Here is a 144179-nt window from a genome sequence, read left to right on the forward strand (position 1 = left end):
AGAATTAACTCATTACTACAAAAGGAAACATACTCAAGCTCCCTCTTAATAAGGGACTTTCCCAAGCTCCTTCTCAACTAAGGACTTGTTTCCAGCAGCAGTTATCTGCTCTTTGGTGAAGATCATGGTACTATCAGCTGTTACTAGAGCTCCTCCTTTCGATGGCATGAACTTCAACTTCTTCATCATGTAGCCTTCTTCATCATTACTTCTTTGTAGGGCTTCACCCATCTTTCTCCATCACTTCCCTTTAACGAACCATAGAGTTGAACCAATAGTCATATCATCCTTCTCTTCATCAGAAAGTGGTCATCTAGTCCACATATGGCTTTCCTTCCTACAACTACCTCTTCCAAGTCATGTTTCTTTCGTATGTTCTATGCTTAGAGCAATTTATTTCAATTTTCACAGTTAGCTCAATATCTTTTCCAGATTAGCAATCACATATGCAATAAAGTAAACCGCAGATAAAACATAAACATAAATCGCAGAAGACAAGCCAAGACAAGAGGACACAAGATGTGGCGCTAGCCAAGGACAAACCCCAATGTGGGGAAACCCTTGATCAATTCTTCTTATATGTTCTTCAATAGTTCAACAGAGAGAGAGAGATAGTATGTTTACAACAGAAGTCAACACTTTGACTTATCTAGATAAGAGCATAGATCATCTCTAAGAAGATGAGACATGAGATCAGTTGAAGACATGCTGCTTCAACTGATTCTCCAAGGTGACTCCTTCATCTATCATTGTGTTACATTTCTTCATCACGTTGCACCTCACCGTGCTGCAGCATGTTGCACCCATCATCACTATGCTGCATCTCATCATGCTTCATTAATCATGATTATACCCATCATGTACTGCATTATGTGCCATTGTTACACCATGTTGCCATACTGAAATATGTGTTGGCTGCATCTTTCTTGCTTTTTGTCCCTAGCTTGCTTATTGTCCCTAGCATGCTTGTTGTCCTTTGCATCCTTGCTATTGCATGTTAATTGTCCCTTGCATGCTCGCTGTAACATTGCATTCTTGGTGTATTTGTTGCTAAGTACCATACAACTGTCCCAATGTTAGTTAGTTGTCCCTTGCATGCTGCTCTCCTTCGGAGACAAATGCTCTAGCTGTTCCAGCAATTTCGGCTGTTCCAGGCAGTTCCGGCAGTTTCGACAATTTCGACTATTCCCGGCAGTTCCAGCTTTTCCCGACAGTTCCGACTTTTTCCCTCTGTGTCAACTTTCCCAGTTATTCCGGAAGTTCCAACTGTTCCTAGAAATTCCGACTATTCCTGAAAGTTCCAACAATTCCGGAAGTTCCGGCAATTCCAGCAATTCTCGGAAATCCGGCAATTCCAGCAGTTCTCGGCAATCCGGCTATTCCCGGCAGTTCCAACAGTTCCGGCTTTTCCCGACAGTTCCAGCAATTCCAGAAGTTCTGACAATTCCGGCTATTCCCGGCAGTTCCGACATTTCCGGCAATTCTAGCTATTCCGGCAATTCTAGCTATTCCCAGCAGTTCTGGCTTCTACCCTCTAGATTAGGGTAGCATTATCCCGTAGGATCTCTCCTCCTACTAAAACCCAAAGACAAGTAGAGAGGAAGAGATCCCAAGTGTGTTGAAATGACTTGAAGGCCACCTCTATTTCTACTAAAACGTTGAGCACAAGTGGGGTTTATTTGGTTGCTGGCCGACCTTGATGAATTGTCCCATAACACAAATAATTCATATCTCCATGAATACTTATCGGAATCGGATGATCTTTAGATCAATCCTACACCTCTCGATGAGAGGGATCCAAGAAAAATATTAGCTTCCATTAATAAGATGACCCACATGGAGTTTGGCCTTAGTTTCCAATTTTAACACTCCCTCTCAACTAGGGAGAACTCCATCTACTGATCCATATGTCCGACTGTACTATCTCTACCATCAGTGCCCTGCACTGCTCTGCTCTGTTGAGCTTTACTTTTCTCTACTCTATTGTGCTCTTCTCTGCTCTACTGTGTTGAACCATGAAGAAGAAGAATTGATCGAGAATGCCTCATACCATTCTCTACTGACACGAAGTCAGTTTCATCTGAAGAGAGTGTGTCACATCACTCTTACTGACCCGAAGTCAGTTTTATTGATCCCAAATCAATATCACAAGAGAGTGTCTCAAACCACTCATACTGATCCCAAGTTAGTTTCATTGATCGTAGATCAATGGAGGTCATCCTAGTATAGGGAATACGGTAGATACAAAGATGAGTCCATCAATAGTACTACTATGGTCCCTAACCCCATTTCCCTACTCATTGATCAAATGAGAGGTACTTTCCATGAGTCGCAAACTTCATGGGTAGGATGCCTCGACAGGAGAACTAGTCATCCTGTCCATAGGAGAACGAATCATCCTGCCACACAGTCGCCATGGGAGAACTAATCATCCTAGCCCACGGGAGAACTAATCATCCTGTTTCATAGTTTCCACGGGAGAACTAACCATCCCGGCCCACAGGGGAACTAATCATCCTGTTCCACAGTTGCCACGGGAGAATTAATCATCTCGGCCCACAGGAGAACTAATCATCATGTTTCACAGTTGCCATGGGAGAACTAATCATCCCAGCCCACAAGAGAACTAATCATCATGTTACACAGTCGCCACGGGGTATCACAAGGGAAGGTTGAACCTATCATCCTGTACATAGTGCACCACGAGGGGAGGATGAGCCGCCTTGTGGTCGTATGTTGCTCCAGTAAGTACCCCAAGCCCCCTAAAGCTCCCAGAGCTCAATGCATGCAACATGCAAGACCCTTATAAGAAAGTCTCTCAACGACTCCAAGTCATTCGGGAAAGTCACAGATTTGACCTTTCCTCGGGGCTTTGACAAAATATTTGCAACCTGTGCATCAGTCTCAATGCGATGGAGACTCCTCGCTCATCGACTTACCATATCCCAGATAAGGTAGTATCTGATATCTATCTGCTGGAGAAATCATCGAATACAGGATTCCTCAATAATCGAATCCCCCCTCTGGTTGTCACAAAGAATCACAGTGGTATTCATCATGTGTACAAACAACTCACTTAAGATCTTCTCCAATCATGTAGCTTCACACGAGATCATACTCATAGCTATGTATTCGGTCTCAGCGGTGCTTATAGCAACCGACTTCTACTTCCTGCTCATCCATGATATCGAAGTAGAATCCAAAGAGAACCAACACTGAGAAGTGCTCTAGTGATCCTCCACATTGTCTTCCCGGTCAGCATTCGAATAATCATGCAGTTTCATATTTTCAACAGTGTATCTCAATCCATGAGAGATTGTGCCCTGAAGATATCTCATAAGATTCTTGGCACCAATCCAATGAGGCTCAACCAAATATGAGCTCACCATGCTAACTGCAAAACATATGTCCGGACGGAAGTTCACCAAGAACATCAACGTGAATGAGTTTATGAAACTCAGAGGCATTTCCCAAATCTGGTCCGACATCACTACCATATAACTTCTAAAAGTTAAGATCCTCAAGGTAGTCACAGGCTTTCATTTTATCATTCCACATCCGGAATCCAACTCCCTCTTACTTCTACAAATGAGAGGGTCTGCACCTATCAAAAATAGGTCGTCCTCATAAGGTGCTGGTATGAGAGGTCTATCATCCACAACCTTCAAACAATGGTTTGGATCGGCTTCACTCTTAGTTAATCTCAACTTCATCTGACAGCTATCAATCCTCTCATACTACGCCCGGGAAATTTTGCTTCAAGCCATAGAGGGCTTTCTTCCACCTACATACATGAGATTCCTGATCATGAATCTCAAACCCCTCGGGTTGTTCCAAACCTGTGGACCTGCTACATGAGGGGAATGGTCCCCTTGTAAGATTTTCCTTCGGTACATCTCAAACATGTACTTCCATGCTCTTTTTGAATTCAAGCATCCTTGTCACCATCTGACTCATAGAACTCCAGTGCTATGTGTCACTAGACATGGTCCCCAGTGGACTTCCTGCAACTTGATACAACCCTGAACTCAAAAACATCTTTTAAAATTCTATTTTCAAACACGTACCTTTCCATCGATGAGTGCCACCCTGTAACCTTTGACTTCCATGGCCGAAATGGACACTAGGTTCTTCTTGCAATCAGGTACATAAAAGAGATTATGTAAATGAATCCAGTTACCCTCATTCAATTGAGGGGTAACATTCCATACACCCTTTCTAGGATAGGTGGCATCGGCTCCAAGTATAATCCCACGATTATTTCCATCTCTACCAAATTAGAGAGTGCACCCTACTATCCGATGAAGTGCCTTGAAGCACTACAATCAATAAGCCAGATTCCCAAAGAATCTGAAGGAGAGGGCCAATACAAGATAACGCTTCTTTATTTGATCAAAAACAACATTTGATTCTTCATACCTGGGGTTCCTTGCTTTCTTTGAAGAGTCGGCCATTTCCTTGATGACCTGCATTACCTGTCATTCCTTTGATCATTGAATATGCACCTGGAATGATTGTTAACTTCATTAAGAGATGTGTCTCTGCCATTCGAACACTCCTTCGCATAATGGCCGAACTTATTACAACCAAGGCATTTACCTTTCCTTCCACCCTTAGATTTGGACTTCCCATTGAAGTGATCTTTAGGTAGGCCATCAGAAACTTCTGCTGCGCCATTCTGATAATATTCTCTGCTTCGACTTCACCCTTGGTGAATTTGAAGAGGGATGAGGAATCCACTGACCCTTTTGTCCTTTCCCAACTGTCTTCGGTGATTGCTCTTTCGCTCTTGCTTGGGCATTGTCTTCACCTCAGCTCTGATGCCATGTTAATTTTAGGTATGTTCTATGCTTAGAGCAATTTATTTCAATTTTCACAGTTAGCTCAATATCTTTTCCAAATTAGCAATCACATCAACATTAAAGTAAATTGCAGATAGAACATAAACATAAATCGCAGAAGACAAGCCAAGACAAGAAGACACAAGATGTGGCACTAGCCAGGGACAAACCCCAATGTGGGGAAACCCTTGATCAATTCTTCTTCTATGTTCTTCAATAGTTCAACAGAGAGAGAGAGAGATAGTACGTTTACAGTAGAAGTCAACACTTTGACTTATCTAGATAAGAGCATAGATCATCTCTAAGAAGATGATACATGAGATCAGTTGAAGACATGCTGCTTCAACTGATTCTCCAAGGTGACTCCTTCACCTATCGTAGTCCTGCATTTTTTCATCATGTTGCACCTCACCGCGCTGCACCATGTTGCACCCATCATCACTATGCTACATCTCATCATGCTTCATTAATCATGACTGCACCCATCACTGTACTGCATTATGTGCCATTGCTGCACCATGTTGCCATATTGACCTATGTGTTGGCTGCATCTTGCTTGCTTGTTGTCCCTAGCTTGCTTGTTGTCCCTAGCATGCTTGTCATCCTTTGCATGCTTGTTATTGCATGCTAACTGTCCCTTGCATGCTAGCTGTAACATTGCATGCTTGGTGTATTTGCTGCTAAGTACCATACAACTGTCCCAAAGTTAGTTGTTGCTTGCATGTTGCTCTCCTTCGAAGACATATGCTCTAGTTGTTCCGGAAATTTCAGCTGTTCCCGACAGTTCCAGAAGTTTCGACAATTCCGGCTATTCCCGACAATTCTGGTAATTCCAGCTATTCCCGGCAGTTCTGGTAGTTCCGGTAGTTCCGGCTTTTCCTGGCAGTTTCGGTAGTTCCTGGTAGTTCCGACTTCTACCCTCTGCGTCAGCTTTCCCGGCTGTTCTGGAAATTCTAGCTGTTCCTGGCAATTTCGACTATTCCCAACAGTTCTGACTATTCCCGACAGTTCCGGCAATTCCGGCAATTCCGGCTATTCCTGGCAGTTCCGGTAGTTCCGGATTTTCCCAGCAGTTCTAGTAGTTCTAGCTTTTCCCGGCAGTTCTGACAATTCCAGCAATTCCGATAGTTCCGGCAATTCCGATAGTTCCGGCAATTCCGGTAATTCCGACAGTTCCGACAATTCCGGCAATTCTAGCTATTCCAACTATTCCGGGAATTCCGGCAGTCCCCAGCAGTTCCTTGGATTCCAACTATTCTCGACAGTTTTGGCTTCTGCCCTCTAGATTAGGGCAGTGTTATCTCTTAGGATCTCTCCTCCTACTAAAACCCAAAGACAAGTAGAGAGGAAGAGATCCCAGGTGTGTTGAAATGACTTGAAGGCCACCTCTATTTCTACTAAAACGTTGAGCACAAGTGGGGTTTATTTGGTTGTTCGCCGACCTTGATGAATTGTCCCATAACACAAATAAATTCATATCTCCATGAATACTTATAGGAATCAGATGATCTTTAGATCAATCCTACACCTCTCGATGAGAGGGATCCAAGAAAAATATCAGCTTCCATTAATAAGATGACCCACGTGGAGTTTGGCCCTAGTTGCCAATTTTAACAATCATCCATCCAATATCAAGAGTACTAGTTGTAGGTGACATCTACAACTCTCTTTCAGTAGCCCTATTTCAACCCAACCGGATGTTTTTCAAAAATCAAAATGAACATCAAATCAAAGTTACCTTTTTATGATGGCCTTTCATCATGTCATCGACTTCTTGTAACATCAAAATCCTACACATGTATGAATCCATATCCAAGATATTCATTACCAAGACTTTTCTTTTGCAGTATCCATATCAATGTCTTCATACCTTCTTCTTCCATGGAGATGTCATAGCTAAATCTTCTAGTTATCAGATCTTGATCACGTTTCTTACAAGACTATAGTTGCATCCTTCAAAAACTCTTCTTCCTTTCTTCGCATATTCCTTTCCTCGGGATCTTCTTTACATGGTTCTTTCAACATATGAACCATGATTTTCAACCACCTCATATTCCATATGAGGTCATATTATGTTGATTTCATATTTTCAATATGTAGGAGAGTTCAAGGCACATTGTCTACTTGCCTCCATGCATCATTATAATGGAAGAGATCCCTTTTCTTCAATCATGCTCATGAGATAGAGCATTCAACCATGCTATCAGAATCTATATAATGACATGAGTTTATCTATCAAATATATACATACCTCTTCCTCTTTTTGGTCATCTAGAATTCCTTCTAGCAGCTTCCTTTCCTTGCTTTGAAGATGAAAGCACTTCAATCAACTTGACATGTTGCACATCTTGGTCATCATACCTTACTAGTGGATCCCACACAAGGTGGAATGTGTACTATTTGTGAGGTACTTGCTTCTTCTTAGTAGAGGTGAACCTTCTAATGAAGATTCCAATGAAGGATCTTGATGATCCTCATTCTGCAAATTCTCCTTCATAATGATGATCATGTATGATTATTTCTTTATCTTCTATCTGGCTATATGACTATCCTCCAACCATATATACTTCTACTTCGGTTGTCCTTATATGCTTCCAATGGAGATGCCATTTCTATCATGATGACTGTTATAACCATGTAGACTTTCTACTTTTAGTTATCCTTCCATGATGATGTTATCTTTATCTTGCTATAATGAATCCTATCATACTTGTGATGCTTTCCATCATCTTCTATAACAGAAAATAACTAAGTGAAGGATATCATCTCAGTGATAGTAGAGATATTTCACTTCCTCCTTTGATTGCTTCTTTTATGTTTCTTCTACTTCTTCGGTAACATGGACTTCATTTATTTCATTTCTTTTCTTGTTGTCCTTCTTGAGTTTATTACAATTCCTTTTAAAGCACACATATTAGCATTATATCTTTGACATAACGATCTTCTTTTTCCGAGGATCAAACTTTCCTTTTCTCATAGCCATGGTAGCATATGCATGAACTTGTTCATTTGATCCAACATCATTTTTTTCCTTCAACCTAGTTCATTCAATCTTCCATAATGACCAAAGTTCACTAAATGGGGTGGCTTCCTTCTTTCCATAGATACTTGATACAAAGTTGCCCCATTCATCAGGTAGTGCATTGAGCACAACGGTGTTCATTTATTTATCAAAAATTATTTCTCCTAGTTCTTGTAGTTGATCTCTTATTTGATAACCCTCATAATATATGAGGCTACACCTTCTTCCTTTGTTACCTTCATTTTGTACAATTCGATTCTCAATGATATTACCTCTCCTACAGTGCATACAGGATATCTTTCGATTTCTCCAATTTTGCTACAGAAGGGATGATGAAATCCTTAATTGGTTCTATGAGGATTCTTTGAGCCCTTATTTCCCCTTTCATATACTTCGATACTTCTTGAGCTTGCTCTTGAGATGGTTTGGAGATTGAACCCTTGACATATTGAATTACTTCATTTTCTATTAGGATCAAATCTATCCTCTTCTTCCATGTAAGGTAGTTTGATGACCCGGCCAGTTTGTTTCTCTCCTTGCATAATGAAGTCATGTTGATAGTAGATTCAGACATAAATATAAAGATACTTACTTGTCAAGTGAAGATGCTCCTAGATGATGATATCTTCAACTCGATTCCCTCTTGATGATGGTGCTTCCTTCGTGATCTTCTTCAAGGATGTTTGAGATGTGACCTTTACTTAAATGTGAGGGAGATCACCTTGATTTATTTGATGATGATGGAAACGCTTCTTCTTGCTTCCCTTGGATGTAGAATATGGAGATTTCAAGATGTGTCATGTGTGTATTCATTCTTTCCTTGAGTGGAGGTACGGTCCTTGAGGTCTTATTTTCCTTGTGATGATGTGATTCTTGAGATGAGTACTCCTCCTTGGCGCTTTGTGATTTTCTTGTGCTCAACCCTTATGTATCCTTCTTTAATGATGTGATCTTAAAGCTTCCTCTTCTTGTCCTGTCACCTTAGCACTGATACCATGTTGAGAAATCTAGGGGCAGCTAGATTACGTGATTTCTCTTACTTTGATAACTACTTGTGATGTATTTTTACTTAACTAGATTAGATTCTTATTTTTCTTGATAATTATTAGTGTTCTTCTATCATAAAACAACTACCAAACAATGAATAACAGTAAGACAAGAGGACACAAGATGTAGGCTATAAGCCAGGGCCAAAACCTCTCCTCTTGAGAGGAAAACCCACAAGAACTCTTCTCTTCTTATAGAACTCCAAATGATGAATTCCAAGACCTAACACATTATTCAAAGACCCCTCCAAGACCAATTCAACCTTTCTTCTTGATGATATTTCCTTCCAGCAACTTTGACCCCAGCAAATTCTTCTACAACTACAGAAACCCTAACTCTTGCACGTGTGAAAAGGATGGTGATTTCTTCCTTCCTTACCCTTCGCTTGACTTGGTTCTTTCTTTTATAGAATTCGTCTTGCAAAGTATATATATTGATGCCAAAACTCTACTTCTCTTAGCAAGTCTGCAATTTAGTTTAGCTGCTGCAATAAATGCCCTAATTTTCTCGCACATGTGAAGGATAATAGCCCAAAGACAGTCCAAAAAAAACTATGCTTCCTTCTTCTTCTTCTTTGTTAGATATTTAGGCTTCTTTTTTTCTTCTAATTCTCTTAGATCGAACTTCTTGAGAGCTGATTGGATGACTCTCCCAAAGATGTTGAATACTTTGTATATATATGCTTCTTATGGAGGTCGAATAGTCGTCCATGAGGCCGACTTGTTTATTCTTGTAGTCCGACTTGATCTTTGCTTGTTGACAAGGTCTTGGAGGGTCTATATGACACTTTTGACTTTACATAAATATACTTTACAAGATAAAACATGCCTAAAAGGGTCTTCCATACATGTCAATGACTTTGTTGACTCAATGGCAAGCCCTATAAGCACTCAATGGGTGCTTGAACTATAAAAAAATTTACCTTGAGCGTGAAACCCATACCTCAAGAATGGCAATAATAAATTTATTTTTCTCTTTACATCAAATACATAAAATCATGATTACATATGTCATTATGAATACCTAACCTAGTTACAAATTTCAACACTTCTAAAGTTGTTTTGCTTTAGAGAGGATTCAATTCTTTGTTGACCCTTGTCTCTTATTACATTGTTGCTTATGTATGTACCCTTTGAGAGCAAAAGCATAATTTATTAGTGTAGTAGCTCTTTGTTAAAATTGGCAATTAGGGCCAAACTCCATGTGGGTCATCTTATTTGTGGCAGCTGATATTTTTTCTTAGATCCCTCTCATCGAGAGGTGTAGGATTGATCTAAAGGTCATCCGATTCCGATAAGTATTCATTGAGTTATGAATTTATTTGCGTTATAAGACAATTCATCAAGGTCAGATAGCAACCAAATAAACCCCACATGTGCTCAACGTTTTAGTATAAATAGAGGTGGCCTTCAAGTCATTTCAACACACTTGGAATATCTTCCTCTCTCTACTTGTCTTTGGGTTTTAGTAGGAGGAGAGATCCTAAGGAATAACGTTGCCCTGATCCAGAGGGCAGAAAGTCAGAACTGCCAGAAAATCCAGAAAATCTGAAACTGTCGGCATAGTCGAAAAAGCCGGAAAATCCGGAAAAGCCGGAAAATCCGGAACTACTGGAAAAGCCGAAAATGTCGGAAAAGACGGAATTGTCGAAAAAGACGGAACTGTCAGAAAAGACGAAACTGCTAGAAAATCCGAAAAAGCCGGAACTACCGAAAATGCTGGAAAATCCGAAAAAGACAGAATTGTTGGGAACAACCGGAACTCCCGAAAAAGTCGGAACCGCTGGCACTGCCAGGACTGCCAAAACTGTCAAGAACAACCGAAACTGCCGGAACTGTCGGAATAGTCGGAACTGCCAAAACTGCTAGGAACTGCCGAAACAGCTGGAGCATCTGTCTCCGAAGGAGAGCAGCATGCAAGGGACAACTAACTAACATTGGGACAGTTGTATGGTACTTAGCAACAAATACACCAAGCATGCAATGTTATAGCTAGCATGCAAGGGACAACTAGCATGCAACAACAAGCATGCTAAGGACAACAAGCATGCTAGGGACAACAAGCAAGCAAGGTGCAGCCAACACATAGGTCAGGATGGCAACATGGTGTAGCAATGGCACATAATGCAGTACAGTGATGGGTACAGTCATGATTAATGAAGCGTGATGAGATACAGCATAGTGACGATGGGTGCAGCATGGTGCAGCGTGGTGAGGTGCAGCATGATGACGAAATGTAGCACAACGATAGGTGAAGGAGTCACCTTGGAGAATTAGTTGAAGCAGCATGTCTTCAACTGATCTCATGTATCATCTTCTTAGAGATGATCTATGCTCTTATCTAGATAAGTCAAAGTGTTGACTTCTGTTGTAAACGTACTATCTCTCTCTCTCTCTGTGCTGAACTATTGAAGAACATATAAGAAGAATTGATCAAGGGTTTCCCCACATTGGGGTTTATCCCTAGCTAGCGCCACATCTTGTGTCCTCTTGTCTTGGCTTGTCTTCTGCGATTTATGTTTATGTTCTATTTGTAGTTTACTTTAATGCTGATGTGATTGCTAATTTGGAAAAGATATGGAGCTAACTGTGAAAATTGAAATAAATTGCTCTAAGCATAGAACATACCTAAAATTAACATGGTATCAGAGCTGAGGTGAAGACAATGCCCAAGCAAGAGTGAAAGAGCAATCATCAAAGACAGTTGGGAAAGGACAAAAGGATCAGTGGATTCCTCATCCCTCTTCAAATTCACCAAGGGTGCAGTCGAAGCAGAGAATATTATCAAAATGACGCAGCGGAATATGGCCTACCTAAAGATCACTTCATTGGAAGACTAGATCTCAAGGTGGAAGGAAAAGCAGATAACTAGTTCGGCCATTATGCGAAGGAGTGTCTAAATGGCAGGGACACATCAGTTGATGATGATAACAATCATTCCAGAGACATCTTCAATGATCAAAGGGATGACAAGTAATGCAGGTCATCAAGGAAATGGCCGACTCTTCATAGAAAGAAAGGAACCCCAGGTATGAAGAATCAAATGTTGTTTCTGATAAGATAAAGAAGTGTTATCTTGTATTGGCCCTCTCCTTAATATTCTTTGAGAATCTAGCTTATAGATTATAGTGCTTCAAGGCACTTCATCAGATAGATGGGTGCACTCTCTAATTTGGTAGAGATGGAAACAATCGTGGGATTATACTTGGAGCTGATGCCACCTATCCCGGAAAGGGTGTAGGGAATGTTAACTCTCAATTGAATAAGGGTAACTCGATTCATTTACAGAATCTCTTTTATGTACCTGATTGAAAGAAGAACCTGGTGTCCATCTCAGAAATGGAAGTCAAAGGTTTCAGGGTGGCATTCATCAATGGAAAGGTATGTGTTAAAAAATATAATTTTCAAAGATGCTTTTTCTCATGGGTTCAGGATTAGCAATTTGTATCAAGTTGCAGGATGGTCCATTGGGGATCATGTCAATTGACATATCGCATCTATAACACTGGAGGTATAACTATGGGGCCATACCTGATGTGAGTTAAATGGTGATAGGGATGTCTGAATTCAAGTAGAGTATGAAGGTACATGTCTGAGATGTACTAAAGGAACAACCCGAGGAGTTTGAGATTCATGATTGGGAATCTCATGTATACAGGTGGAAGAAAGCCCTCTATGGCTTGAAGCAAAACACCCCGGGCGTAGTATGAGAGGATTGATAGCTGTCTGATGAAGCTGAGATTCACTAGGAGTGAAACCGATCCAAACCATTACCTGGAGGTTGTGGATGATAGACCTCTCATACCGGCACCTTATGAGGACGACCTATTTCTGACAAGTGCAGACCATCTCATTTGCAGAAGTAAGATGGAGTTGGATTCCAGATGTGGAATGATAAACTGCAAGCCTGTGACTACCTCGAGGATCTTAACTCTCAGAAGTTATATGGTAGTGATGTCAGACCAGATTTGGGAAATGCCTCTGAGTTTCATAAACTCATTCGCGTTGATGTTCTTGGTGAACTTTCGTCCGGACATATGTTTTGCAATTAGTATGGTGAGCTCATATTTGGTTGAGCCTCACTGGATTGGTGCCAAGAATCTTTTGAGATATCTTCGGGGCACAATCTCTCATGGATTGAGATACACTGCCGGAAATATGAAACTGCATGATTATTCAAATGATGACTAGGCAGGCAGTGTGGAGGATCATTAGAGCACTTCTCAGTGTTGGTTCTCTTTGGATTCTGCTTCGATAGCATGGATGAGCAGGAAGCATAAGCCGGTTGCTATAAGCACTACCGAGACCAAATACATAGCTACGAGTATGATCTCGTGTGAAGCTGCATGGTTGCAAAAGCTCTTAAGTGAGCTGTTTGTACACATGATGAATACAACTGTGATTATCTGTGACAACCAGAAGGGGGGATTCGATTATTGAGGAATCCCGTATTCGATGATTTCTCCAACAGATAGGCATCAGATACTGCCTTATCTGCAATATGGTAAGTCAATGAGCGAGGAGGCTCCATCGCATTGAGACTGATGTACAGGTCGCAGACATTTTGTCAAAGCCCTGGGGAAAGGTCAAATCTGTGACTTTCCCGAACGAATTGGAGTCGTTGAGAGACCTTCTTATAAGGGTCCTGCATGTTGCATGCATTGAGCTCTGGGAGCTCTGGGGGGCTTGGGGTACTTACTGGAGCAACATACGACCACAGGGCGACTCACCCTCCCTTGGTGGTGCGCTATGAACAGGATGATTAGTTCTCCCGTGACAACTGTGGAACAGGATGATTATTTCTCCTATGGGTCGGGATGATTAGTTCTCACATGGAAACTGTGGAACGGGATGATTAGTTCTCCTGTGGGCCAGGATGATTTGTTCTCCGTGGCGACTATGGAACAGGATGATTAGTTCTCCTGTGGACCAAGATGATTTGTTCTCCGTGGCGACTGTGGAACAAGATGATTAGTTCTCCTGTGGGCCAGGATGATTAGTTCTCTATGGCATCCACTGACAGGATGATTCGTTCTTCTGTGGACAGGATGATTAGTTCTCCTGTCGAGGCATCCTACCCATGCAGTCTGGGACTCATGGAAAGTACCTCTCTTCTGATCAATGAGCAAGGAAATGAGGATAGGGATCATGGTAGTACTATCAATGGACGCATCGTTGTATCTACCGTACTCCCTATGCTAGGATGACCTCCATTGATCTGGGATCAATGAAACTGATCTGGGATCAGTGTGAGTGGTTTGAGACACTCTCTTGTGACATTGATCTGGTATCAATGAAACTGATCTGGGATTAGTATGAGTGGTTTGAGACACTCTCTTGTGACATTGATCTGGGATCAATGAAACTGATCTGGGATTAGTATGAGTAGTTTGAGACACTCTCTTGTGACATTGATCTGGGATCAATGAAACTGATCTGGGATCAGTATGGGTGGTTTGAGACACTCTCTTGTGATACTGATCTGGGATCAATAAAACTGACTTCGGGTCAGTATGAGTGATGTGACACACTCTCTTCAGATGAAACTGACTTCAGGTTAGTAGAGAATGGTATGAGACATTCTTGATCAATTCTTCTTCTTCATGGTTCAGCAAAGCAGAGCAATGCAGGGCACTGATGGCAGAGATAGTACAGTCAGACATATGGATCAATGGATGGAGTTCTCCCTAGTTGAGAGGGAGTGTTAAAATTGGCAACTAGGGCCAAACTGCATGTGGGTCATCTTATTTATGGCAGCTGATATTTTTTCTTGGATCCCTCTCATCGAGAGGTGTAGGATTGATCTAAATATCATCTGATTCCGATAAGTATTCATGGAGTTATGAATTTATTTGCGTTATAAGACAATTCATCAAGGTCGACTAGCAATCAAATAAACCCCACATGTGCTCAACATTTTAGCATAAATAGAGGTGGCCTTCAAGTCATTTCAACACACTTGGGATCTCTTCCTCTATCTACTTGTCTTTAGGTTTTAGTAGGAGGAGAGATCCTAAGGAATAACGTTGCCCTGATCCAGAGGGTAGAAAGCCAGAACTGCCAGAGAAGCCGGAAAAGCCAGAAAATTCAAAACTGCTAGAAAAGCCGGAAAAGCCGGAACTGTCGGAAAAGCCGGAACTGCCAGAAAAGTCAGAAAAGTCGGAACTACCGGAACTGCCGAAAAAGCCAGAAAAGACGGAACTATCGGAAAAGACGAAACTGTCGAAAAAGACAGAACTGCTGGAAAATCTGAAAAAGCCGAAACTTCTGGAAAAGCTGGCAAATCCGGAAATGCCGAAAAAGCCGGAAAAGCCAGAACTACTGGCACTGCCGGAACTGCCGGGAACAACCAGAACTGCAGGAAAAGCCAGAACTACCAGGACTGTCGATACTGCCAGGACTGTCAGCACTGCTGGGAACAACCGAAATTGCCGGAACTGCCGGGAACAGCCGAAACTGCCAGGAACTGCTGAAACAACCGGAGCATCTGTCTTCGAAGGAGAGCAACATGCAAGGGATAACTAACTAACATTGGGATAGTTGTATGGTACTTAGCAGCAAATACACCAAGCATGCAATGTTATAGCTAGCATGCAAGGGAAAACTAGCATGCAACAACAAGCATGCTAAGGACAACAAGCATGCTAGGGACAACAAGCAAGCAAGGTGCAGCCAACACATAGGTCAGGATGGCAACATGGTGCAGCAATGGCACATAATGCAGTACAGTGATGGGTATAGTAATGATTAATGAAGTGTGATGAGATGCAGCATAGTGATGATGGGTGCAGCATGGTGCAGCGCGATGAGGTGCAGCATGATGACGAAATGCAGCACAATGACAGGTGAAGGAGTCACCTTGGAGAATTAGTTGAAGCAGCATGTCTTCAACTAATCTCATGTATCATCTTCTTAGAGATGATCTATGCTCTTATCTAGATAAGTCAAAGTGTTGACTTCTACTGTAAACGTACTATCTCTCTCTCTCTCTGTTGAACTATTGAAGAACATAGAAGAAGAATTGATCAAGGGTTTCCCCACATTTGGGTTTGTCCCTGGCTAGTGCCACATCTTGTGTCTTCTTGTCTTGGCTTGTCTTCTGCGATTTATGTTTATGTTCTATCTGTAGTTTACTTTAATGCTGATGTCATTGCTAATCTGGAAAAGATATGGAGCTAACTATGAAAATTGAAATAAATTGCTCTAAGCATAGAACATACCTAAAATTAACACTCTTCTAACCTCGTCTTAGTTTCTTCCATTGTGGTTGGGGATTTGAAGAATATTAGTATGACCTTCAAGATTTTCTTCAATTTTATTTATAGTGACTTGAGGCTTGAAACTTCTTTGTAAGAAGTCTCACCCACATAAACCAGAATTGTTTTTTCATATGGTGATCTTTGATTGTTGAGAATATTATCCAACATTTGAGAACTTTTCAATTTCTTGTTAAGTTTATCTGCCCCATTCCTTAATTTATGTTTCAAGCTTCTCATAATTTTCTTTTTTTTCCTTCAGCTGGCTTTTCATCACTTCTTCTTTTTTCTTGCTTCTTCTAGATAAATTTTCAAGGACATGAATTATTCAATTTGTATTCTTTCTCTTTCTATTTTTTATTAACTTCTGATTCTAGCTTCTCATACTCCTCAACCTTTTCCTTCAGCTGGCTTGACAACATTTCTTCTCCTTTTTTTGCTTCCTTTGCTTGAAATCTCAAGAGAATAAATTTCATTATTATGACTCTCCTTTTCAAGGATTTGTAACTACTCTTTAAGCCTTATGTTTTCTTTTCTGAGAATGAATATTTGTTCTTGAGCAGTGACAAATCTTTCTTCAAAATCAATGGTGCAAACTCCTATATATGTCTCTTTTGATTATCTTCATATTCTTTCAAAGATCTTGTATTCATGACTATGGAGGAGACTTCTTTCAAGGGTTTGGAGTCACACCTTCTTGACTTTTCCATTTGTGTTTTTGAGGTCTACCCTCTAGCGATTAGGTTGTTTCTGAAGGAACCCGCTCTAATACCAATTGTTGGAAATACTAAATTAGTATTTCATTATTTTAGAGAGGAGGCTTCTGTGAGAAGAGTATTTTTGTTCTACCATTTCTGAATTACTCACATCGAATTTTTTTCGATCTTTTTTTTATTACTACCATTTTTTTTTCATTATTATTAACATTTTTTATCTTTTAAAACATTTTATGCACATAAATCATGAAACACAGATCTTTATATAAGAAACACTTATACAAATTATCTTTGTAAATCTTCTGTAAACTTTCTTGTACAAAGTAAACAACAACTTACAACATTTGTAGGCACCAACATACAGGATATTCCAGTGCCATAGCTTAGCACCAACTTAGGGAATTCGTAGGCACCAAACCTATAAAAGACTTTAATCCCCTCAGTTTAGCACCAACTCAACAATTTGTAGGCACCAACCTACTTCTTCAAGGTACTTCACAACTTCTCTTGGTTCACACAAATTGCCTTTATTCAATGGTGTTGTCACCCAACCATGCTACTCTTAGATTTTCTCCTTCAAGCCTAATCATAACCACTTGTTCTTTTAATGGCCTACCACAATCAAGATGCACTGCAACACTAATATTTACTTTGTAGGATACTCATTCCAAATATCCACAATATTACCCTACCCAGATGCACATTATTCAAACAACACTCACATAATTTCTACGTTGTGAGGTCACATTCCACTTCTCCCCTGTTCATGTATAGATATCAGTTATGCTCATCTTATGGTACCTGTGAATATTTTTCACTAATAGTGACTACCAAAAACTTCCAACCCAAACTTATAAGAGTATAGGATGACTCTCGAGTCTATCCTTCCTTCAATACAACTCCTTCCCTTTTGCTTTGGTTTTTCCATGGATAGGGATTACGTATGGTCACCCTTTTGCATACTTTCTAATGTTAGTTCAAAACAAAGATATTAGCCTATGATAAGACCTCAGTAATCTTCTTGTTGTTCACTAGCTTAGTCTCCTACAAATCCAACAGTAATAACACAGAATTTGGCCTGTGGCCTAGGGCTTAGCCTCCAAAAAATAGAATTGAAAACATCCTCCAACAAATCTCAACCACCTCTAAAATCAAACCAAAATTCAGCCTCTATCAGCATTTGTCTTCCTCAACAGCACTCAGTCTTAACAAAACTATTCCTCAAATAGGATTGAAACTTGGCCTCCTAACCAGGACTACCTGAAAACAAAGTGAAACCCTTTCCAAGAATTATGCCAAAAACCCTTCTCCAACTCAGCTTCCTTCCTTTAGGTCAATCTTCTCGCTACTCTTCAAACTCGGCCTTCCTTGTCACTCCTTCCTTGACTCAGATCTTCTATGGTCTATTTTAGACCTTATTCCTCACACCACCAAGTTAAGTTCATAATGAGCCACACGATTGGACTTATTTATACTAAATAAGTAGTTGAAGAATCTAAGGAAAAGTAGTGTAGTGTGATTCTTTGTTACTTTGATAACAATTTGTGGAGTATTTTTACTTTTCCTTATTAGCTTATTCTTCTTCTTGTTCTTATTGGTGCATATGTGTGTACTCCATCAAACCACTACCAAAACATAAAAACAAGAACACAATATGTTGGCTCTCTACCAGGGCCAAAACCTCTCTTCTCTTGAGAGGAAAACCCTTTAATGAATTTCTCTTATTGATGCTTTTATTGATCAATGCCAAACCATAGACTCCTAACAAGAAGATACTCCAATATCACTTCCTCTTGTTGCATTTTGTCTTCCTCCCTTCGACACTTCCTCCAGAAATTATTGCAGACTTAGGGAAGCAGCAATGCAGCCCTAATTCTCCACACATGTGGGTGATTCTCCTCACAAAACTATGTTAGACTTGTCTTCCCTTCTTCTCTTGCATACCCTTCTTCCACACTTGAGAGAAAAGCCTTTGTAGGCCTAGTTTTAACTCTAAACAATGAGCTATATGTGGTTTTGATATTGTTGTTGTGATGACCACAAGTTGTCCTTCTTTTCTCGCACATGTGGTTGTTATAAGCTTCATATCAGCCCTATTTACTTCGTTTTCCTTCATTTCTTTCTCGCTTGAGTGGGAGGATCTTTAGGCCTATGATCTGCACCCAAACAATGGAGTGAGTATGTCTATGATAGAGGGTTGTTATGGTAGCAGGAAGACCCTCTCCTTCTTTGCATGTGTGACTATTTTTTAGCTGTACAACAGTCCTTAAACCTTTGGTGTTTCTTCCTTCTTCTTCGCTATGCTTGGAGGCCTCTTCCCTTGTCTTTTCGTATCCTTTTCTTATCCTCTTCCTCGCAGATTTCAGAGATGATGCTATTCTCTTTTGAGGAGGTCGAATGGCTCCTTATATAGGAGTTTGTTTCCTTCTTTTACGCCAACATGAAGACTTGAGGCCGACTTGCTTGACATGATTCAGATTGCTTCTTTTGATGGTGTCATTGCTTGGAGAAGACTTGTGACTTTTCTTGGAGGACTTCTTATGACCCTAATACATATTCATACAAGGTGTAACAATCCCTTAAGGCCTTCAACATTTCCTTTTGACTATTTGACTCACCTATAACACTTTAACTAGTGCTAGACCTATTTCAATGAGAAAGGAACTCATTGACATATATTACTAAAATAATATTTCTTTTCTTGAATAAATACAAATATCAAAAGTACATTTATGAAGACCGAACCTAGTTACATTTCCTTCAACACTCCCTCTTAACTAGGGAGGTACTCATACAATATTCCAAGGTGTTTGGCTATTATCAATCTTGAAGAATTCACATAAGAGAAATCGGATTTGCAATCCATCTGTTATAGCATCATATTCATCAACATTGTCATAGTGCAAGGCCTTGAATAACAAATCCATCTCTTCATGAGATCATGAGCTACAATGCTGGCAAGACCAATGGTTTATAGACACCTTCATCATTGTCTCTCAAGGTACATACCCACCCGGGTGTTCACTGAGTATGACCATCTAGGACTTTTTTTATCTTGGGTTCCCAACCCTCAAATAATATCGGTCCTCTTGCCTAATCTTATCTTAGATGCCCTACACATCCTCAAAGAGTATTGGATGCCATATGATTACCTAATCCTCCCATTCTTTCTTCCCAAGTGAAGAAAAAAAATTGTGTCTATCTTGTGTCTACATTTCCATTCATGGCTTTTATCTAGAATTACGGTTGTTAGTCCTGGCCTAGTGCATGACCCATGAGATGGAAAACACAAATGTCACTCCTTTGTAATCAGGGGTGATCCAAAACTCCATCTTGATCAGGGACTTGTCAGAGCTCCCTCTTAACTAGGGACTCATTCATTCATCAACAACTTCTTCTCTGTGGGTCCTTCAGCTGCTTGATCTCCTTCCTTTCTTTGATGTCACGAAGTCTTTGTCCAAACTTATTCTAGGTAGGGTACCATCAATCGATCACTTTCCTTCCTGGTTTGTCATGTCATTGCTTCCTTCGTGGAAAGTGGATTACATGTCATACATCAAGTTTTCTTTTCATATTGACTACTCCTTTGTCATCTTGTCCAAGCTTCGGAATATTTTTCTCATGGATGCTTCGTTGTATTTGCTTGTTTACATGCTTTGACCTAGTAGCCCATTATGACTTCATCTTGATATTGCTTCGACATTGCTTTTTATTTTGCTGGATGATTTCTTCATCACGACATCTTTGTAAAGTAGAATCAGTTATATGCATCTTTTATATTTCCAAAGCCTTCATAGGTGTCAAGGATCCTTCCTTCCTTTATCAGAGTTGTCTTGCCTTCTTTCGGGAGATATATTCAAAGTATGTTGTCAGATAGTGATTCTCAGTGATCATGGTGTTCTTCCACATGCTTGATCTCTTTCTTCATTTTCTTTTTCTTAGATAGATAGGTCAACCAACTTATGCTTCTTGTGAGATTATTTTTTCCTTGCTTGCTTTCCTGGACTAGTTAGCATTTCTTCTTGCTTTATAGTCAGCAATATTATACTCCTTATGTGAGCATATTTCGTTGTCGACCTTCATTTCATTGTAGTACATGCCTTTGAGCATGTTCTTGGTGAAAGAGATTCTTTCATACTTGATCATGTTATAGAAATATTCCCATGACCCAATAATATACCAATGATAACATGACTTAAAATTTGATGCATACATACCTTATCTTGATTCTCCTTTGATCAACTTAGCTTCATTTCTGTGTCCCTTCTTGCCTCATCTTAGCTTGCCTGCATATAATCCTTTTCTAGAATCCCATGAATGAGATTCCCAATGGGACATCTGCTTTGGTTCATGAACCTTCTTTTGAAGATTCCATCATAGGATCTTAGAGACCCTTTGCCTTGAAAATGTTTCCTTTTTTTATGATGGAGGTCTTCTAAGATTCCTAATCATGATCAATCTTCTTTTATCATGGATGAGTTCCTATACTAGGTATTCTCCTTCTATATGAATATCTTGAGCTATATCTACCATGATCCTATATTCTAGAAGATATTTCTATCCATGCATTTTTATTCTTATTATAAATGCTACATCTTCATGAGTATCTAGAACTCTATGTACTTCATGTTTCTAGATTCTAGAAGATGTTTCTAGCTATGCAATTTTATTTTATTCCTACATGCTCCTATCCTACTCAAAACCTTGAAAGAAGACTTGAAGTAAAGAGTTTGACCTAGTCATAGTAGAGATCCGAAGGACCTTCCTTCTTTTACTTCTTTTCTTATTCTTTCATCTCTTGAGTCATGTGAGCTTCTTCCCTCTTTCTTTTGTTGTTGCTTTCCTTCTTAAGCTTAGGACAATTCCTTTTGTAGTGTCCATATTCTTGGCATCCAAAACATTGGATTTTGGACATGTCTTTGTTGTTTGTTCTTCGTGGACCAAATTTGCCAAATTTTCCCTTTCTCTTGGCCATGCTAGAAAATGATTTTCTCCTTTGATCCCTCATATTCCTTTGCCTTAAGTCGTGTTTCCTTTGTTCTGCATAGAGACCACATTTCACTGAGAGTGGTTGCTTCCTTGTTGGCATATATTCTTGATGTGAAGTTTCCCCACTCCTCAAGTAGGGCATTGAATACTACAGTTGTCATCTCTTTGTCAGACATGACTTCCCCAAGCTCTTGAAGTTGATCTCTTATTTCAAATATTTTCATGAAGTAGGGAGATATTCCTTCCTTTTTTATATTCATCTTTTACAATTCATTCCTCAGAGGTATCACTTCTCCGGTTGTGGATACCGAGAATAGCTCTACTAGCTTATCATAAATTTCTTTTGATGTCTCAAACTTGGAGACATAAGGAATGAGAGAGCCTTTGATTGATTCTATCAGAATCCTTTGAGCTCATCTCATCCTTATTGTACTTAGCTAAGGCTTGAGTTTGTTCCTTAGCAAAGATAGTGATATTCCCTTTGACATGTTCTATGATTTCATTCTCCTTGAGAAGTAGATTAGTCCTCTTCTTCCATGCAAGAAAGTTATTGGTACCTATCAATTTATTGCTTAGGCCTGCAAAAAGACATTGATGTATATTCATAAGGGGATATGTACTTACTTGATAGATTTTGAGATGTAGTGGATTTTCTTCCTCCTTGAAGACTTGATGGCTTGCCTTCCTTGGATATTGATGTTCTTCAAGTTTCCTTCTCCAAGTGGACTTGCTTGATGATGAGATTTGCTTGATGACTTGTAGCTTGATGTAGGCCTTGCTTCAATCTACTCTTCTTGGTAGGTGCCTTTAAGTAAGGGTCTTCTTCTTTCTATGTAGACCTCCTTGATGAATGATGGATTGTAGACCCTTCTTGTCCTTGAAGTGATTGATACTTCTAGGCTTGATGCTTTGACTTTGTAGATGCTTCTCCTTGATGAGTGTTCTTGAGTTTCCCTTTCCTTAATGTGTCACCTTCCCTCTGATACCATGTTGAAGATCTAGGGCAAAGTAGTGTAGTGTGATACTTCGTTACTTTGATAAAAATTTGTGGAGTATTTTTACTTTTCCTTATTAGCTTATTATTCGTCTTATTATTATTAGTGCATATGTGTGTACTTCATCAAACTGCTACTAAAACATAAAAACAAGAACACAAGATGTTGGCTCTCTGCCAGGGCCAAATCCTCTCTTCTCTTGAGAGGAAAACCCTTTAATGAATTTCTGTTATTGAAGCTTCTATTGATCAATTCCAAACCCTACACCCCTAACAAGAAGATCCTCCAATCACAAGTCAAGTTCTTTCAAGATCACTTCCTCTTGTTGCACTTTATCTTCCTCCCTTCGACACTTCTTCCGACAACTGTTGCAGACTTAGGGTAGAAGCAATGCAGCCCTAATTCTCGCACATGTGAGTGATTCTCCTCACAAAACTATGTTAGATGTGTCTTCCCTTCTTCTCTTGCATACCCTTCTTCCACGCTTGAGAGATAAGCCTTTGTAGGCCTAGTTTGAACTCTAAACAATGAGATATATGTGTGGTTGTGATAGTGTTGTTGTGATGACCGCAGGTTGTCCTTCTTTTCTCACACATGTGGTTGTTATAAGCTTCAGATCAATCCTATTTACTTTTCTTTCCTTCCTTTCTTTCTCGCTTGAGTGGGAGGCTCTTTAGGCCTATGATTTGCACCCAAACAATGGAGTTTGTATGTCTTTGATAGAGGGTTGTTATGGCAGTAGGAAGACCCTCTCCTTCTTCACACGTGTGACTGTCTTTTAGCTTTATAACAGTCCTTAAACCTTCGGTGTTTCTCCCTTCTTCTTCGCTATGCTTGGAGGCCTCTTCCCTTGTCTTTTCATACCCTTTTCTTATCCTCTTCCTCCCAGATTTCAGAGATGATGTTATTCTCTTTTGAGGAGGTCGAATGGCTCCTTATATAGGAATCTGTGTCCTTCTTTTAGGGACTAGAGCCTGACATGAAGACTTGAGGATGAATTTCTTGACATGATTCAGACTGCTTCTTTTGATGGTGTCATTGCTTGGAGAAGACTTGTGACTTTGCTTGGAGGACTTCTTATGACCCTAATACATATTCATACAAGGTGTAACAAGCCCTTAAGGCCTTCAACATTTCCTTTTGACTATTTGACTCACCTATAGCACTTTAACTAGTGCTAGACCTATTTCAATGAGCAAGAAACTCATTGACATATATTATAAAAATAATATTTCTTTTCTTGAATAAATACAAATATCAAAAGTACATTTATGAAGACCGAACCTAGTTACATTTCCTTCAACACAAGTGGGGGTCAAGGGGTAGGGTCCACTTGTCTTCTAGCAGAGCCGACTTGACTTCAAACCATGTATATATATTAATGTATTCAAATATTCTTTTCTCCTCAACTCTGAGGAGTTAGAAGGCGTGCCACATATCATCGGAAAGGTCTTGAAATATGTTATTTGACTATGTAATTTTATCTTTAATTTGGACAGCCTTTGACATCATTAACAACCATTTTCAACATATACATCTCATACGATATTCACTTCAATGCTACAAATATATAGTACAACAGGTGATGCCACCTCGTAGAGAGATTTGATCTAGATTCAAACACCTTGAATGGTGACTAGGCTAAGAAATATTAACTAAATCATTAGTCATAACTTGAGAATATATTACTAATATCCTAAAACAATAATACAATTAAAGGTGACAGATGCTAAAGAAAAATAACACTTGGACTCAAGAATTACTAAAATTATTCATGTTAACATGAATGTATAGAGGTTACTAATGTAGAAATATTGACATTAGAAACCTTGTTTCCATAACCAATACATCATTTTTATTAAAACAAACATCCTTAACATTTATATAACATGTTATAAGGTTGACATGACAGCAGTAATGAGGTATGAATGACATCTCAACATTCATAGAGCATGGTTGATGTATTGATGTTGATGCAACGAAGATCAAGTGGCATAGATGACATGTTAACGTTGATGTGGTGATGATGATGTGGAATGTGTTGATGTAGCATGATGAACAAATAATGATATATTGAGATTTCTAATGTTGATATATCAACATTTCAAAGATATTAGGCAACCTTCATGTCTATAAAGTCTTTGTCAACAAATAAAAAGCATAGATAAAGTAACAAAAAATGAACTCATAAAAACATTTGATTGACACACTTACAATATGAAACCAATGTCATAAATTAACCTCAAACTTAGTAGTGATGGAAGTAAATAAATTTTGTCGAAGAAACAATGAGGCGTGTTGATTAATTCCCAAAGGAATTTCTCAAGGTCTAGCCACGCTCTAGGATCATGTTGCTTTAACAATGAACAAAATCATAATTAGCCCCCACTAGAGAATTTCCATTCATGATGTAATCCTCTTGTCAAAGAGTGCAAGTAACAAACATTTATGCAGCTAATAATTAGGTGGAGAAGTTAAAGTGTAGGCAATTCATTGCTAGTAACTTTAATTTAGTCCTAAATGCTAAAGAAAAGAGAGAAGTTGCATATTAGATATCTATGTAGGGATAATGTAGATGATATCATAGATGTTAAGCCAAAGGAGTGATAAGTGACCATAGTCAACACAATGTTGAATGCTTATATTTATTTCTAGTTTAGGACACCTTTCTAAAGGGAGGACTCACCTTGACTTCTAAAATTGTCCAATTGTTGCTTCATACCACAAGTAGATCACTCTCACAATTATGGTGCTTTGAGAACTAGGCTTATCCCTATCAAGCATAATCTATCTTGGTACAAGTAGGTAGCCTTAAAAAATTTATATACAAGTTCTTCATTTGGAAATTAAAAAAAATACTTAAAATAAAAAATAAAAATAAACATAACATAAACATAAAAACTTGGGTCAAATCTCATGCCATTATTCCATCTAAAGAAAGGAAATCATAGGAACAAAATATTGAAGAGGTATAGCATTAAATGAGGAAGGGATAACAAGATCAAACCAATCTCTTACAATAATACCTATGATATCATTACATCCAGAATCAAGGCTCTAGCAAAGAGACTTGGCCTCTAATACAACCCTCGATTTTCACTCTAGTAACTATTTAAGAATGCACATTTCAATCATTGGCCATAATTGGGGTAAAATTTTCTAGTGAAAATTAGGCAAACAGTTAACATGGTGCGAGAGGTCATTCATAGTAGCAACTCCTCTGAGAGAAGCGAAGTGACAATCAAACTCAATACGGCCAACACCTTCAATAGGGTTATGCAATAATTTACATATGTTGTCCTCCAAAAAATTGGAATTTTAGAAAACTTTACTTAATGGATTGAGAATTATGAAAATGGCCCATGGATAATTGCATTATGGCAAGCCATCTGCCTTGTTTAAAGCCTCAAGGATGTTAACAAAAAAAAACCTTTCATGTTACCTCTTCATGGTTATGGTTAAAGCATTGGATCACTCCAAGGATTCTACACAATATGTTGGCATATTGTTGACAACAAAGATAAAGCTATCAACCATGATTAGTTTGTAGATATCTCCTCCTCTTGTGGGGGCATATGTGACAATATCTACAAGGCCCAAAGAAAATCCAACAACTTCTTTTAAGCATCTAGTAGAGAAATATAAGGAGACTTGCAAAATTTATGAGTGACACCTACACACAAAGCAAATAGAATAGATCAAGTACAAGAATTATCAACTCAACAAAAGTGAAGAACCTTCAAATATTGCATAAACTATTAGACCATCTAGTTTCTATTGAATATTGGCAACTTCGGTTGAAATTTTCAGTAGCAAATGATGGAAAAAAATAAAGCATGAAAATTGAAATTTGAATTTATATTTTCCCTCCTAAATCTACAAGTTGGCCTCTCAATTAATTCAAGTTAGATATGCCCTAAAAAGCGCCCATTAGACCTCCTTCAAAAGGCTATATAAAGGATACCTCTCCTCCACATTTGTACACATCAAATTTTTCTTGTTTATCTCTGATATAGCGAATTTCAAAAGGAGAAAGGAGGGTCAAAATTTCAAGAGGGTTTTGGGATTTCATCTTGTTCTTGGGTATTGGTTTGGCTATTCTCTTGATGTTGTTTCTGATGTATTGATGAACTATGAATTCTCTCTCTCGCTCCCACGTAAGGAAGAATTTTTTGGTTTTCCCCTTGTGGGTTCCTCCCTAGCCTCATGCCTAATTTTTGTGTCTCTTGTCTCATAATTTATTAGTTATTTCTCTACTACTCTCCTCATGCTTAATGATTTATGTATAACTGCTTAATGATGTTAAATGGTATATGGAAAACTAATGTTAATAATGAATTTAGAAGTTGTTATTTGTGTGAGTAAATTTTTCTTGTTATGCCCTAGTAAAAGTAACATGGAATCAGGGTTGGGGGCGCATTGAAGACCAGTATTAAAGATCTGGAAAGGCTAAGTTGCATCTTTTCTCATATTTTGTCCTAGACCAAGTTGGATTAGTTGTTGGTCAAGTAGTTCTGAGCCAAGTCTGGTGTGTTATCTTTTTTGTACGAACAAAAGTTGTGACAGACCAAAGGAAGAAGGTCGAGTCCCATCTGATGCCAGGAAAGGAAGGTTGAATCTAGACCAAGTTCACCTGAAGTAGTGTGAGGTAGAAAAAAAGACTGATTAAGGGTCCAAGCCGCAGAGGTTTGTGTAAGTAGGCCGAAAATATCAAATGCAATGTGCCCAAAACAGAGTAGTTTGGTGGACCTAGTTATTGATTGTGGAAAGACCTAAGCATGATCTGAGAAGGCCTAGATCGAATAAGGTTATCGTGGAAATAGGCGAGTTATGTGGCAATAATCATGTGAGAGGTACGAATTCTGGAAACCCAAATATTCTCTGAGAAAAATCATCACTATGAAAGATCAAAGAAACAGTTTGAAGGCAAGCGGAGGTCTGGTCAAGATTTTGAAGGTAATTTGACTCCTCTAGAAATAGTGAGTTATCTTTGTAGCATTATTATGCCCTAGAAGGAAGAAATCTTGTGCAAATAATACAAATGTTAATGCTTGAGGTCCAAAGGTTGTAACTTATCTATGTGAAAAAGGGTCTGAGCCTCCTATTATGCAAGCTCCTGTGGCATTTCAGCAATCTTTGATTTGTAAAGTTCTAAAAGTTTATATCTCTGTGAAGCCCTGTGGCACCTTTGGCATATCTCGTCCAAGTTCATCGAGCATATTTTATCTATATGCTCTATAGCAATCATTATGCAAGCAATCTTTGTGGTTCTCTATACGAGCTCTAGTGTTATCTTATGGCTGTTATTTGAGACTCTTCCTATGGCACAATGAATTAATCATAAGACAGTGACTAATCGAATTCCAAACTATGTGATGTGATCCAATATTCGAGTTATGTGATGTCAATTCTAGGATAGAATTTCGATGATGACTTGAATTCCTTTAATGGTGATCAAATCCACGTTGACAATTTGCATTCAAGTCATCTAGAGCAGATCATTGTGTGTTGTGAAAGGGACGTATAGTTGAAGGTCAAGCAGAGTATTTTAAAATTCCACCAGATTTATACCTCTTGTTCTTGCAAGGATCTGTATCTTTCATGCGAAAGGTATGTAGTCTTAAGGTAAGGATAGTTGCATTAAATTTCTGCACTATAGATAAGTGAAACCATGCGAATTATGACACTATACGATTGAAGTCGAGTTTGTATCCGAGATTGATAATTGTACATGTTTCTAAGCTTAGAAAGGATTCTGAAGCTTATACTAATTCGAAAAATAATAAGGATCCGAACTTTATGACGTAGTATGTGAGTCTTGTGACTTGAACTTTGTGATAACAATTCTGTGTTGGAATATTGTGGCACCAATTCTCTATGGCGATGTGAACTTGTATCTCTATTACTCATGCAATCCTAAGACCCTAATTTTCTAAGAACTTTTGAGGACTTGTGATTATATGAATCTTACTGTACATAAAACTCAATCCAGTCCAAATCAAAATCAAGCTTAAGGCTTGTGGAATTGAAAGAGTCCAAATTTTGTATCAGAGGACATCTTCAGTCCCCTAGGAAGACTAATTCTGATTTTTTGGTCATATGGGTCCTTTCTATACATATATGATCTAGTCGAAGTGCATTGTTAAAGGAGGTTGACCTAATTGATTTAAATCTGGCCTAATTAAGTCCAGATCTCATAACAATATTATCTGGAAAAACTATTTTTAAAAGCAATGGATCAATGTCTTATTAATGGAAGATCAATTGCAAGTGAAATTGAATCAAGACTAGAAATTTTGAGGTTTGCTAAGTTTAATAAGTGTTGGCATGAATATTTGATCTGAAACTATTGCAAAGTCAACTCTACAATTGCATTGTTATTGTGGCAAAACAGTTCCATGATTTGTTGCAGGTAACCTTGATCATTGAGAAATAATTGCAGAGTTGTCAATATTACATCATTTGTTGCGCAAGGCAGTCATATCATGACCCTGAAATCTTATCGTTAGAATCTTGATGAATATGGGATTTATAAGGTTTTTTAAAACCCTAGCAAGAGTTTGATCAAGAAATCTCTAAGATTTGTGAAACCCTAGATTACAAATGTTGAGAACGATGAAGTGAGAATTGCTGGGATGAATGATTCACATCTAGGGTTTGTAAACCCCAGTCAAACTGAATTATAAGGGTTTGAAGTCAAATCCCTTCTACCAAACAGTTGTTAACACAATATCTAGAAAAACGGGGTTTGAGAAATCCTTGGGTTTATGAATTGATTGCTTCCGCTTCAAAGGAGAAATACCTAGAAGATCTGAAATCTTGATGATAAGGTTGATGTGCATGTTGAATGCATGAAGGTTAAAAGATTAAGAAGGAGCTTTCATGTTCTTAAAGATAAATATTTTGTATTTCTTTTATTTCTTTTTATCATCACTAATGATATGTAATATTTGATGATGATGTAGACAAGGTCATCTTCTCTATAATGATTTGATTATGTGAATTTCTTGATGGTGATATGGACTCTTTGATGTCCTTGATATGGAATATTTGATGTTCTTAATGATGTAGACTGCTTGATATGGACTCACGGTCGATTGTGTGGACTTCCTAATGATGTGGACTCCTTGATGATGATGACATGGACGAGATTGATTGGACCCAAGAAGCCTAAGATCAAGAGGGATTTGACACACTCTCCAGAAATAAGTACTTTCTTGATCATTTCTATTATTGTTTCATTACAAATCTTTTGTCTTTGTATGTCTTGATTGGTTTTAGTTGTTCTTCCATGACGATTGCAGGAACGTAATGAAGTATGTCAAGGATGTGACAATCGTTGAAAAGATGGAAGACCAAAGTGACAAGAAGACTTGTGATTGGATGAGCCTTTGACTCAAAGGGAGCGGACAAGATAAACAAAATCAAAGCATGTTTTGATCTATGTGACTTCATGATGAAGATGGCTAGAAGTTCTTTAAGAACGACTGATTTTTCTGCTATATGTTTCTGACAAGGACTGAGGTCTTCTTCGTCTGATGCAAGGGGAATTTGATTGAATAATTGTAAGATTGAAAGTATGGCACAAGCCCAGTGAAATATTTGTTGAAGTTATACCATAATGGGCTATGAGTCCATGGATATTTGTTTGAGAAACCTGCCAGACTCCACTGATTTGAAGAATCCCTTTGATTATCCCATTGAACCACCTAATGCTTGAAATTTTTGACTCTATCTAAACTAGATGTATTCTCAATATTGTATTGCTCTGAATAACATGGATGGTCCTACTGCATGTAGCACGTTTGAAGCTAGAAATGCAGTTGATTTGTGCAGCTAGTTGTCAATCGATTTGATCTTTCGTTGATGAGATAATCACTGATATTTGCTTTTGTCAGAAATTTTTTGGATTCGACTGTGGTTGTTGATGTTTGCTTCTGTGATAAGTCTCTTATTATCTGACGGATTCGACTATGACACTTTTATGTTGATAAGTAGAGTGTTGATTGTTTGCTTCTATGAGAAGCCCCAGCTAAAGTTGAATAGTTGGATGTTATTTTTTGTTGGAATGTTTGATAAAGTACTGAAGTTCGCCATGGCTACTTTTGAGTTGATTGTTGTTGATTATGTGAATGGACTAAAAGTGTTGCAGACAAAAAGTGCACAGCCATGATTTCCTGGATGAGCAGGAAGTAGAGATCTATACAACCGAGGCAGAGTATATTGCAGCTAGTATGGTTAGTTATGTGGCAGTACGGTTGCAGAAGCTCCTTGCAGAGCTATTTGATCATGTGCCAGATACGACCATGATATATTGTGACAATCAAAATAGGATCAGGCTTTCAGAGAATCTAATGTTTCATGACAATTCGAAGCACATCGAGATCAGGTACCAACCACTACATCAGAGATATGGTACAAAGAGAGAAGCGGTGAGGCTCCAACATATCTGGAAAAATGAGCAGGTTGTAGACATTATCACTAAGCCATTAAGAAGTTCTTGTTCTTCAAAGACCAACTCGGAGTGCAGGAGAATGTATCCCTCCTTGAGAGGGAACACTGTTGATTGAGAACACTGAGCATATGCTCTTCCTCTAGTCTTTCGACTAGCCATGAACTTGGTGCGGGGAGGATGAGCAATGAGGCTCCTAGGTGTAAGCATACTCCTTGAAGCCATGGACTTGGTTGATTACATGCCCCAATAGGCATCCTACCCATAAGTCACCTTCGTGTCATTATTGACCAAGGGCCATATTGAGATGGTTAAGCTTGTCAAGATTTCCACCCATCTGGCTAGTGGGTGAGGAGGCTTGGGTGTGTGTGATCTTTACCAAAGTCAGATGCGACTGCCATGGACTTGGTTAAGGTAAATTGATCTCCCTAAATGTTGGATGTAGGTGTTCTACCACTTGATTGTTAAGATCAAGTTTGGTAAGGATCAATCAATAGACATAGGGTATGTGTGATCTTTACCAAGGCTTTTGTATGACTACCATGGACTTGGTTGTGGTAAATTGATCTCCCATATTGTCGTTGTAGATCATTCTTGTGAGATGAGATGATATGAAATGAGATGAGAACTATAATATACTCATTTAGGTCATGGAGCTTGACCTGGAAACCATAGGGTGTGTGTGATCTTTACCAAGGTCATATATGACTGCCATAGACTTGGTTGTGGTAAATCGATCTCCCCTATTATCGGTTGTGGATTGATACATCATTGTTCAGCCAAGATGAGATCTATGGAGCCGCTGAAAGAAATTCATACCTCGCTAAGAGGGAGTGTTGGAGAACGGCAGCTTCGGTCGGAATTTTCACTAGCAAAATGATGGAGAAAAATAAAGGATAATTGAAATTTGAATTTACATTTTCCCTCCTAAATATACATGTCAGCCTCTCAATTAATTCAAGTTGGTTAGGCCCCAAAAGGAACCCACTCGACCTCCTTCAAAAGGCCATATAAAGGAGACCCTCCTCCTCATTTTTACACATCGAATTTTTCTTGTCTATCTCTAATCCAGCGAATTTCGGAAGGAGAAAAAGCGTCAAGATTTTAGGAGGGTTTTGGGATTTCATCTTGTTATTGGGTATTGGTTTGGCTATTCTCTTGATGTTGTTTTTGATGTATTGATGAACTATGGACTCTCTCTCTCTCTCTCATAAGGAAGAATTTATGGGTTTTCCCCTTGTGGGTTTTGCCTTGGCCTCAGGCCTAATTTCTGTCTCTTGTCCCATGGTTTCTTGGTTATTTCTCTATTGTTGTCTTCATGCTTAATGATTTATGTATAACTGGTATATGGAAAACTAATGCTAATAATGAATTTAGAAGTTATTATCTATGTGAGATAATTGTTCTTGTTATGCCTTAGTAAAATCACTAGTTTCTTACAAGTGTGAATGGTGTTAAGGGCTCTTGTTGTGCATTATCACTTTGTAATCTAATACTCACTGAACCATACACTTGACTTTTGTTTTGTGCTAGGATATGTCCGTAAGATTTTAGCTTGACTTAAGATAGAACAAATTCTATGATATGATATTTATATTATTCTAGTGGGAGACCTTGAGGTTGTTGAAACTTGGTAGCTCAAAAGGTATTTTCGGTTGGAAAATCTCTTGGGGATCTCGGGCTTGTTTGTTAGGGTTTTCTATGTTGAAATTTGTAGCTTGGGGGGTACTCCAAACCCTAGGCTTGAGGGTTATGGAGGAGTTGGCACACAAGTGTGGCTTGTGGGAATGGAACCCAAGCATGTGGGATTTTCACCCGAGCTTGTGGGTGTGAATCCATGAGGAGTCTTGGACATGTGATGATTTGAGGTGATAGAGGATCCCGAGAGCAACCGAGAGCATCAAAAATCACTCAAAGCTGAGGTCTAGAACTCGAGATATGGATTTTTGAAGTTAATGTGTGGGTTTGATCAAGGTCAACTAGGCGTTTAGAGACCTTGTGACAAGTTGTCAAGCCCACACATGTGATTTGATGGAGCCCTTGTATTGTGTATAAATATAAGGTGGAGGAGAGTCATTTAACATATCCAAGAAGCATCTTTCATAGTCTACACATAAAGAAACACAGTGTGAGTGCATGAACGTACGAGTGCAGGAACGTGTACTGCAAGAACGCACAAGTGCAAGAACGCGAATGCAGGAACGCACTAGTGCAGGAATGTGCGAGTGCAGGAACGTGCCAGTGCAAGAATGCATGAGTGCAGGAATGCGCAAGTGCAAGAAACCGAGTGCGGGAATGCGCAAGTGCAGGAATGTCTAAGTGCAGGAATGTGTGAGTGCAGGAATGCACAAGTGCAAGAACGCACGAGTGCAGGAACGCGAGTGCAAGCAACACGAGAAAGGGTTGAGCATGTAGCAGATAGCACCAAGCTAATGCTGAAGTTGCATAGGCCTAGGTATGTATTGTATTAATGTGTTAAGGTTGAATTGATGCTAGTGGATGGTGTCCTAGGAGAGGACAGTTTGGAAGTTTGTTAGCATCCAAGAGGAAGGGTTTCCTAGGTGGTTGGATGCCCTAACTAGGAGCAGATGCTACAGCAAGGATTGGTCACTCGTGGTCTATTGGAGGGCAGTGTGAGAGTGGACCAAGTGTGGACAGTGGATTGGGCATTTATGGTTTGTTGGAGCGAAGCGTGAAAGTGCCCAAGTTGGAGCCCAGTGCAACACTTTGATGGACAAAAGTGGTTGCTAGAGCGGCAGTTGTTGAGCTCAAGGGTTGACGAACCAGAAGAGCAGTTGAGCAGCCCTAGAGTTGTGTGTGGAGAAGGACTTCTACAGCAGATGATGGGCAATCCTCCTAGTCTGTGTTCATTGTGGGAGATGGACATCTTACAGTGATAGGTGGCAACCCTTCGTGCCCTATGTTAGTCTTTATTAGAGCAGCGCGGGAAGACCATAGTGGGTTGAAGTCCCTAAGTAGCTGAGGAGCAACAGTGGGCAATTGAGAGTTGTTCACAAGTGGAGTTGTGAACAAATCGACAGGAGTCTCAATGTGTTGTGCTCTTGATGGACTAAGGCACAACTAGTGAGCAGATTGATAGCTGAGGTTCAGTGGCCAAATGGACTTGGAGCATTGATAGAGGCAAGAGTTGCAGATCGGGAGTCGAAGGATTGGGAAGGTAGAGGGTATGACCGAGCATCAGCCAGATGGTTAGTGTATCTTGTTGAGGGTAGATTGGTTGTCGATGGACTGACACCAAGCCCCAGTGTTGTATCTTGTACTAGTGGATGTATGAGGCCCATTATCCACAGTACAGGAGCCCTAGACTATTGTATTATATGTTGATTAATATAAGATTGAAAATTGTAAAAAGTTGTCTATATTTTGTGCACGTGTGATTTACTGTTGTTTATATTCCGCTGTGCAAAGTAGTTTCGTTGTGATTCTTGGTTTGGTAGCGTCAAATATTTAAGATTCTATCCTAGACCCAAGGTCGTGGAAAAACAACATTGTACCCAAGAACAAACATGTAATATTTTAAATTTAATTATAATTTGGCTTAAGGTGTCAAGTCCACTGAGGTCGGTCGGCAAGGCCAAGGGATACACCCCTTGGAAAGGTATAAACAAAGTGAGGAGTCATCATTTGAGGAGTGTGGCAAGGCATGCCACCAAGGAGAAGGTGTGGAACCTTATGTGTTGGGCCGAACCCTATTTTTGTTGCAGATAGGAAACCGCAGGAGCTGGCCACAAGAGGCAAGCCAATGGTTGCAAGAGGCATAGAAGGCATGCTAAGGATCGCAAGAGGGAGCCAAAGGAGGCAGGCCAAGGGTCGTAGGAGCTAGTCCCAAGAGGTAATCCAAGGGCCGCAAGAGCTTCCTACAAGGCCTTAAGAGACAGGTCGCAAGCTTGTAGGTGCATCTGAGGGCCTAGGAGCAGGACACAAGGACAAAACGAGTAGGCCTTGGGTCTGAGAAGGCTACATGAAGTTGGCTAAGGGATTAAAGAATTGGTTGAAGATGACCTACCGCAAAGGAAAGTGAGGTGCACGCCTGTGGTGGACAGTGGAAGGTTGTTGTAGCAAGAAAAGGCCTTGTTTGTGGTTGATGTAGGGTGCAGCAGCAGGCCACAGCCTAGTTAGGGTTGCCAATATAGAAAGGAAGTTACAGCAAGGACTATTGTGTGAGCAAGGCATGCCATGAGGGATGACAAGTCACTAGGAAGAAGTTCAAAGGTGGATATAGGTTGTTAGGTGGGAAGAGAACTTGTTGTTAGAGTTGCTAAAGGAACAACAGCGCTTACAAGTTGGAACAACAATTTATATAGAGTTGAAAAGTTGTAAATACTTATTTTGTATTTGGGCATTGTACAGGGATTGTAAAGAGCCACTACCTCTAGTACAAGAGCCCTGTGGTTTTTCTTGTTAATGAATTGATAAGAAAACAAGATAGGGATAATTCTTGTGTACTATGTATCGGTCTGATTGTTGTTATATTTCGTTGTGCAAAAGTTTCTGAAGTTAGGCATTTTCAATGTGTTTAGATTTTCTAGCTAAATCATAGACCAGACCTGTAGTGCTTGGAATTCTAACATGGTATCAGAGTGCTAGCTTGGAGAGAAGAGTAATTGGATTCGGCATATGCAGAATTGTCAACTCTAGGAGGGCATTATGAGACTTGTACAAAGCAATAGTGTTGCCAAGTGAGTTAGGTATGCATTATGGAACATGGAGCAAAATGTTCAGACAAGGAGTTGTGGATTATTATAGCTTGCGATGGCATAATGGGAGTTTTGGTGGATTGGTGGATAACTTAGGGAATAACAATGTGTTGAGTGGAGGGTTGTTGAGACCACTAATTGACTTTCGTTGACTTGCCAAAGTAAGTTGTGACAGCTCAGGTACCTTGGCAGGGAGTGCTTTGGCATGGACGAAGTAGCTTCATATGGATTGCAGGTTGAAGAGTTTCGTGAGATAGTATCTTCATTGGGTTGTAGAGTTGCACATCTAACAGTGGAGCCATGTGCATACGAAATGTTTGACCCTGGAGAATGAGGCCACTTGCAGAGTTGAGTTCAGGTGGTCTAAAGTGGACTAGGCTAAGTGTTCAACCGCGGCTCGAAATATCCTTGAAAGGACAAGTTCATTTGCAACATGTACATAGGTTTTCAAGAGGTTACTTTAAGGGAGGGAAAGCAGAGTGAGCCAAGGAAGGTTGTGTAGACTCAGAGCGAGTGGAGAATCAAAAGCCTAGTGGAAGTATAATGTTTAAGTTCAAGCAAGAAAGTGGAGTCTTCCATGCCATGCAAGGAAAGTCATGGATCATGCAAGGAAAATTGTAGATCATACAAGTTAGTCATGGTGCACGCAAGGAAAGTCGCAGTACATGCAAGGAAGTCATGGACCATGCAAGGAAAGTCATGATCATGCAAGAAAATTCATGGCACATGCAAGGAAGTCATGGCCATGCAAGGAAAACTCATGGAGCTAGAGATTTCTAGGAATAAGGAAATTCATGGTTTGGATGGTCATGCAAGATGCTCTGAAGCGAGAGGCTTCTAGGAGCATAGTGTCCTCAAATATCCAAGTCTTCCAAAAGGATGTGGTTGCAGATAAGATTCAAAGGCATGTGGAAATACCTTCCTCGCTAAGGAGTGTTGAAATTTCGTAGCTCATAAGGTATTTTTTGTTGGAAAATCCCTTGGGGCTTTCAGGTTTGTTTGTCGGGGTTTTGCATCCAAGGAAAAGCATTCAATATTTTAAATTTAATTATAAGTCGACTCAGGTCGGCCAGTAAGGCCAAGAGACACACCCCTTGGAAAGGTATAGATAAAGCAAGGAGTCATCATTTGAGTGTGGCAAGGTGTGCCACCAAGGAGAAGGAATGGAACCCTGTGTGTTGGGTCGAGCCTTGTTTCTGTTGCAGATACGAAAGCACAAGAGTTGGCCACATGGCCTGAAGAGATAAGTCACAGACCTGTAGGTGCATTTGACGGCCTAGGAACAGGGGGCAAGGGCTAAAGGAGTAAGTCGTAGGTCTAAGAAGGCTACAGGAAGTTGGCAGAGGAGTTAAAGAGTTGGTTGAAGACGACCCGCCACAAAGTAAAGTGAGGCCATAGGCATGTGGTGGATAGTGGAAGGTTGTCGCAGCTAAAAAAGGCCTTTTTTAGGGTTGTTGTAAGGTACAGCAACAAGCCACAACCTAGTTGGGGCTATCAAAGTAGAAAGGAAGCTACAGCAAGGATTGTTGTGTGAGTAGGGCATGCCAAGAGGGCCACCAAGTCACCGAGAAGCATTTCAAAGGTGGATAAAGGTTGCCAAGTGGGCAGAGAACTTGTTGGAGCTGCTAAAGGAACAGTAGTTGTTACAATTTGGAACAACAGTTTATACCGAGCTAAAAAATTGTGAGTTCTTGTTTTGTATGTTGGCATTGTATAAGGATTCTAAAGGGCTATTATCCCTAGTACAGGAGCCCTGTGGTTTTTCTTGTTAATGGATTGATAAGAAAACAAGTTTGAGCATAATTCTTATGTACTATGTATTAATCTGATTATTGCTCTATTATGTTGTGCTAAATTTTTTGAAGTTAGGCATTTTCAATGTGTTTATGTTTTCTAGCTAAAGCGTAGACCAAACCTGGGGTGCATGGAATTCTAATCGAGGTAAGTAAAAACACTAGATTTCCTTTCCTTTTTTGTTTGGTGTCCCCTTTTAATCATTTTTTTTGTTCTCTAACAACACTGTTTGCGTGGATAAAATCTAGATTCCATAACACCTATATTCCTTCCCATCTTCATCGAATCTTGAAAAAAAATCTTTGAATTAATTCCATTATTCCTATTGTGGCCAACGATAGGGCTCCTAGGGAAATGTTTTGAGCCCTAATTACCATGCAATACATTTATGATTTCAATGGATAATCATTAATAGATGTCTAACTTAAGGCATTTTTCATAACAAAGAATAGATTTATTGTTTGATATTGTTACTTGAAAATCAAAGATAGGGTGAAATATATATATATATATATATATATATATATATATATATATATATATATATATATCTTGTTATTTTTGTATCTATGAAATTGGTTGTATTGTTGTTATCTATGAAAATTGTCACTCACTTTTTCTTTATATAACCAAAATCTTTGAGTACCTAGGGTTGTGAAATACATATCATCACAAAAACAAGGTATTGGGAAGGTATATTTATTACAATCTTTATATTCATCTTCAATTTTTTTTTTCAAAAATGCACATCATGGGAAACCCACCACGGACTTCCCCTCATTCCAAAGATACTACCCAAGGTAAATTAGCTAGTTGAAATTTTAGCAACTTTAACCTTCTTGGGACATCAAGTGAGGCCCAATATCCATAAAGGCAGCCAGCTCAAGGATTTGACCCTACAAGTCCCTACTTGTAATTCACAACAGTCAACCACTCGAGCAAACCCATTAAGCTACCTTCAAGACTTTTATGTTTGTCTAAAAGTTATTTGTTTTGCCATTCGATGTAGATGTATTCCCTACCTCTTCTTTGTTATTGATGTCATTACTATTTTGTTCACCTATGTACAAATTTTGGGGTTTATAATTATTGCTTAGACTCCAAGATCATTGCACTAAAACACTTCCCTTCAATTTTGTCTTTCTGTGTGTCACATGGTAAGATCCTTTTGTTAGAAGGGATGGAATTTGATTTGCGGGTTGCAATCAAGAAGATCATTGATGGCCCGTGAGTTTCTCTTAAACTATTTTGGGTTTAGAGCATGCTTGCTCTGTGTTATTATATGTGAAATATTGAGTTCATTTCTTATACTATGCTTTGATCCAAAAGTTGTGGTTGATCAACCATTTGATTGCCCCAAAGCTTCGAACTATCTTTAGATAAATCTACCATACAAAAGGACAATACTTCTACATCACGAAAGTACTCATCTATCATTCCCTTTTCCACAATCAAGAGTTCGATAAAAAATTCCATCTCATCCATATCCTAGAATCTCTTAAAGATCATTTAACATATGCAAATCTCTTGCTAGACCCAAGCACTTAGAATTCCACCATAAAAATGAATGATTTGTCGAACCTCCCATGGACATGGACACCACTTTACTTTTATCTTAATCATCAATAATCTAATACATATCTAAATAACATTCAATTTCATTTATGTTATCAACACCATCGACCTTTGGAAACATCAATTTTTATTTTACTTATGAATCCAGTGGAAGGTCCTAAATTAAAGAATGATAGTTGAAAATAAGTTTCCGCATTGGAGCTTCCTCTCCCACCAACTGATTGGGCTAAAGCATCTACTTTCTTGTTCAACAAGACATAATTTGTACACCATTCATTTACTCACTTTAATTTCAGCCATTCAATGTGTGGTCAAGAAATCTTCCCTCTTATCCCAAACTTTCATTTTGGACAGAAACTATGATAATTCTATGGTCGTCCTACCCAATTAAATAGTGATTGTTAAAAATAACTTTTATCTCCAAACTAAGCTCTACATCATTTAGACATCTTGTCTCTAGAATGAAACATTGGTATGCCCTTTCATATGGATCCACATTGTTATGAATTACACATAACTATACATTATTTGTCTATGTAGAGTTGGCACATTTTCGAGTTGTGGTTTAAGTGATTCAAAAGATTGAATCCCATTTCACTTTAAAATTATTGTTGCTTTTCCCCCTTATGTCGAAAAGAGTATGGTAAGATGACATATTGTAGCATGATGTGACTGGTAATAAGCCCATTTCTCTATGTGAGAAGTCGAAAGTCCATAATTCGGGGTCATTATTTTATTGAGAAAGAATTTTGAAATAAACTATGTCAATATTTGAAACATCCAACATTTTGAGTGGACACTCCACCCATTGTCAGAGACCAACAAAAGCATAAAGGTGAGAAGCAAATTGAGTGAAAATTGAATATATAAACAATCTGGAAAAAAAATTGAACATTGAGGAATGAGATAGATGTTAGGGATTGATATTATTAAAAAAAAAAAAAAAAAACCAATAATAAATAATACAAGTAATATGTGTGCCAAATTTTATATAAAATAAAATTACTATAAGTTAACAATATGGAGAATATAAATAAAGAGAGAATAAATTATATGAATACAATGAGGGCAAGAATTTATTCAATATTAAAAGTAAAATAAGTTAACAATACAGGAGAGCATTCAACAACAAAAAATAAATAGAAGGATTAGCAAGATAATATTGAAGTAATAAAATTAGAAAAAAAAAGGGGTGGGGTCGTGGGTTGGAACCAATTGAGTTAAAGGCCCAAAAAAGGGGATAATTAAGGGGGGTTAAAAATGATAACCATGGTTGAACACACTTTTAAATCTCAACATCGTATTTGCTTCAACCAAGCCAAAATCCTTGCCATAGCTCCCCATTGCTCTTCACACCTCATTTGTGAAGCTCTTGAAATCAAAAAGCATTTGAACAACTTTAATCAAAAAGATGGCTATAGACTTGGCCAATCTTGGAAGCCCCTCATTCATCATCTCAATCACCATCATGCACCCTCCTAATCTTTGTTCCTTTCTTCTTTCTCTCTACCTCTAAGGTTGTTCTTTCTATCTTTCTCTCATTTTTTCCCAAGTTCTCCTCGCCCAATACCTTTTTTTCTTCCTCTTATTCTCTCCCCTGGGCCTTTGCATTTTATCATTATTACCCTCCCTTAATTGTACCCTTTTTTGGACCTTTACCTTGGTTCCAATTCAAACCCCAATCCCCTTGCTTTTTCTAATTTCATTACTTTAATAATATTTGGTTAATCCTTCTATTTATTTTTCATTGTTGAATTTCTCTCCTTGTTTACATATTTCGATTTTAATTTTGAATAAATCTTGCCCTCGTTGTATTCATATTATTTTATCATTTCTCTTTATTTATATTCTCCCTATTAATTTATTGTAATTTTATTTTGAATAAAATTTGGCCCACATTTTAATCCTTTTTTTGCTAGAGGAATCGACAACTGGATCAGGCTTGTATTCATGGGACACAAGGTCAATTCCGATCGCTACCACTATAATCCCAAAGCGGGTCTATGTCACACCTAGCAAATGGCCATGGGTTAGATAGTTGAGGATATTGAACATGGGACCTTTTACTCACATTTACTTTATATTTTCACGGGTTTTCCAAGTGAGCTCCCCCAAGGGGCTCACATTTTAATCATATTATTTATTATTATTTCTCTTTATTTATATCATTTCCTAACGTCTATCTCATTCCTCAATGGTCAAAAAAAAATCAGAATTTTTATATATTCAATTTTCACTGAACTTGCTTCTCACCTTTATGTTTTTCTTGGTCCTTGACATGAGTGGAGTGTCCACTTGAAACATTGGACTTTTCACATATTGGCACAGTTTATTCCAAAAGTCTCTCTCAACAATATGGCTATGGGAATCTTCATGCTAGAGGCATGATCTTTATTCATGAAACCCTCCCCGAAGAAGAAACCAATGAGAACAGGTTGCCCTGATGCTTTTGGATTTGTGAAGTTTTCAAAATGATTAATTTTAAGAAGCTCGAATCAAAAATCATATGCCACAAGAAAAAAGAGGGTGCCTTAGGTTCCCATGTGCCAAAAAGTAGTGTATATGGGGGATATGTGGCTTGTAGACACCTCCACACAACCAAGTGGTCCAAGATAACCTTCCACAAAATAAGAAGTTATCACTTGCAATCGTAATAATAAACAGGAAAACTTCACCCACAACCACAAATTTACATCCCTTGGTCATGATCCCTAGTAAATAGTGGGTGAGGTTGAGGTTGAGCTTGTCATTGATAGGTAAGGATTGTTGGAACATATTTATCACAGCATGCATCATTTTACCCCAGAACAGTTGTTATTGGGACTGTTGCGGTTAAGTACTTAGGGTTTCTAACAATAGATGCTAATCATTTGTTCAACCAAGACTTCCATGATGCTAGAGTCCTTGGAGTCTCTTGATTCACTAGAATTTTTACCAAAAGCCATGAAACTTAGGATATGGTAGAAGATATAAAGTTTTACAGCTAGAAGTAAAAATTTGTCAGTGACAAGCAGTAGGGAAGGAAATTCAAAACTCCGGTGCTGAAATGGTAAAAAATTGAAGTTTATCACTATGCCAAATTTTAGAAGCTCCTCACCCCCTAGATCCCCCAATGGAGAACTTCCAACTTACCACTATAATCCTTCTCCAACTTACCACTATAATCCCACAACTTGGGGAGCTTGAAGAAATATTCCATGTAGGGATCAAATCCCAAACGACAAAGAAATGGCAAAGCTCTTGATAGGCCCTTATTTTAAGGCTTTGATACCAATCCAAATGAACATGATACCAATAAGGAAGCAAGCATGCAAGTATAAGAAGAGGTTGTGCAATCATTTGTCTCATTATATATATAGTAAATGTAGACAAAGTGATCAAAGTTGACCAAGTTTAAAGAAGAGAATTCTACAAATTATGCACATTTCACACTCATTTCTCTCATCATATACACAGCACAAAATTGTACACATAGCGATCAAAGTTGACCAAGTCTAAAGAAGAGAATTCTACAAATTATGCACATTTCATACTCATTTGTCTCATTATATACACAGCACAAAATTGTAGGCAGAGTGATCAAAGTGGACCAAGTCCCCAACAAAATACAATAGAGTGAGGGATCAATAAAGCTAAGAATGAGGTTCAGTTATCATGATATTATGTTTTGTATTGCTATGATCAATCTTATCACAACAAATAGTTGTCGATAAATTAACAACCAATATGCATGTGTCAATCATACACTTATGGGATAATTGATGCGCAACAACATTGGTTATGAGACAAGTTAGCTAGTCTATCCATGTAAAGTTCATCAATGACAAGGCCATTTGCTCAAATATGAAGGACACACCTGATTACTTCCATGCGTCAATGATATACTTCTCTCATATAATAGAGATCATCAAAGCTGGGAAATGACAATATTTAGAGATATTGAACAACATTAACTTTGATGCTATTCTAGCGTAGACCATCTTAAACATAAGAAAACAGATCAGGAACGAAACTTAAACTTGATTCAGATGATGCTCAAAGGAGAACTTCAGTACAAACACAGTTAATAAAGTCAGATAATCAACATTGTATCTTGGGGCATGTCATTTACCATTTTTCACTAAAGATTATCTTATCCCCTTATCTTGAACATAAGGAAGACAGATCAGGAAGGACAATTTACACTTAACCGAGATAATGTTCAAGGGAGAACTTCAGACCAAAAACAGTCAATAAAGTCGGATAATCAACATTGTATCTCGGGGCATGTCATTTACCATTTTTCACAAAATATTTTGACCAGTCAATAGGACAGGCACCCAATATGAAAGGGTCAAATAACTTGCAACAAAATGTTGTGGTTAAACTTGCATCAGCCTATCTAATGGCTACAAACCAAATTGTAAGGTCATAAAAATTAAAATGAAATAAGTGCTCCAATATTGTGTATGGGGAAAGGCTGGAAATTTAGCAGCCATCCTATCAATGGAAAGTAGTATTGCAATGTTTCCATCATCCTTCTATCTGCCATTACATGCTTAGAAGAATGTCTTTCAAAACCCAAGTACTAACACCCCCAACAACAGATAGCTGCTGCGAAGATGAACACAACAAGGTCACAGATGGCCAACCAGCCAAAGATACTCCATAAGCATAGGCAGCTGCCAGCGTTTAGTTATCGTATCTCCCGCTTAATGTTGCATCAGGATATTAATTGTTGCGTTAGAAGTAGGACTGTTGGCAGCAGTCAAGAAATGGCATCCAAGCGTAATTAATGGTCTCTTGAAAATCTGTGCATGAACCTTGCTAGATGAAAAGAACATCCATATCAGTCATGCCTACCTTATGCCATGAGGTACAAAGGTTAGACTAATGGACTTTTATTGTTCAATGGGTGATGACAGAGGAGCAGAAAGTGGTAATTTAGAGAAGCTAGATATAATTCCAGAATTCCCAGGGACACGGAGATCTCTGCAGTAAATAGAAAAGATGAGTTGCCACCAGGATATTGAAACCTAACAAGTGCAAGTGTACATTTAAAACTTGACTTCCACCAATCATAAATCAAAATCTTGAAACCTAAGAAGTTCAAGGAATGCATTTAAAAACTCGACTTCCACCAATCATAAATCAAAATCTTTTAGTTACCTTTCAAAGAACTCTCTTCACTTTGGCCAATAACCGATTCACAATAGATAGCTAAAGCATTCATGTGAAAGTAGGTTACCCTGTGATAGCACTAATAAAAAACTTTTTAGATCCAAATGGGAAATCCTGAAACAATCCCCTAAACATACGAAACTACACCAAAGCCAGCTGTCAAACCATGAAAATCAAGTATCTCTATTTAAGGAAAGTAAATTTAGGAGCTAAAAAGACAGACGATAAAACAAAATATTAATTGTACTCTGTAGTAGTACAAATAACTGCATTTCAAACAAGAGACAGCATTAGCGAATCTGAGGAGTCTGAAAAAATAATGTACATCAGAATTACCCAAGCAAGGACACGGTTTTGAATGACATATATTGTACTATATTCTTCTTGTGACATAGAAAATGTTGTCTGATACCAAAAAATAGGAAAATACAAAAAGGTTAAGCATGAAGATGGGAAACAAAATCCATGACCAAACCTAGGAAGCACAAATGAAATAATATAAACTACAATATCCAAGTAACAGTGAAACCTCCAACAATAATAAGTCTGAATGTTGCAAATACCATTTCAGGGATTATCTTGTGAAGAATCCAAAAAGAAATTTTTTGGAAGTATCGGGGGAAATATTGGAAAAAATCAGCAAGCATAAAATTGACCTGAAAAAATTAGAAAAACTTGGACAAGTTGGCAACCTGAAAAAAATTAGAATATCAGACGAAATTAGAGTTATCTGCAACATTTTCCTGTATAGAAAATAGAAAACTCGTCTGATACCAAAAAATTAGGAAAATAAAATGAAGCTACCCATGAAGATGAAATGCAAATGTGTTCCTAAGATGTGGAAACAGCTTAGGCATTGGAGTTAGAAAGAAAAGGACTAGAGTCAATAATCCATAGAATACAAGTCATGAGATTAGCTGTTGAAACAGCACAATCCTGCTGTACCCATATGGAAATAAAACAAACTTCAATTTCAATTTTTGGAATTAAATATCCAAGCCTCGCTCACCAAACATTTCTGCTCAATGCATAATCTTAGACTAGAACATGGACTGAAAGAAATTAATACTATTTGTTCTTCCCCCTCCTTTCCCATGCTACTCTACAAACTGCAAAAATCACAAACTAAAAATGCCAGATGAACAGATATTGCAGACAAAAAAATGGACTTGCACACCTTATGTATCATGAACAAATATCAGACATATAATGTTTCAGATATATATGTTTTGAATGTCTCAGGAGAAATTGGAGAGCAATTACAACAATCCTTATTTTTGGAACAAAGCCTGATCACGGCTTTTTGATATGCAGGCATTCTTGTCATTATTACTACTTGCTACTAATATGTAGCAACTGCATGTTGATCCTGGTCTTTCAAAAGACTTTAAGAAGATGGTTCATCTTTACGTGCTTCCTCTCCTGCTTTCTTCTGAAAAAATGAGCACTCGTATCATAGCCATGTTTGAATGGAAACATAACTTTGAATTTGATGTTTTAAGATGGGAGATTATTAGCGTAGATACTAAAAAAGGTTATTGCATAACTAGTATATATGGAATCTGGATCACTTACAAAGACTCTTCAATGAATATAGCTTCCAATCAGCTAAATGAAACAGTTCAACTAAGAATGCAAGAGAAAATACTGCTATTGGATGTATATAGAAATAACTTTCATTCTTGATCATGGATTAGAACTCATACTGGACTTCTTATGTAGCTTATGTTTGCAAGATAAAGCAAGTTAGTCAGACAACAAGACGATCATACAAATGGTAAATTGATAATTTCTAGTATCTACTGCAATAATGAAACCCATGTCGTTCTAACAAATTTGAGACAAAGACTACCTTAGTATTGATGATATACAATATTTTGGATGATGTGTCACTTCTGAGATATTTAAAAGTGGATCAGGCACCAATGATATGAACTCGCCTTCGGATGAATCAGAGATACGTGAAGTTGGGAGTAATCACATTTCCTTTGAGAACCACATTACTAGTAACGGTACTCAGGGAGAATACATCTCTTTAGTATTGATGTGAAGATATACAATGTTTTGGATCATGTGTCACTTCGGAGATATTAAAAAGTGGATCAGGCATCAATGACATTAACTCACCTTCGGATGAATCAGAGATACGCGAAGTTGGGAGTAATCACATTTCCTTTGAGACCCATAGTACCAGTAACGGTACTCAGGGAGAATACATCTCTTTAAGAGATTCAACATCTACCTTGGATGAAGAAAAGAGAAGCTGTGTGGTCAATCTCTCAAACCACTCATTAGATGATAGCACAATAAGGTTATTGGAACATGGCCTGGGATTTACAATTGCCCCAACAAATATTCCGACGGATGACATTATATACAACAATAAGGAAAAAAAAACATTTGACCATTGATGTTGCAAAAAGAGATCTATCCAGACTATCCCATAGCACTGACGCATTCACAAACACCTCGAAGAAACATCAGCAAATTTGAGTATGAGACACTAGGAACACTAAATGACAACCCTCATATAGTTACACTTAAAGGTGATAAAGGTGGCGTAATGGTGATGATGGGCAAACCAAATTATGGTAAAAAGATGCAATAGCATTTGGACACACATGAATGTCATAAGAAGTTCAACAAGAATCTATTGAATAATATTTCAGAAGATCTAACAAAAGCCATAAAGGGTTCCTCAATTGATGATAATTAATTTAGAGGATAAGGTCATCCTTAATAGTCCTATTGTTCCCAAGACTTATGGACTTCCAAAAATTCATAAGAATAGCGTTCCTTCAAGACCCATTGTCAACACCACCAGATCCCCACATAAGCTCTAGCAAAGTATTTAGAAAAGAAAGTTAAAACCTTTGGTAGTACTCACCTCTTCTTTCATCAAATATTCTACTTTCTTTCTAGACAAAATCAAGGATATCCACATTGCCAACAACAGCATCCTTCTCAACTTTGAAGTTACGTCTATTTCTAAGTCACATGACACGAGGACACGAGACACGGAGGACACGTAAATACGTGGTATTCAATACGAAACGCAGCGACCTGGAAACAGGACACGGGGGACACGTTTTATATATATTTAATAAAAAAAATATATATATATAGTAAATTCCAATAAAACCCTGAAAAATCTTCCCGTAAGATTGGCTACAAACCTTGGAATAATTAAACCTCACTTTAAATGAGGTGACCCTTTAAAACTCTATCCTAGAGAATGAAATCCTTTTTGATATCTCAACTTTGGGGAAAGGAAACTTAAAATTAAGAGGAATATGTACGTGGTATATTCTTATTTTGAAGAACTTTTAAACTTCAGAAATATTAGGTTCTCATTCTTGTCCTTGACATTGAGAGCACAGGGTGATGGTGGCGTCCACTCTTTCCAAATTTGACTCGTAGAGATTGATTGTGTATGACTGTTTGATAGTGGTATTTTTCACATTGTTCTTGTCTACCTGCATGTCATGAATAGTCCTTTTCTCTGGTGATGTTTTGCTGTCAAAAATACTGTTTTTTCCTCCAGCATGACTCTTCCTTTGCTATTGATTGGGCCTTTCTCTTGAAAATTCTCTCTTAAAATACTGTTGTTTTTCAATGTGACTTCTCTTTTGCTACTGGTTGGCCATTTCTACAAAGGTTGAGAATGTATGATTTCTTTTTCAGACATTTATCTGCCATCATGGCATTTCCTCTTTGCTGGGCTCTCTCTCCTCTATCTATATGTATTTCTCTTGAACAATGATTGCAGTGGCTTGCAACAATAGTGATACTTGTTCCATCTCTGAAGCAGCAAGTTCTTGCTTGCTGAAATCATCTGTTCATGATTGGGTGCTCTTCTTGTTTTGTCTGCAACCATCTTCCATCTCAGGCTGTCAGATTTCGCTAGTAGCTGGTTGCCATAAAACATTTATTGCAAAGTAAATGGCTCTTAAGTAGCATGTCTCCCTGCTCTTATGTAACAGGTTGCTCTGCAATATTTACAGCAGGATGAGCTTTTTTTATTGCAGGCATTAGAAATAGTGCATATGGAATAGTGTAAATATATAATAAAGAAATTGGTGGCAATTTTTTCATCATTCTCTTTACGCACATTTACTCCATCAAGCTCTGATTAAAATATGGTGCCCTTTTTTCGATAATTAGGCTATCGGTAATTTTGAAAATTGGATGCACTAAGTGGGATTTAATAGCCTTCTAGAACTGGAGTAACTTTCCTGGTACGAATGCCAGGTGAATGCCAAGACTGGTTCTCGGTTGCTTAAGAGAATTGTGGTTAACACTGTATATCGGATACAAATTATACAGCGAGCAAATGTAACGTGAATGCTATTGCTTACTGGTTTAAACCTTTAACGCCGGTCCTGGTTATGCTGGTCTTGAACGAACAGCAGCTCCACACGACACACACAGCTCCCGCAGCTACACACGACACACGAACAGCTCCAAAACAAACGAAAAAAACCCTGACGCTGACGTTATAAACCGAATTTTTTTGCAATACGTATTCAAAAATCGAAATACGTTATGGCAACGTATTCTCTGTACCGAATACGCGTATTCTAAATTCATGACACGAAGGGGAAAACGTAGAATACGTATGCTATTTTTAGGACACGTCAAAAATCGTATTGGACACGTATTAGGGCCGTTTTCGTGTCCAATACGTGAAATACGAGACACGGGACCCTAGGGGACGTGTCCTGTGACTTAGGTCTATTTATATGATGATACTTAGCAATGAAGTTGTTGATCTTGTTGAGGGATCACAAACCACAAAACAACTGCGCTGGTTGAGATGTGGCTCTAGTCTAAAATTTTTACCTTTCAATGAGATCTATGAACAAAGATGCAATGTTTCCATGGGATGACACTCATCCCCCATAGTGGCAACCCTCTTCTCGGAACACTTGGAAGAACTTCTCCAACCAAAATGGTGGGTGAGGTATGTAGATAACACCAATGTAAATTGGCCATGGAAAGGACAGCTTGGATAGATTTCTTGTGCATCTTAATAACCATTCATAAAATATCAAGCTCACCATGGAAGTCTAAGAAAATGGATCCCTTCATTCCTTAGATGTTCTTGTAACTAGGAACTCTAATGGTTTCCTTGCCCATCAAATGTATGTAATGTCCCTGTTACCCACCATTTTGTGGGTAATATCCCTATGAGAAATTTTTCAACAAGATGGCCCTCAGCCGGCAGCCAGCAACCCCTTGCAGCGACCAGCTATCTCATTGTGCCATTTTCTCCACCACCTGAGCTAGCGATGTTCCTCGCCCATCTGCCATGATCGTATGTTTGAAGGTGGGCCTCCCGAATCTAAATGTATGCCTTGTCATTTGGAAATTGAGTATTGTAGTTTGCTTATCATGGACACCTCTCGGCATGGATTAATAGGGGGATTCGGTGGAAAGAATGGGCTAGGTCTATGCTTCTGTCCCCTAGACCCCTTTTAGAAATTAATCTTGGATTCTAGCCTTGTGGGATCTATTTTACTGACCATTTGGTTCCAGGGATAGTATTTCACGGGAAACCTTGATTTTGGTTGTGTGGTCCCGCTCCCTTTTCCACTTATATTACCCTCTTTCCATTCATTATTACCCCATCCATCATTTTTCCTGCCTAGGTCCACATTCCTTCATTAGGTCTAGATAGGGTTAGCTTGCCCCTTCCCCTTGCCCACACCTTAGGTCATGGCCTAGAATGAAGCCCAGAGGTTGATGCAACTAAAAAGAAAGTTAAAAGCATACATGGCCACATTCAACAGGAAAAGTACCACAAAATGCAAAAGATGGCCGAGAAAAAAACGTTTAGCATGTAGGCAAAAGCCAAAACATGAGATCTACCCCATCATCATGGCCATCCCCCTGGTTCCTACAAGTTCTATGAGCCTTCTTCATCATATAGGAACCCATGATTGTCCCAACCCTTGGTGGGCAATGAACTGCCCCACCTTAAAAGGGGGATCTCACTACTATATCTTACACATCATGCTCTAACCCCTTGACTGATCCAAGAGGATCTTGTCAGATCAATTGCACAGGTTCAGTTTCGTTGTCAGCGTTCAGTATCTGGTATCTTCAACTTCGATAGTAATGTTATGGTTGTCCGGTAATGTCAATAGTTGCTATGGTTTTCATGATGATATGGTTTTGTACCTAGTTGTCGACATGTGGTTGTCGTCAGTTCCACCGGGTTTGGTTGTCGAAAAGGGAACAGGTATCATCATGTGGGGTAATGTCACATTGTGACATTTTGTTGTACATGGGTTTTAGAATTAAAATCAAAGTGATGTGAGTCTAACTCTAAATCATTACTAAAACCTATGCTACAAAACCTAATGTAAAACCCTAACACATTAAACCTAGAACCTAAATCTATGCATTAAAAATCAAATGCATTAACCAAACACTAAATCCTAAGTCTAAAGACCTCTCGGGCCATATAAATACAATACAATATACATAAAACATATAAATAAATGCAAATACATTGAAAAACAATATAAAACATAGTCCCTAACCACAGGGTTAACCGCAACGGGACCATGAAAATGGGGCATGTGATCAGTTGGGGAATAAGTCGTCGGGGTTTACAAACAATAGAGCCTAACCGCGCGGAGAATCCACATAACCTCGGCATGTGAACGGTGCAAACTCAACCGCCATCAGCTAACCACGTCGGAACCGCGCAGTGGGGAGGCAGTTAGACTAACCGCAGAACAATTGTCACATGTAGGGATGGAAAACCACGCCGGTAGCTGGAACCGTCGGGCCTAAACTGCAATCGTGTACCTTTGTGGCTTGACCGCGGACTATTCACATGGGCAGTTAACAACTCCGCGCAGTCAACCTGACCGCCAACGGATTGTTGTTATTATAAAGTCATTTTTGGGTTTTTAAATAAATTATGATGCTAGTTTAATGCAAGACCTTGTAACTAATGCCTAAGGTGGCTTTATGTCATAAGACCGAACCCTACTTTCAGTGTTCATGCCAATCTTGGCTTGGGAGGCTTTGAATGTACCTGCAGCCTTATAAGAACATTATTTTTCTCATGTAAAAGAGAGGAGAGTGGTTTTGAAGTTTTGTGTGCAGATTCTGGAGGTTATAGGCAGTTTTTGTTTTCAGTGTAACAGGAGCATCCGGAGTCAGAATTGGGAACCGCGATAGGTGTTGGAAAGCTATTTCAGAGAGCTTTCTTGTGACAGCGACCAAAAGTGCCTGCGTGCACAATTAGTCTGGTTAATTAGCTGTGTAATCGACCCCCTCGGATTCAATCCTAATAAAGCAGTCGCCCATCTTGAAAGCGGACCCAGAGATGTAGTCCATCAGGGACGAACTCCGTAATCAATCTTGTTGTTTGGTATCGTTGTGTTTTTGCTGCTTTTCTACTTTTATTTTTACATCTTGCTTATGTTTCTCATCTGTCATAAAGTCTTGCCTTTCAAACAGTTCTCTTAGTTAAAGCACTTTAAATTAACATTCAGTTCACTGTTGGCATTAATCAATTCTACTTCAGTTTAACGTATGATCATTTCAGATCGTATAATTTGGTATTAGAGCAAGTTGCGTTTGTAGAATTTGTCAATGAATGTTAACCAGGTCAAAGTAGCAACGTGGAGAAGGAATCCTCGAGGAGATTGATCCAAAGATTGGAAAGCGAAGAGTCGCTCACAAGCCGACCATGATAGGCTCTGATGCAGGTGAAAACCCTGAAACTAAGATGAGCGAGGAACAGTTTCAGCAAGCATTCTTGAACATGCAGCAGATGTTGGGAGAACTTTACGAAGATAAGAAGGCGAGAGATGCAGCTTCTTCTTCAAAGACATCGGAGAAGGACAAAGGTAAAGGCAAGGTTGATAAACCTCCTTCACCTCCATCATCTCCATCATCATCTTCTTCTTCTTCCAGTTCATAATCTAAAACAAAAAAGAAACCTAAGAAAACATCTCTTTTGAAACTAGATGTAAAATTTGAGTTACCTATTTATGATGGCGAAATGAATCCTGGAAAGCTAGATAACTGGATTACGCAGATGAGAGAGGAACAGTTTCAGCAAGCATTCTTGAACATGCAGCAGATGTTGGGAGAACTTTACGAAGATAAGAAGGCGAGAGACGCAGCTTCTTCTTCAAAGACATCGGAGAAGGACAAAGGTAAAGGCAAGGTTGATAAACCTCCTTCACCTCCATCATCTCCATCATCATCTTCTTCTTCTTCCAGTTCATAATCTAAAACAAAAAAGAAACCTAAGAAAACATCTCTTTTGAAACTAGATGTAAAATTTGAGTTACCTATTTATGATGGCGAAATGAATCCTGGAAAGCTAGATCACTGGATTACGCAGTTAGAAGTGTATTGTCATATTCAGAACATTTTTGATGATAAAACGAAAATCCAGTTAGCTACACTTAGAATGGGGGGAACAGCTTTTATCTGGTGGAAAAGTAAAACTCAGATAGATGTAAAGCCAAAAGGTAAAGTCATCTCTTCATGGTCTAAGTTTTTAAAAGCTCTTAGGAAACAATTCTATCCTTTAGGATATATGCCGCAAGCTGTTATTGATTGGCAGCGTTTGAGGCAAGGTAAAGGGCAGAGTGTTCAGGAGTTTACTTAGGAGTTCAGAAAGAAAGCATTGGCGCTTGGTATTTCACTGGATACACGTGAAACTTTATTAAAATACATCGGCAGTTTACAATCATATTTGCAGCATACATTATTGATGTTTAATCCTGATGATTTTGACGAAGTATGTGTTCAAGCCATACATATTGAATCAGGTCGCAGACCATTCAAGTTTTCACCACAATCATCTAAAGAGTTGGAAATCAAGGATTCCAATGACAGTAAAAGGAAGAACAATTCGAAGAGAAAGAAATCAGCAACAGCGCAGAAGGAAAGACCTACTTGTTCTCATTGCCAGAGAATCGGTCATAATGAACCTAGGTGTTGGAAACTTCATCCCGAACTTAAGCCCAAAAAGTTCCTTAAAGAGAAGGATGAAAAGAAAGCAATTGCAGCAGTCCAGCAAGATCTAATTTCCGATTCAGGTGATGAAAGGAGGATAACTGCCATAGTTTCGACAGGTAAAACTTCTAACACTGGTTCAAGTTCGAATACTATTGCATCTTCATCAAACATAAATCCTTCAAATGAGGATAAAAAAAGTTGAATTATTTAGCATAAGGATAACTTCTAAGCACACAAAAATAGATACAATGTTTGACAGTGGATCAGAGGCCAATTTAATGTTTGAATATTTAGTTAAAAACTTGGGTTTGGAGACACAGAATCATCCAAGACCTTACCCATTAGGATGGCTAAATAAATCAACTCAGATAAAAGTCACAAAACAGTGTCGATTAAGATTTGCCATTACAGCAAATTACATTGATGAAGTGGAATTAGATGTGGTTCCAGTAGACATATGTGGAGTTTTCTTGGGAAGTCCTTATCTTTATGATTGTGATGTAGTATTTTATAAGAAAGAGCATAAATATCACCTTAAGAAAGATGGGGTTGAATTTATTGTCAGGGCGCATCAAAGTAAAAATCACTTGAATTTAGTTGTTGCTAATCAGATGAAGCGATTAATAAGTTCAAATAAGAAATTTGTAATCATGTGCGTAAAGGAACAACATAAGAATCAACATGATGTTTGTTCAGGTTATGAGTCTCAGCTTAAAGATAGTTTGATCAAAGGGGTAGAAACTTTTTCAATTCTATTTAAAGAAACCAAACATCTCACTGATCAGCAGGGAATACAACATGAGTTACAGTTGATGCCTAAAGCTCCTCTTCCTAATGTCAGAATGAATCAATTTAGTCCAAGTTTGGAAGTTATCAATTACAGGGAGGCTGGTCAATATTGGGGAAAGTCAGTGTTAAATTTCTCTTGTATCGTGTCACCATTTCATGTTTCAAACAGTTTGGAAGCCTCTTTTCAAGTGGAGAGGAAGCCTAATTGTTTTCATATCAAAGCCTTTCCTAAAGCAGTGTCAAAGTATCTAATACATCTAAGGGAAACTTATGCATCAAGGGAAAGTGCTAATCAATGGAAACATCATTTAATGAATGAAGAAACAGTGATTCAAATAAATCATCCAACATTTCAATACTTTCAAAATCAAACTAAGTTGCAGCAATTTTCACACTACAGTTTGATGGGTTTATTGTAGCAAGTTCACTTACTAATCAGGAATCAGGAAAGTATATCAAATCAAGTAGCTGGTATGATGTCCAGAATGTCTTTGAATGTTTCTACCATTCCGCAAAATAGATTGTTAATACGTGTCAATAGTATTGAACAATATCATGTAGAGATTGTTTTCAAAGATGTGTATGAATCACTAATTCATGGTACTTCGTGAAAAGAAGTCAATTGTCATGTTCATAACAGGTTGTTTAACCATCTTCGCAAGGCAGATGGATGGAACAATTCACAGATTCAAAATGTGCTATGATAAGCATCATCAAGGTCATCACTTTCAGGTGGTTGATCGAATGTATTGGTACATCATCAGGGCAAGGTGGAGAGTGAGGTAGCTCTACCCTCATTTACTATCTGTTTAAGTCAAACTTTTGCGGTCCAAAAGCTTTCAAGTGGAGAGTGAGGGAGCTCTACCCTCATTTACTATCTGTTTAAGTCAAACTTTTGTGGTCCAAAAGCTTTCAAGTGGAGAGGACTGATCAGGAGGATCTTGTCAAATCAGTTGCACAAGTTTAGTTCCGTCGTCAGCGTTCAGTGTCCGATATCTTCAACTTCGACAGTAATGTTATGGTTGTCCGGTAATGTCAATAGTTGATATGGTTTTCATGATGATATGGTTTTGTACCTGGTTGTCGACATGTGGTTGCCGTCAATTCCACCAGAATTTGATCGTCGACATGAGTTTGTCGTCCGTCTCGCAGGATTTGGTTGTTGACATGTAGTTGTCGTCAGTTCCACCGGGGTTTGGTTGTCGAAAAGGGAACAGGTATCATCATGTGGGGTAATGTCACATTGTGACATTTTGTTGTACATGGGTTTTAGAATTAAAATCAAAATGATGTGAGTCTAACTCTAAATCATTACTAAAACCTATGCTACAAAACCTAATGTAAAACCCTAACACATTAAACCTAGAACCTAAATCTATGTATTAAAAATCAAATGCATTAACCAAACACTAAATCCTAAGTCTAAAAGCCTCTCAGGCCATATAAATACAATACAATATACATAAACATATAAACAAACATTACATTGCAAATACATTGAAAAACAATATAAAACACAGTCCCTAACCGCAAGGTTAACCGCAACGAGACCATGAAAATGGGGCATGTGATCAGTTGGGGAATAAGCCGTCGAGGTTTACAAACAACAGAGCCTAATCGTGCGGAGAATCCACATAACCTCGGCATGTGAACGATGCGAACTCAAACAACCATTGGCTAACCACTTTGGAACCGCGCAGTGAGGAGGCAGTTAGACTAACCGCAGAACAGTTGTCACATGTAGGGATGGAAAACCACACCGGTAGCCGGAACCGCCGAGCCTAAACTATAATCGTGTACCTTTGTGGCTTGACCATGGACTATGCACATGGGCGGTTAACAACTCCGCGCAGTCAACCTAACCGCCAACGGATTATTGTTATTATAAACTCATTTTTGGGTTTTTAAATAAATTATGATGCTAGTTTAATGCAAGACCTTGCAACTAATGCCTAAGGTGGCTTTATCTCATAAGACTGAACCCTACTTTCAATGTTCATGCCAATCTTGGCTTGGGAGGCTTCAAATGTACCAGTAGCCTTATAAGAACATTATTTTTCTCATGTAAAAGAGAGGAGAGTGGTTTTGAAGTTTTGTGTGCAGATTCTGGAGGTTATAGGCAGTTTTTGTTTTCAGTGTAACAGGAGCATCCGGAGTCAGAATTGGGAACTGTGACAGGCGTTGGAAAGCTATTTCAGAGAGCTTTCTTGTGACAGTGACCAGAAGTGCCTGCGTGCACAATTAGTCTAGTTAATTTGCTGTGTAATCGACCTCCTCGGATTCAATCCTAATAAAGCGGTTGCCCATCTTGAAAGCGGACCCGAAGACGTAGTCCATCAGGGACGAACTCTGTAATCAATCTTGTTGTCTGGTATCGTTGTGTTTTTGTTGCTTTTCACTTTTGTTTTTACATCTTGCTTATGTTTATCATCTATTGTAAAGTCTTTCCTCTCAAACAGTTCTCACGGTTAAAGCTCTTTAAATTAACATTCAGTTCATTGTTGGCATTAATCAATTCTACTTCAGTTTAACATATGATCATTTCAGATCATTGACCCCTGAGCAGTCAGTCAAAGAAAATCATAAAAAAGAAAAAGGCATAAAAGAAGGGTGGAAAAATCAAGGCACCTCACGTACCATGATTGCTCCCTCCTACACATTATAAACCCTGTCAGACCAGGAGGTAACTCCTCAAATCAAATCATGTTATTCAAAGAAAATCATAAAAAAGAAAAAGGCATAAAAGAAGGGTGGAAAAATCAAGGCACCTCATGTACCATGATTGCTCCCTCCTATACATTATAAACCCTGTCAGACCAAGAGGTAACTCCTCAAATCAAATCATGTTATTCATTCAAGTTGTTCATTATTATATACAAGAGGGAGTGACTATTCAGTTCATCTCCCGTTGACCCTCCATCTTCTCTTTTATTTATTTACACTAATCACAATTGTTCACCCAATCCCTATGATTAGGTGTCAACATTCCCCCCCTTAATCTGAAGGGATGTTGGTGAGTCCAAGCATCGTTCTGAATCTTTCAAGCTTTTCTCTTCCAATCGCTTTGGTGAAGATGTCTGCAATTTGCTCATTAGTGGAACAATGGCAGAGATGGATTGTTTTGGCCTCAACATGATGTCGAATCAGATGATATTTAGTATTGATGTGCTTCGTTCGATCATGGAACTTTGGGTTCTTGGCCAACTTTATTGCCGAGGTATTGTCAATCATGAGTGGAGTCAATTGTACTTGTTTTACCTGCAAATCTTCAAGAATTTTCCTGAGCCACACAATTTCTTTTGTTGCCTCAGCCGCTGCCACATATTCTACCTCTGTTGTGGAATCTATTGGAACTGATTTTTTGCGTGATCTCCAGGAGACAGCTCCTGATCCAAGACTCATAACATAACCTGAAGTAGATACCCCAGTTTGTTTGTCTCCATCGAAGTCTGAATCAGAGTATCCAATCAAGCTGAAGTCGCCCACCTGTGTATACTTGATTCCAAAGTCTTGAGTTCCCTTCAAGTACTTTAGAACTCTTTTTGCAGCAGACCAATGTCCCTCACAAGGCTTTTGCATAGACCTAGAGAGGATTCCAACAGCAAACAAAATGTCTGGTCTTGTAGTAGTTAGATAGTTGAGACTTCCTACAAGCTGTCTATACTTTGTTACATCCTCAAATTCTTTTCCTTCAATGGATGTGAGCTTTAAGTTTTGTTCCATTGGAGTAGTCAGAAGAGTGCATTCAGTCATGCCAAATCTGTTCAAAAAATCTCCAATGTACTTGAGAAAGGAATATGGACTTCAGATGTTGAGTTACTTCAATACCAAGATAGTAATGAACATAGCCCAAATCAGTCATTTCAAAACCTTTCCTCAATTCCTTCTTTATGGATGCAATGTAGCTTTCATTGTTCCCTGTCATCAAAAGATCATCTACATATACCACAAGATATACAACTGTTTTGTCAACCTTCTTGACAAACAAAGTTGCATCATCAAGATCATAATGTTTGAAATTGAGTTTCAGAAGATGCTCGGTTAGTTTTTCATACCAGGCTCGCGGTGCTTGTTTGAGGCCATACAAGGATTTCACAAGTTTGCATACTTTATGTTCATGTCCTTTCGCAGCAAATCCTTTAGGTTCGGACATAAAAACATTCTCTTTTAGATCTCCATTCAAGAAAGCAGTTTTTACATCCATTTGATGGACTTTCCAACCGTTCTGAGCTGTTAGGGCAAAGAGTGTCCGGATGGTAGCCCATTTTGCTGTGGGGGCAAAAGTCTCCTCATAATTGACCCCTTCCTTCTGTGCAAAACCTTTTTCCACAAGCCTGGCTTTGTGCTTGTCAAGTGAGCCATCAGCTTTATACTTGTTCTTGTAGACCCACTTACAGCGAATTGGTTTGGTTCCCAATGGAGGATCAACCAGCTTCCAAGTGCCATTCTTTATTAAAGCATCATACTCCTTTTGCATTGCTTCTTTCCATTCATCACGAGAAGCAGCTTCTTTGAAGGAAGTTGGTTCAAAATCTGTAGACAAATTCAATTCACAATCATAAGAAACATCCATATCAACAGGGGAATCAGAGTCATCTACATCACCTCCATTTTGTCGGTTTGAATTTCTAGTTCCTGCCTTTCCAACCTCATCAGGATGAACACTTTCAATTGTCTTTGTCAGCGACTTTGGGGGACCTTTCTCAGATGGTCCAAGCTGCTCCGTTGATTGAGTTGGGACTGAATCAATATTGATTCTCCCAATTCTGTCAATCACATCACTCAAAGTATCATCCGTTGTTGGAGTTTCATGCGGGGGAGATTGTGCTTCATAAGAAGATTCCACAGGTTGATCTAGTATAGGAATCCCCCCTTCAAGATGTGGAATCTGATTATCAAATTCTTGAAATGATTTTGCATTTGCGAATCTATCCAAGCAATCAAGTTGTCGTTCAACAACATTGTCAATTTTGGATGATTCAAGAAAGTTTACATCTCTAGATATAACAAACTTTTTATTGACTTCATCATACATATTACAGACGGTATGCTTTGGAGGTGTTTGAATACCCCAGGAAGATACACTTACGACTTCTTGCACCAAGTTTGTTTCTATGTACCTTTGGTATCAAGGCATAACATGTGGAACCAAAGACCCTGAGATGCTTTACCAAAGGAATGTGCCCATACCACATTTCATAAGGAGTCTTGTTTCTAATAGCATTAGATGGACATCTATTCTTTACATATACAGCACATAGAACTGCATCAGCCCAAAACATCAATTTTACATTTTTGAAAAACATCATGGAGCGTACCATATTTAAGATTGTCCTATTCATTCTTTCAACGGCTCCTTTCTGTTGGGGATTATAAGGCACGGTTGTTTGATGTTTGATCCCATGTTGGCGAAGATAGTTTTCAAATTCATTTGAAGAGTATTCTTTTCCATTATCAGTGCGAATAGAGCCAATATAAGATTGTGCATCATTTTCAATCCATGTATGAAAGTTCTTGAATGTTTGAAAAGCATCAGATTTGTTCTTCAATAAATAAACCCAACACATTCTGGTGTAGTCATCAATAAATGTCATCATATATTTATTTCCATTTGTAGAAGGAACAGGCATTGGACCACATAAATCTGAATGAATGAGTTCAAGTTTTCTATGTGCTCTGGAATTTGAATCATGAAAAGACTGTTTGCTATGCTTTCCGAGAATGCAAGCATCACATTGCTTAAGTTTCCTAAGAATTGTAGGCAAACCAGTAACACCATTTTTCTTCAACAAGCGGAGGCTGTCATAGTTCAAGTGTCCAAATCTAGCATGCCATAATAAACTTGATGGAAATGTACCTTCTTCATAATGAGAATTGTATGAGAAATTTTGTGCACGAGCAGAGGCACCCTGCAACTTGAGAAGCCTTTCTTCCTCTATCCCCGTCATGACAAGTGAGTGGTCTGATGCTTTTCTCACCTCAAGCTTGCCATCAAACATATGAATGGAGTGTCCTTGCTGGCGGATGTGGACCAAGGACAGCAAGTTTCTCCTCAACTGTGGGAGATATAGAACATGATGCAGAAGAAAGTCTGGAAGACCAGACAATTTAAGCCTAATTATGCCAAGCCCTGATTGCTTGAGTTTTGATTTGTCTGCAAAGTATACTGCTCCATCAACATTGTCAGTGAATTCTTCAAAAAAATCTCTTCTAAAAGTCATGTGGTAAGTTTCTCCTGAATCCAGCGACCAATCATTTTTCCAAGAAGCAAGTGAAGCATTAAATAAGCCTTCATTTACTCCAATATTACAGTGTGCCACAACATAGTGAGCGGATTCAGGTGCTTTACCTTTCTCTTTGTCATTAGTTTTACCTTTGGGTTGGTTTCTTTCCTGCTCAATTATGTCCCAAGGCAACTTGCATGTGGATGCATCATGTGATCCATCTCTTTTGCAGCGTATGCAATGCAAATCTGACTTTTCTCCTTGAGAGTGTCTGCCCCCCTGCCTCTGAAATTTCTTCCTCTTCCTCTTCAACCACCTCTTCCTCTGGAAGAATCTTGAGCAAGATTCTTTTCTCTATGAGCAAGGCACACAGCCTCTTCAGAAGACTCAGGCGCAGTCTTCTTCCCAAAAGCTTTCTCTTTCAACAAATTTTTTTTACAAGGGAATCAAAGGTAATATCTTTGAGGTTTCCATTTGCTTGCAATGACTCAAGATAATTTGAGTAAGTGGGATAAAGTGCCTTGAGAAAAGCTATCGAAAAGCTATCAGAGGAATATCCAGTTCAACATTAGTGACTTTGATATCATGCATTATAGATTTTACTTCTGATGCAAGAGCAAGAGGATCATTAGTTTGTAATTCAAGGGTGAAGAGTTTAATCATGAGTTGAACAACTTCAAGGGCAGAGTGTGAGTCATACAATTCCTTCAGTTTTTGTAAGGCTTCGAAAGCATTTGAAAATGGCGAAATATGGCGACTCACCTCTTCATTTACTGATGTTGCAATCAATGCATAAGCCTTGTTGTTCTTATTTTCCCAAATGATGAATTCTTTGTCTGAGGTAGGTTGTTCTAGCTCTTTGTCTCCATCTCCAACACACACTCCTTTCCACAACTCATTAATAATGAGAGTGTGTTTGATTTTCTGCAACCATTCAGGATAATTCTCCTTCCCATTGAGAACCACTCCCACAATAGATATTAATGAATGCATTGTAAAATCTGTGTACTATGGAAAAAAAATATATATATATATAAATAAATAAAAAATACTTCTACTGCAAAATTTTACTCCTAAAAAAAAAATCTGATTCTGATATATGAAGACAGAGGTATTATGTGGGGAAGGTGGTATTTGGGGACGGTGTTATTATGGAGAGGCACACGCGCTATGGGAGGAGGTAATTATGATAGCAGTGTATTATGATATCAAAAGGGAAACACAGTTGAAACAATCCAACAGGTTTGTTTGGTGTAGGACTTCCTGAGTTGCAACAGGTTCAACAACAACTTACACAGAACCCCAACATGATTCGTGAAATGATGAATATGCCTGCCATTCAGAACCTTATGAACAACCCCAATTTGATGCGAAACTTGATTATGAGTAATCCGCAAATGCGGGAAATTATTGACAGGAACCCAGACCTTGCGCACATACTCAACGATCCTGGCACTCTTAGACAGACTTTGGATGCAGCGAGGAATCTTGAACTCATGCGAGAGATGATGAGAAATATTGAAGGCTTTAACATGCTCCGTCGTATGTATGAAACAGTTCAAGAGCCATTTCTCAATGCGACAACAACTGGAGGTGATAGTGGGAATGACTTGGGCTCTAATCCTTTTGTTGCTCTGTTTGGACAACGTTATACTGGAGCGGATTCACATATGCCAAGGGCCGAGGTATGGACTGTGTATGGAGGAGGGCCATGGAGGAGGGTCATGGAGTCGTATGGGAGCAACGTTCAAAACTAGGAGGCCTTTAAACCGGAGCTGGTTGATATATCGCACTTACGATACCATATATATCGCAGTTACGATACCATATATATCGGGTATGGCAACCGGTGGGGAGAGCGCAGAAAAGGCTGAGCGTTTTGTATGCAGGTATCGAGCAGCGTAGCAGAGAAGGCAGCACTACAGAAACGTTCAAGTCAATGAATAAACTGTCAGACCAGTGGAAGCGTCAGCGTCAGAGCTGCCAGGCTTAGCCAGAATGGTAGATCTGATGAGTAGAAGAGCCCGAACAAAGAGGAGTTACAAAGGTGCATGCAGAATGCCTAAACCTAGAGACCTAAGCTCTGATACCATGTCAGACTAGGAGGTAACTCCTCAAATCAAATCATGTTATTCATTCAGGTTGTTCATTATTATATACAAGAGGGAGTGATTGTTCAGTTCATCTCCCGATGACTCTCCATCTTCTCTATTACTTATTTACACTAATTACAGTTGTTCACCCAATCCCTATGATTAGGTGTCAACAAACCCAACTGTGGGCTTCCCTCTTATTAGCAACCCTTGCACACCAGCATGTGACTCAGGGCTGCCCCTTCTCATCCCCTACTTCATTCACCATATTTGTCACATGCCACCACCTTTTGAAGGATGTACTTTGAATATTATCCCCTTTAGAAGAAGAAACCACCTAATAGGTTACTTGGTTAACCCCATTTAGAGTTTAGGAGACATTGGCACATCCCAAAGCCCATTATGGAAGGGCAGACCATTATGAAGCCCCCACCTGTGATCCATGATTAGGTAAGCTCATTTACTCTATTTCTCTAATGACTTGTTGAACTAGAAGGCTAGGGGACGCATTGGATCTTATGCAGGATTGCAGATGGTTTCCATTTGGGGTTTGGTCTCTCTATACGAGGTCCTAATCCTCCAACGGGCTACATTGGCACATGTAGGGTGAGCGTTGAGAGCCATGGGCCTCCACAGCAACAGATTGCACTCCATGGATTCCCACAGCCATTCAAAGATTGTTCATGGTTCACTTATTGAAAGAGGAGTCTACAGTTGATCCATCATGCCCAGATGGCCCCAGATCTACACCATACACTAGGCAGATGATCCAGGACTTGCACGATCATGTGGCATCACCTACACCATCATCCTAGCCCTTGCACGTGATCTACAAGCATCTTCTATTTGTTTGGAGACCCATGAGGACACTTGTGTGCCCCCAGGTGTCATTTGGAGCACCACAAGTTATTACAAGGGGCCAACCTCTTGTCCACTGCTTTTGAGGGTCCTATTCATCATTGTGGCACCCACGGACTTCATTAGGCCTCTTAGAGGGCCCTACGACATGCATAGAATATTATTTGACCTCTTGAGAGTCTTACTTTTTCAATAATGAGCTAGTTTGGTGGGCTTGTCACCAAAAGTTGAATTATTAGAAAATTATTTTCTTTTTAGGGCTTACGTAGGCTAAGGAGGCTAATTCGAACTCCTAAGTTGTGTATAAATACAAGTGAGATGAGTTCATTTGCTCATCATCACTTTGTTTTGGATCTCTTATCTCTCTTGAGATTTTCGCACTTTTTCTAAGGATGAATTGGAGCTTTATGGATGAGTTTTAATGTGTGGATATTGGTCTATGTTCTCTTAGAGCTTCTTTATTGTCAATTGTGAATAGCTGGATATACTCTATTACATGTAAGTACGTACTTTTGATGTTATTCTTGTATACTTTTGTCATATATGTTGGACTGGGATTTTTTTTGTTCTAGGGCTAATTGTTGCATGCATTTACTGCTTAATATTGTGGAATTTGTCTCTATTATAGCATTCCTTCAATGTATGGGCCATGTAATGTGAGCGAAATATCCTAGGGGTAAAATTTGACCTTGACAAGCAATTCCTCTCGCACATCGAAGTATGGAAGCTGCAAGGTTCTTCCTCTTGACGTAGAAGGCAAACAAAGTGATCTTGAGGCCTCCTTGACTGGGAACCAAGAAATCCTACTCTTACTCAACATAGACTCCATTCTCCCAAAGATTAAGGCACTGATCTACCAAGGGTGGTCACTAAAATCCATATTTTCTCACATCCTTCCGGGACTAGCCACATTGGGGTACCTAGGGCATCAATTTCCTGACAAGCTAGCCATCAAAAAAAATTGATCTCCTAGGGTCTCCTGCATTGGCCTTTCCTCTAGCTCTCCTCCAATTTTGAAGCCATTCCGACGGTGGAGTTGGGAGAAAAGTCAAGCCCTAGCTCCGAGATCAAAACTTGCCCTACCATCCCCAAGGCTAGTACCTCATAGGGTCATGATAACATCTTCAAGTGAAATTCTTTTCTTGATCCTTTCCCCCACCTTGTCTAGGGTAAGAATATCATTGGTAGCTTCACACTTTCCTCATGCCCTAAACCGGGTCCACTTGGCCCCATGTGGTTCTGCTTCTTTAAAGGACCATTCTTCAAGAACCATCCGAGATACATAATACATAATACCTTGCTTAGTGAGAAAGCAAGCTCCATCTTTCAAACTTTTCTAGGAAAGGGTCTGTTTGGGTCACTCATACCCATTGACTTATCATTCATTAGTGGCTCCATCTTTCAAACTTTTATAGGAAAGCGTCTGTTTGGGTCACTCATATCCATTGACTTATCATTCATTAGTGACTCCATATCCATTGACATATCGGGTCTCCTCCCATCGATGAAAGTTCGTAAATAGAAGGGAGCCTTAGCTGAAGTGACAGTGCGCTAGGTCTCCATTTCTTGCCCTTAGCCTAGCATTTTTCCTTTAGGGATCCCCCTTAGGTCCCCTGCTAGTTTGAGCGGTAACATTTTGGCATCGTTGCCGGAGACACGAAACATCTGTTTTGTTCCTCGTACAACATATCGACATATCATTATTGGCAACTACACTGGAAGAACGAACCTTAAAGTTAATGCTCATAGGGTGAAGCAAGCATCTATCAAGGCACTTCAATTCACCTTTGCGACTCCATTATAATCTTAACATGCAAAATCATAAAAAATGGAGATTTCTCTTGTTCCTATATTTGAAAAACTCAATAACCAAGAAATGAAAGAGCTACAAAAGAATGCGATGGGATATGCAGAATCTTTTCAAAATATGTTGGAGCGCATGGATATGGAATTCATGCTCAGGTTTTATAGGTTGCAAGAAGTACAACTCGACATATTAAGGTGTGCTTATGAAGAAGATCTTATTCGTCTCCTTAACCTCACTCACATAACTTGTGCTCTGAATATTCTGGATAACCACATCAAAAACCATGTGAAAGGGAATACCTCCTCTGAGAATGATGAAGAATTGTATCATACGAGCCTCCAAGTCACGCAAGAAAGAATGGATGAATATAGTAGGTCATGTAGGGAGGTAGTGAGGGAATATAATTCTAATGAAGTTTTCTCCTGCTTATATGATGAAGAAGTGAAGCTTCATAAGATGAAATGTGAATATAAAGAGTACCCTACTAATGCTCTCCTCCTAGAAGCATACTACCAAAATCATGTAACAAATACCTTAGCCATTGTTCTTCAAGAGAAGAGAGAAGGAGAGAGGTCCCGCTTGTCAACCAGCCAAAATGAAGATGACATTGAGGACCTCAGTGATGAGCAGGAAGATGAGTCTTTGTTGGGGCTACAGGACGGGCAAGATGATTTTGAGAGCGCATGTGTTGAGGACAGTGAAGTTATGGAAAGTAAATATTGACCTTACTTTTCTCAAGGATATCACTCTTGATGACTCTTCTTTTATAAACCTTGAGGAAGGTGATCCCGTAGGTTCCCTGGAGAATGACATTGAAGATTATTTCCGCATTGAAAAGGAGAAATGGGAGATTGTTGGGCCCCAATTTGATTGTGCTCCCATTTATGACACTGACAAGGAAGATGAGATTGAGATTGGTTTTTCCTTTATCACGAACATTACTTGCAATGGCATATCCATCAATGCCTTTGGGAAGGAGAATTATTATTTTCCCTTGCATAAAGAAGGATAGTTGGAAGTGATTAATTCTCCTTTTAACGAAAGCCCAATCTTTGATGCTTATAATGAGGAAAGAAATGAGGCTCCCACCTACCTACCTTATGATTGTATTTAAATCACTTGAGCCTCTAGATTATGGGGAGGGAAATCCCGTTGAATATGATACTTCGCCCTACCCTTTGCCTTTCCCACTTGTTCGCCACCTTGACTCTTCCTCTTTTGATATGACCTCAAGTGACAATGCCCCTTTTCCCCTTTCTGAATATGGTGTCAAGAAAGAAACCTTCATTGATAATACTTTATCCCCTTTGACCCATCCTTAGGATTATGATCACCCCGTGAACTCCCCTCTCCGATGTGACCAACACATCGAACGACCCATTTGTTGCACTCCTTCTTTCTCTCACCCTTCATTCCCCTCTCATCACAACCGTGTGACATCCTTAAAGCATGATATTACAAACAGTGATTGTGATGAGGACTTCTGGAGAGTGATCATTCATTCCACCATTGTGTACCTAGAAGGAAAGCTCGGGACCTCTAGATTGACCAGTTTTCTTTCTCCTAGGACTTCTCTTTGCCTCGGATGGAGATCATATTTTCTCGCCTCACACCTGCTTCATCCTCCATGTAGCTATGTCCATGTTCAATTTGGGGGTTGCTACATAAGTAAGCATACTAGCAGGCATATGTATATTGATGTGATGATACGTTGGTTGCACTGGCTTTATGATTACACTTAGTATTAGCCTTACTATATGCATGTTAGGGTAGGATGCATTGCCTGTTCGTTTTCTCATTAGGACTAACATCATATGATATTTCTCATGGTAGACTAGCTGCACTTAGATTAAAATATGCATATTTTTATTTTTCTGTTGATTTTATGGCCTAACATATTAGCATGTGCAATCATGAGACGCCGCAAATGCATCATGCCCTATGTTTTTCCATCTATTGTATGTGCAGGTGACAAGTCTACGGTAACCAAGAGATTGTTGGAGTTCTCGTGACCTCTTGTTCATGTAGCTTTGCCCTCTTCAACACAGATCATGTCCCAGTTGGACCCAGATGTTACCCACCATTTTGTGGGTAATATCCCTAGGAGAAATTTTTCTCCAAGATGGCCCTCAGCCGGCAGCCCCTTGCAGCCACCAGCTAACCCATTGTGCCATTTTCTCCGTCACCTGAGCCAGCGATGTGGTCCCTCGCCCATCTGCCATTATCGTATGTTTGAAGGTAGGCCTCCTGAATCTAAAGGTATGCCTTGTCATTTGGAAATTGAGTATTGTAGTTTGCTTATCATGGACACTTTTGGGCATGGATTAATGGGGGGATTCAATAAGAAGAATGGGCTAGGTTTGTGCTTCTGTCCCATAGACCCCTTTTAGGAATTAACCTTGAATTCTAGTCCCGTGGGATCTCTTTTACTGATCATTTGGTTCCAGGGAAAGTATTTCACGAGAAACCATGATTTTGGTTGCGTGTTCCCGCTCCCTTATCCTCTTATATTACCCTCGTTCCATTCATTATTACCCCATCCAACATTTTTCACGTCTGGGTCCACATTCCTTCATTGGGTCTACATAGGGTTAGCTTGCCCCTTCCCCTTGCCCACACCTTAGGTCATGGCTTGGAATGAAGCCCGGAGGTTGATGCAGCTGAAAAGAAAGTTAAAAGCATACATGGCCACATTCAACAAGAAAAGTACCACAAAATGCAAAAGGTGGTCGAGGCAAAAACATTTAGTGCATGGGAAAAAGCCAATACATGACCTCTACCCCATCATCATGGCCATCACCCTGGTTCCTACAAGTTCTATGAGCCTTCTTCATCATATAGGAACACATGATTGTCCCAACCCTTGGTGGGCGATGAATCGCCCCACCTTAAAAGGGGGATCTCGCTGCTATATCTTACACATCATGCTTTAACCCCTTGGGCCCCGAGCAGTCAATCAAAGAAAATCGTAAAAAGGAAAAAAGCATAAAAGAAGGGTGGAAAAATCAAGGTCAGGGCACCTCATGTACCACGATTGCTCCCTCCTATACATTATAAACCCAAGTGTGGGCTTCCCTCTTATTAGCTACCCTTGCACCCCAGCATGTGACCCAGGGCTGCCCCTTCTCATCCCCTGCTTCATTCACCATATTTGTCACATGCCACCACCTTTTGAAGGATGTACTTTGAATATTATCCCCTTTAGAAGTAGAAACCACCTAATAGGGTACTTGGTTAACCCCATTTGGAGTTCAGGAGACATAGGAACATCCCGAAGCCCATTATGGAAGGGTAGGCCATTATGAAGCCCCCACCTATGATGCATGATTAGGTAAGTTCATTTACTCAAATTCTCTAATGACTTGTTGTACTAGAAGGCTAGGGGACGCATTGGATCTTATGCAGGATTGCCAATGGTTTCCATTTGCGGTTTGGTCTCCCTATACGAGATCCTAATCCTCCAGAGGGCTACATTGGCACATATAGGGTGAGCATTGGGAGCCATGGGCCTCCACAGCAGCAGATTGCACTCCATGGGTTCCCATAGCCATTTAGAGATTGCTCATGGTTCACTTATTGGACGAGGAGGATGCACCTGATCCATCATGCCCAGTTTCCCCAGATCTACACCATACACTTGGCAGATGATCCAAGACTTGCACAATCATGTGGCATCACCTACACCATCATCCTAGCCCTTGCAGGCGATCTACAGGCATCTTCGATTTGTTTGGAGACCCATGAGAACACTTGTGTGCCCCCAGATGTCATATGGATTACAAGGGGCCAACCCCTTGTCCACTACTTTTGAGGTTCTTATTCTTCATTGTGGCGCCTATGGACCTCATTAGGCCTCTTAGAGAACCCTACGACATGCATAGAATATTATTTGACCTCTTGAGAGGCTTACTTTTTCATTAATGAGCTAGTTTGGTGGGCTTGTCACCAAAAATTGAATTATTAGAACATTATTTTATTTTTGGGGCTTATGTAGGCCAAGGAGGCTAATTCGAACTCCTAAGTTGTGTATAAATACAAGTGAGATGAGCTCATTTGCTCATCATCGCACTTGAGATCTTCGCACTTTTTCTAAGGATGAATTGGAGCTTTATGGATGAGTTTTGATGTGTGGATATTGGTCTATCTTCTCTTAGAGCTTCTTTATTGTCAATTGTGAATGGCTGGATATACTCTATTACATGTAAGTAGGTACTTTTGATGTTATTCTTGTTTACTTTTGTCATATATGTTGGACTGGGATTTTCGTTGTTCTAGGCAGTGAAACAGGAATTGCCGATTCTGGCGATTAATCGCGAGTATGAATCGGCTCGGCGGCAAAAAGTTCCGACTTGAAACTCTGCGAGTCAACTCGCGTTGACCGAGTTTAACTCGTGGTCAACGCGAGTTTGACTCGCGATTCCTGCGATTTACGCGACTCTGCGTTTTTTTGGCGAGTCCCGCCAATTTTGCATAGGGTTTTCGGTTCCGGTTTGTGATGGACGCGTTTATAACGTGCGTCATGAACGGTTTAACGGTGATCCTGAGCGTGCGTAACTGGTGTTTCAACTTTCCGCGGCAAGGATATTCTGGTCAGTGGTGATTCACAGTCCCGACGCCCGAGTCCGCAGTCTTCAGTCGACAGACTCGACACCGCAGCGCCACAGAGCAGCGTTCGAAGCCGCAGAGCCTGCGTGAGCCTTCAGCGGCCAGCCTTGACGTAACAAAGAGGTAGCACTAGCAGTTAGCAACTTCGCACTTTTATCAAGCCTTTTATTGCCATTGTGATTGGTTACGCGGCACGCCTCCTGTCATGAACCGCGTCTTACTCGTCAAAAACAAAAACAGAAAACTCTGGACCTGTGCACCTTTCGAAACACTATGAAACCTGTCTAACCACGTATGAAGTATTTACTATTGAAATGGGTCTAAGCTCAGGTTTGATTCAGGCCAAGTAATCACGTATAATGTACTGAAACCTGCTTGTCAATATTAGTATACGCTGGCGGCTGGAGAATCCTGATCCAACAGAATAACCTGTGCCTTCACAAAGCTATCTAAGTATCCTGGTTGTTCCAAAACATGGCTTTTTTCTCTTTCCTCAAGGTTCGGTAACAAGCCAGGAATCCGTCTAAAACTTGGTATTTTACTATTTCATCATGGAGCTTCTCATTAGCGAGTGAACTCGCTGCATCAAAGAATTCTGAAGCTGTGTCTGATGGCTGTCTTGAACCTTGAAATTTATGCTCTGAAGAATCTTCAAGATCTTCTGAAGTCTCAAAAAAATAATCACTTCCCTTCGATTGTTTTTCACCCCATGAATTCCTAGACTTTTTTTGCTTTACACCGCCAAGAGAGTTCTTCCTCGTTCCACTGCCTTTGTTTGAATTTTTAATGAAAGACCGAACTAGAAATTGACATGATGGACTTCCTTTGCCTACAAATGCATCTTCAATTTCCAATGATTCTAAAACAACCCCAATGGCCATATCATGCTCCCTCATAGAAAATTCCACCATGTAGGGATTGGCAACTTTGACTAAATCCTCTGTTTTGATTAGGTGTGGTGCTTGATGCCTCGGCTTAGCGTTTTATGTGATTTGGTAACATGGAGTGGTTGGAATTAGTAAATGGTGGATATGCAAGGGTTATAGGTCTCCGTCTAACTATAGATGTCAGAGTTATAGATATGAGTGTTTTGTCCATATGTCAAAGTTAGAGGTATGGGTGATTAGTCTAATTTCTTCCAAAACTGTATGTGCCTTATGATAGAGAGATGGCTGCCCAAAGGTAACAACACTTGGATATGCTGTAATTTTCTTTGGACGTTACCTGATGGCAGGAACTGGCAGCATCAATCCCTATGTTTTCTTTTGGGGGCAGACCAAATTGATGGCATTGGTCCAGCAGAAAGGAAAAAGAGGGGTTCTTAATTCAATTGGTTTTATTCTTCAATCAGTTTTAGATTCCCAATGCCTCCTAATGCCCCTAGTAGAAGGGAGTGCCATTAAAAATAAGAAAATAAAAGTGATTGGAACTTGGAAGTTGGTCCAAGAAGCACATGTGGATGCAGCTGGAGGATTAGGTACCTGAGCTGAAGGGTATCCTTTAAAAATTAAGACTTGCACCAGTGACCAGACTTTAAAAACCCTCACTGCCAAGATAGATCATCATCAATCTTTTATTTCAGGCCCTTTGTTATTAAATTTCAGATGTGATAATCCTTAGAATAATAGTTTCAGATCTGGGGTGTTAGGCCCTTTTGAAAGCTTATGAGTCATGACCAACCTCAGAGCTCTGTTGTGCTCCATTGAATAAAACCAGGGTTCTGCTGCCTGCATGTTTTCTGGTTTTATTGAAATTTGAAAGGCAACATTTCTATATGTATTATGTTCACTGACATCTGTCTTCATTTAATTTTTTAAATTTCTAGCATATTTTAAATTTTTGGATAATTTTTAAATTTGATTTTTTGTTGTCTTTCACAGGAGCCACAAATTAAATAGAAGCCAGACTCCAAATCTTAACAGAAGCCACAAATTAAACACAAGTTCAAAGCAACAACAATGCCGAGAGAGCGGGACTTTGCTTGGGCTTATTGTGACAAGATTCCCGGAAAATCCTTGCTCCTTTGTAAATTTTGCAAAAAGGAATGCAGTGGAGGCATTTATAGATTCAAGTTCCACCTTGCAAAAATACCTGGCCATGATATAGGTCTTTGCGGCAACGTTGACGAGAATGTCCAATACCAAGCAGCCTTGGCCCTTGATATGTTAGAGCAGCATAATGCCAAGAAAGCAAAGCAAAATGCTGAAATAGGAAATGTTGGAGTTGATACTTTTTCTGCCAATAGCCCCATGTCACCTCAATCTGTTGAATCCTCAATGTCGTTCCCAAGTTTTCCACACATGCCTCCAAGGCCAAGTCAAACTCAAAGCCATGCCAGTGCTTCAACTCCTTCCTTCAACACTGGAGGTGGAAACATAAACACCTTTTTTGCTCCCCGCACAAAACCCGGTTCCCAACCTACCTTGGATGGCACTGGTTGGAAAAAAAATATCCATAGTCAGGCAAGGAAGGCCATTGCTAACTTTTGGTACTATTCTGACATACCTTTCCACTGTGCCAAAAGTCCTTATTGGCAAGCTATGATTGATGCAATTGCTGCTGCAGGTCCAGGGTTCAAAGCCCCTACATCAGAGAGCCTTAGGACAGATATGTTGTTAGAGAGTGTTGAAGATGTCATGCTTGTGCTAGCTGAGTTTCGTTCATCATGGGTAGAAACAGGGTGCACCATCATGAGTGATGGATGGACAGATCAGAGGAATAGAACTTTAATAAATTTCCTTGTATCTTGTCCCGCAGGCACAATGTTTCTCAAGTCAGTGGATGCTTCAGATAAGGTTAAGACTGCCCAACTTATCTGTGAAATGATGGAGGAAGTCGTTCAAGAAGTGGGAGAAGAAAATGTTGTACAAATTGTCACCGATAATGCAGCGAATTATATGGCTGCTGGTAGACTTTTCGAGATGAGGCACCCCACTATTTTTTGGACCTCTTGTGCTGCCCATTGCATAGATTTAATGCTTGAGGACATTGGTAAGCTTCATTGGATACATGAGGTTGTGGAGAAGGCAAAATCCATAACCAAATACCTATACAACCACACTATTGTCCTAAACACTTTGAGAATATACACTGAAGGTAAAGAAATTGTTCGACCTGCAGTGACTAGATTTGCAACAAATTTCATATCTTTGCAATCTGTGGTTGAGCAAAAGATAAATCTGAAGAGGATGTTCTTGGGACCTGAGTGGATGGGATCTAAACATTCCAAGACCCCTGAAGGCATCGAAATTGCTGCACTTGTGTTTAATGATAGCTTCTGGAAAGATGCTGAAGAGATTATTGCTGTGACGGAGTCCCTTGTTTGAGTTCTCAGGTACTTTTAGTCTTTTAACTTTTTCTTTTTTTAAATTTCATTTCAAGCTTCTTTTTATTTACAATGTTTCATATTTCTTTAAATTTGAATGCTTGAACTTTCAAGATGGTTGATGGTGACAAACCCGCTATGGGTTACATTTATGAGGCGATGGATCTCGCAAAGGAGGCCATCAAAAGAAGATATGGGGATGATGAGACAAAGTATATGCCTCTTTGGGACATTATAGATGCACGTTGGGATAGGCAATTGCATTCCCCCTTACATGCTGCTGGGTACTTCTTAAACCCACAATATTTTTATGATAAGAGCAAATTTAATGAGGATGGGAAGGTTGGCAGAGGACTTATGACATGCTTGGAAAGGTGCTTCCCTGATCCAGAACAACAAAGTCGTGTCTTTTCCCAACTACAAGATTATAGGGCACCATCTAAATTGTTTGCCTATACCAGTGCTATAAGACAAAGGTCAAAGATGTTCCCAGGTACCCAGCTTGAAGGCTTCATCAATTCATTAAATTTGTTTAAACTTTATTTTGTATGTTAAATGTTTTATTAAATTTTCTTTTCTTTTTAAGTTTTTACTATTTACTAATTTGGTACTTCTAGTCTTCTACTCACAAACCCTTACCACTTGCTAGGTCTTTGGTGGCAAAACTTTGGTAGTGATACGCCAGATTTGAAGAGATTTGCCATTCGAATCTTAAACCAAGCATGCAGTGCTTCAGGTTGTGAACGCAACTGGAGCATGTTTGAGAAAATACATTCTAAGAAGCGCAACCGATTGACACAAAAACGCTTGAATGACCTTGTATTTTGTCCATTACAATCTACGACTTCACAACAAACAAATACAAGGTGAGATTCGAGAGCTTGAATTTGAAGGTTTCATAATCTAGTTCGTACTTTAAAAGTTTAAAGTTCAAACTTCAAAGTGAAATTTTAATTCACATTTCAATGTCTCATGATAATGACAGGTATGGATCATTCACCAATCGACCTTGAAGAGTTAGATTTGCAAGCTACAAATGCGGCAGAATGGGTTCAATTAGATGAGCCTCCTCTTTTCAGCCTTCATGACTTGGAGAACTTTGAGAGTCAAGCAAGCGAAGGAGTGGAAGGAATCGCTTCTAGTTCTCACTCTTAAGAGTCTTAGACTCTTAGTTGCTGATTTTTTTCTGATTAGTATGCAGTTTTTAACTTTTTTGTAAACTTTTAGAAGCATATGCTTCTAAGGACTCAAGACTCAATGCTTTGGATCATGTGTGGACTCATAACATATATGAGATATTTATTCATGATATTTTGGACATCTATTGATATTATGCATTGTTTGGACATACCTTTACCCAATATTAATGAAAAATGGTTTTTTAAATTCAATATATGTGTATATTTTTATTTAATGAATTTGCCGATTTTTTCCCGATTTTTTCCCGATCCGATTAAAACTCTTCGCTCTTTTGCCTCGCCGATATATTGTCGATTCCGAGTCTGGTAACATTGGTTCTAGGGCTAATTGTTACATGCATTTACTGCTTAATATTGTGGAATTTGTCTCTAGTATAGCATTCAATGTATGGGCCATGTAATGTGAGCGAAATATCCTAAGGGTAAAATTTAACCTTCACAAGCCATTCCTCTTGCACATCGAAGTATAAAAGTTGCAAGGTTGCTTGCTCTTGACCTGGAAGGCAAACAAAGTGATCCTAAGGCCTCTTTGGCTGGGTACCAAGAAATCCTACTCTTACTCAACATAGTCTCCATTCTCCCGTAGTTTAAGGCACTGATCTACCAAGGGTGGTCACTAAAATCCATATTTTCTCACATCCTTTCGGGACTAGCCACATTAGGGTATTTAGGGCATCAATTTCCTGACAAGCTAGCCATCAAAAAAATTCGATCTCCTAGGGTCTCTTGCACTGACCTTTCCTCTAGCTCTCCTCCAATTTTGAAGCCATTCCGATGGTGGAGTTGGGAGAAAAGTCAAGCCCTAGCTCCGGGATCAAAACTGGCCTTGCCATCCCCAAGGCTAGTACCTCATAGGGTCAAAATAACATCTTCAAGTGAAATTCTTTCTTTGATCCTTTCCCCCACCTTGTCTAGGGTAAGAATATCATTGGTAGCTTCACACTTTCCTCGTACCCTAGACTGGGTTCACTAGGCCCCATGTGGTTCCACTCCTTTAAAGGACCATTCTTTAAGAACCATCTGGGATACCAATTCTAACAAGGATTTTAGGGATTGGGGAACTATTTCACAAGCCTATTCCCATAAACCTAACCTTCAAACTCCTCTCTTCCTTTCCCTAGAATACATAATAAATTGCTTAGTGAGCAAGCAAGCTCCATCTTTCAAACTTTTATGGGAAAGGGTCTATTTGGGTCACTCATATCCATTGACTTATCATCATTAGTGATTCCATACATATCGAGTCTCCTCCCATTGGTGAAAGTTCATTAATAGAAGGGAGCTTTAGCTGAGGTGACAGTGGGCTAAGTCTCCATTTGTTGCCCTTGGCCTAGCATTTGCCCTTTAGGGATCCCCCTTAGGTCCCCTACTAGTTTGAACAGTAACAGTCCCCAATGGATTAATTGCCCACGGGAGGATGAAATAGCCTATCCAACCCCGTAGGCTATAGTCTTGATAAAGGGGGAAAACCCAATTATCCAATGTTTTGGGGCAACATTGGGTAAATTTTGGGGTGGTTGGGGCAAAAAACCCAAATTGGGGGTTGCACTTGCAACCCCTCACATTTGGAAAACTCCATGGGGGAATCTATAAGTAAATGAGAGTTGGAATCACATTTTCATCATTAATTTGGATTGGAATATATATGATTTTCTTGAGCCTCAAGCTCTGAGGGTTTTAAGACCCCTTCGCTTTTGATTAGCTTTGGTAGAGTTGATCCCACCCTATCTAATCCTTTTGTCCAGTTTCGGTGGATCTAATCCCACCCTAACCTAGACACCCTTTTTTTTGTTATGCACAAGGTATTCTCCGGGAGTAAATTGAATTTGTTTTAGCCAGCAAGGAATCCATCCTCTGTAATTTTCCTGGGCAACAAGATTTTATCTTTGTGATCTATCTAAGGTGCATCACAGGCTCTATTATGTAACCAAATCACAAAACAGAGGAAAATATAGATCAATGACTTGAAAATAAGCCTCTTCAAGGGGGCAACCTCCTTTTACATCACATAAATGAACAATTCTTGAATTATTCAAATGACAAGACCTCCTAGGTATATATGGGATTCTAAAGGGTCAAAATATAATTAGGGCCTACAAAACAATAATAAAGTAAGGGCTCAACAACAACAATAGTGGACTTCCATGGGGCACGGCAATAACAATATGGAGGCTACACTAGTATTATAGAGATCTAACATGCCCCTCCTTCAAAAAAGTGTTGTCCTCAACGCTTGAGTAGTTTTGGATACTTCTGTATGAAATGTTCATCCTCCCATGTGTAATCTTCAGCAGGTAAGCTTTTCCACCTTATGAGATACTTTGAAATTGAACGATTATGTAGTTGTTTGATTCTTGTTTCCGTGATTACTTCAGGCTCCAATATGATTTTTTCTTCCTCGTCAAGTTCTGACAATATAGTTTGAACTGGGAGATTGTCACCTATAACCTTCATTAAACATGAAACATGGAAAACTAGGTGTATTCGCAAAGACGCAGGCAACTCCAATTTGTATGTCATCATTCTCTTTTACAACACTTTATAAGGGCCATAGTACTTGGGTGATAATTTACTATCCTTCTTAGCTTGCTTGAGGGATATTTGTTTGTATGGTTGCAGCGGTAAAAATACCCAATCGCCCACATCAAAACTTCATTCACTGCGATGTTGATTTGCCTATTGTTTTACTCGATTTTGCATCATAGTTAGGTTATCCTTTAACAATTGGAGAACTTGTTGTTGATGCTCGATGTGATCTTCCACTGCTTGAACCTTAGAATTGTCTCTTAAAACCATGTGATCGGCAGTGGATGATATGATGGCATTATTGTCATTGATGGCAAAGGAGCAGCAAAGGCATAGGAGCAGCAGGGTATGGTGTTGGGATATTTGAGAGCAAGATATGAAGGTGATGGCAAAGAAACAGCAGGAACAACAAAGGCAAAGGAGCAGCAGCAAGCATGTATGGTTATGATCAAGGCAGAGAAGCAGCAAAAGAGAAGCAAAAGATGAGATGGCAATGGAGCAGCAAGGCAAAGAAGCAGGAAAAGAAGAGGTGATGGTAAAGGAGCAACAACAAGGCAAAGAAGTAAGAAAAGGCATATGTTGTTATAGTTGCAAAGCAGTAAGTTATGCTTGGTATGCTTGATGACAATAGAACAAAGGAGCAACAAATACCTTGATGGCTTGGCAAAACATTGATGCTTGCATGTGTTGTGTATAAGGTTGATTTGAAGACTGGTTTGTTGGAGAAAATTGTTGTGATGCAAGGCAAGACTCTATGACAACAAAGGCAAGGCAAAACTCCATGACAGCAAAGGCAAGGCAAGACTACATGACAGCAAAGACAAGGTTGTTGAGACAATGACATGAAGATGTGATGCAAGTCCAAGGCAAAGGCAAAGATGTTGCAGAGATTATTGTGATGCATTAATGGAAAATGTTGTTATTGATCATGAGGAATGAATGCTCAATTATATAGTCATATGTTATTCCTATAATGTTACATGATGTTGGCATTATATTGATGAATTTAATCATTACATGTGGATGAAAAATAATATTGGGTGGAGCATTTATTTTTGTGTTCTAATATTCAAAATGTGCAGAATTTGGAAACGAATGAGTCGAAGGCAAAGAGTCAAGCCTGTTCACTCCATATTTGTTAATTTTAGATAACAATGGTACGTTTTATGCTTAAGAGCAATTTACTTCATTTTTCTTATTGGCCCAATATCAATTTCCAAATTAGCAATCACATTAACATGACAGTGAATGCAGATAAAACATAAATGAAAACAATAGAAGACAAGAGGACACAAGATGTGATGCATCACAGGGACAAATTGATCAAGTCTTCTTATTATTCTTCAAAAGTTCAACAGAGAAAGCGAGTACAATATACAAAATTCACTTGCCCAATCAAAGTCAAATATGTTCAGTCAAACAACAGTCACAAGAAGCCCTAACCAGAAAGTCAACGCTGGTCAACACGGCAGAATTTCTCCTCCAAATCAGCTCGGTCAAACCCAGTCAACTCAACCTCCAACAGCAGTCCAAATCAGCCCAAAACAGTCCCGAAAATATCAGTCAAACTTGGTCAACGCAAAGTCAAACCTGCAGTCAATCTTCCCTGTGGTCAATGCTGGCCAAACATCTCTAGATGCCTCAATTTCTGTGCCTAGAAATGCGGCCTGCCAAAACAAAATATTCCCCAAGAAAAACGCAATCAAACTCGGTCAACTGCAGCTCGCTCAACCCTGGTCAAACCCTCCTGCAATTCGGTCAACGCCCAAAACAGAAAATTGCAGTGTTGTTCTTCACACATGTGGAGAGAGAGGTTTCCCAGAAATGTGTACAACCCAATCAAATGAGAGAGACGTGTGTGAGATGAGTGTCGAAATGAGGTAGATGCTCCTTCTATTTATATGAAACGTTGAGGATGAATAGACATATCTTTTGGGCTTCTGAGCCTACATTAGATTGCTAGTCGACCAAGTCAATTTGTCCATAAACGAAATAAATTCATAATTCGATTTGTACATGTCAGAATGAGATGATCTTTAGATCAATCCTACACCTCTTGAAAAGAGGAATCCAATATAAATATCAACTGCATCATATGAGTTGTCCAAGGTGGAGTTTGGCCCTAGTTGCTAAATTTAACATTCCCTCTCAACTAGGAAGAACTCCACCTGTCAAACCATCTGACAATCTATACCATCCATGTCATCCCTGCTCTGCTCTGTTGAACCATGAAGAAATAATGAAGAATAAATGATCAAGAATGTATCATACCATTCTTCACTAACCCAAAGTCAATCTCCAATAATCGAGAGTGTATCATACTACTCTGCACTGACCCGAAGACGGTCTCCATTGATCCCAGATCAATATCAAACATCCTATCATAGGGAGTACGGTAGTACACGATGCGTCCATCGGTAGTACTATGGTCCCTATCCTCATTTCCCTACTCATTGGCCAGATGAGAGGTACTTCCCATGAGTCCCGAACTACATGGGTGGGATGTACCAGCAGGAAAAGGTGAACCAATCATCCTACTCATATGCCATAAGAGAAGGTGAACCACTCATCTTGCTCATGTGCCATACGAGAAGGTGAACCACTCATCCTACTCATATGCCATAGGAGAAGGTGAACCACTCATCCTATGCATATCTCAACCATCATGGGGTATCACAGGGGAAGGTGAACCACTCACCCTGTACATCACACACCACTAGGGGAAGGTGAACCACTCACCCTATGGTCACTCATCGCTCCAAGAAGTACCCCAAGCCCCCCGGAGCTCCCAGAGCTCAATATCCAACTCAAACGAGACCCTCATAAGAGGGTCTCTCCACGACTCCAAGTCGTTCACGGAAGGTTAAGAATTTGACCTTCCCCAGGGACTTCGTAAGAATATCTGCGACCTGATCATCAGTCCTAATGTGATGGAGCCTTATTACTCCTCGTTGTACCATATCCTGGATAAAGTGGTACCTGATATCAATATGCTTGGAGCAGTCATGAAACACGGGATTCTCAGAAAGACGAATCCCACTTTGGTTGTTGCAATAGATCACAGTGGTATCCAGCACATGTCCAAACAGCTCACTAAAGAGCTTCCTCTACCAAACAGCTTCACAGGAGGCCCAACTAGCATCAATATATTCAGCTGCAACGGAGCTCAAAGTAACCGACTTCTGCTTCCTGCTCATCCAGGATATCGAAGCAGAACCTAGAGAGAAGCAACATCCCGATGTGCTTTTACGATCCACCACACTGCCAGCCCAGTCAACATCAAAATAAGCATGGAGCCTCACATTTCCGACAGTGTATCTTAGTCCATAGGTGATTGTGCCCCAAAGATATCTCAAGAGATTCTTGGCAGCAATCCAATGAATGTGATGAGGCTCGACCATAAACTGACTCAATGTAGTCACTGCAAAACATATGTCCGAACAAGAGTTCACTAAGAGCATTAGGGCCCCCATGAGTTGATGTTACTCAAAAGGATTTCTCAAATCGGGCCCAATAGCACTTCCGCATAACTTCTTGAAGTTAAGTTCCATCAGAGTAGTCACGAACTTGCAGTCCACCATCTCAAATCTTTCAAGTAGCTTCACAATGTATTTTCCTTGAGAAAGGAAAATCTCACCTGGCTTTTGCCAGACCTCCAACCCCAGGAAATAATGCATCAATCCTAGGTCCTTCATTTCAAACTCGGAAGCCAACTCCCTCTTATATTGATGAATAAGAGTGTTTGCACCTGTCAAAAAGAGATCGTCCACATAAAGTTCCAAGATGAGAGGTCTGTCATTCTCAACCTTAAAGTAAAGGTTCGGATCAGCGTCACTTCTTGTAAATCCCAGCTTCATCAGGCATTTGTTGATCCTCTCATATTGCTTCAACCCATAGAGGGCTTTCTTCAACCTGCATACATGTGTCTGACGATCTTGAACTTCGAACCCCTCGAGTTGTTCTACATAGACTTCCTCCTTAATTGAACCATGCCAGAAGGCGGTCTTGACATCCATCTGGTGTAGATTCCATCCTTGCAAAGCAGCAAGGGCTATAATCAAACGAATGGTGGTGTATCCGGCAACAAGTACAAATATCTCATCGTAGTCCACACCTTCCTTTTGAGAGAAGCCTCAAGCAACAAATTTGGCCTTGAACTTTTCAGCACTTCCATCAGCGCCATGCTTGATCTTGTAGAGCCATTTCGAGGTGACAACGGATTTGTCCTTGGGTCTAGGGACCACATCCCAAACATCATTCTTCATAATCAACTCATACTCTTCGTTCATAGCATCCTTCCAAACTTGGTGCTTCGCAGCTTCTTCGAATGTGCAAGGCTCAGATTGAACAATGGTGCTCATGGCAGTTAAGTACCCTTGGTACCTATTCAACTTCTTACTTTCACGAAATGTCCCCCTTGGTGCAACATGTCTCTCAGCATCTTCGAGAGTTTCCCTAAGCCATGAGGGTCTCCTTTTTGAGGAGATGGATCAATTGTTGAAGTTCCATGACCTTGGATCTAGGTTAGACTGTTAAAATCACTTACGCTACCAAACCAAGAATCTCGACCATAAACTACTTTGCACAGCAGAAATATAAAGTAGTAAATCACATATGCACAATATACATAGTTTTAAACAAAATTGTACAATCCCAATCTTTGATATATTAAACCAAATCTGAATAATACAATAGCCTATGGTATACAAGATACAATAACAAACTTCGTTGCAACTTCGATGTCGTATCTTGTTCTTCCAGTCCTTCGCTTCCATACTAATCACTAGTAGTGCCTTAGTCCATCAAGGCATCTACACATCGAGACTCCAAGAGGGTTGCCTCCTATCATTGTTGCAAGTCATGTTTGCTACAATGAACACGGGCTCATCAACTGCTCTCTAGGTTGGCCAATTCCCGAGCTCGAATCTGCCAGGCTAGCAGCAACTTTCGTCCATCAAAGTGTTATGCAAGCCCCTGTTGCGATGTTATGCCCTGCGGCCTAACACATAGCAATCCTATAGTGAACAGCCTTTCAAACAATGCCCAAACAACTCCTAAACAGCAACGTAATGTCCTCTGCTCCTTGACCTAGAAACCTAGCATCTCGACCCTAGAACAACTGCTTTTTTAGCACTCAAATGGCCCTTAGAAGGTCCATAATCTTCCCCAGAACTTGGCCTCCAAACAAACCTCTCCCACACTGCTCCCAGGCCTTCAATTCAGACTTATTCTCACATTGTCCCTTGACCCTTTTCTTGCTGCAACTAGGGCATCAGAATTTCAGAGCTATCTTGGATGAATGTTGCACAAGATGGATGCCTTTATCACCCTCATATCACCTTCTATATATACCATAAAGAAGGTCTCAACGTCACATTTGAAGTGACACATCCACTAGCTCTCAAGTCGGCCTACTTGGCCTACTAGTCAACTTCAAAAATTCATCTCTCTAACGACAACTCGGATTCAGATGATTTTCGTTGCGTTGGAATCGTCCTTCCAAGCACTATCATCCTCATCCATCACATGTCATAAACCCATCAATGTTTTGTCCCAAATCTCGATGGGTGCCAAAACCCCATACTCGGGTTCCAAGCCCACAAACTGCCCTTGTTGTGCTTTATCCTCCCAACCCTAAACCCTAAGGCTTGGAGTACCTCCCAAGCTACACAAATCAACACTCCCTCTTAGCGAGGGAGGTAATTCCAAGGCTAGGAAGTATCTCTTCATCATCATCACTGCACGCTACACTTGCCCAACTCTTAGCGCTCCCAATTGCAGCAATCCCCGTACGGTGAACTACGCCCTCCTCGGAAGTGTCGTTGTCACTGTTGGAAGCAACTTGCTTCTTCTTCTTATCCTGTAACGTCTTCCACTCTTTCCATGATTCCTTCTTGGCAGTTGTAGGAGCACCATTGCTCACCACTGACCACGCGCTCTTCTTCGGTTGCAGAGTCTCCCTCTGAATCTGCAAGCTCCCTCTCGAACTAGACTCCTTCTGAGTCTCTGGAACCCAGAACTTCTCGAGAAAGTGTACCTTCTTCTCGAGAACCTGTACCTGCTCCACCTACTTCTTTCCATGATCCACAAGCTTGGCCGTCAACCTGTACAAGCCATGCTCTCTAAATCCGAGTACAATCCCATCAGACTTAGAGCCTTTGAGCCTAAGTCTTGCCTTCCCATCTTGGAACAAGACCTCAAACCCTTTCCTCTCAATCATTGAGACGGAAATCACGTTATATCTAAGTCCTGGTACAAACAGTACATCCTGGACCTGCATCATACGTCCTGTCTCCATCTTGAATGGCACAACACCTGATCCTCAGATCTCCAACTGACTCTTGTCACCCAACACCATGTGCAACTTCGAGTCCCATCCAGCTAGAGTCTCAAAAACATCCTGTGACCCTGTCATATGCTTTGTCACACCACTATCCACGTACCATCCATCCTCAGTGATAGTACTCTGTGAGAAATGAGAAATCATAGCAAAGTCCTCCTCTTCCAATCTTTTGGAGAGATCGCCCATCTCTACCGAAGCGGCAACACTGAAGGCTTGCTTTCCTTTCTTCTTCTCATCATTTCCCTTCTTCTTCATCGGACATCTTGACGAAAAATGACCCATCTCGCCACTGTCCACGTACCATCCATCCTCAGTGATAGTACTCTGCGAGAAATGAGAAATCATAGCAAAGTCCTCCTCTTCCAACCTTTTGGAGAGATCGTCCATTTCTACCGAAGCGGCAACACCGAAAGCTTGCTTTCCTTTCATCTTCTCATTATTTCCCTTCTTCATCAGACATCTTGACGAAAAATGACCCATCTCGCCACAGTTGAAACACTTGACATTACTCAAGTCCTTCTTTTGCTCACCCTCCATTCGTGATGCAAGTGCTATGTCATCATCTGAAGCTTCCTACTTCAGCTAAAAATCCTCATCTCGCAACTCTTCCTGAATGAAGTCATCCCACAGCTTATCCCAGTCTGATAGCTTCTCCCTGGCAAGAATTCCTTTGATGAAGGGTTTCCATTCCTCGGTGAACCCTTTCAAGGCAATCCTTACCATATCTCCATCTGAGACAGTCACACCGATGGCAGCAAGCTCATCTTTGACCTGAGACAATCTCGTCAGATACGAGGTCATGCTTTCACCCTTTAACATCTTGGTGGACTTCAACTTATCCTCCAATACCAATACCCAGTTCTCGTTCTTATTCTGGAACAAATTCTAAAGAGACACCCACATCTCATGTGTAGTGTTCTTCCTGGACAAATGAGGTATTAGGGCATCCCTCACACCATCTAGGATGATCAGTCTCGCCCTCGCATCCAAATCTTCCCATATTTCCAGCTCCTTAGGGTCGGTTGGCTTCTTGATCTCTTTCTCAGCAAAATCCCAGATCCTGTTGACCTGCAAGATCAACTTGATCCTTTCCTTCCATGGACTATAGTTGGACAACCCCTCCAATCTGTCCTCATATCAGATACCTGCCTGCAACTTCGACATTGTAGTGAACCCTTCACTCACAATGTGACCAACTCCCTCTCACGTTGTACTTCGTTGCGCACAACTCTGATTTACTTACTTCCAAAGTAGCTCAGACACGCTCCGATACCATGTTGAAGTTCCATGACCTTGGGTCTAGGTTAGACTGTTAAAATCACTGACGCTACCAAACCAAGAATCTCAACCATAAACTACTTTGCACAGCAGAAATATAAAGTAGTAAATCACATATGCACAATATACACAGTTTTAAACAAAATTGCACAATCTCAATCTTCGATATATTAAACCAAATATGAATAATACAACAGTCTATGGTATACAAGATACAATGACAAACTTCGTTGCAACTTCGATGTCGTATCTTTTCCTACAGTCCTTTTCTTCCCTATTGCTCACTAGTAGTACCTTAGTCCATCAAGGCATCTACACATCGAGACTCCAAGAGGGTTGCCTCCTATCACTGCTGCAAGTCACGTCTGCTACAATGAACACGGGCTCATCAACTGTTCTCTAGGTTGGCCAATTCCCGAGCTCCACTCTGCCAGGCTAGTAGCAACTTTCATCCATCAAAGTGCTGCAATTCGGCACCAAAACTTCAGCGAAACACGCACCAACAAAGTCCTTCTTGTCTGCTACTCTAGGGCTACTTTGGGTAGCCAACTCGCTGCCCTCCAATCAGCACTATGACACCCAATCTCGCCACTGTCGATTCTGCTCCTAAGATGACACTTCACCACCACAGAATGTCATCCACATGGCACCAACAGGCTACACAAAAATCTGGTCCAAACTGGTCACTTCTTGACCCAACGTTCCTCCACAAAACACTTTTGTCCTTTATGTTTGCATATTGTTGTTTGTGATAGTGTTGGTTAGGGCACTTGTTGCAGCCCTTAACTCCTTTGACAATTCCCAAACAGTCCTTCAATCAACTATGGCATACCCTTGAAGGACTCCTCCTTGTTGCGCTGTTATCTAGGGCATACACCAGCCCCTTAACATGCCCTATGCACGCCCCTATTGTGGTGTTATGGCCTGCGGCCTAACACACAGCAGTCCTGTAGTGAACATCCCTTCAAAAAATTCCCAAACAACTCCTAAACAACAGCGTAATGTCCTCTGCTCCTTGACCTAGCAACCCAGCATCTCGGCCCTAGAACAACTGCTTTTTTAGCCCTCAAACAGCCCTTAGAAGGTCCATAATCTTGCCCAGAACTCGGCCTCCAAACAAACCTCTCCCACGTTGCTCCTTGGCCTTCAATTCAAACTTATTCCCACGCTGTCCCTTGACCCTTTTCTTGCTGCAACTAGGACATCCAAATTTCAGAGCTATCTTGGATGAATGTTGCACGGGATGGATGCCTTTATCACCTTCTATATATATCATAAAGAAGGTCTCAACGTCACATTTGAAGTGACACATCCATTGGCTCTCAAGTCGGCCTACTTGACAACCAATAATTACTAGTCAACTTCAAAAATTCATATCTCTCTAACGACAACTCGGATTTGGACGATTTTCGTTGCGTTGGAATCGTCTTTCCAAGCACTATCATCCTCATCCATCACATGTCGTAAATCCATCAATGTTTTGTCCCAAATCTCGATGGGTGCCAAAACCCCATACTTGGGTTCCAAGCCCACAAGCTGCCCTTGTGGCGCTTTGTCCTCCAAACCCTGAACCCTAGGGCTTGGAGTACCTCCCAAGCTACACAAATCAACATCAATGGGATCCATTGGTCCTTCAACATCGGGCATCGGCACATCCTGCGGTTCTCCCTTCTTTCCTGAATTTGCTTCTTTGTCCTTCCTTGGAATAAGAAGGTTACTAATCTTCCCAAGGGCAGCATCTTCGTCAAAGGTGACATCTTGACTTATCTCCACTTCTCTTTTACCAGGCACATAGATTCTATATGCCTTAGAAGTTTCACTGTAGCCCACAAATGTTCTTTTCTTCCCAGATGCATCCAATTTGCTTCTCTTTTCTTTCGGCACATGAAAATATACGAGGCTACCAAAAATTCTAAAGTGAAAAACATCAAGTTTCTTACTGGTGAAAACTTCTTCGGGAGTTTTGGAGTCCAACGCTTAATGAGGGCATCTATTTTGAACGTACACAGCAGTGTTGGCAGCTTCCACCCATAAGAACTTCGAAAGGCTTTGATCATGAAGCATGGCACGAGTGGCTTCTATAATAGAACAGTTCTTCCTTTTAGCAACACCATTTTGCTCAGAAGTATATGCGATAGTAGTCTCCCTCTTAATGCCATCTTCTCTACAATAATCATTGAACTCATTTGATTCATATTCGGTTCCATTATCGGTCCTCAATATTTTGATCTTCTTCCCTGTTTGATTTTCAACCAAAGCTTTGAAAGAACAAAACCATGAGAATACCTCGTCCTTCTTCTTCAAGAAATATATCCAAGTTTTGCGAGAGAAATCATCCACAAAGATAGCACAATATAAATATCCTCCCAAAGATGTCACGGGTATCATACCAGATAGATCAGAATAAACCAATTGCAAAATGTCGATAGTCTTGCTATCACTTGAGGGGAATGGTCCCCTTGTATGTCTTCCTTCAACACATCCCTAACAAACACCTTCATGTTCTACTTTAAATTCGGGCATACCCGTCACCATCTTCCTCACATCGAGTAGAGCCTTATAATGTAGATGAGCAGACCTCCAGTGCCATAATTCGTATTGAAGACATGCGTCGCAAGACATAGCTCCTAATGGACTTCCTCCAACTTGATATAATCTATCAACCCTGAATCCAAAAGTAAATGCTTCTTTGAAATTTCTATTCCAAACAAATACCTTTCCATCGATGAATGCCACGTTGAATCCTTTGTCTTCCATCGCCGAGATAGATACCAGGTCCTTCTTTAGATCAAGTACATATAGTACTTCTTGTAGATGAATGGTGTTACCTTGATTCAATTGAAGAGTAACATTCCCAACTCCCTTCACGGGATAGGTGGCATTGTCCCCAAGAATGATTTCCAAATTTGTATCCTTTTCTATCAGATTTGAAAGAGCTTCCTTATACCCAGTGAAGTGCCTTGAGGCACCACTATCAATCAACCAATTTCCCAAGGTATCCAGAGGAGAGGCAGTAGAGAGGGCAGATATAAGATAAAATTCTTTTTGCTTGTTATCTACAACATTAGATTCATCATACCTGGAGTTTCTTGATCTTTTGGGAGGTCGACCATTTCCATGTTGAGTAGCGGGAGCATTCCTTTTTCCTTTGTTGTTGAACCTGCCATTCCTTTGATTGTTGTTGCCCCTAAAATTGTTGTGGTTGTGGTTGTCATCATCATGAGGTGTATCCCTTCTATTAGGACACTCCCTAGCATAGTGGCCAAACTTGTTACAAATGAAGCATCTTCCCTTCCTTCCATTTTTGAATCCCGGTCTTCCTTGACATTGCTTCTTTGAACCTGCATTTTTCTTCTTTTTAGCATGAGCGAAGAATGTAGTAGGTTCATTCTTATTTGAAGGCATGTCCATTTCTATCATCCTTGTCTCTTCTTGAGAACATCTAGTCATCAATTCCTCAAAACCTAGAATCATGTTGTTGTTAAGGATAGTAGTGTTGAACACATGCCATTCACGAGGGAGTCCTCTAAGGGCAATGAGAGTGAACTACCTATCAGCAATAACTTCTCCAATTGAAAGAAGATCGTTTTTGATCTCAGTGATCCTCATGAAGTAGGATTGGATATCTTCACCTCTTCCCTTCTTTATGTCCTTCAGCTTGTTCTTGAGGAAGAGAACTTGGTTTGCATTGCTAACCTTGAACATGCCAACCAACCTGTCATACATCTTGGATGTGTTCAAGTCAGAGATGTATGCAACCAAATGCTTGTTAATAGAAGCCCTGATGATCTTCTTTGCTTTCACTTCAACTTTCTTGTACTTTGTCTTAGCTGCAGCCAGTGCATTTTGTTAAAATTGGCAACTAGGGCCAAACTCCACATGGGTCATCGTATTTATGACCGCTGATATTTTTCTTGGATTCCTCTCTATGAGAGGTGTAAGATTGATCTAAAGATCATCCAATTCTGACATGTATAAATGAAGTTATGAATTTATTAATATTTTGATTATGGTCAAATTGTCAAGGTTGGTCAGCAAACTTATGTAGGCTCAGAAGCCCAACAATCACGTCTATTCATCCTCAACATTGCATATAAATAGAAAGTGACTTAGCCTCATTTGGACACACTCATCTTCACACTTCTCTATCTCTCCTCATTGATTGGGTATGGATTTCTAGGCCTCTCTCTCTCCTCATTGATTGGGTACGGATTTTTGGGCCTCTCTCTCTCCACACGTCCGAAATTTCAGGAGAGCGAAATTTCAAGAGAGCGAAATTTCAGGAGACCGAATTTCTAGATAGTTTGACCAATCGTTGACCAGCATGCGTTGACCTCCTTTGACTGCGTTTTGTGAGGGCTATCTCTATTTGGGCAGGCTGCATTTTTGGGCACAGAAATCGAGGCTAAACGTTGATTATTGACCAACGTTGACTGCAGCTAGGGCTGACCGCAGGTGTGCTATTTGACTAGACTTTGACTGGGCTGAATTTGACTGTTTTGAGGGTTGTTTTATCTTGTTGTTTGGAGGCCGAAGTTGACTAATTTGTTGAGGGTCAAATCTGCCCTATTGATTAGTGTTGACTTTTCTGGTTAGGTGTTAATTTTAGGTATGTTCTATGCTTAGAGCAATTTATTTCAATTTTCACAGTTAGCTCAATATCTTTTCCAGATTAGCAATCACATCTACATTAAAGTAAACTGCAGATAGAACATAAACATAAATCGCATAAGACAAGCTAAGACAAGAGGACACAAGATGTGGCGCTAGCCAGGGACAAACCCCAATGTGGGGAAACCCTTGATCAATTCTTCTTATATGTTCTTCAATAGTTCAGCACAGAAAGAGAGAGAGATAGTACGTTTACAACAGAAGTCAACACTTTGACTTATCTAGATAAGAGCATATATCATCTCTAAGAAGATGATACATGAGATCAGTGGAAATTTGAAAACACGTTGCTTCAACTAATTCTCCAAGGTGACTCCTTCACCTATCGTTGTGCTGCATTTCGTCATCACACTGCACCCATCATCACTATGCTGCATTTCGTCATCACACTGCACCCATCATCACTATGCTGCATCTCATCACACTTCATTAATCATGACTGTACCCATCACTGTACTGTATTATGTGCCATTGCTGCACCATGTTGCCATCCTGACCTATGTGTTGGCTGCACCTTGCTTGCTTGTTGTCCCTTGCTTGCTTGTTGTCCTTAGCATGCTAGTTGTCCCTTGCATGCTCGCTGTAACATTGCATGCTTGGTGTATTTGCTGCTGAGTACCATACAACTGTCCCAATGTTAGTTAGATGTCCCTTGCATGCTGCTCTTCTTCGGAGACAGATGCTCCGACTGTTTTGGCAGTTCTCGGCAGTTCTGGCAGTTCTCGGTAGTTCTGGCAGTTCCAGTTGTTCCTAGCAATTCCGGTTGTTCCTGGCAGTTCTGGCAGTTTCAACTTTTCCGGCAGTTCTGGCTTTTCCGGCTTTTCCGGCGATTCCGCCTTTTCTAGCAATTTCGTCTTTTCTGGCTTTCCTAGCAGTTCCGGCTTTTCCAGCATTTCCGACTTTTCCAGCAATTCCGGCAATTCCGGCAGTTCTAGCTTTTCCGGCAATTCCGGCAGTTCTGGCTTTTCCAGCTTTTCTGGCAGTTCCGACTTTTCCGACAGTTCCGGCTTTCTGCCCTATGGATCAAGGCAACGTTATTCCTTAGGATCTCTCCTCCTATTAAAACCCAAAGACAAGTAGAGAGGAAGAGATCCCAAGTGTGTTGAAATGACTTGAAGACCACCTCTATTTATACTAAAACATTGAGCACATGTGTGGTTTATTTGGTTGTTGGTCGACCTTGACGAATTGTCTTATAACGCAAATAAATTCATAACTCCATAAATACTTATCGAAATCGGATGATCTTTAGATCAATCGTACACCTCTCGATGAGAGGGATCCAAGAAAAATATTAGCTACCATAAATAAGATGACACACATGGAGTTTGGCCCTAGTTGCCAATTTTAACATTAGGGATCTTTTGTTGCTGTTATAAATTATCAGATTTGTAAATTGTACTATCTCTCTCTGCTGAACTATTGAAGACTAAAAGAAGATTTGATCAAGGGTTTCCCCACATTAGGGTTTGTCCCTGGCTGGTGCCATATCTTGTGTGCTCTTGTCTTGGCTTGTCTTCTACTGTTTATGTTTATGTTCTATCAGCATTTTACTTACATGTTTATGTGATTGCTAAACTGAAATTGATAGTGGGCTCATAAAGAAATTGAAGTAAAATTTCTCTAAAGCATAGAACATACCATTGTTGCCTATAATTAACATGGTATCAGAGTTGAGGTGAAGACAAAGCCCAAGCAAGAGTGAAAGAGCAATCACCAAAGGCAGTTGGACAAGGACAAAAGGTTCAATGGGTTCCTCATCCTACTTCCCGGTTGAAAACAAGCTCCATGATAAATCTAACTATCATCGATGGAAGATGTCTCTTGATTTGACCTTGGAAGAAAAAGAAGTTATGGACTATGTGCAAGGTAAAATCCCTAAACCTCCTTCAAATGCACCGGTTGTTGCGAAGACCAGGTACAATAGGGTTGAAGTCAAAGCAAAGAAGATTATCAGGGATTCCATTGGCAAGCATCTGATCGGCATGTTCAAGGTTAGTACTGCTAATCAAATTCTATTTCTCAAGAATAAGTTGAAGGATATTAAGAAGGGCAAGGACAAGGATATTCAATCCTATTTCTTGAGGATTACTGAGATCAAGAATGATCTACTCTCGATTGGAGAAGTAATTCCTGACAGGGAACTTACTCTCACCACCCTTGGAGGACTCCCACCTTAGTGGTATGTATTTAGAACCACCGTCCTCAACAATGGTCGAATTCCAAGGTTTGAAGAATTGATGTCAAGATGCATTCAAGAAGAAACAAGAATGGTGGAGCAAGAAATGCCTTCTAATAGAAGCAACCCCACTGCATTCTCCGTTCATTGCAAGAGGAAGAACAATGCAGGTTCAAAGAAGCAAAGTAAAGGAAGACCGGGATTCAAAAATGGAAGAAAGGGAAGATGCTTTGTTTGCAATAAGTTTGGCCACCATGCAAGGGAGTGTCCTAATAGAATGGATACACCTCGAGATGATGACCACCATAACAACTCTGGGGGCAACTTCAACAACAACGATCAAAGGAATGGCAGGTCTAATGGCAAAGGAAAAAGGAATGTGGGACATCAAGGAAATGGTTGACCCTCCAAGAAATCAAGGAACTCCAGGTATGATGAATCCAATGTTGTTAACAATAAGCAAAAGGAGTACTATCTTATATCGGCCCTTTCCACTGCCTCTCCTCGAACACTTTGGGAAATTGGCTGATTGATAGTGGTGCCTCAAGGCACTTCATCAAATATAAGGAAGCCCACTCTAATCTGATAGAAAAGGAGACAAACTTGGAGATCATCCTTGGAGATGATGCCACCTATCCCGTGAAGGGAGTAGGGAATGTTACCCTTCAATTGAATCAAGGTAACACTATTCATTTGCAAGTGCCAAGAAGTACTGTGTGTACCCGATCTCAAGAAGAACCTGGTGTCCATTTCAGCAATGGAAGATAAATGATTCAAGGTGGCTTTTATCGATGGAAAAGTACGTGTTTGGAAAAGAAATTCCAAGGATGCCTTTACTCTTGGGTTCAGGGTTGACAGTTTGTATCAAGTTAGAGGAAGTCCATTGGGAGCCATGTCTTGCGACACATCTCTACAATCTGAACTATGGCACCGTAGGTTCGCTCATCTTCATTATAAGGTCCTACCCAAAGTGAGACAGATGGTGACAGGTATGCCCGAGTTAGAATCTAATGAATTCTACGATTATTGCAAAGAAGATGGCATTAAGAGGGAGACTACAACGCCATACACTCCCGAGCAGAATGGTGTGGCTGAAAGGAAGAATCGCTCTATTATAGAAGTCGTCTGTGCCATGCTTCATGATCAAGGTCTTCCGAAGTTTCTATGGGGTGAAGCTACAAATACCGCCGTGTATGTTCAAAATCGATGCCCTCGTCAAGCATTGGACTCCAAGACTCCCGAAGAAATGTTCACTGGTAAGAAACCTGATGTCTTTCATTTTAAAATTTCTAGAAGCCCCATATATTTTCATGCGTCGAAAGAGAAAAGAAGCAAATTGGGTGCATCTGGGAAGAAAGAAATCTTTGTGGGCTACAGTGAAAATTCTAAGGGATATAGAATTTATGTGGCTGGTCAAAAGGAAGTTGAGATAAGTCGTGATGTCACCTTCGACGAAGATATGGCCCTCAGGAAGATCAACAACCTTCCTATCCTAAGGAAGGACAGAGAAGCTGACATAGGAAATCAAGGTGAAAAAGAGGACGAAATGATGCCTGATGTTGATGAACCTATGGATCCTATTGATCCACTCCCTCATGAGCCTTCCTCCTCCAAAAGGAGACCGTCATCGCTGAGGGAAACTCTCAAAGATGCCGAGAGACATGTTGCACTGAGGGGGACATTCCGTGAAAGCAAGAAGCCATACAGGTATCAAGGATATTTGATGGCCATGAGCACTATCATTCAAAATGAGCCTTCATCATTCAAAGAAGTCGTGAAGCAACAAGTATGGAAGGATGCTGTGAATGAAGAATACGAGTCAATTGTGAAGAACGATGTCTAGGATGTGGTCCCTAGACCCCAGGACAAATCGGTTGTCACTTCTAAGTGGCTCTACAAAATCAAGCATGGAGCTGCTGGAAGTGCAAAAAAGTTCAAGGCTCGATTTGTTGCTCAAGACTTCTCTCAAAAGGAAGGTATAGATTACGATGAGATATTTGCACATGTTGCCCAATACACCACCATCCGCTCGATCATAGCCCTTGCTGCCTCACAAGGATGGAACCTACATCAGATGGATGTCAAGACCACTTTCTTTCATGGTTCAATCAAAGAGGAAGTCTATATGGAACAACCCAAGGGGTTTGAGGTTCATGATCGGGAATATCATGTATGCAGGTTGAAGAAAGCCCTCTATGGGTTAAAGCGAGCACCCCGGGCTTGGTATGAGAGGATCGATAGCTATCTGATGAAGCTGGGATTCACTAGAAGTGAAGTGGATCTAAACCTTTACTTTAAGGTTGAAAATGATAAACCTCTCATTCTGGTATTTTATGTGGACGACCTCTTTCTGATAGGTGCAAACCCTCTCATTCACAAATGTAAGAGGGAGTTGGCTTCTGAATTTGAGATGAAGGACCTAGGACCGATGCACTATTTCCTTGGGTTGGAGGTCTGGCGAAAGCTAGGTGAAATTTTCCTCTCTCAAGGAAAATATGTTGTGAAGATATTGGAAAGATTTGGGATGGTGGACTGCAAGCCTATGACTAACCTGATGGAACTTAACTTTAGGAAGTTATGTGGTAGTGTTGTTGGACCTGAATTGGGAAATGCTTCTGAGTATCGTCAACTCATATGAGCACTAATATTCTTGGTGAACTCCCGTCTGAACATATGTTTTGCAATTAACACATTGAGCCAATATATGGTTGAGCCTTATCATATACATTAGATTGGTGCCAAGAATCTTTAGAGATATCTTCGAGGCACAATCACTCATGGACTGAGATACACTATTGGAAATGTGACACTGCATGGTTATTTTGATGTTGATTGGGTTGGCAGTGTGGTGGATCGCAAGAGCACTTATGGATGTTGTTTTTCTTTGGGTTCTGCTTCGATATCCTGGACGAGCAGAAAGCAGAAATCGGTTGCCTTGAGCACCGCCGAGGCCAAATACATAGCTGCTAGTATGGCCTCTTCTGATGCTATCTGGTTGAGGAAGCTCTTCAGTGAGTTGTTTGGGCATGTGCTGGATACCACCGTGATCCTCTGCAATAACCAGAGTGGGATCTGATTATCAGAGAATCTCGTGTTTCATGATCGCTCCAAGCATATAGATATTAGGTACCACTTTATCTGGGATATGGTACAACGAGGAGCAATAAGGCTCCATCACATTAGGACTGATGAGCAGGTCGTTGATATTCTAACAAAGCCCATGAGGAAGGTCAAGTTCTTGGCCTTCCGAGAACAACTTGGAGTCATGGAGAAACCCTCTTATGAGGGTCCTCTATGAGATGGACATTGAGCTCTGGGAGCTCCAGGGGGCTTGGGGTACTTTTTGGAGCAATGAGCAACCATAAAGTGAGTGGTTTAGCCTTCCCCTAGTGGTTTGTTGTGTACAAGGTGAGTGGTTCAGCCTTCCCCCTGCAGTACCCCTTGGCAAAATGAAGGATGAGTGGTTCATCCTTCTCCTGCTAAGACATCCTACCCATGTAGTCTAAGACTCATGGGAAGTACCTCTCATTTGGCCAATGAGTAGGGAAATGAGGATAGGGACCATATTACTACCGATGGACGCATCGTGTACTACCGTACTCCCTATGCTAGGATGACCGAAATTGATCTGGGATCAATTGGAACTGACTTCGGGTCAGTAATAGTGGTATGAGACACTCTCTTTTAATTGGAACTAACTTCGGGTCAGTAAGAGTGGTATGACACACTCTCCTTTGATTGGGACTGACTTCGGGTCAGTAGAGAATGATATGATACATTCTCGATCACTTCTTCTTCATAGTTCAGCAGAGCAGAGCAGTGCATTGATGGCAGAGATAGTACAGATTGGCAAATGGATTAGCATATGGAGTTCTCCCTAGTTGAGAGAGAGTGTTAAAATTAGCAACTAGGGCCAAACTCCACATGGGTCATCTTATTTATGACAGCTGATATTTTTCATGGATTCCTCTCTCTGAGAGGTGTAAGATTGATCTAAAGATCATCCGATTCTAACATGTACAAATGAAGTTATGAATTTATTTTGATTATGGTCAAATTGTCAAGGTCAGCTAGCAAACTTATGTAGGCTCAGAAGCCCAACAGTCACGTCTATTCATCCTCAACGTTGCATATAAATAGAAGGTGACTTAGCCTCATTTGGACACACTCATCTTCACACTTCTCTCCTTGTCTCCTCATTGATTGGGTACAGATTTTTGGGCCTCTCTCTCTCCACACGGCCGAAATTTCAGGAGGCCGAAATTTCAGGAGAGCAAAATATCAGGAGGCCGAAATGTCAGGAGACCGAAATTCTAGACAATTTGACCAAGCGTTGACCAGCATGCATTGACCTCCTTTGATTGCATTTTTGTGAGGGCTATCTCTAATTGGGCAGGCCGCATTTATGGGCACAGAAATCGAGGCTAAATGTTGATTGTTGACTAGCGTTGACTGCAGTTAGAACTTAGGGCTGACTACAGATGTGTTGTTTGACTAGACTTTGACTGCGCTGAATTTGACCGTTTTGAGGGTTGTTTTATCTTACTGTTTGGAGGCCGAAGTTGACTACAGTTGATCGATTTGCTGAGGGTCAAATCTGCCCTGTTGACCAACGTTGACTTTTCTGGTTAGGGCTCTTTTGTTGTTGTTATAAATTATCAGATTTGTAAATTGTACTATCTCTCTCTGCTGAACTATTGAAGAGTAAAAGAAGATTTGATCAAGGGTTTCCCACATTGGGCTTTGTCCCTGGCTAGTGCCACATCTTGTGTCCTCTTGTCTTGTCTTGTCTTCTACTATTTATGTTTATGTTTTATCAGCATTTTACTTACATGTTTAAGTGATTGCTAAACTCAAATTGATATTGGGCTCATAAAGAAATTGAAGTAAAATTGCTCTAAAGTAGGATTGGATATCTTCACCTCTTCCCTTCTTTATGTCCTTCAGCTTGTTCTTGAGGAAGAGAACTTGGTTTGCATTGCTAACCTTGAACATGCCAGCCAACCTGTCATACATCTCCTTGGATGTGTTCAAATCATAGATGTATGCAACCAAATGCTTGTTAATAGAATCCTTGATTATCTTCTTTGCTTTGACTTCACCTTTCTTGTACTTTGTCTTAGCTGCAGCCAGTGCATTTGAAGGAGGTTTAGTGACCTTTCCCTACACATAGTCCATGACATCCTGCTCTTCCAAAGTCAAAGCAAGAGACATCTTCCATGCATGATAATCAAACTTATCATTGAGCTTGTCATCAAGTTTGAAGTAATATGCGGAGGCCATTGACTCTTGTTCTTGTACAACAAATCTAAGTGATTGCTCTCCTCAGTGACTGCTCTTGAGTCTTTTCACTCTTGCTTGGGCTTTATCTTCACCTTAGCTCCGATACCATGTTAATTTTAGATAACAATGGTATGTTCTATGCTTAAGAGCAATTTACTTCAATTTTTCTTATTAGTCCAATATCAATTGCCAAATTAGCAATCACATTAACGTGACAGTAAATGCAAATAGAACATGAATGAAAATAGTAGAAGACAAGCCAAGACAAGAGGACACAAGATGTGGCGCATGCCAGGGACAAACCCCAATGTGGGGAAACCCTTTGATCAAGTCTTATTGTTCTTCAAAAGTTCAGTAGGGAGAGAGAGTACAATATACAAAATTCACTTGCCCAATCAAAGTCAAATCTGTTCAATCAAACAGCAGTGACAGGAAGCCCAAACCAAAAAGTCAACACTGGTCAACGTGGCAGAATTTCTCCTCCAAATCAGCTAGGTCAAACCCAGTCAACTCGGCCTCCAACAACAATCCAAATCAGCCCAAAACAATCCTGAAAATATCAGTCAAACTTGGTCAACACAAAGTCAAACCTATAGTCAACGCAAAGTCAAACCTATGGTCAACGCTAGTCAAACAGCTCTGAATGCCTCGATTTTTGTGCCCGGAAATGTGGCCTGCCCAAACAAAATATTCCCCAAGAAAAATGCAGTCAAGCTCGGTCAACGCTGGTCAAACCCTCCTGCAATTTGGTCAACACCCACAACAGAAAAATTGTAGTCTTGTCCTTCGCACGTGTGGAGAGAGAGGTTGCTCAGAAATGTGTACGACCCAATCAGATGAGAGAGAGATGTGTGTGAGATGAGTGTCCAAATGAGGTAGATGCTCCTATTTATATGCAACATTGAGGATGAATAAACGTGTCTTTTGAGCTTCTGAGCCTACATTAGATTGTTGGCCGACTTGTCAATTTGTCCATAAATGAAATAAATTCATAATTCCATTTGTACATGTCAGAATGAGATGATCTTTAAATCAATCCTACACCTCTCGAAAAGAGGAATCCAATAAAATTATCAGTTGCATCATATGAGTTGTCCAAGGTGGAGTTTGGCTCTAGTTTCTAAATTTAACAATATTCTTATGTGGGATACAAACAGCGAACAAACTATCTTTATAAAAAATGTGATTTTGGAAGGCAAGAAGATGTTAGAGAGTTGGAAAATGTGTGAGAGTTGATTGAGGTGTTATGCATTAGTTACCTAGCACATATGAAGCTTATGTGAAGTAGATTTGAAGGGAAGAAGAGGCAGAAATGAAGATGGAGATATGAAAAATTTATGACCAGGTAAACCAGCACATTGTTGTTTCTTATTTGCATCAGGGGATTGTAGTCTCCTTTCAAGTAGTGACTTGATAAATATAAGGTTGGAACCTGTTGAGGTATGAGCCTCCTATGGGTTGTAGCCTACATAAAACGTATGGGAGTTGGAGCTTCCTTGCATGTTGTAGCTTGCAGAAAATTGAGGTAGCAGCCTCCTGTAGGTTGGAGCCTATATAAAATCAGATGTAATAAGGGAGTAGGAGTTTGCCTTTGCATCACAACAATAACAAAATCATGGTTTTCTCCCTTTATGGGTTTCCACTTATATTTGATGTCAATATGTGTTGGTATTATGTGTTGATGAGATGTTTTGGTTTCCTTATTAATTGTTATTCACATATTTAATCTACTAGTCATTATTTTTTGAGTTGCGCATTTAATGTTTCAGTTAATGAGGTTTAAAGAAAATAAATTAATGTCCATGAATGTACGATGTTTTGGTTTCCTTATTAATTGTTATTCACATATTTAATCTGTTGGTCATTATTTTTTGAGTTGCGCATTTAATGTTTCAGTTAATGAGGTTTAAAGAAAATAAATTAATGTCCATGAATGTACTAAACTGATTCACCCCCCCCCCCCCACCCGCTCTCAGCTTAGTCAAGTTTTCATCAATTGGTATCATAGCAGTTCCTTTTGTATAAGCCTAACAACTTGAAGGTAGGTTTGGTTGAGTCATGGACTATCAAAGTGTACCTTTGTTAAGTGCAACAAACTTTCATGAATGGAGAGATAAGGTAAAATCTGAACTAATAGCTTGTGAAACTGGCGTATGGAAACTAGTATGTGATGGCTACTGTAAAGACTCCCCTTCTGTGCAAGAACAACAATGGAATGCTAAGGCAAAATGTGTTATGTATAACAATCTTCATAATAAAGATCTTGATACAGTGATAGACCTAAATTCCGCAAAAGAAATTTGGGATAGATTGTAGCTCATGTATGGAGAGGCTAGCAGCAACAATGTAGAGAAAGAAAAGAGAAAGAGGAAGGAGAAAAAACCTTGTCAAAAGGAAAGCATTCAATTAAATGAAACCTCTACATGTGCAAATTTACCTGAGTCTCATGAAGAAAAGACAGATGAACATCAAGCTATGCTGGACTCAACCCTAGCTGAAATAGATAAACTGAAGAATGAAAACAAAAACCTGAAGAAATTGGTGCATATGTGTGATGAAAGAAAGCATGAATACAAGAAGGAAATCATTAGCCTAGGGACACAATTTAAAGAAGCATGGAGAATAGAAGAGGTGATGAACAATTAGCTGAAGAAGAAATAGGTATAGTGTGGAAGATTGGAGGCTGAGATTGGTTCAGCTAGAAGTGAGTTAGATGACAAGAATAGATTATGTAAATAAATTTAAGAGGAAGTTTTGCAAATCGGCGGGTTATATACCCTCCAGCACGACTATATTGGCATTTCATTATATAGATATATTTGTATGATGTTCAATTGGAATTAGGGTTTTATGCACTAGTGTCATCCATGATGTGTCATTGACATGATGAATGTTCAAGAGGAAGTTTTGATCTCTTAGTTCATCGTGTGGTGGAAATGCTCGTATCACAGTAACCATCATTGCAGCATATGTTGTCATGCCCTATAATGGAGTGGCGTTGGTGAAATGAAGTTGTTATGGCGGCTCCCTCTACTGTGAGAGGCACTGCAACCGCTGGAGGAAACGAGAAGAGTTTCGTTGGAACTCTTACTCTCTCGCAAACCCGACCCTGCCAAATTAATAATCAGGTTATAGACTATTTGCATCTTTCCCTTGGGCTTCTCGACTTTGTTCAAGTCATGTCGTTTGGGCAAAACTTTGATATTAGGCATGTTGATCGCAAGTGATACACACCCCTGGAAAATTTAAATGAGTTTTGCTCAGGTGCACTTATCTGCTCTCTAATTTCTGCCTGGAATTATGTTCCCGAATTTTGATGTCACTGCAAGTCTTGGGGTTTGAGGGTTTAATATTGATAATCCTCGACAATGAAATTTTATAGTAGAAATGAAGTTGTTATTGACGTCGGTGCTCTTGTGATCACCATTGGCAACAATCCCATTAAATTCCAGATCTGGGGTACGGCAAGACAAGTGTTGTTTCGATCAATTACAAGTTCATATTACAAAGGGGCAATCGGAGCAATGTTAGTTTACAACATCACAAGGAGGGAAACTCTCAATCTCCTTGCTACCTAGCTTGAGGATGCATGGCAACATTGTTCACGATTATCAAGACATTATCTATTGTTGATAAGACATGATCGACCTGAAGAGAATCGTCCCAGTGTCATCTCCTACCCGGTCGTGTCATTAAATCTCGCCATGGGTCGCCATCTGCAAGAAATTAAGAAAATTGCAACACTAATGGATAGCGAACACAAATTAAAAATTTTGGTTGGTTCGACCTTGATATTTCTCTATCTTAATAAATATGAGGTTGAATAAAGGGAATTACACTATCCAAAGAAAAGCAGTGGAGGGGAAAACAATGGCCTTGCAATACCTTATTTCGGAGCTTGTGAATATTATTCAACGCATATAGGCGACTTCATCTAGCAAAAAAGTATTGGTTTCACATGCAGATGCGACCTCAACCTCCACGAGTCGTGCGCTCGAGCTCCATACATTATTTTTGCATTGTATATATATATATATATATATATATATACATATACATTATTGTTATGCCTTAATTGATGGCACTTTTAAATCATTGGTTATATTGGCATGCATATTTGAAAAACTAGATATAATTGGTGTGGTCATGTATCTTTCTTCCTTCTTCAAGTGCCCTCAAGCTCAGGAATCATTTTAGAAGAATGTGATAGACATGCGATAGAGCATTGGCAAGGGCAGAAGTGCTAATCACAATGGTTGATTTGGATTATTGTAGGTCCAAGACTCGTGAGAAACTGCACTGGTTTGAAGATCATCACAGATTTTTTTAGATGGTTGAAGCAAGGCTTGATGTTTTATGAATGAAAACCAAGGAGTATTATGAAGTTGGTTAGGAGGTTGAATGATAAGTTGCTTATTGTTGATATCGATTTATTGGAAAGTAAATCCCATCTCTCTCAAATGATGATGTCATTGATTCCATTGTTTCAAAGGCTCAACTAAAGGAAGATCCTATTGTTTAGATACACATGTCTTCTTTGCATGACACCACCATTCTGAAGCAGAATCTCTATCGTTTGATTGAACCTTATTCAAAGGGTGCAGGTTGTCTTATCATTTTTCATGATCCAAAGCCAAAAGGCATTTTCTCCTTCACTATGGAAACAATTTCAAACAAATCCTAGGGGCACAAACCTTTTATTGCCATTGTTATATATTCAAATCATGTTATCATTGAAAAATCTAGTCGAGGACCTCACAAAAGAAAATGATTTCTAAACTTGGCATGGTCTCTATTTTGGTGGAAAGACCAACATAGGTTCTTTTATGTGAATTGTTTACTGCAGCTATCTAGAGATTTTATTGGCGAAGTACTTGTTCATAGAATTGGACACCTGTATGAGCAACATATTTTTTTTAACCCCCTTGCCATTGATGTCAAAGGGGGAGGTAAGAATCGGTTAGGAGCAGCACGGAGAAATCTTTCTGAGGACAAAAGAGGGAGGATCAGTGTTTTGTCATCAATGCCAAAAGGGGGATTGATGGCATTATTGTCATTGATGGAAAAGGAGCAACAAAGGCATAGGGGCAGCAAGGTATGATGCAAGGATATTTGACAGCAAGAGATAAAGGTGATGGCAAAGAAACAGCAGGAACAACAAAGGCAAAGGAGCAGCAACAAGCATGTATGGTTATGATAAAGGCAGAGAAGCAAACAAAGATGAGATGGCAATGGAGCAGCAAGGAAAAGAAGCAAGAAAAGAAGAGGTGATGGTAAAGGAGCAACGACAAAGCAAAGAAGCAGGAAAAGGCATATGTTGTTATAGTTGCAAAGCAGCATGTTATGCTTGGTATGCTTGATGACAACAAAACAAAGGAACAGCAAATACCTTGATGGCTTGGCAGAACATTGATGCTTGCATGTGTTGTGTATAAGGTTGATTTAAAGACTAGTTTGTTGGAGAAAATTGTTGTGATGCAAGGCAAGACTCCATGACAGCAAAGGCAAGGCAAAACTTCATGATAGCAAAGGAAAGGCAAGACTCCATAGCAGCAAAGGCAAGGTTGTTGAGACAATGACATGAAGATGTTGTGATGCAAGTCCAAAGCAAAGGCAAAGATGTTGCAGAGATTATTGTGATGCATTAATGGCAAATGTTGTTATTGATCATGAGAAATGATTGCTCAATTATAGTCATATGTCATTCCTAAATGTTACATGATGTTGGTATTATATTGATGAATGCATTACATGTGATTGAAAAATAATATTGGGTGGAGCATTTATTTTTGTGTTCTAATATTCAAAATGTGAAGAATTAGGAAACGAATGAGTGGAAGGCAAAGAGTCAAGCCTGTTCACTTCATATTCTTATGTTGGATACAAACAGCCAGCAAACTATCTTTATAAAAGATGTGATTTTGGAAGGCAAGAAGATGTTAGAGAGTTGGAGAATGTGTGAGAACTGATTGAGGTGTTATGCATTAGTTACTGGCACATATGAAGCTTATGTAAAGCAGATTTGAAGGGAAGACAAGGCATAAATGAAGATGGAGATATGCAGAATTCATGACCAGGTAAACCAACATATTGTTGTTTCTTGTTTGCATCAAGGGATTGTAGTCTCCTTTCAAGTAGTGGCTTGATAAATATCAGGTTGGAGCATGTTGGGGTAGGAGTCTTCTGTGGGTTTTAGCCTACAAAAAACATATGGGGTTGGAGCTTCTTTGTATGTTGCAACTTGAAGAAAATTGATGTAGCAGCGTCTTGTAGGTTGGAGCCTACAAAAAATCAGATGTAATAAGGGAGTAGGAGCTTGCCTTTACATCACAACAATAACAAAATCGTGATTTTCCCCCTTATAGGTTTCCACTTATATCTAGTGTCAATATGTGTTGGTATTATGCACTAATGTGATGTTTTGGTTTGCTTATTACTTGTTGTTCACATATTCAATATGCTTGTCATTATTTGTTAAGCTGCTCATTTAATGTTTCAGTTAATGAGGTTTCAAGAAAATAAATTAATGTCCATGAATGTACTAAACTGATTCACCCCCCCTTCTCAGTTTAGTCAAGTTTTCATCATGATATCCATAATGCACCATAAATGGTGTCATTTTTGTTGCAGTATGGAAGGAAGTGTTATACCACCATTCTACTAGAGGTAACCACTTGACCCATTGTGTTTGTTTATCAGATACAAAGCAACGAACATACCCTTCCAAACATTTGTTCACTATCTCAATTTTCCCATCAAACTGGGCATGATAAGATGAGCTATGAGCTAATTGAGTACCAAGGCAAGAAAATAATTTTGTCCAAAAACTTCCCATGAAAATGAGATCTCTGTCACTTACGATAATCTTTGGGTTTCCATCTAGCTTTTGAATTGTTTCCACAACTGCAGTAGTGACTGTACTGGCTTTGAAAGAATGAGATAGTGCACAAAAGTGTGCATACTTGGTAAGTCTATCAACAACCACCATGATGACACTCCTTCCTTCGGATATGGGTAAACCTATGATAAATTCCATTGAGACCTCCTCTCAACGTTGATTTGGAATGGCTAATGGTTGTAAAAATCCAGGGGTCTTAATTGTCTCCACTTTATTTTGTTGGCAAACCAAACATTCTGCCACAAACTTCTGAATATCAGAAATAAGGATATCCCAAAAAAAATCCTTCTTGATCTTGTAAGTTTTTAAAACTCTTGAGTAGCCTCCCATAGGAGAGGTGTGCAATTCCAAAATAACTTTTGTTTGAGTTGGGTGTTATTACATAGATAAAACTGATCTTTGTACCATAGTGAATCATTTTTCGAGATAAATGTATCAGATGCACTGGGATATTGTTGCAACTTTTGAATAAGAGTCCACACCCCTTCTTCATTCTTCCATTCATCCCTTGGTTCAGTTATCCAATCAAGTTGGATAATAGAAATGGCACAGAGCAATGCTTCCACATCTTCATCCCTTTTTGAGAGTGCATCTGCAACAACATTTTAATTTCCTTTTTTGTATATGATTTCAAAGTCATAACCCAACATCTTTGTGACCCATTTTTGTTGCTCCTCTGAAAATAATCTTTGTTCCATGAAGTATTTAAGACTATCATGATCTATTTTTACCCTGAAGTGTCTTGACTCTTCCCATTAGGTAAGGGTACAATTTCTTTAGAGCATGTAGTATTGCCAACATTTCCTTCTCATAAATAAGTTTTGTAAATACTTTCCCTTGATTAGACGACTTTCAAAAGCAATGGGTATTCCTTCTTGCATTAAAACAACACCAATTCCATTTCCTAAGGCATCACATTCCACAATAAAGGTTTTTGTGAAGCCTGGTGTAGCTAAGACCGAAGCTCGACACATTACCTCTTTAAGATGTTCAAAGGCCTTGGTTGTTTTTGGAGTCCAAAACAATGTATCTTTCTTCAATAATGTTGTCAGTGGTGCTGTTATTTTCCCATAATTCTTAACAAACTTGCGATAATACCCTGCCAACCCAAGAAATCCTCAAATATGCTTTAAGGTTGTGGGGATTTTCCATTCCTTTATGGATTTAATTTTGTTAGGGTCTACCTTAATAACCTCATGAGATATAATATGACCCAAATATTCCACTTCCTGTACCCCAAAGAAACATTCTGAGGGTTTTGCATACAATTGTTTCTCCTCCAATAGTTTGAGCACCCTATCACCATGTTGAACATGATTTTGCCAAGACTTGTTGTAGATTAGTATATCATCAAAATATACTAACACAAATTTTCTAAGGAAGGGTTTGAAAATGGAATCCATCAAACCTTGACATCTGGAAGGTGCATTAGTAAGGCCAAAACACATGACCAAAAAATCATAATGCCTTCATGAGTTTTGAATGTTGCTTTCAAAATGTATTCTATGTTCATCCTAATTTGATGATATCTTGAGCGAAGATCCAACTTGGTGAAGCAAATTGCTCAATGTAGTTCATCCAGCAATTCATCAATGATGGGAATGGGAAATTTATCTTTAATAGTAAGCTTATTGAACTCTCTATAATCCAGACACATACGCCATGATCCATCATTCTTATGCACCAATTCTACTGGAGAAGAGAAAGAACTTTGGCTAGGTTCAATTATACCTACCTCTAACATTTTTGCAACCATATGTTCAATTTCACTCTTTTGGGCATAGGGATATAAGTTACAATGAATAAAAATATGAGTACTACCTGAATCAATCAACACTATTATCTTTTTCTTCTTGATATATCCTTCTATCTTGAGAGATTGAGGAGTGGTAATTTTTGTCAATGCATTACTAAATATGGTTATATTCATTTATTTATTTTCAACCCCTAGGGTTGTTTCCTGGTTTATATCTTCTTCTTTTGATGTTTCTTGTTTCTTTTCTTCCTCCTCTTTACAATCTATGTAAAATAATTTCTTCTCGACACACTTGTGACCTTTAGTGTAATTGATATCAAAGTTGTAACAAAGCCCTTTTGCTCTTTTTTTCCTCCAGTTGTTGTGGTGTCAACCTTGTAGGTTGTGGGAAGCTAGGAGCGACAACACTTCCATCTTTATAGTTGTGAGTGGTAGACCTCCTTGTTGCCATAATTTTGCTTTCAACTTTTCTTGCCACCCTGAATACATTCTCCAATGACTTAGGTTCCCAAAGGCGAACCTCATGTTGGATATTATCCTTTAAAGTCCCTATGAAGACATCAATCAAATGCTCCTCTGGAATATCAATTACCTTGATATTCAATCTTTGGAAGTCCTCAATGTGCTCCCCAACTAAACCCTTTTGTTTGAGATTTATCATTTGGCTAAAGAAGATATTGCTCTTCATATCCTCATAATGTGTTATAAATTCTTTCGTAAAAATTGTCCATGTGACAAGTGCTTTACGAGAACAAAGCCATCGATACCATATAAATTGATTGGGTTCTAAATATAAAGTGCAATGTGTACATTTTGTATGTGTTACACATCATGTAAATCAAAGAACTGCTCCATCTGTAGTATCCATGTTACCAGATCCTTGCCATCAAACTTCCTCATATCGATCTATGGAATATGGTTGGTCTTCAACCCAAAATTAGAGTCTCTAAAATCATGATTCACATTCCTTTTGTACAAATTCCACGAAAATTTTGATCTTCTTGAATGAACAAATCTGAAACTAACTTGTAGCCTTAAAGCCAACAAGAGAAGAAGGAAGGATAGTGAAGGAAAGAGTCATCGTTGAGGACTATTTTTAGGCTAGTATACCCTCACACGTGCTAAGGTTGCAGGTCTGAAGTCAGCAAGAAAGGATCGAAGATTGCAGTCACTTAGAAGTGACCTTGTTTGGGTGGAAGTCTTCGCTTCAGGAAGTCGAGTTAGAGAGAAAACAGTCTCTCTCAAGGAGGAGACTATTTGAGGAGCCAAATCACATCTAGGGTTTTTGTTGTGAAGATAAAGGGTTGCAGACCTACAAGAAGAGGTCGAGAATTTGAAGGAAGCCGAGAAGAGGAAGAGGAAGAGCAACGTTGATGTGACTTGGTCTTGGACGGGCTCTAGTATCAAGGGTCTTTGTCATGGTATGTGTATTCATCAATTGAAAGTTCTATAAGAAGAATTTTGTTTGGGTTTTCCTCTCAAAGAGTCAGAGGTTTTGGCCCTGGCTGACAGCCTATACATTGTGTCTCTTGTCCTTTTATTGTTCATGAGTTGGTAATTGTCTTGATGAAAAGAACACAATAATAACACAAGAAGAGAAGATCATAATCAAGAAGTAAAAAGACACTCACAAGCAATTATCATAATAGAGAAATCACCTATCTATTGATGCCCTAGATTTCTCAACACAACTCCACCATATTTGCTACATACAAATTTGTGCATGCTACAATCCCATAATCAACCAATGTCCCCTATAAAGAAATTGTCACCTGTGCTATCACAACATCTCAACATAACCCTGGAAGTTGGCACAAAAACAACCTTTGAAACTCTAACATCCTCCAAGTCAACACCACTAGCCAAGATCAACGAACACCACAGCATGAGACGTCCAATGCAACCCATAAGATAATCATATCTCCATGCAAAATCAAGAAATGTGGATCACATCTATAAAAGTCACAAAGATAGATATTTGAACAAGTCAACTCCTAATTCTTGGAATACAAGGCTCGTGGTATAGTCAACAACCTATACAATGCCATCAACAATTGCCGCCATGAGAATCCCTCTCACAAACCTCAAATCCTCTAGCAACTTAAACAACCTTAATTGGGTCAGCTCCCTCATCCTGAGAGAATCCTAAAGCAAGAGTAACATCATGGACAGCGCCCTTTGTTTGATAGAATACATCAACCCTATCCCTATACTCTACAATACTATAATCAGCTACAAACCTCAAATCAATCTCCGCATCATCCTCCATCAAGGTATCACACCTCTCCTCCTCAAAATAACTAGAAGGCTCATGAATGGAATAAACCAATGCAACATCACAAGCATATCTCAAAAGAGGTATAATCACCCTCACTGAAGATCTGGGCGCTCTTATATGCTCTCGAGCCTCCTACAAACCCTGAGTGAACCAATCTCAACCTCCTGTGTGAGAGGGTAGAAGATGAGACCATATTTATATAGAACAATTACTTTGTGAAAGGTAGAGATTGTACCAGCTAATAACAGTGACTAATTCACATTTTGAACGTATTCTTAAATTGAAAATAACAGTAAATCCTATCCGTGGTGATGCCATTCCTTGCATGGGAAAGGCAAAGTTGTAGGGTACCCAATTGAATACTCCATATTAAAGGCATCATTAACGATAGAACGTAACTAGGAACAATATAGCTACAAAAATGAGCAAAACGTTTTTGAAAAAATAAATATTTTTCTTATACGGACTCCAAAAGTTGCCTTAAAGCTTTACAATATTATATCAAAGCTACAAGTTTAACATAATAGAACTTGTTTCTCCTTCCCAAAACCTTGACTCCAATTTGATTCTTCCATCATTGAGCACAGCATTATATGCAGAAAGGTATGAAAGGAAGTAGGTAGGTGACTTTATCAGAGTTTAGATTATTTGCCTTGTAACATGGCAAATATTCAGCAATAAAGATAGGTAAGATATAATAACATTTCTGGTCTTAATGAAATGTGAAGAAACTACTATCAAAGACCATGGTACCCGTATTTTTTTATATAATGTTTTTTAAAAACAGATCATTGCTGAATTTTCCTAGTCTTTTCAGAAGGAGCTAAGTTAAGGAATCACACCATCGACAAACAGTGCCTTGGTATTCACCACTTTTAGCAATATGGACTAAATTTTCAGAAGCAACTCAGCCAACCTGAAAATTAGATACTTTCTCAGGGTAAGAGACTGAATATGCTTGTGGAATAGATGTAAGGAAAAAAAACCAACAAATGCCAACAGCAAATTTATTTCCTGGTGGAACATTACACTGTCCACCAGGGTTTCATTCTCGATGCGGTCTGCCCCACCTAAATGCCATGAGTTTCAAAGGGATGAGATCAGAAGTCCAACTCCCGGGCAATTGGCAGAATGGCTGCCCCACCTAAATGGCATGAATTTCTAAAAGATGAGACCAGACATGCAAGTTCCGGGCAATTTCGGCAGAACGGCAACCCGGAGACCTGGCACCTACGCCAAATCAACACCACACTCGTGTCATGCAGTCCCTTGGGACAAATTTCTAGAATCAAATATACCCTCATATGAAAACAAGATCAGGGAAACTCCTAGAGCTCAGCAATTGCCCAAATAAACTATCTGACACCATTAGGTTCTATCTACACAAATTGCCCAAATAAACAACTGTCAATATTAGGTCTCTATAGAAAAATTTAGGCTCCACTCAACCTCATGAACATGATATACTAAACACAATATTTATCACAACCAAATCAATTATAACAAAGCCAACCGTAACATCCATACCTCCTTCTCCAACTTCTGCTTTAGCTTTTCTATGCTCTCATGCTCCTTTTTCTGCCATCGCAAAAGCCCAAATGAAACATCACAGAAACTAGAAAAGAAAACGGCCATTTCATACACAGATTCGCAGTTTCCTTGAAGTTATTTTGAGATGAAAAATAGAGAGATGAGATGTAACCTTAATGTAAATATTCTCAGCTGCTCTCTCCTCTTCGCGGAGTACCTTTCCCCTGTCATCGCTGAAGAGCCGCCGAGTCATCCTGTTGACAGGGGCAGAAGAACCGCGAACACCCATTGTGCTGAATATGACTCTCGATGCCATTGTGAAAGTGAGATTAGTGAAGTCGATGATCCTGCTTATTCGGTGCTTATATTGTGTATAAGGTACACCAATGCCATTGTGAAAGTGAGATTAGTGAAGTCGATGATCCTGCTTATTCGGTGCTTATATTGTGTATAAGGTACACCAATGTCAACTTTGATATATGTACCAAAAAAAAGACAATGGAAGGAATTAAAAAAGAAAAATTACAGAAATTTATATTTCAGATTGTTGTGATGTCATCTAAAATGTCTCATTTTTGTTCAGAAGGGTAGGTTCAATTTCCTGACATTACTTATTTTATTTTAAAAACCTCTTCATTTTTCTTCACTGGTTTCTTACTATTGATAAGTTACAAAGGAGGCGTTGGTTGCTTCGACACCTTCCTCCCACGAATCAAAGGGAGGAATCGAAACTTTTTTTAATGCTCCAGGTTTTGATCTCTTTGTGCTTCTCTTTAGAGTGACTCTTGGGAATTTCTTTATGCTTTTTATTTTTCTTTTTACATGGGAGAGAATTTGGCTTTGCTTATTGGGTAGGTTTATCTAAATATACCCTATATTTATAAGTTATATTTTTATCATCTAAATCTTAGGTTTTTTTTTTCAGGTCGAAAAAAGCTTCATTGCATTTATATCAGAAATATAAATAAAATATTATACCAGTACAGTTGTTCTTTCATATATATGAAACTATACATAGGAGTGGAATTAATGCCAGAAAGAGCTCCAGCCAAAACTGAAAGGCACAGCTGTTCCTCATGTATGAGCCTATATATAGGAGCGGAGAATTAATACCAAAATGAGCTCCCGTCAAAATTGGAAAACATCTGAACAGAAACTACCAAGAGAACCCAAAAAATAAACAGCCATTAAAGGGCCAAGGCTAAAAAAGGCTCGCTGATCATAGATAAGACTAAAATAAACCACTGAGAAATAAAAACGGCTCATAACAATCTGCTCCCCGCAACAGGAAAGACAAAACCAAGCTTGGAGAACCTGCGTTCACTGGAAATAGCAAGATTAGAGGATGATAAACTTCAGCATCTAGAGAGAAGCATCTGAACTTAATAGGAAAACAAAACCAGAAAATGATGAAAGAGCCAGGACCAAAGCAAGGTTAGAAATCAGGAGGAAAGAAGTCCTGAATGGATAAGAAATTGCCCTCATAGGAAACCTGCATGAACCATAAGCCTGGAGTCGCCTGAAGACCTCTTTTTGATAAGTCATCTGCACGCTGGTTAAGATCCCTCTTGATGTGATGAATGGAAACTCCCTTTGATCTGTTCCATAAAAATTTGATCCTGTCGATCCATCCAGAGAGCTGCGGCTTCCTAATGATGTTTTTCCCAAGAACACCATCAACCATGACCTTAGAGTCACCAAAAATGGAAACATCCTGGAGATTGATAAAAAGACAAAAATGAAGGAGGCCAGCAAGGGCCATCGCTTCCGCCTTGCTGTTTGATCCACACCCCCCATTCCAGTAAATGTGATAATGGCAATTTTCATTTACCGAGATGATGACCCCACAGCCACATTGACCGCCCTGTTCAGCCCCGTCGAAGAAGGCCCTCGGCATAGAAGACAGGTCCTGCTGAACCGCATTTCCTTTCTGTTCTGGTTCCTTGGATAGGCACTGCGGGATCGATTCATAAATGGAAGAAATGATGGAGATAATTTCCAGAAAAGGGGAGACCTTACTGTTGAATATAAACCTATTGCGCCACTTCCATATACACCATACAGTAATGATGAAAATTGATCTCCATGATTTCTTTTGAAGACTGCTCCATATAAATGTATCTGAAATAGAGGAATGAGACATATGCTGGATGCCATGGGACTCCTCCAGCGACCACCACAGAAGACGAGTTTTCTTGCAGTCTAGAAAAAGGTGGAAGTTGGTTTCTTCTTCAGACCCGCAGATGGAACAAACACCCGGACCCTGCCATCCGCGTTTTCTTAAATTTTCCAAAGAGAGGTTCCTATCTAAATCTTAGGTTTATAAGTTATATTTTTATCATCTAAATCTTAGGTTTATCAAGAATCATAATATGGATTTTTTTCATATCTAGCTTTATATATAAGCACATGTAATGGGTTCCTTCAAGCTTTGGCTTTATTCATTTTGAGAAATTTACCCAAATAATTTTTATTATTTTCTAAAATTCCCAAAATCTATAAGTGGGTTGGGAAATTTAGTAAACTTATTCAAACTAGGGTTGTTGACATTGGGAGTATAGTCAAGTTGAATTTCAAGTACCGTGGTTTAAAAGAGAGGTAAACTCTACCCCAAAACCATGGTCCTTTTTCAATGATCTTTTAATGATCTTTCATTTTGTGAGAATATGTGATAAAAACAGGGGTGGCAAGAGAAGGGGGGGTTTATTTTTAGCCCCATACAAAAAATAGAATTTAGTTTCGATTGGAGCCTGGGACAAGCCTCAAACAATCAAGTTGAAAGCATATCGATTGTTTCAAGGTCTCTCTTTAGCTTGGCCTAATATGTTCCAAGATCCATATTGTTGGGGATCCCAACATTATCATAGGCCATCTTTGGAAAGAAACTAATTCTAAGGATCTACTCCTCAACTCAATCATCCTTTGAATAAGAATCCTTCTTGATCAACTCTTAGAATATCAATATTATCATATTCTAAGACAAAACAACACCGAGGTGGATGAAATGGCAAACAATGCAATTGGTTTTGTGGTAGCATCATTGTTAAGCAATGATCAAGTTTGTCACTTCCCCATTCCATGAATTTAATCTTGTGTGGAAAATGCAAAATTAATGGTAGTGTTTCACGCCACAGTCGACCAAGCAATGAAATTGTTTGTTTAAAGGGGGGGATGTCCCCTCCATTCACGTGTCTCCCATACATGATGGATTGGATCTAGACCTCCCCTTGTTATCACCAAGGTCTTGATGATAAGTTGAATGACGAGCAAAGCGTTTCAGGGAAGGTGACGAGGGAAAAGATCAAGGAGATAATGAATGGGAGTAGGTGGCATGACAAAATCCTCTTATATGAGCTATCTGGGATGAGTTTAGTAGTCCTTTAGCATGCGTAGGCGGATTGAATGAGTGAGAATTCAAGAACCAGGGGCCTAAAGTGACAAACCTCTATCATGAGCATTAGTTGGATTTGGAGTGTTAGGGAATTCAAGAGTGCACTGCATAGTGGATCTATCAATGCCCCCTGTAGGATTTATCTAGTAATATTGCCCTCGGGCATCCCCTCCTTGTTATGATTTCGGCAATTAAAGACTTGCATATGGTTTTAGGAATTCTACTCTCTTATTTAATCCATCCTCTTCTTGGCAAGCTATGGGAATTCTCTGGGTGACGACTATCTACTTGGTTACTATTGGGGGATTTACATCTTTGCACCCTGTATTTTGTGTAGTTAATCTATCGGCTCACCTATGATGAAGTTCTCTCTAGCCAACAATTGATCCTAGCAAGGTTATGGCTATGGGAGTGGATTGTGGAGCATTGGTTTGGCTCTCTTACATATCTTAGTTCTTCCATGTTAAGTGTTCCTTCAGGTAAGCAGCGGAAACTTTTTAGGTGGTTGATGCAAGATTGGATTGTCGAAGTAGAGTTTGGGCATTTGTGTTTTTATGCCTTCATTGGTGTTTAGTTGGATATTGGTTATTCAAGTGTTAGTGTCTATCTTTCAAATAGAATTGTCTTGAGTTTGTGTATGGTCCCCCTACTTTTTGGAATTGATTTCAAGATATTCAATTGGTAATTGGCTTTTTTTTGCTCCCCTTTCTAGGCCTCTTCCTTGAGTTTGTGTGGTGGCTTCTTGTCTATGTCAAGGTAGGTCATTTTGCACCATGGGTTTCCTTTGTTGAATTATTGGTATAGCTCAAACATTTATCCTATGCCAATTACCATTGGGTGTCCACTTTGTTTATCCGCTAAGGATTCTCATCACCAAGCAAGAGAGTCTATCCTAGTTTGGGTCCTCTTCTCTATTGAATTTATCATCTAGTGGGATTTCACTACCTTTAGTTATCCTCGTGTGTAGGTGGGATAGTAAGGAAATTGCGGCAGTTGTTTGGCAAATTGTCCTGCAATGTTGCTCAAAAGGCTGGTTTTGGGAAGGATTATTTTGTAGTGCCTCCATTGGTAGGGTTATGGCACACAAAGACCTTGGGAAAGATCTAATGGGCCTTTCAATTACCTCTTAATTACTTATAAGACAATTGAAGAGTTGTACATTTAATTATCAATTCGAGGTTCATGTGGAACTTGCAAAATGTTGTGCAGTATATGTGCTAGTACGATTTGTTATGCACTATTGAACTTATAGTATTCTAAATGAATGTTACACGATAAGATATTAAGATGTTTTTACAAGTTATAAAGAAAACCACACCACACTTGCAATCAAAAGCACACTTGTAAGAAAGTAAAGATTCTTGCATGAAATTAAACATGCTTGCAATAAAGTAAACAAACTTGTAAGAAAGTAAACACATTGGCACTAAAGGGTGACTTGTTAAGGTATTTAGATGATCTTGAATTTTGTAATAGGAATGCACATGAAATGTAATGGCTAACAATTTTTCATTAAACCACAAATTGCAAGTGATTCAAACCACACTATGTTACAAAGAATTACACCACGAAAATAATTGCAATTTCTAAAAGACAAGGCAAAGTAGAAATAAATTTGAAAATATAGCAATTAGTGAAATTTGTAAAACATAGGATTATAATGTTGAATGCATAGTAGCAACAATTACCTAAATTACAAGTTATAGTTATGATCACACATGAATTGCAGTAAGTGTCAAGTTACAACGGTGTTAATTAACGAGTTACAGTAACGTATACAATAGAGAGTTGCAGCACTACATAAATAACAAAATTAAATATCATACTTGCAACAAGATAATAAACAGAGTAATTGCCCAAAATAAAATATTGTAAATGAAATTACAACTACACTGTAAAGTTATATACACCACTTGGGTAAGGAGGGGGGCCTACCTACTTAAGTGAGGCAGTGGTCAGGGAAACAACAAGGTGCTAATCAATCAACACGCCATCAACTTGAATTGAAACATAGCATAAACTTATTGTAGAAGCTCAAATTACAGGTGTACTCCATTAAACTTAGTTGATTCTCTCTTATTAACTTCTAGCTACCTCTACTCGAAAAGAGTATGGTATTTTATACATGACATCAAATACCTAAATTAAATCAAGGTTTTGATGGACAACGATGAGAATCTGATTGTTCCATCCAGTTACAACAATTTGATCAGAAGACAAAAAAAATCAAGCAAGTGTTGACTTGTTCAGTGGTTTGACAAGTGGCAACTAGGTTACTCTTTCCTCGTTGAGTGACCATTTTCCTTTGTCACTTTCTTCATTAGGAGATTGATTGGTTGACTGATTTGGGTGATCTGTTGGTGATAGTTATGCAGTTGAGATGATGCATTGTACTAGTTATCCCATAGTTGCAACACCCTTCCTCGATGGTCAATTGTCTAAGAATTATAACAATGGTACCAGAATGAGTTGCAACAACGATTTTGAGGTGAGTCACAGTAACAATGTTGTGTGAATTGAAGCAGCGAGGAGTCACAGTACAAGTGGCGGCACTTTGGAGTTGCAACAACCATCAACGGGAGTAGCAACTTTGAGTAGTGAGTTGCAACACTTACATTATACTCCTTTCTAAAGGTACTTGTGTGTCTATGTCTCTTGAATACCATTAGTTAGCATAGAAAGGTAATTATCTCCCTAAATGCATAAAAATGAACATTAAAATTGCACATCAAGAAGATAAATATACCTTGACCAAAATGCATGTTAAGCGGGTGCTAAAAAGATGTCAAAGTGGGTGTCCATCAAGCTCCTCCCGTTGATTGGAAATGGAACAAATGTTAATTCACATACAAATTCATCATACACAAATTGTTTCAACTCTAATTGAAGCAATGGAACTCTTAGTGGAGCATCGAGTAAGAATGCAAAGCATTCAAGATGAAATTTTGGTTGTTCGACAACAAGTTACAAAGCTTCAAATATCAGTTCACCAACTTCAACAAGGGGGGTCTTCCCTCGAAAACTCAATTAACTAGGTTACAAAAATCAGTTGGACTTAAATTCTTATTTTATGGATGATTTGAATTGGGCACTGAGGCATGCCTCCTCCTCATGAATATTTGTAAGCAGTTTAAATGCATGAAGTTTTTAAATACTTTTGGCATCTTTATATCTTTTGGCCAATTAGTTTTGATACTATTGTAGCTAGAAAGCTTGGATTTTTGTACTCAAATAGGCCTGTCTCCTTCTTAGGTTTCTCTTTCTTAGATTTCAACAGTGGTGGATAACATTTTTGTACTTCTCGATGTAAGGTTGTGCCCCTAAGCACAATGAAAGTTGCAAATGGAAGAAATAACTCATCGAATGTAGAGACCATAAGTCCTTCATCAACAACAATGAAAACAGAAATAATTGTTTTTGTAAATTAAGTCTTCTATTAATAATTCATGAATTTATAGTTAATTAGAGTTACTATCTTTAGCATACCACATGGGAAACCAGACCAAAGATAGAACAATTGTTGGTAAATCATTGTCCAAAAAAAACTGAGGAAAACAACACCCAACATATAGAGAGATCAATTGCCATGAAGAAGGAAAAACCAATGAATAAAAAACACAAAATTATGAATATTCATGTATGTTAAAGTGTTCAACACTAACCACATCTAACTAAAAGAAAAAAAAAAATATTAATCTATAGGTGGGAAAATTAGCCCTGAGAGTGAACATGATGGAGACCAAAATTCTTAGCAAAGTAAACATAACATCAATAAGGAAAATCATGTAAATCAAATGATAGGGAGGTGTCTCGATTGGTTAGTCAATGTCATTTTAACGAAGCATCGTCGTAGAACCTGGAGATGAACCCATCTCAAGACATGCTAGATGACCTTCCACATCCATCATCGAAAACTTTAGATCCTCCAACTTGTGCATGAGGTTGTCCTATGCCTCCCTCCTATCTAAGAGAATCATCCCAATAAGTGACTTGAGATGCCAATAGAGGTCAAATGTATATAGGTAGTGATTATGACAGCCCTTGGAGTTCCCAGTGTCTAGAATCTAGGCTGCGACACCATCTAGAACTTTAGAGTTTATAATTCCTTGATGTTTTTAATGCACTTCCTCCTCAACTGTGTTGATTTTCAATTGAATTTGTAACAGCCCTGGTGAAAAAATCATGTAAATAAAGTTAATAAAGGCAAAATAATAACCATGGTCATGGGACACTTATTCCAAGTTGAATGTTGGGCAAGACATCCTAGTACGAGTGTTCATTTGGTTTATTATGGCTAAGGAAATTGGCAAAGGCAATGACAAAGGCTTTGGAAAGGCATGAGGCATTAATTGGCATTTTATTTATGAAAATAATGGAAATTAGGAGAAAAGGAAGGTGAAAGGTCACAGGTTGCATGTGAGGAGGAGAATGAAGGAAAATAATGGAAAATTGAATAAAATAGAGGCCTCGTTAATAAAAAAGCTTCTAAGGATCAGTTGGTATCTTTTGTCAGTTCAGTTTTGGATCTCTCTCTCTATTCTCTCTATCTCTCTCGGACACTTAGAGCATTCTTGGAGCACTCTAGCATTGTATCAAGGAAAGCAAAGGAAGGACAAAGAAGGCAAAGGAAAGCAAAGATCAAGCAAGGGAGAGAAGCATCAAGCAGCTACAACGAGATTATTTGCATGTATTATTTCCTTGCTAGTTTTGGCATGTGTGTTCTTGGTTCTCTCGTTGTCATTGGCATGGGTTTTGCTAGGTGTGACAGTGTTCTTCGGCCTTGCCTTGCCATTTCCAGATAGCCATGGTGTGATGGGGTTCTCATGTTTTGGGTTGAGCTGGATTGCCAAATGGATTCAAAACTGAGTGAGGTGGTCTCTGGAAGAAAGAACACATGGCCTAGTGATCCTTGAATCAGATTGTCGATTGCGGTAAACCCTTGGCCTAGTAACCCCTAAACCGGAATGTGGGTTGCGTAAAGCTGGATTTTGTGTTACCTCAGTGGGCCTAGGAATCCTCAATCGGTGAATGGTGGGATATACAATAAATCCTAGAGGTGGGTGCCCTCGATCAGGCCTAGGAATCCTTGGCCTGTGAATGGCAGGATATACAGTAAATCCTGGAGGGTGGATTCTTGATTAGGCATAGAGATCCTTGATAGTTGTATGGCAGGATGTACGGTAAAGCCTAGAGACTATGATATAAGCAAATTCCTCACGGTGTAGGTGGAGAAATCCAATGGCATCCATGCTTGTTTAGGGCCTAGTGATCCAGTGTGGATTATGGTAAAGCCTGGTTCTATTGATGGGGGTGAGGTCGTTTAGCCTCGGGAAGCCCTAGTTGATTTTGGTTATGAGGCCCACATTCATGCTTGGAGTATGGCACAGGGGTGATTGGATGAAAGAAATATTTGTTTCATCCAATCTATGGTCAGGTGGTTCGTGGAAGTCCCATACCTGGTTGGATTTTGCACTCATTAATAAGAGCTCTTTCTCCTTGTTATTTCTTGTGTAAATGTATTGGCTTATATGTGGATTTTATGATTGTTATATCTCTGTTGTTTATGTTGGTTATATGTTGGTTATGAGTATGTTTTATGACAACGATGATGTATGGATATCATCATGTTTTGATTTGTAAATGAATGAACAATAAAAAATGACCTAATAGATGATAATGCGGCTAATGTGATAAGACATCAATGCTTCTTAGCGATTCTCAGATAAGTATGAGACCCCGATGCTCAAATCTATTGTTATGACTTGTAGAATGCATATTTGTGACATGTTTGATGAAATGTTTGTCATGGCTAGTAGGGGTCCAATCAATTCATTGATCAAATATTTGTATTAATATCATTGTTTTGATGTTATCTTTCATTTATGAAAGTTTCATGAAGTTTTGGGCAATGGCCTGAGACCTAGCCTTGAAAAAGTGGCACAAAATCTGGGGTTGTTGGCTTAGAACTAGCTCAAAAAGTCCATAGTCATTGTCGTGCCCTTGTTGTGGGAGTGACTAGAGGGTCCCATTCGCATGCATGCCCATGTCATGGGAACGATTGAGTTTCTAGGTCAGTAAAATGTCAAGTTACCTCAGGGGCTGGTCACCTGGAAGGGTTGGTTGGCTCCTAAAGGTTTTGTAACATGTGTAGAAGGTCAGATTGGTTGTGTTTTTTTGGTTCCACTTCATTAATTGTGCATGGGGAGTTGAATCAAATCACAGTAGCATCTCCACACATGTTTACCCCAACGGACCGGTTAACTTGGGTAAATGTGGGGGGAGGGTGTTACAGAGTGGTATCAGAGTATGGTTCACCCCTTGGATTGGATGGGAGGTGTGTTGGTCATGCATTCATGTTGGTTGCATACATGTGTTCTTTATGCTTGTGGTCTATGTGCTTGTTGCATATGCATGGTGTTGGTCATGATCACAGTTGTGTCGCCATTTGCAAATGCATGGTGTGTTTTTGTCATGAGTGTATGTTGATCATGCAATGGTTATGCATTTTAATGATTATATGTTGTTATGCATACATTGGTATGGGTGTAGTTGTCATGCTTGGGGTCATGGTGTGTGGTTGATATGGTCATGCAATGATGACTGGACTATGGTTAGGATGATATTTATATGATGATGTGATTATGATTATACATGTATCGTGCTAATCTGGTTGACCTTGCATATGAGATATCCTCCCCTTAATTATAATGAGGTATGGTGATTATGCTATGTTTTGGTTTTAGTTGTAATGGTGTACTTACAGGAAAGAGATCAAAGATGACTAGCAAGATGGTATGCTATAGTTCTCGAGACTTTCCCTATGGATCAGATGAGCAACGTGGTGTTGGCTACTCTTATGACTTAGTAGACACATTGAGAAGTTTGAAGGCAAAAATAAGAAGTTGTAAAGCAGATAATGACAGAATCGTGCAGGCACAGGAGAAACAAGCAGAAGTTAATGCAGTGATCCTTCAGAGTTTGTCAAGATTGCGGAGACGGGGACCACTTCAGATTAGTTATGGGCAGGAGGATAGGACTAATGGGGCATATGGAAATAGATCTCATGGTGAGCACAGGTCAGATAGGGATGACACAGTTAGAGATGGCGAGCTCTTGGATACTCTGGATATGAGAGGTGATGGGCACGAGTACTATTCAAGTTTTGGTTCTGACAGGCATTATGATCATCATCATTATCACCCTTATAGGAGGAGTGGCAAGGGATATTTGTCGGATGAGTTTAAGAAAGCTAAGCCACCTACCTTTGATGGAGATTTGAAGAAACCAGAGGATGTAGAAGCATGGTTACTTAGGATGAAGAAGTTTTTGAGTTGCATGAGTGCATAAAGAATATGAAGGCCATAATAGCTATCTTCAGTCTCAAAGGGAAAGTTGATATCTGGTGGGAAGATGTAAAATAGGTCAGAGACATCAAGATAAAAGACTTGAGTTCACAAGAATTCAAGAGATTCTTTAGGAAGAAATACTTGTCAGAAAGGTACCATGACAGTAAGGCTAAGGGGTTTTATGAGCTAAAGATGGGATAAATGACATATGAGGAGTATACGAACAAGTTCCTGGAGCTATTGACGTATGTACCATATCTTAAGGATGAAAAGGGCTAAGTTCAAAGATTTGTCAGTGGATTGCCATTAGCTTTTAGAGATCGGATTGATTATGATGAGTGTCGATCACTTGAGGAAGTTATTGGGAAATTGAAACACTGTTACAAGAAGTCAAAGCATAAGAATAAATCTTAGCAAGGATGGAAAGGGAAAGATAAAGGTAAAGGTATATGGCAGTTGAAAAGAACAAGGCCTTAGAATACATAAGAGAAAGAGAATGTCGCACCTAATAAGAAGTTCAACGTAGCTAAACAGGGACATGGGTCACAGCAACAGAATAGAGGTGATGGTAAAGGATGGTTAGAGTGTTAGACATGTCGTAAGGAGCATCTTAAGAGGGATTGTCTATAGAATCAGGGTGGTAGGCCTCAGATATATAGTGCATAGGAGGCGTAGACTGTTGGGGATGTTAGGCGAAGCATTCCTCATATCTATGCATCATTGGATAATAGGCAGGCAGATCACCAACATCTATCATCGAGATGGATGATAAGCTTTTTGATCAATTTGTTTCTATTTTGATTGACCCTAGATCTAATTATAGTTATGTTAATCCTAACCTTGAGGATAATTGTGGTTTGAATAAAGAAGTGCATGCAGAGTCTTGGTTAGTGCAGTTGGCTATAGGTACAAAGAAGAGAGTTCATCTTTGGGTAAGAGCTTGTGCATTTGAGTTGAATGGTATTCCTACCTCAACACATTTGAATGTATTTCCATTGGGATCATATAGTATGCTTTTGGGCATGGACTGGTTGTATCTTCATAGGACCAAGGTGGATTGTTATGCCAAGGCTATTGTGTGCTTTGATGACAATGGAGAACATAGAATCTTCCAGGGTAAGAAGAAGGCAACATCAGTTAGAATGGTGACAACTATGTAGGCGGAGCACAGTTGCAAAAAAGGGTGTGTGTTATTTGCAGTGCATATTTCTTGCGATAAAGGTAAGGATGTTGAGGATGTAGAGGTATTGAGCAGGTACTCGATCTTGCAACAATTTCAGGATGTGTTTCCAATGGAGATTTTAGAGCTGTCGCCTCGCAAGGAAGTATACTTTTTCATTGAGTTGGTGCTAAGGGCAACACCAACATCAAAGGCACTTTATAGGATGAGCACACCAAAGTTAATAGAGTTGAAGTTATAATTGAAGGAAATGCTCGACAAGGGATACATTATGCCAAGTGTATCACCTTGGGGTGCACTGGTATTGTTTGTGAATAAGAAAGATGGTACTCTCAGGTTATGCATTGATTACAAGTAGTTGAACAAGGTAACCATCAAGAACAATTATTTGTTGTCAAGGATTGACAACTTGTTCGATCAATTGAAGGGAGCAACAATGTTCTCGAAGATTTATATAAGATTAGGATATCATCAGGTATGCATTAAAGAAGAGGACATATACAAGACAAATTCCTGGACCGGGTACATGCATTATGATTTTGTTGTAGTTCCATTTGGTTTGACTAATGCTCTAGCTACCTTTATGTGCTTGATGAATAGTGTGTTGCGTCCTTATCTGGACAAGTTTGTTATTGTATTCATTGATGACATCTTGATATATTCTAAGAATGAGGAAGAACATGTCGAGCATTTAGCAGCAATGTTGATATTGCTAAGAGAGCATCGGTTGTATGCTAAGCTTAGCAAATGCAGTTTATTTCAGACAAAGGTACATTAATTTGGACATGTTGTCTCTAAGGAAGGCATAACGGTGGATTGAAAGAAGATAAGATCTATCATGGAGTGGGAAACTCCTAGAAATGTGGATGAGGTAGGATCATTTATGGGGTTAGCAAGTTACTATAGGAGGTTCATCAGGAACTTCTCTTGCATTGCATATCTTATTACTTCATTGCAAATGAAAGGTAAGAAAATTGAATGGACAGAGGAACGTGCAGCTAGTTTTGAACAGTTGAAGTAGTTGTTGAAAAATGCTCCAGCGTTAAAGGTTGTAGATTCAAACAAAGAATTTGTGGTATGCACAGATGCTTGGAAGAGAGGACTTGGTGGAGTCCTTATGTAGGAAGGACAGTTAGTGTGCTATGAGTTATGTAACTGAATGAGCATGAGTAGAATTATCTGACACACGATCTTGAGCTAGCAACGATCATTCACGCGTTGAAGATGTGGAGACATTATCTTCTTGGCAAGAGGTTTGTGTTGATGAGCGATAATAGTGGGTTGAGGTACCTATTTGACCAACCGAATTTGAAATTCAGGCAAGCTACATGGTTGGCCACGATCAATGAGTTCGACTTTGAGATCAGGTACCTCAAAGGTAAAGAGAACAGGGTTACAGATGCTCTTAGCAGGCGAGTACATGTAAATCATATAGTAGCTATGAGTTCTTATGGGATAGATCTACAATATCAGATCTTACAGGAAGGATAACAAGATGACAGGTACAAGAAGCTTATGCACAGGCTATAATAGGGTACAGGTGGTCAGGATGTAGACTATTGTCTTACAACAGACATGTTGGTAAGATTTAGGGACATGATATATGTGCCAGACAACAGTGAGCTCAAGAAGACTATCTTGCGAGAGTTTCATGTAAGACCGTATTCAGGTCATCCAGGATATCAGAAGACATTGACAACAGTGAAGAAATTTTATCGTTGGTCGAATTTGAAGAAGGAAGTGGCAAAGTTTGTGGCTAGATGTTTGGACTGTCAGCAAGTGAAAGTCGAATGTAAACGTCTAGGTGGACTACTACATTCGATTTTGATTCTAGAGTGGAAATGGGAGGTCATTTCCATGGATTTCATCACTAGTTTTCCAAGGTCATCTAAACATCATGCTTACATCATGGTTGTGATGGACAGGTTGAATAAGGTAGCGCACTTCATTCTAGTGAAGTCTACTTATTCAGTTAATGATGTGGCACAAGTATTCATCAGAGATGTAGTGAGGTTGCATGGTGTTCTAAGAAATATTGTGTCAGACAGTGATGCTAAGTTCACTTCTAAGTTTTGGAATTAGTTGTTTGCAAGATTGTTGAAAGAGTTGGCCTTCAGTGTAACTTATCATTCGCAGACAGTTGGATAGACAAAGAGGGTCAACAGGATATTGAAGGACAAATTGAGGAGATGTGAGGAGTACCTTCCGTTGGTTGAGTTTTCTTATAACAATGGGTACCATGAATATTTGAGGATGATTCTGTTTGAAGCATTGTATGGGTGGAGTTGTAATACTCCCATCAGTTGGAGTGATCCAGTAAACAAGGTATTGATTGGACTAGACATGTTGGAAGAAATGGAACAAGAAATGCAGGTAATAAAGAAGAATCTAAAGGTAGCATAGGACAGGCAGAAAATCTATGCAGATTGGAACAGGTTGTTTAAGGAGTTTCAGGTTGGGGAACAGGTGTACTTGTGCATCAAGCCGAAGAAGAGCTCCTTGAGGATTGGATCTTGTGCCAATCTAACACCTCGGTTTTGTGGACCTTTCAAGATTCTTGAAAGGATTAGACCAGTAGCCTATCAACTTGCACTGGCTCCGACAGTGAAAGTCCATGATGTTTTCCATGTATCATTGCTTAAGAAGTATGTTAAAGATTATGATCATGTGACTGACTGTTTTGTATTGCAGGTGGATCCAGATGGAGAATTACAGCCGAAACCTCAGTGTATATTGTAGAGAAATATGCTTATGCTCTGGAATCGAGCAATCAAGAAGTTTAAAGTGTAGTAGAAGCACTTTGGGCCCGATGAAGCTACATGGGAGATGGCAGATCAGATGCGGGCTATGTATCCTTCACTATTCGTTGGTTGAGCGAATGTTTTTGGTATATGTTTTGGTGTGATGTGTTGGTATATGTACATATGTATATGGATGTAAATACCACCATGAGTTGTGTTATAAAGGTCCAATAAGCGGTACGGTTGTCATGTCATTATAGTTATGATGTTGTTATGTTGTCATGTTGGTTTGCTTCTCAGCAGGTTGATCATTGTAAATACTGCAACGAGATAAGTTATAAATCTCCATGGGAAGTATGTTTTTCTTTCAGCAGCCTTGTTAGTTGTAGGTGTCATTGAACACCAAGGACAATGTTCCCCCAATGGGGAGGTTTCTTTAACAGCCCCGGTGAAAATTTCATGTAAATAAAGTTAATGAAGGCAAAATAATAACCACGGTCATGGGACACTTATTCCAAGTTGAATGTTGGGCAAGACATCCTAGTACGGGTGTTCATTTGGTTTATTATGGCTAAGGAAATTGGAAAAGGTTGTGGCAAAGGCTTTGGAAAGGCATGAGGCATTAATTGGCATTTTATTTATGAAAATAATGGAAAATTGAAGAAAATAGAGGCCTCATTAATAAAAAGTCTTCTAAGGATTAGTTGGTACCTTTTGTCAGTTCAATTTTGGAGATCTCTCTCTCTCTCTCTCTCTCTCTTGGACACTTAGAGGATTCTTGGAGCACTCAAGCATTAGATCAAGGAAAGCAAAGGAAGGACAAAGAAGGCAAAGGAAAGAAAGGGTCAAGCAAGGGAGAGTAGGATCAAGCAGCTACAACAAGATTATTTATAGGTATCAATTTGCATGTATGATTTCTTTGCTAGTTTTGGCATGAATGGTTATGCATGTGTGTTCTTGCTTCTCTTGTTGTCATTGGCATGGGTTTTGACAGTGCTCTTCAACCTTGCCTTGCCATTTCCGAATAACCATGGTGTGATGGGGTTCTCATGTTTTTCGCTGAGTTGGATTCAAATTTGAGCGAGGCGATCTCTGAAAGAAAGAACACATGGCCTATTGATCCCAGAATCAGACTGTGGATTGCGGTAAAGCCTCTGCCTAGTAACCCCTGAACCAGATTGTGGGTTGTGATAAAGCCTAATTTTGTGTTACCTAGGTGGGCCTAGGAATCCTCGACCGATGAATGGCGGGATATACGGTAAATCCTAGAGGTGGGTGCCCTCAATTAGGCCTAGGAATCCTTGGTCAGTGAATGGAAGGATACATGGTAAATCTTGGAGGGTGGAGTCTTGATTAGGCCTAGGGATCCTCGACTGTTGTATGGCAGGATGCATGATAAAGCCTAGAGCATAGGAGACAAGCAAATTCCTCACAGTGTAGGTGAAGAAATCTGGTGGCATGCATCCTTGTTGAGGGCCTAATGATCTGGTGTGGATTATGGTAAAGCATGGTTCTATTGACGAGGGTGAGGTGGTTTAGCCTCGGGAAGCCCTAGTTGATTTTGGTTATGAGTCCCACATTCATTCTTGGAATATGGCATGGGGATGATTGGCTAAAAGAAATATTTGGTTCAGCGAATCTATGGTTGGGTGGTTTGTGGAAGTCCCATACTTGATTGGCTTTTGCACTCATTAATAAGAGCTCTTTCTCCTTGGTTTTTCTTGTGTAAATGTATTGGCTTATACGTGGATTTTATGGTTGTTATATCCCTATTATTTCTATTAGTTATGAGTATGTTTTATGACAGTGATGATGTATGGATCTCACCATATTTTGATTTGTAAATGAATGAACAATGAATATATGACCGAATAGATGATAATGCATCTAATGTAATAAGGCATCAATTCTTCTTAGCGATTCTCAGATAAGTATGAGACCAATATGCTCAGATCTGTTGTTATGACCTATAGAATGCATATTTGTGACATGTTTGACAAAATGCTTGTCATGGATAGTAGGGGTATAATCAAGTAATTAATCAAATATTCGAATTAATATCATTGTTTCGATGTTATCTTTCATTTCTAGAAGTTTCATGATGTTTTGGGCAGTGGCCCGAGACCCAAACCTAAAAAAGTGACACAAAATCTGGGGTCGCTGGCTCAGAACTAGCTAAAAAAGTCCCTAGTCATTGGCATTCCCTTGCTGTGGGAGCAAATGGAGGGTCCCAGTCACATGCATGCCCATGTCATGGGAGCGACTGAGGATCTAGGTCAGTAAAATGTCAAGTTACCTTAGGGGTTGGTCACTTGGAAGGGTTGGTTGGCTCTTGAAGGTTTTGTAACATGTGTAGAAGGTCAGATTGGTTGTGTTTTGTTGGTTCCACTTCCTTAACTGTACATGGGGAGTTGAATTAGATCACAGTAGCCTCTCGTCACATGTTTACCCTAGCAGACCAGTTAACTTGGGTAAATGTGGGAGGAGAGTGTTATAGAATTTTAGATGGGGTTGTGCTTGGTTGGGGATTCAACATGGAATCAAGCATATGATCATCCCACACTACCTCGACCACCACTTCTTCTACGATAAGGGGCACATTATCTAGACATGTCAGCTAAAGGGAGGAAGAAACATATAGAGTTAAGGAGACCTTGAGCAAGGGGACACAGTCAGTGCAAGCTAAAAAAAGATGGTGATATTATCCCAAAGAAAGAGGGTGGAGTTAGAAATTACAAATTTGAAATCATCCTCCTTTGTTAGGTCCAATGAAGGCAAGAGAAAAGCAAGGGGGAGGGGACCATGTAAGGGATCCAAAGAAGGAGAATCACATTTGAAAGTCACAACAAGAGGAGGAAACAACATGGAGGAGAGGACTAGAGAAAAAATGGAAACCATGCCCATGAATATGAAGATAGCACCCTCAACAAAGGCCCTTGAGGCATCGACATGAGCAAGATTAAAATGGGGCATAATGCAAGTAGGGTTGCATCTCAATTGATGCAGGTAATGAAGGATGATCACAACTGGTGGCATGCAAAGAAGGGAGGTGGCTATAATCCAAGTCATATCTAAAACATGCCACTTGATTAACTGTTGCAACACCCCCATTAGGGAACAATGGCAACTAAAACTATAATAATAAGGGGGGTCCCATTTTCTCCACGTTATTGTCAAAGATTCCATTTATTTCCTTGCAAATGTCATAAAAAAGAAGGATGAGTAGGTGTGGGGGAGGGTCATACTAGATCCCAAGGGAAAACTTGAAATAAATTATGGTTGGCATCTAAGAAAGTCCACAAACAACCAAGCTAAGGCTTATGCTCTTTATTATGGACATCTCGATAATGTGGGATTATGAATCAACATATGAAAGAAGTTAACATCATCACATGGAGCATGTCCATTCAACCTAGAATTTGTTTGGTAAGAGTCACTCTTAGTATTTGAATGATATTTTTGAATTTATGATCGAAGTTTACAATACCAGGGCATGCTCAATGTGTAATTATTTTTGTGTTTTGGTTCTTGGAATTTGGTCGTACTTGAGGTGTGATTACTCTATTTTAGTTATTCCTCTAGTCCTTGGCATTTTTTCACTGGCTCTTATTTAGTACATCCTCTAGTTCTTTAGGTTTCACTTATATCCAACTATTTCCTTTTAGAGCTCTGGTCGTTCTCCTTTGGGGGTATGGCTCTTTGTTTTTGTTGGGCTTTAGACACTTTAGTTTTCTCAATTATGGCTTATAAAATTGTAGTCTATCAATGCCTTAGTAATTTTGTCGTTTTATTCATGGAGAACAAGGGAATTTTGTGTGTGTTGGATTTAAGGATCTCCTTAAACATTTATGCGGTAGTTTAATTCTCAAAATTTTGCCATTTCCAACTACCTTTGCTTTGTATGTTGCATTAATGGATTATGAGGAAGCACATGAATTATGAAGGGCTCTTCAAAGGCATGGACAATTCATACAATGCAACATAACCTCTCAATTTTTTATGACTTCCAAGGTCCATAGAAATGAACATCAATGCCGTTTGCAAAATGCAACAATTATGAATGTTCTAGTTCAAGAAAATACATGTCTTGGAGGTATAATGCAATATATTAAGGAACATGGTCATCAATCTCAACAAAGATTCTTACTTAACAACATCCAATCATAAGATGTCAACAAATTCTATCTAAGTAGATTTTAAGGAGGGGGGCATAATACACTAAATGATAGAAATCATGGACATTGAACACCAAAACTCCCTTTCTTCCAATATAGGAGATGAAGAAGGTGACAATCAAAATGTATTCATTAATTTTATATTTAGTAAATAAATTAGGATACTAGATGTTTTTTAAGCTAGTATACCTGTAACGAATGATGTTATGTATAAAATGTGGATTTTTGCAAGCTCTATTTTGTGGCCTATGAATGTTGCCTTTTTTGCATGAAATATCGAGATAATTGTATCATGTACTTTCACCATTTAGAACATATAGATTGAGGAAATCTTCTTTCTTTACAAATCCATTACTCCCATGTTATTCATTATCTAATGCTTAGCATTAAAAATAAATTTGTAAATCTCATGAATTTTTGCCTTTTTACTCTTTCTTTTTAATTTATAAAATTGTCTCTCTCTCTCTCTCTCTCTCTCTCTCTATATATATATATATATATATATATCATCTTAATAACTTATTTATTTACACTACAAATTTATTTATTTATATTAATCCATGTATATGTTCCAATGACAACTTTTATCTTCATAGCATAGCATCACACGCCTTGGTCTTACATGCAATTCTTCAAGCAACTAGCTTGATAAATTATCTAATCAAATATATCGATAATATCATTTATGAAAATGTACTTAATATTTGACTTCCTAGGAACATAATTGTTATGGCGTAATTTGAACATAGATTATATTACAAAATAAATTACCCAAAATAACTAAAATATCCTGGAGCATTAATTTTAAAAACATGGGGTATACATTACTTCCTATTCAAAGGAGTACGAGAAGGTGTTGTAAAACAAGATTAATAGCTGCAACACGGCATAGTCCTGCCTCTACCGCTAGTTAATTGATTAATCCTGTGAAGAGTGTAGAAGAAGCACAATGAAAGCTTTCTCCACACTTTCACATTTCGCACAGTGACATATAACTCTGTTGACGATGCCAAAAATTCCAGCAACGCAAGGGGCTCTCCCTGGTATAAAGTCCCAATTAGACTCTATATTGTTTGGGGTAGGAGTCTCATCCAGAATGATGGCCTAACTACCATTTTAACTTAAAGACCTGCCTTGGTTGAAATCAACAACATAAGAGAGCATGCACATAACTTTCGAGACAAGCAAGCAATGTTAGCTTTGTGAAACATGAAATTTTAATGTGTATAAAGCACTTTCATGGACTGAGTAAAATGAAATGAACCTTTAGAAGAATACAAATAGTACCACTCTAATAAAGACACAAAAGCATACTGAAAGAATCGCTAATTAATTTGAAAAGTAGTTCTAAAAAATAACAATGATCATGAAAAGAAAATAAGATGCGCATTTCAATCAAGAGGTGTACTAAAGCTAATAAATCAGTTCATTCTCTTTAGTACATATAAACACAAACATATACCATAAACATCAAAATAAAAGTCTTACAACATTTCTGATACATGCATGAAAGTACGTCTAGCTCTGAGAGTTTCAAAATATTAAGTGAAAGTGCCAAGATACACAATTACAAGGATGTCTCACTTGTTCCTATAATGGAACATGAAGCCATAACTTGCTCCCCAAAAGAATGATCTCTCTCTCTTATGCTTAGTTAGAGAATCCAAGGCTAAAAGTCCCTTGCTTAAGGCATGGTGGTCTATTTATAACAATTGAGGTGACCTTTCACCTTCTGTGTGACTCTTGAGCTTCCCTATGACCTTTGGACTTCCTGGTTAATTTTCACATTCCACATGTGACCTTTAGACTTCAACACACATTTTTTAGATTTTTCCTTATTTTTGAAATACAAAATTACATTTGAAAAAATTGTGGCAAAATCTATAAAGCAAAATAGACTTATTTGCATTCATGTTTTGGGAAACTGCAATTCGATGATTGTGGCATGAAGCTTCGTTGTGATATATTGATGCCAAGCTCTATATTCTACTGTTATGCCTTCAACTCTTTGTGGTAGATCTTGATTATATTTGATCTTTCCCTCCAAAGCATTTAGGTATATGGTCTTGGAGCCTGCTTGTACATTGTTCCACAACATGACCAAATTCATATGTAACTTGACTAGCTCAACTACATATTGTAGAATGGAGTCTTTAGTCATCTCTAATTCATCTTGGGTGGTCTCCTGTTTGATATGGCCCGAGAATTCCTATAGCTCATGCCTAAAATCACTCATGCATCTCACCTCCCCAAGTGCACCTATAGAAGGCACTTTGTGTACTTGCACCAAGATCTCCAATCCGTTGTGCAACCACATATAAGTTGTCATGGTGTTGCCTATATGACTATTGAGCTGATCATAGACCTAGATATGCATCCTCATCTCCACTTTATCCATTTAAACTTCATACTTGTATCTCCTAACCAACGATGTTGGTGCATTCAAATGCTTGGCATCCCAGTCCTAGATCGTGTTTATAGTTGTATAATATATCCTTAAGATTCTCAAATTTTCCTATGGTCCTTTCTGGACTTTGTATAGAGGTGCCATTGCCTTATGCAAAGTGATCATCTCTTCATGCACTTGCTTCATAATGTATTCTAATGGATTGATCTCTTTTATTATAACTGACTGTGACTCTTCTTTGCTAGAACTAGTGGAAGACATACTTTGATTTTCGACAAGGAGGTGATCAATTTGTGGCTTTACAGTAGCCAATTCCTTCTCAAATTGTTCATTCCTTTGCATCAAAAAACCTGTATTATTCTTCATGGCCATTGCAAAGGTTGCATTTGCTTAAGAGACTACTTTGGGATTGGTCCTGGTGTTTGACACAATAACCCTTTCTGTATGAATGGAAACCAGTCGATCAAGGTCATTTGGGAAGTACTTCCTTCTTTCCTAAATGATCTTATTTTTCAGCTCATCAAAGGTGAAATTGGAGATGTCCATGATTCTATCATCAGATGGAGGTGGAATCCCCATCTCACTGAAAGGAAGGTGCTCATCGGTTATAGGAGTTGAAGATTGAATGTTTAGAGGTTTTATGATAGGCTCAGTGTCTGCTCCCTGGTTATCCTCCTCTTGTTCATCATTTGTACTCCAGGCCTCCAAATATTCCTCTAACTTCTTTGCAAACTCCTCTTCATGTTTTCTCCTGTTTTCTTCTTCAACCTATAGCTTACACTGCTCTTCTTCTTCCCTTTGCTTCTTAAGAGCTTCTTCTTGTTGCCTCTTTTGGGCTTCCTCCTCTTTTCTTTTCTTTAGTTCTTCTTTCTTCTTTTGCATGTCTTCTCAATTTTTCTTATCTTGCTCTTCTTTCTACTTTCTCTCTTCCTCTTGTTCCCTTTTCCTAGCTTGTTCAAATTCCTTCCTTTTCCTCTCCACCTTAATTTCTCCTTTACTGCACGGATCAACTTTGAATTTCTTACTCCTCTCTTATTCACCATCATGTCCCTGTTTCCTCTTTAACTCAACATTAACCTAAGAAACCACTTCCTATTGGGTCCCTTCTTGATATGTATCTAGCACATGTACCATGTAAGAAGGGCTCGCCTCTTCACCTAGTTCAACTGCTCTAGAAGCATTATACCAGTTCTTGATCTTCTCTCCATCCTCCAAGGAGACACAAGCATATGGATAGGTGTACCTCAACTTTACATAGTGTTGCTTGTATATACCTCTAGGGTCATATCGGTGGAATCTTATCTCACCGAATCTGAGGCGGTTAAGTTCTTCCATTTGTCTTTGCTATCTTTAGATTCTTCAGTTCATATGACCCTATCTGAAGAGGAAAGATAGGCCATGGTGATTTCTTCGACTTTTGCAATTGTTGTGAAAATCTTGTGTAGAGCTGGTAACCAACCTCTTGCATGAATACTTTATCTGTTACATACTTCGACACACGATGTGGGGCCTTATAATCTTTGAACACTTTGATAAATGTGCCTTAAGAAGACGCGAACCAATCTGCAACTTCAACAACAACTTCTCTGGCTTTATCAGTCATGTAAGGTGTCTCAAATTCAAATATGATATGATAGAACACCGCAATGAAGTTCTCAACTATATTTTCATACACTCCCCTATAGCTAACCTCTAACAATATCTTGCAATATGTGTGCATTAATTTTTCTTAGGGCTATATTGTTCGTTGATTTGATAATTGCGTTTCTTCATTAACACATTAAGCTCACCCCATAACATTATTCATATTTACATCATTATTTAGCAGCATATGCAAATATGTAGAAAAAACAATATCATCATCATCAATGTAGCGGAACATAAAGGAACAATAGAAGAAAAACATTCACACATAGAGACACTAGGATTGGTCAGAGACCAAGCAAAACCCACTATGGGGAAAACCCTTTCATATTATTCTTATTGTTAGATAATCATTAAATGACTCAGCAAAAGAGAGTATAGTGATACATATCTTCATATATGAAACTATTCAAAAAAACAACAACAACATCCATGGAATGAACCCAACAATGCTTATACTCAAAACCCTGATTCAAAAACCTGTAATGAAATGTCACTGTCTCTTGACAACTGCTGAACATTGTGGTCACAGAGAAAAATCTTCAGAAGACTAAGATTTCATCTTTTAGGTCTTAGTCGCACAGAGGAGATGTCATGCGAGCGACTATAGATTCCCAGTTTCTCCCTTAAGCTTGGCATGTGAGCAACTGGGGTCGGATTTGGATTGCGGAAAACCCTAACTCCCAGTCGCATGGATGGAGAGTTGTTCATGCGACTAGAAGGATCTAGTCATATGGATGAGATTCTGTGCAAGCAACTAAGGTCGAATCCTTCCCGTGTTGTGCCTGCAACTGAGGCCCAAAACTTTAAATTAAATATGTAAGCTTCAGACCCTGCAATTTCACCTCAGAGCAAACGTGATCCTCCGCGGACGAGCCTCAAACCTATGCGAGCAAAAAACCAAGATAGAAGAGTGTCTCATGATTGTGTCCAAATGAGGTAGAGGTCACTTGTATTTATAGCCTTCCAAGGGTGTCCACTTTGCTTTAGGGCCAACCTTGACAATTGTGCACATGTGGGATTCTCCTCATAAGTACACTTTCCCTTTTCCGATTTGAGTGATCTTTAGGTCGATTTTGGTCCTCTCGAAAAGAGGATTTAAATTTAATCATTATATCCATCAAGTAAGCTTTCTAAAGAGGGATTTTATTGTAGTTTCATATTTTTAACACTCCCTCTCAACTAGGGAGAATTCCATTTGCATCATGTCACATGTATACTGTCATCAAATCATATCCAATCTCAATTCATCTCTTGTTAATTCCTGCTTGAATCTTGATTGTTCCTACTCATATGTTGAATATTATTGAATCTAAAAGAAAAAGAATTTGTCATCAGAGCGGAGCCTAAGCTACCATCCTCCATTCATCGGGCTACTACCAAGAATCTCTGTCAGTGGGTTACTACCTGGAATCTCTGCCAGCAGGGAGTCATATCTATGACCCACATCATCATCAAAGAGCATATCAACATATCTCAACCCAGAATCTCATGGGGGAGCTACTACTATGATCCCATATCAAGCAATAAGTGATATATGGGAGATACTACTCAACCCATCCTATTGCCTACTAATCTTCCCAGTAATGACCCTCAAAATTCATGTGGTAGGACACCTGCATCCAAATTCGAGCTTGGACGAGATAGCCGACTTACCAAGAGGTAAGGATCACACGCCTCCAAGCCTCCTCAACCCGTTGGCCAGACAGGGAGGGACAATCCCAACAATCCATGCTTGTGGGTATGATGCCAACTGGGGTATACTCTGCAAAGACCAAGATAGGGTGAACTACTACTCCAACCCTATGGGTAACAGATAGGGGTGATACCCTATTGTCCAGAGTTCCCTCAACCCTAGGAGCCTTCGTCTCAATTCCACACTCTAGGATATCAAACAGGGGAGGAAGGGTTGGCTCAGTGTCCTTGATCAACAATGCCCTTCATCATACTCATATCTAGTATCAATTTGATCATACAAGACATCAAATCAAATATCATATTAAAACACACACACACACACATACACACACATATATATATATATATCACAGAATGGATACCATAGTCATCCTCCCTCTCAAGGAGGTGCCAACCATAAGCATCAACACTATCTCAATATATGAAGGTATCTCAGTCCCATCTTTATGTGAGATTCTCATCCAATTGGTTCCCAATCTTTGTCATCACAATGCATCCATGTCATATCCAAATCTTTCTCAGACAACTCTCCAAGGAGCTTCTTCATCTTTCCACATAGCTAGCCATGCTAGCAACATCATACTCAACCTCGGTCGTGCTATAGACCTCTCATCCAAGATATCATGGCAGATCTCATACTAAGGCAACATCTAGTTGTGCTCATCAATGATAATCCCATCCATGCAGTCACATATCGCAGAATGCATATCTCAGATCAAAATTGATCGTCCCATGCAAGTATCTCAAAGGATTTCAGTGGAAAATATATGTGTATGAAGCGACTCAATCATGAATTGACTTAGGTTCTATGTACAACATAAATGTATACGAACGAGTGTTCAAACGAAACATCAATGCTTCAAACAACTGTCAGTTGCCATGTCAAGTTCAACGATATCTCTTTACGACTTCTTGAAATTCAATCGGAGTGTCCTAGGATTTGCATTTCCACTTTCCAACAATTCTTCAATAGATTCGCAATATAAATTTTCTTTTCCAACTTCAGAAATTGATACATTATGCCATGATTCAGTATTTTGACCTTCATAAGCCATCTCCCTCTTACTTAGATCATCAAAGGCTCATTATTTCTCAAAAGTAGACCAAATTCAAAGCCATACCTTGGACCCTTTTGAAGTAGAGGTTTGGATCAACACATCTTCTTGGATTCACCAGATAACTTGTCAGTGCAGACTTATCTGGATCAAGGAGCTTGCTTTACAAACTGCAAACATAACACTTCACCAAAGCAATATGCTTAGCTTTACATAAATCAATTTTGTGCAATCAAATCAACTAAGTCATCTTATCAAAGTTTAGATGCCAGATCATAACCAATATCAGATTCTTTAGACCAGGTGACAAGTAGAGCTCTCATCAAGTCATGACTTCATCTATTATCATGCCAACAAGTTGTCATAAGCAATATTAATCCATATTTCATCAAGTCATCCTCATGATCATAATATAAGTCACTAGATGCAAATGTGTACACCAAATATAATTCATGCAGGTTCCATTCATTCATGGAGATAGCTTCATACTGAATCACAATTGTCAATACTTCAACCAATGTACTAAGAACGAGGAGGCTAATACAAAACCATTATTGAGTACCAATGTTAGTCATTGGAAGTTCATATATCATTATCATTAAATCAAATAATTAGTCTTCAAATCAAATCATCAGTCATCAAGTCAAATCCAAAATTTGCTATCATGGAGAGATCTATAGTCCTGAACATATCTCAACATCAAGTCAAAGTTATAAGTCATTATCAAGCATAAAGTCAAAACTCCAAACACTACTCATCTATATCAATCAACCAAATCATGTCAAACTCTTGTAGCACAAATTTTAAACATAATGATATATCTATATGCATGTCCCAATCAACTTTCTTGCTCACAGATCATTTTGTTGTCAGCTCCACATCTGTAGGATTGGCATCCTCAGGTGAACATCTGATTTCATGCACAAAACTTTATTTTTGTGTCCAACAGGCATAATTGCACCCATAGGTCTTCCCTGCAAGCAGTTGGGAAACTACAGTAACACCCTTGACCTTAATTTCGTGTAGCTGAAAAGCTACAATCGCACCTGTAAGCCTGCTTCTGTGCGACTGAGGCATAGAGTGAGGGAAAAATATCTCTTATCATATTAGAACTTTGTTGTAGATCAACAATGTCAAATATTTGTCTATTCATGCCCATGAATCATACTTCAATAGTAAAGAATATACATATAATGCCAATGGTAATAGGAGTAAGGAGAGATTATCCCTCTAAATGGGAAGCCACTTTAGTCATCTTTATTCATGCCATCAACTTGTCTATGATGTTATCATGCATCAACAAATTTGTTAGATCATAAAGTCAGGCCATATCTCATATTAATCATGGTTATATTATGTTATCAACAAGTACTTCACCATGACATCAATCTGTCATCAAGGGTTAGTGTCAAAGAGCTAATAGGAGTATCATTCAAGAATCATGATCACAAGCATTACTTCTTTGTCACATAACTCAATCCATTAAGTTAAGGCATTCAATTTTACCAGATTCCACTATCACTAAGCACATCAAAACATAACCATGGCCAACAAAAGATCCTAAATATCAATCTCATTGTTAGACTTCTATCATCATGACTACCATGCATTTCACAAACAAATAGTGTCAAGTCACCATCTACTAGAATCAAGGTGCTAACCTTCTTTATGGGGTCAAGATATCCAAATAGATGTTATCCAAACATCAAGTGTACCACTATATCAAAGATCAACATTAAGTAGCCTCTTAGAATCAAGAAGTTCATCATGTTCAAGAAGATACTTGTTCAATACCAAGTGCACCATTTCATCATAAAAACCAAGAATCCAAATCACTTTCATATGTATGCATGAGCCATTTGAGAAGGAGACATTATTATCATACCTTAGGGCTTACCTTGCCATTGAATATTATAGCTGAAACATAGCATTGAAACATTGTACCATACATCCCTTGTAGTGTTAAAATACTTGTGCATATTTTCATTTGACATAGGTAGCTTGCAACACTTTGTCATCTTTTCATCAAGTGCCTCTTTACCTTTGCAACTCTAGCTTTTATTTCTCGAATCTCGAATGATCCTCTTATTACATCTCATCAAGGAGGTTAGAAACGTCCAAATACTCAAATATACATGCAGGAAGTATAAGTAATTATCAAAACAATAATTAGATCTAAGTTTAAACAAAAGTAAGGATATAGAGAAGCATCATAAATTGAAAAGAACTTATCTTCAATGAGAGGTGATCGTCTCCCTCTTGAACCAACCTTCAAGATCCATCATTATCTATTGTCCATATGACAATGTTGCCTTCACTATTTCAATCAACTTTATCAACAACTAGGCCTACTAGGGACTATCCCATCTATGGCATCATCAAATCTATCACAAGTACTTGAGCATCTTCACATTGACTATGCCAGGTTTCATATCTCAAAACTTTGTCATAAACCAAGGTTTCTCTCAAACCCTAACCTCTTAATATCCGTCAAACCCTAATAAACAAATTGCCTAAGGTTTTCTTCAAACCCTATAATTCTCTTAGGTCTCCTCCATCTTCTCTTGCTTCCATAAAATTTGTCTCCATGGGGGTGATCTCCATGAATGTTCTTTAGCCTAACTCTGATACCATGTTAATTTTCCTCAGGGTTATATTGTTCTTTGCTTTGATAATTGCATTTCTTCATTAACACATTAGGTTCACCCCATAACATCATAACATTATTCAAATTTACATCATTATTTAGCAGCGTATGCAACTATATAGAAAGACCAATATCATCATCATCGATGCAGCAGAACATAAAGGAATAATAGAAGAAAAGCATTCACACATAGAAACACTAGAATTGGTCAGAGACTAGGGAAAAACCCACTATGGGGAAAACCCTTTCAAATTCTTCTTTTTTATTAGATCATCATCAAATTATTCAGCAAACTATAGTATAATGATCCATATCTTCATCTATGCAACTATTCAACAAAACAAATACAACATCCATGGAATGAACCCAACAATGCTTATACTCAAAACCCTGATTTAGAAACTTGTAATGAACTGTCACTATTTATCGTTACTTACCGAACACTACGGTCACAAAGCGAAATTTTCGGAAGACTAAGATTTCTTTTTTTAGGTCCCAGTCGTATGGAGAAGGTGTCATGTGAGCGACTATAGCTTCCTAGTCGCTCCCTTATGCCTAGCATGCGAGTGACTGGAGTTAGACCTGGACTGCGAAAAACCCTAACTCCTAGTTGCGTGGATGGAGAGTTGTTTGTGCGACTCGAAGGCTCCAGTCGCATGGATGATCTTTTGTGCAAGAAAATACGGTCAAATCCTTCCTGTGTTGTGCCTGCGCCTAAGGCTCAAAACCCTAAATCAGATATGCAAGCTTCAAACCCTGCAATTTCACCTCAGAGCGAACCTGATCCTCTGCAGACGAGCCTCTGACCTGTGTGAGCTAAAAACCAAGATAAAATAGCATCTCATGATTGTGTCCAAATGAGGTAGAGGTCACTTAAATTTATATCCTTCCAAGGGTGTCCACTTTTCTTTAGGTTCGACCTTGAAAAATGTGCACATGTGGGATTTTCTTCACAAGTATACTTTTCTTTATCCAATTTGAGTGATATTCAGGTCAATTTTGGTCCTCTCGAAAAGAGGAATTCAATGAAATCACTATTTTCATCAAGTGAGATATCCAAAGTGGAATTTGACTGTGGTTGCGTATTTTTAAAAACATGGACAAGAGGTTGTTGCTTGGTCCATTTCCACTCTAGGCACGAGAATTCATTCCAGGCACAAATTCCATCAAGTAAGTAGGCTAACATGTAAAACTAAAGCTGCTCGCCTTGTGAAACATTTTTCTCTTTTGCAACATTCCTCTGTAATTGTTGGGCTATTATGTCTGGCCAATTGAAAATCTCTCCTTCAGCAGCACATGGGTAGGCCATATAGACCCATCCTTCTTCAAAGTACTATGTGCTTTCGTGCCCATACAACTTGCAACAGAAAGCCATGAATATTGATACACTTTCCTCGAAGACTTTGTTCGATAAATTACGTCAAGATTTTGGTAAAACTTTCATAGCTCTTGCCACCATGTCTTGAGGTTGTCCTTTATAGAAAACTTAGAATAACAAGCTACATAGAATTTTGAATTCAAGTATTCCTTTGGCTTTGGAAGATTGTAATATGAGTGTAGATCATGGGGTTGGTATGTAGCGAGCTCTTATCCACTTGCACTACTGAGGATCATATTTTTAGAGTTAAGATGCCACAATATCCGCCCAATTACTTATGCACACGGTAAAACTCAATGTCAGCTAGAAATCCCGTAGAATCTATACCTTTTAACATTCTCACACACTTCCATATTCTCTAGTTCTTCGTGGAACTCATCCTTCATAAATTCTTTGAATATCATCTGCCATGTTAAGGTGGTGGAATTTTTTAAGAAACATTTTGTGTAGACATAATTGGTACTTTGGCCCTCAGACTATCCATGACACCTACAATACTGCTCTTTGTGGCCTCTCTTGTTGGTCCTTTTTCATGTAACTAGATGCATAGTGTTGGTGGAAGATGACAAACTAAAATGCCCCGGATTTGCAGTACTTGGAAATTGAAATTCACTTATAGCAAACACACAATCAGTCCCACAAAACCACCTATTCTATTTTGTTTACTCATTTAAAATACTCACTATGAAGGGAAAATGTACTGGTTCTGAGCACAAGTGTACAAGCTTGAGGCAAGGGTGCTCATATTGATCACTGGAAGTGCGCTATGCGCTAGGGCTGGAAGAGATACTAGAATGGGCACAAGGCGGAAGAGTTGGAAACAATAGTTAGATGCTCAAACTCTGGAGATGCGCAGTGCGCTCATGCTGGAAGATAGGCTCCTTGTTGGGTTCAGGTCACATTTTCATTGGACAAAGGGTTGCATGCTTGTGATATAGAAGTGTGCTCTACGCAACTCAATGAAAGAAGGCCAATGTTGGGCGCAGGTCGCAGATCTAAGAAGCAAGAGTGGTGAAGGCTGCTCTCTAGAAGTGTAACAACCCTGGTGAAATTTCATGTAACAAAAGTAAATAAAGGAAAAATAAGACCACAGGTAAGGGACACGTATTCCAAGCTGAATGTTGGTAAAATATATCCTAGTGGCCATCACTGGATGTGTGTTTTTATTAAGGAAAATTGGCAAAGGTTGAGGCAAAGGCATTAAAAGGCAAAAAAGGCATTTTTGGCACATTTATTTATAAAAATAAAAGCAAATTAGGAGAAAAGGAAGGTGAAAGGTCACATGTTACATGTGAGGAGGAAAATGAAGGAAAATAATGGAAAATGAAGAAAATAAAGACCTCATTGATAAAAAGGCTTCTGAGCATCAGTTGGTAGGTCTTAGACAATGTTAAGCTCTTGGCTCAAACTTGGTCAGTGAAAGTTTGGAGCTCTCTCATTATTCTCTCTCTCTCTCTCACTCTTGGTCACTTAAAGTTTTCTTGGAGCACTCTAGTTTGGAGAAATTGGAAGGGAAATCAAGGAAAGAAAAGGAAAAGCAAGCAAAGATAAAGGAAAGGAAAGCAGGATTCAATAAACTTTAGAAGGAATACTTGTAGGTAACCTTTTTCATGTGTGATTTCCTAGCTGGTTTGGACATGCATGGCTTTGCATGTTGGTGTATGGTTCTCTTGTTGTCGGTGGCATGGTTTTGCCGGTTATGACTGTGGATTTCAGCCTAGCCTAACCTTTTTCTGGATTCCATGGTGTTGGGATGTTTATTTCAATTTTAGAGCTTTGGTTTGCCGGATGGATTCCAGAATCTGGGCCGGAGGTGGTCTCAAATTCCATTCCCAAAGGCCTAGGAATCCCTTAATCGGCTTTGGCAGGATACACAATAAATCCCAAGGGAGAAGTCTCAGTTTAGGGCCTAGTGATTCGGGTTTGGATTGCAGTAAAGCCTAAGAGACTAGTCTCGGTTTAGGGCCCAGTGGTCCGGGATTGGATTGCAGTAAATCCTGAGAGACAAGGAAACAGAAAATTCATCAAGGATAGTGATGGATTCCAAATGGCATTACAAGTTTGGTTAAGTTGTAATTGGAGCACCGGTTTTGGTGTGCTTACGATTTGATGAGGGTGGAGGTGGTTTAACCTCTAGATTCCCTTAGTTGTTCTTGTATTGGTTGTTCTATGAGATCCCATATTCATGCTTGGAATATGGAACCGGTGTGACTGGCTGAAAGATATATTTGGTTTAGCCATGTCTATGGTCGAGTGGTACGTGGAAGTCCTGAACCTGGTCGGATTTTCCTATGAATAATAAAAACTAAGTTCTCTTACTTTTGCACTGATTTATATGTGGATTTAATGGTTGTCATATCTATGATATTTAAATGGTTTAATGTTTGTTATAAGCATGGTTGTGTGACTGGTTATGTCATGGTCATTTCATGTATTTACTTGTGACTGTTAAATGGATGGATGCAAGACCTAATTGATGATCTAGTAGTTCAATGTAGAAGGAGGTGATCCTTATGGTTATGTTTCATAAGTTGTTTCAGTCATTTATGCTCTATCTTGTATCCTAGACCTGTAGGTTGCATTGATGCCAAGTGTTTGACATAATGTCAGTCCCGGTTGGGGATGCTCAGGCCTAGCCCTAAGGGCGAGTTTTTCTTGATAAGCATGGTTATCATGTTTTTAATGAATTCTGGAAGTTACAACAAGTTATGGGCAGAGGTCTGGATTCTGGGCTAGAAAAGTGGCTTAAATCTTGGGGTCGTTGGCACAAAACTAGAAATTTTGGTCCATAGTCACTTGCAGGCAGGCCTGTGAGAGTGACTTTGGATTTCTGGTCGCACCCTTGCCCATAGCATGAGAGCGAATATGGCCTAAGAGTTGTAGAATAGTAATGGGGCCCAGGGACAGGCTGTCTGAGTGGTTGACTTGTCTCCTGAGGGTTTTATTGATGATATTGGATGACTGTATGTGATGTTCCGTCGATTCCACTTCCTTGAGGTGACATAGGAGGTCAAATATGATCATAGTAACATCTCTCCTGATGTTTACCTTGGTTGGCACGGTTACTTTGGGTAGACCTGGGGGGGGTGTTACATATTGGTATCCGAGCGTGGTTGTGCTCTCTTTGGATCATGTCTGATACCACAAAGTGGTATCAGAGCATGGTTCAACTCTTAGACTGGATGGGTTGAAGGTGTTGGTCATGCATGCATGTCAGTTGCGTTGTGTCTCTTACACTTGCTTTCCATGTGCTTGTTGCATTGCATCATGTTGATCATGATTGTAGTAAGGTTGTCATGAGGAGCTTGATGTCGGTTTTATCGAATGCATCATTATGAGTATATGACTGTTACATAAGTATATGTAGTTTTATTACATCCTTATATGTTGGGTTGCATTCTTGGTTATTTGATTACATGCATCAGTCTTGTAGGTTGATTACAAGAATTGTTTGCTTATGCTTGACTACATGCAGTTATGTGTAGTTGATTAAGCATTGCTTATGCAGGTTGATAGTTGCATGAGGCATTGTGTACAATGGAGTAATGGTTGTGGTCATGCATGTATGGTCTTGGTTATAGTTATGCATGAATAGTAGGTCAAACATGCCTTGTGAAGTCATGGTATGGAATTTAGGTCATCAAGGTGATATTGGTACATTATGATGCTAATGTGTTAGCTGAGATAGAGCAAGAGATGCAAATAATCATAATGAGGTTGCAACATTGGACTTTGGGGTAATAGTAGATCGTCATACATGTATTGTATGTTTGGCATGCATGTATGTAAGTTAAGGATTGTTATATGCAATAGGTTTATATACATTAGGTTTATGTACATGTCTTTTGATGTTATGGTTACATTCATGACAAATGTTAGTTGATTAGTGTAGTTATATGCACATGTGTCATATAGTCAAGAATGATAGTAACCTGTAGTTGTATGCATTACTATTGTTGTTTTATATTAGATAACTTGCTAATTATGTTATATGTTGTTGGTGAGTATGTTATCGATTAACTTGTTGTTGTTATATGACAGTTAGCTTGACGATTATGTTATATGTTGTTGATGAGAATGATAGTTAGATTGTTGATTAGGGTTATAGAATTTATACCTTGATGTTATATGTATCACGCTAAATTGGATTGGCCTATGCAAATGGTTATGGTTATGATATTCAGGTATGAGCCGACATATTTGTGATATGGTGTTGTACTAATATATTGACTTTGCACATGTGTGAATGATAATTGTGTATGAGTTATGATGTAAAGGTTTTAGCTAGTGACTATTCTGAATATCATGATCTTATTTATGTTTGAGTTGATATGTTGTGAAGTTATATCATGCTAACTAGATTGATTGTGTAGACAATATAGCCTTCCCTGAGACACAATAAGGTGTAAGTTTTCTTATGTTGTATATGTGGTGCTTGACTATTTAATTACGTCGTCTAGTTGATTTATTTAACATGGTATGTTGCAAGTTGGTTGAATGTTTGATGAATTGCATAATATGAGTATGTGTTCAAATGATCTTGTTTTAAGATGATTGTGCTATTACATATGAGTTGAGATGGATGACATGTACTTGAGTATGATAGGTGATAGTTGTAGCATTATGTTTTATGATTGATGGCTATGAGTTGACTATGGGTTATGACATGATTGTTTGTAAAAGTTGATTTCAAATTGATAGATATGATTCTCTTGATATCTGGAACATGTGGTTGACATGTGTGAGCAGTTGCAGGAAGCATGCTAGTATTAGCCTGACAAGGTAATATTTGAGATGTTTATATAACTAACAGATGCGTGATGTGACAGTGCATAGTAATCCTTGATTGCAGCAAGGAAAAAGGTAAAAGAAAGGAATTGGACAAGAATTTCTTTGGCTAGGTTTGGAAACCCTAATTCCAAACAAATGAGTGCTTTGCATACATGGAGTCTTCTTAACCTTGATTTTGTTGACATTATGTGGATATGTGCTAGATTCATGAACATGTACTTGACAAGTATATTAGCTAGTCTCTAGTTACAGGTGGATCTGTCAAGATAATTGGAGTCCCTTGAGAGATGGCATGGATGTGTTTAGTTGCAAGGCAACAAGCTTGGCACGACAAGATAAGGTAACTGATGTATTGTTATGTTTATTTATGCATTGACATTATGTGTTTATGGCAGTATAATGCAGGGAGTTGCATGGCAAGAGAGATTGCCATGAATCTTGAAGAAGGCTCAAGTTGAGCTTTCCTTTGGAAGCACTAGGAACCATGGGGATTGAGTGATGGTGTCTGTTGTTAGTCTTGTGA

At 39.3% G+C, this 144179-nt stretch overlaps 1 protein-coding gene across 3 annotated transcripts; it reads right to left on the reverse strand.

Annotated features, from left to right (window-relative positions):
* Positions 1 to 43408: 43408 nt before the first annotated feature.
* Positions 43409 to 109629, reverse strand: LOC149220699 (uncharacterized). Of its 3 annotated transcripts, XR_016249314.1 has the most exons (5): positions 109376 to 109629; positions 109201 to 109251; positions 44553 to 44632; positions 44247 to 44375; positions 43409 to 44138 (listed from the first exon to the last, which is right to left on the reverse strand). XR_016249314.1 is itself a non-coding variant. In XM_089384873.1 (4 exons), the coding sequence occupies exons 1-3, from the start codon at positions 109517 to 109519 to the stop codon at positions 44591 to 44593; spliced, it is 237 nt and encodes a 78-aa protein (XP_089240999.1). In that variant the 5' UTR covers positions 109520 to 109629; the 3' UTR covers positions 43409 to 44375; positions 44553 to 44590. The 3 variants fall into 3 exon arrangements, 2 of the variants coding, with proteins under 2 accessions (XP_089240999.1, XP_089240998.1); XM_089384873.1 differs by having other exon boundaries at positions 43409 to 44375; XM_089384872.1 differs by lacking the exons at positions 43409 to 44138; positions 44247 to 44375; positions 44553 to 44632 and adding an exon at positions 45714 to 45996 and having other exon boundaries at positions 109376 to 109605.
* Positions 109630 to 144179: the final 34550 nt, after the last annotated feature.

The sequence above is a fragment of the Pinus tabuliformis genome, chromosome Q (assembly GCF_031772625.1).
Source record: "Pinus tabuliformis cultivar Carrire ecotype Pingquan chromosome Q, CPIR1, whole genome shotgun sequence".
NCBI classification, from domain to species: domain Eukaryota; kingdom Viridiplantae; phylum Streptophyta; class Pinopsida; order Pinales; family Pinaceae; genus Pinus; species Pinus tabuliformis.

Excerpts from the sequence above, each read along its gene's own strand:
- LOC149220699 (XM_089384872.1), bottom strand. The coding sequence starts at position 109,519 with ATGGCATCGAGAGTCATATTCAGCACAATGGGTGTTCGCGGTTCTTCT. Across the intron at positions 109,252-109,375 it reads CTGAGAATATTTACATTAAG|AAAAAGGAGCATGAGAGCAT; the intron begins GTTACATCTCAT and ends TTGCGATGGCAG. Across the intron at positions 45,997-109,200 it reads AGCAGAAGTTGGAGAAGGAG|AAGAAAGCAGGAGAGGAAGC; the intron begins GTATGGATGTTA and ends TCATTTTTTCAG.